This window comes from Triticum urartu, chromosome 7, assembly GCF_003073215.2.
Source record: "Triticum urartu cultivar G1812 chromosome 7, Tu2.1, whole genome shotgun sequence".
Classification (NCBI taxonomy): domain Eukaryota; kingdom Viridiplantae; phylum Streptophyta; class Magnoliopsida; order Poales; family Poaceae; genus Triticum; species Triticum urartu.
Window position 1 is genome coordinate 224,621,074 of NC_053028.1, and position 130,089 is coordinate 224,751,162.

General features: G+C 45.9%; 4 protein-coding genes across 4 annotated transcripts; 2 read left to right on the forward strand and 2 right to left on the reverse strand.

Moving 5' to 3' along the window:
- The first annotated feature begins 56,620 nt into the window (after positions 1-56,620).
- Positions 56,621-59,659, forward strand: LOC125519973. The gene is made up of 2 exons (XM_048684750.1): positions 56,621-56,957; positions 57,532-59,659. The coding sequence occupies exon 2, from the start codon at positions 57,640-57,642 to the stop codon at positions 59,332-59,334; it is 1,695 nt and encodes a 564-aa protein (XP_048540707.1). The 5' UTR covers positions 56,621-56,957; positions 57,532-57,639; the 3' UTR covers positions 59,335-59,659.
- Positions 59,660-71,852: 12,193 nt separating this feature from the next.
- Positions 71,853-74,683, forward strand: LOC125519668 (pentatricopeptide repeat-containing protein At2g29760, chloroplastic-like). Its single transcript, XM_048684399.1, has 2 exons — positions 71,853-73,596; positions 74,468-74,683. Exon 1 carries the CDS (start codon positions 71,881-71,883, stop codon positions 73,594-73,596), a length of 1,716 nt encoding a protein of 571 aa, XP_048540356.1. The 5' UTR covers positions 71,853-71,880; the 3' UTR covers positions 74,468-74,683.
- Positions 74,684-75,655: 972 nt separating this feature from the next.
- Positions 75,656-79,741, reverse strand: LOC125519667 (heat shock protein 81-1). The gene is made up of 3 exons (XM_048684398.1): positions 79,453-79,741; positions 78,164-78,586; positions 75,656-77,404 (listed from the first exon to the last, which is right to left on the reverse strand). Exons 1-3 carry the CDS (start codon positions 79,576-79,578, stop codon positions 75,851-75,853), a joined length of 2,103 nt encoding a protein of 700 aa, XP_048540355.1. The 5' UTR covers positions 79,579-79,741; the 3' UTR covers positions 75,656-75,850.
- Positions 79,742-99,734: 19,993 nt separating this feature from the next.
- Positions 99,735-106,015, reverse strand: LOC125519803 (sodium/hydrogen exchanger 6-like). Its single transcript, XM_048684571.1, has 22 exons — positions 105,783-106,015; positions 104,316-104,367; positions 104,165-104,224; positions 104,027-104,051; positions 103,860-103,945; positions 103,662-103,773; positions 103,514-103,576; positions 103,402-103,421; positions 103,229-103,323; positions 103,032-103,060; positions 102,685-102,716; positions 102,558-102,605; positions 102,423-102,483; positions 102,242-102,339; positions 102,097-102,172; positions 101,967-101,986; positions 101,539-101,636; positions 101,341-101,450; positions 101,106-101,195; positions 100,522-100,634; positions 100,247-100,338; positions 99,735-100,159 (listed from the first exon to the last, which is right to left on the reverse strand). Exons 1-22 carry the CDS (start codon positions 105,868-105,870, stop codon positions 100,086-100,088), a joined length of 1,542 nt encoding a protein of 513 aa, XP_048540528.1. The 5' UTR covers positions 105,871-106,015; the 3' UTR covers positions 99,735-100,085.
- Positions 106,016-130,089: the final 24,074 nt, after the last annotated feature.

A 130,089-nucleotide genomic window follows, 5' to 3' on the forward strand; every position in this document is an offset into this window, starting at 1 on the left:
TTCAGATCCTATATGCATATTATTACCCCTCTGATTATGAACATGAATATGCTTTGTGAGTAATTACGTTCTTTCCTGAGGACAAGGGAAAAGTCTTGCTATGAGTAGTCATGTGAAATATGTATTCGTTTGATATTTTGATAAGATGTATGTTGTCTAGCCTCTAGTGGTGTTATCTGAACGTCGACTACATAACACTTCACCATTATTTGGGCCTAGAGGAAGGCATTGGGAAGTAATAAGTAGATGATGGGTTGCTAGAGTGACAGAAGCTTAAACCCTAGTTTATGCGTTGCTTCGTAAGGGGCTGATTTGGATCCACATGTTTCATGCTATGGTTAGGTTTACCTTAATACTTTTGTTGTAGTTGCGAATGCTTGCAATAGAGGTTAATCATAAGTGGGATGCTTGTTCAAGGAAGAACAACACCCAAGCACCGGTCCACCCACATATCAAATTATCAAAGTATCGAACACGAATCATATGAACGTGATGAAACTAGCTTGACGATATTCCCATGTGTCCTCGGGAGCGCTTTTCCTATTATAAGAGTTTGTTCCGACTTGTCCTTTGCTTCAAAAGGATTGGGCCATCTTGCTGCACTTTACTTACTATTGTTACTTGTTGCTCGTTACAACCTATCTTATCACAAAACTATCTGTTACCACTTATTTCAGTACTTGCAGAGAATACCTTGCTGAAAACCGCTTATCATTTCCTTCTGCTCCTCGTTGGGTTCGACACTCTTACTTATCGAAAGGACTACGATAGATCCCCTATACTTGTGGGTCATCAAGACTCTTTTCTGGCGCCGTTGCCGGGGAGTGTAGCGCCTTTGGTAGGTGGAATTTGATAAGGAAAAATTTATATAGTGTGCTGAAATTTACTGTCACTTGTTACTATGGAAAGTAATTCTCTGAGGGGCTTGTTCGGGGTATCTTCACCCCATCCAGTAGAGCAAAGAGTTGCTCCTCAACCTAATGAACCTATTGAAAATGAAATTCCTTATATCCTTCGGGTATGATAGAAAAACTACTAGATAACCCTTTTACAGGAGATGGAACAAAGCATCCTGATGAACACTTAATATATGTGGATGAAGTTTGTGGATTATTTAAGCTTGCAGGTATACCCGATGATGTTGCTAAGAAGAAGGTATTCCCTTTATCTTTGAAGGGAGACGCATTGATATGGTATAGGCTATGTGATGATATGAGATCATGGGACTATAAAAGATTGAAGCTGGAATTTCATCAAAAGTATTACCCTATGCATCTTGTTCATCATGATCGCAATTATATATATAATTTATGGCCTCGTGAAGGAGAAAGCATCGCTCAAGCTTGGGGGAGGCTTAAATCAATGTTATATTCATGCCCCAATCATGAGCTCTCAAGAGAAATGATTATTCAAAAATTTTATTCTCGGTTTCTAAAAACAATCGTACCATGCTCAATACTTCTTGTGCTGGCTCTTTTATGATGAAGACTATTGAATTCAGATGGAATTTATTGGATAGAATTAATCGCAACTCTGAAGATTGGGACCTCGACGAAGGTAAGGAGTCAGGTATGACACCTAAGTTTGATTGTGTTAAATCTTTTATGGATACCGATATTTTCCGTAAGTTTAGCACTAAATATGGACTTGACTCTAAGATAGTAACTTCTCTCTGTGAATCTTTTGCTACTTATGTTGATCTCCCTAAGGAGAAGTGGTTTAAATATCATCCTCCCATAGAAGTAAAAGTAGCTGCACCTATTAAAGTTGAAGAAAAGACTGTCACTTATAATGATCCTATTGTTCCTACTTCTTATGTTGAGAAACCACCTTTCCCTGTTAGAATAAAGGATCATGCTAAAGCTTCAACTGTTGTTCGTAAAAGCAATATTAGAACTTATACACCTCCTGAGCAAGTAAAAGTAGAACCTAATATTGCTATTGCTAAAGATCTCTTGTCTGATAATATTGATGGGCATGTTATTCAGTTCGAAGGTGAAACTGCTAGAATTGCTAAACCTTGTGATAAGGATAAACATAGACCTGTGGTAGGCGTGCCTGTTATTTCTGTTAAAATAGGAGACCATTATTATCATGGCTTATGTGATATGGGTGCTAGTGCTAGTGTTATACCTCATGACTTATACAAAGAAATTAAGAATGAAATTGCACCTGTTGAGTTAGAAGATATTGATGTTACTATTAAACTTGCTAATAGAGATACTATTGCACCAATTGGAATTGTTAGAGATGTTGAGGTCTTGTGTGGGAAAACTAAATATCCTGCTGATTTTCTTGTTCTTACTTCTCCGCAAGATAGCGTTTGTCCAATTATATTTGGTAGACCCTTCTTAAATATTGTCAATGCTACCATAGACTGCACTAAGAATATTGTTACTGTTGGCTTGGATGATATGGTTCATGAGTTTAATTTCTCTAAATTTAGTAAACAACATCGTGAGGAAGAATTACCTAGTAAGGATGAAATTATTGGTCTTGCTTCTATTGCCGTACCTCCTAGTGATCCTTTAGAACACTATTTGCTAGACCATGAAAATGATATGTTCATGAAAGAAAGAAGGGAATAGATGAAGTATTCTTTAAACAAGAACCTATTCTGCATCACAACTTGCCTGTTGAAATTTTAGGGGATCCACCTCCACCCAAGGGTGATCCCGTGTTTGAGCTCAAACCTTTGCCTGATAATCTTAAATATGCTTATCTTGATGAAAAGAAGATATATCCTGTTATTATTAGTGCTAATCTTTCAGAGCATGAAGAAGAAAGATTATTGAAAACTCTGAAGAAGCACCGTGCTGCTATTGGATATAGTCTTGATGATCTTAAGGGCATTAGTCCCACTCTATGTCAACATAAAATAAATTTGTAAGCAGATGCCAAACCAGTTCGTGATCCTCAACGACGCCTGAATCCTAAAATGAAAGAAGTGGTAAGAAAAGAAATACTAAAGCATCTGGAGGTAGGAATAATCTATCCCGTTGCTGATAGCGAGTGGGTAAGTCATGTCCATTGTATCCGTAAGAAGGGAGGTATTACTGTTGTTCTTAACGATAAAGATGAATTGATTCCACAAAGAATTATCACATGTTATATAATGGTAATTGATTTCCGCAAATTAAATAAAGCTACTAAGAAAGATCATTACCCCTTACCTTTTATTGATCAAATGCTAGAAAGATTATGCAAACATACACACTATTGCTTTCTAGATGGTTATTCTGGTTTCTCCCAAATACCTGTGTCAGCTAGAGATCAATCAAAGACTACTTTTACATGCCCTTTTGGTACTTTTGCTTATAGACGTATGCCTTTTGGTTTATGTAATGCACCTGCCACCTTTCAAAGATGCATGATGGCTATATTCTCTGACTTCTGTGAAAAGATTTGTGAGATTTTCATGGACGACTTTTCCGTCTATGGTTCCTCTTTTGATGATTGCTGAGCAATCTTGATCGAGTTTTGCAGAGATGTGAAGAAACTAATCTTGTCTTGAATTGGGAAAAGTGCCACTTTATGGTTAATGAAAGGTATTGTCTTGGGGCACAAAGTTTTTGAAAGAGGTATTGAAGTTGATAAAGCCAAGGTTGATGCTATTGAAAAGATGCCATGTCCCAAGGACATCAAAGGTATAAGAAGTTTCCTTGGTCACGCCGGATTTTACAGGAGGTTCATTAAGGACTTCTCAAAAATTTCTCGGCCTCTGACTAATTTATTGCAAAAAGATATACCATTTGTCTTTGATGATGATTGTGTAGAAGCATTTGAAATACTTAAGAAATCATTAGTCTCTGCACCAGTTGTTCAGCCACCTGGTTGGAACCTACCCTTTGAAATTATGTGTGATGCTAGTGATTGTGCTGTAGGTGTTGTTCTAGGGCAAAGAGTTGATAAGAAATTAAATGTTATTCATTATGCTAGTAAGACTCTAGACAATGCTCAAAGAAATTATGCTACTACTGAAAAAGAGCTTTTAGCAGTTGTATTTGCTTGTGATAAGTTCAGATCTTATATTGTTGATTCTAAAGTAACTATTCAAACAGATCATGCTGCTATTAAATACCTTATGGAAAAGAAAGATGCTAAACCTAGACTTATTAGATGGGTTCTCTTGCTACAAGAATTTGATTTGCATATTGTTGATAGAAAGGGAGCTGAGAACCCCGTTGCAGACAACCTATCTAGGTTAGAAAATATTCTTGATGACCCACTACCTATTAATGATAACTTTCGTGATGAAAAATTAAATGTTATAAGTACTTCTCGTAGTACTCCATGGTATGCTGATTATGCTAATTATATTGTTGCTAAATTTATAGCACCTAGCTTCACATACCAACCAAAAGAAAAAGTTCTTCTATGATTTAAGACATTACTTTTGGGATGAGCCACATCTTTATAAAGAAGAAGTAGATGGTGTTATTAGATGTTGTGTACCTGAGCATGAACATGAACAGATCCTATGCAAGTGTCATTTCGAATCTTATGGAGGACACCACGCTGGAGATAGAACTGCACATAAGGTATTGCAATCTGGTTTTTATTGGCCTACTCTCTTCAAGGATGCCTGTAAGTTTGTATTGTCTTGTAATGAATGTCAAAGAATTGGTAATATTAGTAGATGTCAAGAAATGCCTATGAATTATTCTCTTGTTATTGAACCGTTTGATGTTTGGGGCTTTGATTATATGGGACCTTTTCCTGCCTCTAATGGATACACACATATTCTAGTTGCTGTTGATTACGTTACTAAGTGGGTAGAAGCTATTCCAACTAGTAGTGCTGATCATAAAACTTCTATTAAAATGCTTAAAGAAGTTATTTTCCCGAGGTTTGGAGTCCCTAGATATTTAATGACTGATGGTGGTTCACACTTTATTCATGGTGCTTTCTTTAAAATGCTTGCTAAATATGATGTTAATCATAGAATTGCATCTCCTTATCACCCACAGTCTAGAGGTCAAGTAGAGTTGAGCAATAGAGAGCTCAAATTAATTTTGCAAAAGACTGTTAATAGGTCTAGAAAGAATTGGTCCAAGAAACTTGATGATGCATTATGGGCTTATAGAACTGCATATAAAAATCCTATGGGTATGTCTCCGTATAAAATGGTTTATGGAAAAGCATGTCACTTACCTCTCGAACTAGAACATAAGGCATATTGGGCTATTAAAGAGCTCAACTATGATTTCAAACTTGCCGGTGAAAAGAGGTTATTTGATATTAGCTCACTTGATGAATGGAGAACCCAAGCTTATGAAAATGCCAAGTTGTTTAAAGAAAAAGTTAAAAGATGGCATGACAAAAGGATACAAAAGCATGAGTTTAACGTAGGTGATTATGTATTACTATACAACTCTCGTTTAAGATTTTTTGCAGGAAAACTTCTCTCTAAATGGGAAGGCCCCTATGATATCGAAGAGGTCTATCGTTCCGGTGCCATAAAAATAAACAACTTCGAGGGCACAAATCCGAAGGTGGTAAATGGTCAGAGAACCAAGCATTATATCTCAGGTAATCCCATAAATGTTGAAACCAATATTATTGAAACCATAACCCCGGAGAAATACATAAGGGACACTTTCCGGAACGTTTCAGACTCTGAAAAGGAATAGGTATGTGGTACAGTAAGTAAACCGACTCCAAAACAATTTTTAAGGCAATATTTCCCCGTTTTGGAATATTTAGAAACATAGAAAAATTAAGTAGCAGTCCTGGAAGGACACGAGAGCCTCACGAGGGTGGTGGGCGCGCCCTACCCCCTGGGCGCGCCCCCTACCTCGTGAGCACCTCGTGTGCCTTCCGGTCTCCATTTTCTTGCACGTTACGTATTTTGGTCGGTAAAAATTCATTATATAACCTCCTGGGGGTTTTGACTCCCATATCACGCAAATTTCCTCTGTTTTTGTTTTCGAGTTGTTGCTGCTGCAGATTAGAGCAAGATGTCTTCTCAAGAGTCAATCGGGGAGAGCCGGGTATCTAATCCGGCACCGAAACCAAGGGCAAACAGCGATGCTGACCACTTTGGGCCAGCAACGGAGGAGGAGATGGAGGCTGACTTGATGAGAGTAGATTCTATGGAGGATTAAGAAGTCACATCTTGCCTCCGAGCTGGGTTCACGATGGGGGAACTACAGAGCTCAGCTATTCCAAACTCGGTTATCCCTTCTAATGTTAGATTTCTTACTTATAAAAATATGAAGAGGAGTGTCACTTGTTCTCCCGCAGCTATGCAACACCCTTGGGTGCAAGGAGCTTTAGCTGTCACAGGAAAGCTTTGTAAGGAAATAATGGACCTCAAGCAGCAAGTCAATAAGCTCGAGGAGGAGAACCGTATCCTGAGAGGAATAATCGCCAAGAATATTACATCAACAACAAAGAAGGAGACATGATCACATGGGTATGGGCACTCCCCTTGGCAACTGCCAAGCTTGGGGGAGGATCCCCGGTATCGTATCACCATCACAACTCCTATCTTTACCGTTTTTCTTAGTTCGATCCTATTAGTAGTATCTTGATCTAGTAGAATAAAGTTTATGGCATGATCTAGTTTTGAGCTTTGCTTTATGATCTCTCTATGTAATCGAGTCCGTGAGCTATATATAATAAAGATTAGTGTTGAGTCAAGGGCTTGATTATTTTGCCATGATCTTGGGTGAATAAAAGAAAAGAGAAAAAGAATAAAAAGAAACAAAAAGTTCATATTGATCTTATTGAGAGTAATGACTTCACATAGAAAGAGTATGATGATTAAAAGTTGTTGGGAGTTGTCAGACATAGCTTTGGTCATTGTTGCAATTAATAGGAAGTAAGGAAAGAGAAGTTTTCACATATAGATATATTATCATTGACATCTTTTATGATTGGGAGCACTCATTAAAATATGACATGCTAAAGAGTTGATGTTGGACAAGGAAGACAACGTAATGAGTTATGTATTTCTTATATCTGAGATAAAGTATGTTGTCATGGATCCTCTAACTTGTTGAGCTTGCCTTTCCCCCTCATGCTAGCCAAATTCTCAGCACCAAGTAGAAATACTACTTGTGCTTCCAAATACCCTTAAACCAGTTTTGCCATGAGAGTCCACCATATCTACCTATGGATTGAGTAAGATCCTTCAAGTAAGTTGTCATCGGTGCAAAGCAATAAAAATTGCTCTAAATATGTATGATTGATTAGTGTGGGAGAAATAAGCTTTATACGATCTTGTGATGTGGAAGTAATAAAAGCGACGGACTACATAATAAAGGTTCATATCACAAGGGGCAATATAAAGTGACGTTCGTTCGCATTGAGATTTTATATATCCAACAATAAAAGTGCATGGCAACCTCTGCTTCCCTCTGCGAAGGGCCTATCCTTTATTATTATCTTCTACCTTATGCTAGAGTCATGGTGATCTTCACCTTTTATTTTTCATTTTATCCTTTGGCAAGCTTAGCATGTTGGAAAGAACATGATATATATATATATATATATATATATATATATATCTAATTGGATGTAGGGGGGCATGAACCATTATTGTTGACATTACCCTTGAGGTAAAAGGTTGTGGGGCAAAACTATAAGCTCCTATCTTTCTCTATGTCCGATTAAAACTCCGTAACCACAAGTATCGTGTGAGTGTTAGCAATTATGGAGGACTAAATGATAGTTGAGTATGTGGACTTGCTTTTTAGCTCTGACATAGACTCTCTCCGATGTTATGATAAATTGCAATTGCTTCAATGACTGAGATTATAGTTTGTCGGAGCCCAATAAGGTTTATGATTTATACTTTTGCATTGTGAATAGATCATCACTTGAACATAAGTAATCATATGACAAATTCTATATATGTTGTTGTTATGAGAATAATCATGATGCCTTCATGTCCGTATTTTATTTTTATCGACGCCTCTACCTCTAAACATGAGGTCATATTTATTGTTATCGGCTTTTCGCTTGAGGACAGCGAGGTCTAAGCTTGGGGGAGTTTATACGTCCATTTTGCATCATGATTCTATATCGATATTTATCGCATTATGGACTTTTATTTCACTTTATGTCACAATACTTATGGCTATTCTCTCTTATTTTACAAGGTTTATATAAAGAGGGAGAATGCCGTCAGCTGGAATTCTGGTCTGGAAAAGGAGCAAATATTAGAGACCTATTCTGCGCAACTCCAAAAGTCCTGAAACTCCACGGAATGTCTTAAAAGAAATAAAGAAAAATCCATGCCAAAGATGAAGGCCAGGGGGCCCACACCCTGCTCACGAGGGTGGGGGGCGCCCCCCCCCTAGGGCGCGCCCCCTACCTCGTGGGCCCCCTGGTGACTCTCTGACACCCATCTTCTCCTATATGAGGTATTTCGATGAGAAAAAAATAAGAAGGAACTTTTCGGGACGAGACTCCGCCGCCACGAGGTGGAACCTTGGCGGATCCAATCTAGAGCTTCAGAGAGCTGTTCTGCCGGGGAAACTTCCCTCCCGGAGGGGGAAATCATCACCATCGTCATCACCAATGCTCCTCTCATTGGGAGAGGGCAATCTCCATCAACATCTTCACCAGCACCATCTCATCTCCAAACCCTAGTTCATCTCTTGTATCCAATTCTTGTCTCAAAGTCCGGGATTGGTGCTAGTAGGTTGCTAGTAGTGTTGATTACTCCTTGTAGTTGATGCTAGTTGGTTTATTTGGTGGAAGATCATATGTTCAGATTCTATATGCATATTATTACCCCTCTGATTATGAACATGAATATGCTTTGTGAGTAATTACATTCTTTCTGAGGACAAGGGAGAAGTCTTGCTATGAGTAGTCATGTGAATTTGGTATTCGTTTGATATTTTGATAAGATGTATGTTGTCTAGCCTCTAGTGGTGTTATGTGAACGTCGACTACATAATACTTCACCATTATTTGGGCCTAGAGGAAGGCATTGGGAAGTAATAAGTAGATGATGGGTTGCTAGAGTGACAGAAGCTTAAACCCTAGTTTATGCGTTGCTTCGTAAGGGGCTGATTTGGATCCACATGTTTCATGGTATGGTTAGATTTACCTTAATACTTTTGTTGTAGTTGCGGATGCTTGCAATAGAGGTTAATCATAAGTGGGATGCTTGTTCAAGTAAGAATAGCACCCAAGCACCGATCCACACACATATCAAATTATCAAAGTATTGAACACGAATCATATGAACGTGATGAAAACTAGCTTGACGATATTCCCATGTGTCCTCGGGAGCGCTTTTCCTATTATAAGAGTTTGTTCTGGCTTGTCCTTTGCTTCAAAAGGATTGGGCCATCTTGCTGCACTTTACTTACTATTGTTACTTGTTGCTCGTTACAACCTATCTTATCACAAAACTATCTGTTACCACTTATTTCAGTACTTGCAGAGAATACCTTGCTAAAAACTTCTTATCATTTCCTTCTGCTCCTCGTTGGGTTCGACACTCTTACTTATCGAAAGGACTACGATAGATCCCCTATACTTGTGGGTCATCACGAGTACTTTGGATGAGTACTCACGGTTGCTTTGCTACCTATTTTCCCCCATACCCGATTGTTGCGACCAGATGACGGATCCCAGGAGCCAGACGACACCACTGAAGACTACTGCTACCCCGAGGGTGCCTACTACTACGTGACGGCCGCTGACGACTTGGAGTAGTTAGGAGGCTCCCAGGCAGGAGGCCTTGCCTTTTCAATCAATGTTGTTTTTGTGCTAGCCTTCTTAAGGCAAACTTTTTTAACTCATGTCTGTACTCAGATATTGTTGCTTCCGCTGACTCTTGTGTATTCGAGCTTATGCATTCGAGCCCTCGAGGCCCATGGCTTGTAATATAAAGCTTGTATTATTTTAATTTGTGTCTAGAGTTGTGTTGTGATATCTTCCCGTGAGTCCTTGGTCTTGATCGTACACATTGCGTATATGATTAGTGTACGATTGAATCGAGGGCGTCACAAGTTGGTATCAGAGCCGACTGCCTGTAGGATCCCCCTTTCCAACTCCTTGTCCGAAGTTGAGTCTAGTCGTCCAAAACTGTTTTACTAACATGGATGTGTGTTTTACGGGCCCACGTCGCCACCGGTGGTATTAGGATCTTTTATTCCTCGTCTATACTCTGGGACTCTGATCTCTCTTCTATTCGGGTTAAATGAATTTTGCTAAATCTAACATTAGGATCTCATGATCACTTTCACCCAGAGAGCACCTTATTACCGATGATCGTCTGCTGCACCAGAAGTTTCCGAGGTTACTCTACGATGTTCTCCCGAGACACTCGTACCCACCGCTTTTGCAAATTCCCTACCACTGTTATATCCCTATTGATAACTACTTACACCTGCTATTCTTACATTCAATCCCATTGATCTTGTTATTACCAGATGCCCTGAACTGCTCTCCGTTGTTCCGAGAATCCCCTGAGCTTGCTGCCTTGCAGTTCCTTGTCAACTGAATACCCCTACGGATAACCTTGTGCACCTATCGAGTATCCGCTCATCCTCAGTTGATTCATGTACTTCACAAAAGTCTTCGTAATACCATTCGTTCTTGTGAAAATCCTCAACAGCCTATTATTCTTGAATTTCTTGCTTGCTTGCATTATGGTTAATACCATAAGTCTAGTAATCTTATTGTCATCCTTTGTCTTTATCATTTTGAGTCCGTTGATACAATATGTTGCGAATGCTCGCAATCCTCAATCAGATCCTAGAATTCATCCTTCCGACTCAGACGTCATTTTAACATGTGCTAAATCACGTTCAATCAAATTGCCATCGATTGTACCCCTAAGGCTATTCTACCTATCCATCCCTAATCAGAGCATTGATTCTGATCCCTTGTCATGGAATTCATAATTCCTTTGCAATTGAACTTTGAGTTAGTCAGTTGTTTCTATAATCTGATCTCCTTACATTCTTTCTTCCTCTGGTTGGATATTGATGCTCACATCAGATCCCTTGTGGACCACTAGACCCCCCCCCCTTTCGGATTTTATCCGACAACGTCCTTCTTATTCAATAAGCTTGTAAGCCTTTCCTCGGATACATAATACTTTTGGAAAATTGTATCCTCCGCTTTCTCAAGCATGCTCTACTACGAGCTTGTGTTATTTATTCTTGGAATTTATGATATATGTTCCTAAGATGCCCCGATGGGTTGAACCTATGCCTTCCCTAATCTGTGTGAACTCAAAAGTTATGCGGGTTATACTCTACAAGCTTTTCGTCAGAGAAAATTTTAGTACAACAGCTTCATCAAGAGCAAAAGGTAAAATGAAAGGTTATGCATTATAGAAGTGGGAGTTGACCCTGAACCTTTGTGTTCATGCCCACGGACACGGTGTGGAACTTATCATGAAAGCTTCTTGCAAGGATATTTAATCATTTGGATAATTCTTCCGGTATCGTAAATTGGATCCCTTGCAGTTATGGTCCCAACCATATTTCCTCCTTGATCCCATTTACTGGGTAAGTTACAATTACTTATCCTATGCAAATCATTCCCCCGTCCAACCTCTACTCCGATTTACCTTCTGGCATTACACCTAGTACTTGATACTGGGAAGCTTTATACCCCATCACATCATTCCTAGCCTGATCGGCTATTTTTTTATCGTGTCAACTTTTTAACTATGCTACCTGGTCCTTATGCCCGGAGCAACTTCCGACGATGAGCTAAGCTTATGTCGATCTTCCTCATCTTAACATTTCACCTCGAACAACAAGCTTGACTTTGAGCTTGTGTCGAATCCGTGGTTCTCATAGCCTCTCACTTCATCCTCCCTTTTCCGCTTGGTGACATCTTCATGAAATCTCTCGACAAATGTGTCATGATCATCATCATCATTCTGAGCTTTTCCAGGATATCAATCGAATTCATGATGAGAAATATCATCCTTGCCTCTCGATGGTTTGTGTCAGCACCAACAACATTCTTGTCTTCCCCCAACACAAACTTGTTCATATAATTTTAGAAATACATCCTTTTTTTGGCATGTCGGTGGATTGTGGCTGAGCCCGTCAGCCGCACCCTCATCTTTTCCCTACTAAAATTGTAGGGCTTATTTTCTAAGATTGTTTCCGATGGATCCTTGGTGTATCCAAAGACTGACCTTTGCTTGAAGCCATGTCAATGCTATCTCGAAGCATGTCTGTGGTAATCCGATCTCCAATAAGAACGTTTGAAGCACGATATTAAATTTTCTTTATCAATTATCCAAACACCGTTGTATGGGTAATATCATGAAATTTCTTTTCCCTTACCTAAATGGTTTTATACCTCTATCTTGTCATGGATATCATGCTCTGCTTGTCCTTGGGAATGATATACCCCCTCAATTATGTGTTTAAACACATTTTCCTTTCCATTGTTCTACTTAGTCTGATAATCACATTTTCCTTTCCATTGTTCTGTTTAGTCTGATAATCATATTTTCCTTTCCATTGTTCTGTTTAAACCTTCTTGAGGTTTATATGATCTAAGCAGTAATAAGTCACTGCTTTTCTAAGCACCTCGATGTACAACTCTGTTAGTAGGAACCTGTTACTATTGTTGATGACATTCCGGTAACCACCGATGGACGAGAACTTTCCCTATTGGTCCGCCTCGTTCAACGAGCAGGAAGATGGTTCTCTTCGTCCCTCGCCCTTGGTACCTACGTGTTGCCGACATAACTGACAGTCTATCATCTGACATGCCTTGCTATCAGCCCCCTTTCTACTTCTAACCCACATGGTGGGCTCATAACCCACAGTTCCATAGGATCGGAACCCGACTCTCCTGTATATCCTTTATTTCGAAGTATCATTTGCTCTTGGCTTTGTGTGTTGTCACGAGCCACCGTCCGAGAGATGATCTATTCCCGATGCTCTGAACCCCCTTCTCACACTCTGTTCAGGTATCGATGGTTTGTCCATTCTCTTGAAACTTCCTACTATACCTTCATATTTTGCTCTTGATGTTTTCTTAAGTTTCAACTCGAGAGATACTTCTGCCACATTCCCTGAATTGTTCACCAGATAATTAACCCTATAAGGGTAAGTTCTCCTGAAGTTACTCTTTACTTCCGCACTTAAATCTCAGGACGAGATTTCTTGTAGTGGAGGTGATTTGTAACGTCCCCAGTGTCACGCTATAGTAACCCTCTATGATTAAACTAATCATTTTTCCAAACAGTGCTTAATCACCTTTGATCGATATCCCATTTGAAATTCTAGTCAATTCAAATTCAAGTGAAGTTTGAAGTTGCTCAAAAGTTGCTGGAAAAATGCCATCATTTGTCAAAAATTCCATAACACTAAATTGTTAAGGAACACAACATCACTTTTGTGCAAAGATGAGCATTAGCAATTATAAGAGCACTAATTCAGCATTTTTAAATGTTATCCTATTCATGAAAAATACCAAATGAATTCTTCTGGTTTTGAAAATATTTGTGGCACTGTCTAAGATCACCAGGGAATAAAAGGGGAACTTCCCATATTTTTCCTAAGTAAATAGCAAGCCCAATATTTTCTTACCCATCTCTGTTTATTAAAAAAACAGAAAACAAAGAAGGAGAAAAATAAGAAGGAGAAAGCCCCTGTGCCCTTTAGCCCAGCTAGCTACAAAAGCCGGCCCAACTCATCTAGGCCCCCTATCGCCTTCTTCCTGTTCACGGGGGGTCATGGCAGAGATCCCCCGGTTGTGGCCGCGCCATGCCGCCGTGGCGGCCATCCTTCGTCTCCCCGCGCGTATAAGGGTCCCCCCTCCTCCCCTGGAACCATAGCTCCACTCATTTTCCCCCCTCGCTCTCTCCCAGACGTCTCCGCACACAACCGTGCCGCCTTCGCCATGGATCCCTCTGTCCCCGTGCTCAACGTCGCCTCCGCCGCCTAGGAGTGTGTCCGTCCGCTTCGCCGTCTTCGTATACGCCGTCTTCAGCACCGACTCAATGCCGGGGAGCCCTACAATGACATGATCGAGCTCTTCGTCCTCGGCACCGACCGCCACACCTCGTGGCTCATCTCCGACTAGCCCCGGCCACCCCAAGCTTGTCATCCACATCGAGGTGAGCTCCTTCCCCGCTTTGTCTTGCTTTTCCTCCTCGAGCCATCGCCGTAGTCGTCTCCCCACGAGTATAGGACACCATGGCCGGAGCACCACTCCCGTCCGCGCCTTGCCTTGTCCTTGCTCGCGTCCGGCCGCGACCGCCGCCCCTGGCCTCGCCAAGGCACGCGCCCATAGCTTCCCACACGCCCGCGCCCCTTTCTGTTGTTCGCTGCTGCCACCGCCTCTCCCATGCTGCAGTCCCGCGATGCCACAGCGCGCCGCTCCCTAGCTGCGCGCCCGCTGTGGCCTCGGAGCTACGTGCCACTGAGCCCGCCTCTAGCCGCCCTGCCTGCGTCGCTCGCTAGGCCGCGCCTGGCCGAGCTGGGGCCGTGCCGTCGGCCGCTTCCCGCGCCTGCATCCACCTATCGGTGCCCCCGCCACTGCTTGCCGCCGGCCGAGCTGGGTTCCTCCGCCCGCGCGCGTGCGTGCGTGAGAGAAGCCACTAGTGAAACCTATGGCCCCCGGGTCTATCTTCTATCATATTCATCTTCCAATACTTAGTTATTTCTATTGCTATTTATTTTACTTTGCATCTTTTATTTCTCTTTATCATAAAAATACCAAAAATATTATCTTATCATATCTATCAGATCTCACTCTCGTAAGTGACCGTGAAGCGATTGACAACCCCTTTATCGCGTTGGTCGCAAGGTTCTTATTTGTTTGTGTAGGTGCGTGGGACTTGAGCGTGATCTCCTACTGGATTGATACCTTGGTTCTCAAAAACTGAGGGAAATACTTACGCTGCTTTACTGCATCACCCTTTCCTCTTCAAGGGAAAACCAACGCAGTGCTCAAGAGGTAGCATTCTCCTACTGGATTGATAACCTTAGTTCTTAACTGAGGGAAATACTTATCTCTACTGTGTACTGCATCATCCTCTGCTCTTCGAGGAAATCCCATCACAACTCACAAGTAGCATGCACCCAACGCAGGCAAGAGAGCTATCAATCCTCTTGTACTTGTTAATTGAAAGGGTTAATTCTGATAGTGATGGATAGATAAACTGCAAAGTAAAATAAAACATAATAAAATTACAACGAGTGTTTTTAGGGTTTTAGTAGATATAAAGTTAAACGACCCGGGACCATAGCATTCACTAGAGGCATATCTCTCGCAAGCATAGCAATGGTGGGTAAACAAATTATTGTCAGGCAATTGATTGAAAACACATAGTTATGACGTTATTCACTGCATGGTCAATATATAGGCATTATGTCCGAGACAAGTAGACTGACATCCATCTGCATCTACTACTATTACTCCACCCCCAAGACCGCTATTCAGGATGCATCTTAAGGTATTAAGTTCATAAAAAACAAAGTAATGCTTGGAGCATGATTACATAATGTAGACAAAGAAAAACCAAATAATATGTTCGAGCCCCATCGTTTTGCCCTTAGTATCAACAATACAAATACATGCCTCGCTACTCCTCCTACCACAGAGTGAGGACACCGCAATATTGAACCTATTACGAAGCACCTTTCCCATTGAAGATAAATCAATGTAATTGGAAAAACTATACAGATAGATCGAAGAGAAATACAAGGCTATAAAATCACACGTAATGAAGCTCAGAAAGGCTCGATTACTTTTAATGAATAATCTGATCATAAACCCACAATTCATTGGATCCCAACAAACACACCATAAAAGGTTTACATTGAATCGATCTCCAAAGAGAACATTGTATTGAAGATCAGAGAGAGAGAGACATCTAGCTACTGCAATGGACCCATAGGTCCTATGGGAACAACTTAAACATAATTGGGATGGCAACAAGTTTGATGCACAAGTGTTCCTGATGAATTCCCCCTCCAGCGGAGTATCGAGAAAAGCCTCTAGATGGGATCACGGAAGAACATAGGCTTACGGCGGCGGAAGAATTGTTTTGGGCCTCTCCCAAGGGTTTCTGGATTAATGTGAATTTATAGTGCAAGAATTAGGGTAATCGAAGCCATAGGGGGGCCACAAGGGGGCAGGGCACACCCCCTACCTTGTCGTCTCCTTGTTTTTCATCTGGACTTCCCCCGAAGCTTCTAGAGTCTCTTTTGGTCCAAAAAACATCAAAAAGTTTCGTCGTGTTTGTACTTTATTTGGTATGGATTTTCTGTAAAACCAAAAACAATAAGTGCACTAGGAATTGAGTTAATAGGCTAGTCCCCAAAATTTGATATAAATGGTGTATAAAGCATACAAGGTTGATAATACAATAGTATGAAACAGTAAAAAATTGTAGATACATTGGAAATGTATCAACCACATCAGGCGGGAAGCGCGTGCGGGTGAGGGAGGGATTAATGATGGGTTGGGGCAGTCAGAAGTGGATGTGGCAGCTCCAGACGTGAGAAAAGTCGCCTAGTTTATCTCTAGTTTGCGGGAAAAAGTGTGTTCGGTCCGCTATAGGACCGCGTTGGATGGCAAAACACATCCCGACCGCGTGGTCCAGACATATATAAAGCGATTTGAGGGTCAACGTTGGAGATGCTCCAAGAGCATCTACAGTCGGGCACCTCAAACACCCACCCCCTCAAATGCCTGGGCGGACACCCTGGTCACTGACGGATCAAAATAACCCGACCCAGACAGGCGTCTCAACCGGACCCCAAATGCCCGGGCTGACTGGCACCCCCCATATCCAACCCAAATGTATGGCAGATATGGGGATGCTCGGGCGCGTCTGACACGTCAGATCCGACAGGCCTACCCCACCACAAAATTGCACCAAATCCACCCCCTCGACCTACCAGATCCATTTGCTCTCTCCTCTCTTCTTCCACCTCCATGTTGAATGTCTCACAGCCCCGCAACCACCCTTGCTCCGCAGCTGTTTCGAGCCTCAGCGCCGCCAGCACCGGTAGTCCTCTCTCCCGTGCTTGCCGCTGCGGACATCGTCACCGGCCCAGACGTTGATATGTCTCCAACGCATCTATAGTTTTAGATTGTTCCATGCTATTATAGTGTCAATCTTGGATCTTTATATGCGATTACAAGCAATTATATATCATTTTTCGGGACTAACCTATTAACTTAGTGACCAGTGCTAGTTGCTGTTTTTTTCCTATATTTGGTTTTCCAGAATATTAGTGCCAAACGAAGTCCAAATGCCATGAAACTTTTTGGACTTTTTTTCTAGATAAAAGAGACCCTAGAAGCTTTGGGAGAGGGCCAGAAGATGAAGGAGGGGCCCACCAGGTAGCACAACGCGCCCAGGGGCATGGGCGCACCCTAGTGGCTCATGGGGCCCATGTTCCTCCATTTGACCTAATTCCGCCTCTATAAATAAATTCTCTAAAATCAGGAACAACATAGAGCCACCCAAAAAACTTTTTCCGTTGCCGCAAGCTTCTGTTCTCGAGAGATCCCATCTCGAGGCCTTTCCGGCACTCTGCCGGAGGGGGAATCAACCACGGAGGGGCTCTACATCAACCTTGCTGCCCTTCCGATGATGTGTGAGTAGTTTACCACAGACCTACGGGTCCATAGTTTGTAGCTAGATGGCTTCTTCTCTCTCTTTGATCTTCAATATAATGTTCCCCTCGATACTCTTGGAGATCTATTTGATGTAATCACTTTTAGCGGTATGTTTGTTGAGATCCGATGAATTGTGAGTTTGTGATCGAATTATCCATGAATATTATTTGAGTCTACTCTGAACTCAAAAATAGACCACTCTTCAAGGGTGCATGACAATAAAAGATATTACTCATATAAATAGAACAACCATTATTCTCTGATTTAAATGAATAACCGTCTCGCATCAAACAAGATCCAGATATAATGTTCATGCTCAACGCTGGCACCAAATAACAATTATTTAGGTCTAAAACTAATCCCGAAGGTAGATGTAGAGGTAGTGTGCCGACCGCGATCACATCGACTTTGGAACCATTTCCCACGCACATCGTCACCTCGTCCTTTGCCAGTGTTCGCTTAATCCGAAGTCCCTATTTCGAGTTGCAAATGTTAGCAACAGAACCAGTGTCAAATACCCAGGTGCTACTATGAGCTCTAGTAAGGTACACATCAATAACATGTATATCACATATACCTTTGTTCACCTTGCCATCCTTCTTATCCGCCAAATACTTGGGGCAGTTCCACTTCCAGTGTCCAGTCTGCTTGCAGTAGAAGCACTCAGTTTCAGGCTTAGGTCCAGATTTGGGTTTCTTCTCCTGAGCAGTAACTTGCTTACTGTTCTTCTTGAAGTTCCCATTCTTCTTCCCTTTGCCCTTTTTCTTGGAACTGGCGGTCTTATTGACCATCAACACTTGATGATCCTTCTTGATTTCTACCTCCGCAGCCTTTAGCATTGCGAAGAGCTCGGGAATTGTCTTATCCATCCCTTGCATGTTATAGTTCATCACGAAGCTCTTGTAGCTTGGTGGCAGTGATTGAAGAACTCTGTCAATGACACTATCAACAGGAAGATTAACTCCCAGTTGAGTCAAGTGATTATGATACCCAAACATTTTGAGTATATGTTCACTGACAGAACTATTATCCTCCATCTTGCAGCTATAGAATTTATTGGAGACTTCATATCTCTCAATCCGGGCATTTGCTTGAAATATTAACTTCAACTCCTGGAACATCTCATATGCTCCATGACGTTCAAAACGTCGTTGAAGTCCCGATTCTAAGCCATAAAGCATGGCACACAGAACTATCGAGTAGTCATCAGCTTTGCTCTACCAGACGTTAATAACATCTGGTGTTGCTCCAGCAGCAAGCCTGGCACCTAGCGGTGCTTCCAGGACGTAATTCTTCTGTGCAGCAATGAGGATAATCCTCAAGTTACGGACCCAGTCCGTGTAATTACTACCAACATCTTTCAACTTTGCTTTCTCAAGGAACGCATTAAAATTCAACGGAACAACAGCACGGGCCATCTATCTACAATCAAACATAGACAAGCAAGATACTATCAGGTACTAAGTTCATGATAAATTTAAGTTCAATTAATCATATTACTTAAGAACTCAAACTTAGAAAGACATCCCTCTAATCTTCTAAGTGATCACGTGATCCAAATCAACTAAACCATAACCGATCATCACGTGAAATGGAGTAGCTTTCAATGGTGAACACCAATATGTTGATCATATCTACTATATGATTCACGCTCGACCTTTCCGCCTCAGTGTTCCGAGGCCATATCTGCATATGCTAGGCTCGTCAAGTTTAACCTGAGTATTCTGCATGTGCAAAACTGGCTTGCACCCGTTGTAGATGGACGTAGAGCTTATCACACCCGATCATCACGTGGTGTCTAGGCACGACGAACTTTGGCAATGGTGCATACTCAGCGAGAACACTTTTATCTTGAAATTTAGTGAGAGATCATCTTATAATGCTACCGTCAATCAAAGCAAGATAAGATGCATAAAAGATAAACATCACATGCAATCAATATAAGTGATATGATATGGCCATCATCATCTTGTGCTTGTGATCTCCATCTCCGAAGCACCGTCATGATCACCATCGTCACCGGCGCGACACCTTGATCACCATCGTAGCATCATTGCCGTATCGCCAATCTTATGCTTCCACGACTATCGCTACCGCTTAGTGATAAAGTAAAGCATTACAGCGCAATTGCATTGCATACAATAAAGCGACAACCATATGGCTCCTGCCAGTTGCCGATAACTCGATTACAAAACATGATCATCTCATACAATAAAATTTAGCATCATGTCTTGACCATATCACATCACAACATGCCCTGCAAAAACAAATTAGACATCCTCTACTTTGTTGTTGCAAGTTTTACGTGGCTGCTACGGGCTTAGCAAGAACCGTTCTTACCTACGCATCAAAACCACAACGATAGTTTGTCAAGTTGGTGATGTTTTAACCTTCGCAAGGACCGGACGTAGCCACACTTGGTTCAACTAAAGTTGGAGAAACTGACACCCGCCAGCCACCTATGTGCAAAGCACGTCCGTAGAACCAGTCTCGCGTAAGCGTACACGTAATGTCGGTCCGGGCCGCTTCATCCAACAATACCGCCGAACCAAAGTATGACATGCTGGTAAGCAGTATGACTTATATCGCCCACAACTCACTTGTGTTCTACACGTGCACAACATCAACGCATAAAACCTAGGCTCGGATGCCACTGTTGGGGAACGTAGTAATTTCAAAAAAAATCCTACGCACACGCAAGATCATGGTGATGCATAGCAACAAGAGGGGAGAGTGTTGTCCACGTACCCTCATAGACCGAAAGCGGAAGCGTTAGCACAACGCGGTTGATGTAGTCAAACGTCTTCACGATCCGACCAATCCAAGTACCGAACGCACGGCACCTCCGAGTTCAGCACACGTTCAGCTCGATGACGTCCCGCGAACTACGATCCAGCAGAGCTTCACGGGAGAGTTCCGTCAGCACGACGGCATGGTGACAGTGATGATGTTACTACCGACGCAGGGCTTCGCCTAAGCACCGCTACGATATGACCGAGGTGGAATATGGTGGAGGGGGCACCGCACACGGCTGGGAGAGATCAACTGATCAACTTGTGTGTCTAGAGGTGCCCCCTGCCCCTCTATATAAAGGAGCAAGGGGGAGGCCGACCGGCCCTCTATGGGCGCGCCAGGAGGAGGAGTCCTCCTCCTAGTAGGAGCAGGACTCCCCTTTCCTACTCCTACTAGGAGGAGGAAAGGAAGGAGGAGAAGGAGAAGGAAGGAGAAGGAGGAAAAGGAGGAAAGGGGGTCGCCCCCCTAGTCCAATTCGGTTTGGGCTAGGGGGGCCGCACGCCCTGCCTCCTCTCTTCCACCACTTGGCCCATGAGGCCCATTACTTCTTCCTCGTATTCCCGTAACTCCCCGGTACCCCCGAAAATACCCGAATCACTTGGAACCTTTGCGATGTCCGAATATAGTCGTCCAATATATCGATCCTTACGTCTCGACCATTTCGAGACTCCTCGTCATGTCCCCGATCTCATCCGGGACTCCGAACTACCTTCGGTACATCAAATCACATAAACTCATAATACAATCATCACCGAAACTTTAAGCGTGCGGACCCTACGGGTTCGAGAACTATGTAGACATGACCGAGACATGTCTCTGGTCAATAACCAATAGCGGGACCTGGATGCTCATATTGGCTCCCACATATTCTACGAAGATCTTTATCGGTCAGACCGCATAACAACATACGTTGTTCCCTTTGTCATCGGTATGTTACTTGCCCGAGATTCGATCGTCGGTATCTCAATACGTAGTTCAATCTCGTTACCAGCAAGTTTCTTTACTCATTCCATAATACATCATCCCGCAACTAACTTATTAGTTGCAATGCTTGCAAGGCTTAAGTGATGTGCATTACCGAGAGGGCCCAGAGATACCTCTCCGACAATCGGAGTGACAAATCCTAATCTCAAAATACGCCAACCCAACAAGTACCTTCGGAGACACCTGTAGAGCACCTTTATAATCACCCAGTTATGTTGTGACGTTTGGTAGCACACAAAGTGTTCCTCCGGTAAACGGGAGTTGCATGATCTCATAGTCATAGGAACATGTATAAGTTATGAAGAAAGCAATAGCAACAAACTAAACGATCAAGTGCTAAGCTAATGGAATGGGTCAAGTCAATCACATCATTCTCCTAATGATGTGATCCCGTTAATCAAATGACAACTCATGTCTATGGCTAGGAAACATAACCATCTTCAATTAACGAGCTAGTCAAGTAGAGGCATACTAGTGACACTCTGTTTGTCTATGTATTCACACATGTATTATGTTTCCGGTTAATACAATTCTAGCATGAATAATAAACATTTATCATGATATAAGGAAATAAATAATAACTTTATTATTGCCTCTAGGGCATATTTCCTTCAGTCTCCCACTTGCACTAGAGTCAATAATCTAGATTACACAGTAATGATTCTAACACCGATGGAGCCTTGGTGCTGATCATGTTTTGCTCATGGAAGAGGCTTAGTCAGCGCGTCTGCAACATTCAGATCCGTATGTATCTTGCAAATTTCTATGTCTCCCACATGGACTAAATCCCGAATGGAATTGAAGCATCTCTTGATGTGCTTGGTTCTCTTGTGAAATCTGGATTCCTTCGCCAAGGCAATTGCACCAGTATTGTCACAAAAGATTTTCATTGGACCCGATGCACTAGGTATGACACCTAGATCGGATATGAACTCCTTCATCCAGACTCCTTCATTTGCTGCTTCCGAAGCAGCTATGTACTCCGCTTCACATGTAGATCCCGCCACGACGCTTTGTTTAGAACTACACCAACTAACAGCTCCACCGTTCAATATAAACATGTATCCGGTTTGCGATTTAGAATCGTCCGGATCAGTGTCAAAGCTTGCATCAATGTAACCATTTACGATGAGCTCTTTGTCACCTCCATATATGAGAAACATATCCTTAGTCCTTTTTCAGGTACTTCAGGATGTTCTTGACCGCTGTCCAGTGATCCACTCCAGGATTACTTTGGTACCTCCCTGCTAGACTTATAGCAAGGCACACATCAGGTCTGGTACACAGCATTGCATACATGATAGAGCCTATGGCTGAAGCATAGGGAACATCTTTCATTTTCTCTCTATCTTCTGCGGTGGTCGGACATTGAGTCTTACTCAACTTCACACCTTGTAACACAGGCAAGAACCCTTTCTTTGCCTGATCCATTTTGAACTTCTTCAAAACTTTGTCAAGGTATGTGCTTTGTGAAAGTCCAATTAAGCGTCTTGATCTATCTCTATAGATCTTAATGCCCAATATGTAAGCAGCTTCACCGAGGTCTTTCATTGAAAAACTCTTATTCAAATATCCCTTTATGCTATCCAGAAATTCGATATCATTTCCAATCAATAATATGTCATCCACATATAATATCAGAAATGCTACAGAGCTCCCACTCACTTTCTTGTAAATACAGGCTTCTCCAAAAGTCTGTACAAAACCAAATGCTTTGATCACACTATCAAAGCATTTATTCCAACTCCGAGAGGCTTGCACCAGTCCATAAATGGATCGCTGGAGCTTGCACACTTTGTTAGCTCCCTTTGGATCGACAAAACCTTCTGGCTACATCATATACAACTCTTCTTCCATAAATCCATTCAGGAATGCAGTTTTAACATCCATTTGCCAAATTTCATAATCATAAAATGCGGCAATTGCTAACATGATTCGGACAGACTTAAGCATCGCTACGGGTGAGAAGGTCTCATCGTAGTCAATCCCTTGAACTTGTCGAAAAACTTTTGCAACAAGTCGAGCTTTGTAGACAGTAACATTACCATCAGCGTCAGTCTTCTTCTTGAAGATCCATTTATTCTCAAATGCTTGCCGATCAACGGGCAAGTCAACCAAAGTCCACACTTTGTTCTCATACATGGATCCCATCTCAGATTTCATGGCTTCTAGCCATTTTGCGGAATCTGGGCTCACTATCGCTTCTTCATAGTTCGTAGGTTCATCATGATATAGTAGCATGACTTCCAGAACGGTATTACCATACCACTCTGGTGCGTGAGTTGCGAAACTATTCCGCATTGTTTCAAATGTAGACCAAACTCGTAACTCAAATATTCTCCTCCACGATCAGATCATAGAAACTTTATTTTCTTGTTACGATGATTTTCAACTTCACTCTGAAATTCTTTGAACTTTTCAAATGTTTCAGACTTATGTTTCATCAAGTAGATACCATATCTGCTTAAATCATCTGTGAAGGTGAGAAAATAACGATATCCGCCACGAGCCTCAGTATTCATCGGACCACATACATCTGTATGTATGATTTCCAACAAATCCGTTGCTCACTCCATAGTACCGGAGAAAGGCGTTTTGGTCATCTTGCCCATGAGGCACGGTTCGCAAGTACCAAGTCATTCATAATCAAGTGATTCCAAAAGTCCATCAGTATAGAGTTTCTTCATGCGCTTTACACCGATATGACCTAAACGGCAGTGCCACAAATAAGTTGCACTATCATTATCAACTCTGCATCTTTTGGTTTCAACATTATGAATATGTGTATCACTACTATCGAGATTCATCAAATCAAAAATAGACCACTCTTCAAGGGTGCATGACCATAAAAGATATTACTCATATAAATAGAACAACCATTATTCTCTGATTTAAATGAATAACCGTCTCGCATCAAACAAGATCCAGATATAATGTTCATGCTCAACGCTGGCACCAAATAACAATTATTTAGGTCTAATACTAATCCCGAAGGTAGATGTAGAGGTAGCGTGCCGACCGCGATCACATCGACTTTGGAACCATTTCCCACGCGCATCGTCACCTCGTCCTTTGCCAGTGTTCGCTTAATCCGTAGTCCCTGTTTCGAGTTGCAAATGTTAGCAACAGAACCAGTATCAAATACCCAGGTGCTACTGCGAGCTCTAGTAAGGTACACATCAATAACATGTATATCACATATACCTTTGTTCACCTTGCCATCCTTCTTATCCGCCAAATACTTGGGGCAGTTCCGCTTCCAGTGTCCAGTCTGCTTGCAGTAGAAGCACTCAGTTTCAGGCTTAGGTCCAGATTTGGGTTTCTTCTCCTGAGCAGTAACTTGCTTACTGTTCTTCTTGAAGTTCCCCTTCTTCTTCCCTTTGCCCTTTTTCTTGAAACTGGCGTCTTGTTGACCATCAACACTTGATGCTCCTTCTTGATTTCTACCTCCGCAGCCTTTAGCATTGCGAAGAGCTCGGGAATTGTCTTATCCATCCCTTGCATGTTATAGTTCATCACGAAGCTCTTGTAGCTGGTGGCAGTGATTGGAGAATTCTGTCAATGACACAATCATCTGGAAGATTAACTCCCAATTGAATCAAGTGATTATTATACCCAGACATTTTGAGTATATGCTCACTGACAGAACTATTCTCCTCCATCTTGCAGCTATAGAACTTATTGGAGACTTCATATCTCTCAATCCGGGCATTTGCTTGAAATATTAACTTCAACTCCTGGAACATCTCATATGCTCCATGACGTTCAAAACGTCGTTGAAGTCCCGATTCTAAGCCGTAAAGCATGGCACACTGAACTATCAAGTAGTCATCATCTTTGCTCTGCCAGATGTTCATAACATCTGGTGTTGCTCCAGGAGCAGGCCTGGCACCCAGTGGTGCTTCCAGGATGTAATTGTTCTTTGCAGCAATGAGGATAATCCTCAAGTTACAGACCCAGTCCGTGTAATTGCTACCATCATCTTTCAACTTTGCTTTCTCAAGGAACACATTAAAATTCAACGGAACAACAGCACGGGCCATCTATCTACAACCAAACATAAACAAGCAAGATACTATCAGCTACTAAGTTCATGATAAATTTAAGTTCAATTAATCATATTACTTAAGAACTCCCACTTAGAAAGACATCCCTCTAATCTTCTAAGTGATCACGTGATCCAAATCAACTAAACCATAACCGATCATCACGTGAAATGGAGTACTTTCAATGGTGAACATCAATATGTTGATCATATCTACTATATGATTCACGCTCGACCTTTCGGTCTCAGTGTTCCGAGGCCATATCTGCATATGCTAGGCTCGTCAAGTTTAACCTGAGTATTCTGCATGTGCAAAACTGGCTTGCACCCGTTGTAGATGGACGTAGAGCTTATCACACCCGATCATCACGTGGTGTCTGGGCACGACGAACTTTGGCAATGGTGCATACTCAGGGAGAACACTTTTATCTTGAAATTTAGTGAGAGATCATCTTATAATGCTACCGTCAATCAAAGCAAGATAAGATGCATAAAAGATAAACATCACATGCAATCAATATAAGTGATATGATATGGCCATCATCATCTTGTGCTTGTGATCTCCATCTCCGAAGCACCGTCATGATCACCATCGTCACCGGCGCGACACCTTGATCACCATCGTAGCATCGTTGTCGTCTCGCCAATCTTATGCTTCCACGACTATCGCTACCGCTTAGTGATAAAGTAAAGCATTACAGCGCAATTGCATTGCATACAATAAAGCGACAACCATATGGCTCCTGCCAGTTGCCGATAACTCGGTTACAAAAACATGATCATCTCATACAACAACTTATATATCATCATGTCTTGACCATACCACATCACAACATTCCCTGCAAAAACAAGTTAGACGTCCTCAACTTTGCTGTTGCAAGATTTACGTGGCTGCTACGGGCTGAGCAAGAACCGTTCTTACCTACGCATCAAAACCACAACGATAGTTTGTCAAGTTGGTGCTGTTTTAACCTTCGCAAGGACCGGGCGTAGCCACACTCGCTTCGACTAAAGTTGGAGAAACTGACACCCGCTAGTCACCTGTGTGCATAGCACGGCGGTAAAACCAGTCTCGCGTAAACGTACGCGTAATGTCGGTCCGGGCCGCTTCATCCAATAATACCGCCGAACCAAAGTATGACATGCTAGTAAGCAGTATGACTTATATCGCCCACAACTCACTTGTGTTCTACTCGTGCATATTACATCAACGCATAAAACCTGGCTCGGATGCCACTGTTGGGGAACGTAGTAATTTCAAAAAAATTCCTACACACACGCAAGATCATGGTGATGCATAGCAACGAAAGGGGAGAGTGTTTTCCATGTACCCTCGTAGACCGAAAGCGGAAGCATTAGCACAACGCGGTTGATGTAGTCGAACGTCTTCACAATCCACCGATCCAAGTACCGAACGCACGGCACCTCCGAGTTCAGCACACGTTCAGCTCGATGACGTCCCGCGAACTACGATCCAGCAGAGCTTCACGGGAGAGTTTCGTCAGCACGACGGCGTGGTGACAGTGATGATGTTACTACCGGCGCAGGGCTTCGCCTAAGCACCGCTACGATATGACCGAGGTGGAATATGGTGGAGGGGGGCACTGCACACGGCTGGGAGAGATCAACTGATCAACTTGTGTGTCTAGAGGTGCCCCCTGCCCCTCTATATAAAGGAGCAAGGGGGGAGGCCGGCCGGCCCTCTATGGGCGTGCCAGGAGGAGGAGTCCTCCTCCTAGTAGGAGTAGGACTCCCCTTTCCTACTCCTACTAGGAGGAGGAAAGGAAGGAGGATAAGGAGAAGGAGAAGGAGGAAAGGAGGAAAGGGGGGCCCCTAGTCCAATTCGGTTTGGGCTAGGGGGGACCGCGCGCCCTGCCTCCTCTCTTCCACCACTTGGCCCATGAGGCCCATTACTTCTTCCTCGTATTCCCGTAACTCCCCGGTACCCCCGAAAATACCCGAATCACTTGGAACCTTTGCGATGTCCGAATATAGTCGTCCAATATATCGATCCTTACGTCTCGACCATTTCGAGACTCCTCGTCATGTCCCCGATCTCATCCGGGACTCCGAACTACCTTCGGTACATCAAATCACATAAACTCATAATACAATCATCACCGAAACTTTAAGCGGTGCGGACCCTACGGGTTCGAGAACTATGTAGACATGACCGAGACATGTCTCCGGTCAATAACCAATAGCGGAACCTGGATGCTCATATTGGCTCCCACATATTCTACGAAGATCTTTATCGGTCAGAACCGCATAACAACATACGTTGTTCCCTTTGTCATCGGTATGTTACTTGCCCGAGATTCGATCGTCGGTATCTCAATACTAGTTCAATCTCGTTACGCAAGTCTCTTTACTCGTTCCGTATACATCATCCCGCAACTAACTTATTAGTTGCAATGCTTGCAAGGCTTAAGTGATGTGCATTACCGAGAGGGCCCAGAGATACCTCTCCGACAATCGGAGTGACAAATCCTAATCTCGAAATACGCCAACCCAACAAGTACCTTCGGAGACACCTGTAGAGCACCTTTATAATCACCCAATTACATGTTGTGACGTTTGGTAGCACACAAAGTGTTCCTCCGGTAAACGGGAGCTTCATTAATCTCATAGTCATAGGAACATGTATAAGTTATGAAGAAAGCAATAGCAACAAACTAAACGATCAAGTGCTAAGCTAATTGGAATGGGTCAAGTCCAATCACATCAATTCTCCTAATGATGTGTGATCCCGTTAATCAAATGACAACTCATGTCTATGGCTAGGAAACATAACCATCTTCGATTAACGAGCTAGTCAAGTAGAGGCATACTAGTGACACTCTGTTTGTCTATGTATTCACACATGTATTATGTTTCCGGTTAATACAATTCTAGCATGAGTAATAAACATTTATCATGATATAAGGAAATAAATAATAACGTTATTATTGCCTCTAGGGCATATTTCCTTCAGTTACTCTGTTCTTTATGAACTTAATACTCTAGATGCATGCTGGATAGCGGTCGATGTGTGGAGTAATAGTAGTAGATGCAGGAAGGGGTCGGTCTACTTGTCTCAGACGTGATGCCTATATACATTATCATTGCCTTAGATGTGATGATGATTATTCGCTTTTCTATCAATTGCCCAACAATAATGTGTCTACCCACCGTATGCTATTTTCAAGACAGAAGCCTCTAGTGAAAACTATGGCCCCCGGGTCTACTTTTGTCACATATTAAAATCCAAAAATACCTTGCTGCAATTTATCTTTACTTTTTTATATATCTATATATCACTACAAAATTTAATATCTGAAAATAACCGTCGAGGGATTGACAACCCTTTGTTCACGTTGGGTGCAAGGATTTGTTATTTTGTGGGCAGGTACTACTAACGAGGTGTTGCATGGTTCTCCTAATGTATTGATAACCTTGGTTCTTAACTGAGGGAAATACTTTTCTCTACTGTACTACATACTCCTCTCCTCTCCGAGGAAAATCCTAACGCAACTCATAAGTAGTAGATGCCAACACGGTACGTCCGGGAACTCCCAGGCTTCCCCTTGCTCTCTATGTGTTCGACACATTGTGCAACCCGGTTTCTTGTGATTTATTCATAGGTAAAGGATGAATTCCTATGCTTCATTAGACGAGGAGTATGGACCAATGGAGCTTGATAAAATGGTTGAAAATGAGTCCTTCGATTCGCCAGATTCGGATAAAGAAGTGTACATGATCATGCTCATGAGCCTGCAAGAGGAAATGGACCGGCAGGTGGAGCATATTCTCAACTTCAAGGGCTCGATCAAAGAAAGAAGAATGATCAATCAGATAAGGTCTCCGGAGCCCGGCTACTGCACAAGGACTACTTTGCTCCGGACCCAACTTTCCCGGATGATCCTTGGTTTCATCGTTGTTTTAGTGTGCACAAACCATTGTTTTTGCGCATTATGGAGCGAGTGGAGGCACACGATGACTACTTCAAGCTCATAAGGGATTGTTGCGTCCAACTTTCTTTCCCCGCTAAGAAGAAATGCACAGCTGCTCTGAGGATGCCAGCACAGCTGCACTTGGTACTACCGCAGATCTGTTGGTGAGATGGTCCGGATGGGGGAGAGCACATGCTTGAAGACTATTGTCGGGTTTTCCCGCGTCATGGTGTAGGTGTTTGGAGCAAAGTATACGAGAGAACCTAATGTGCTGGACACATAAGTTGTTGGCTATTAGAGGGGCCGGAGGGTTTCCAGAAATGCTCAGATCAATTGATTGCATGCATTGACAATGAAAAAACTGCCCCAAAGGTTTGCGGGGAATGTATCAAGGTCACACCAAAGAGGCCTTCATCATACCGGAAGCAATAGCATCACCTGACTTATGGATTTGACATGCTTTCTTTGGAATGTCGGGTTCTCACAACGATATCAACGTGCTTCAACGATCTCTCGTGTTCAGGAGGCTTTGTGATGGGGAATCACCATCGTGCAACTACACTGATAACGGTCGTGACTACAACATGCGATACTATCTTGCCAATGCCATATATCTTCAATGAGCAATGTTTGTGAGACCATACTTGTACCACAAGGCAACAAACAAAGCCACTTTACAACAATGCAGGAAGCAGCTATGAAGGATGTGGAGAGATCATTCGGAGTGCTTCAAGCTCGTTGGCGAATTGTTCGTGAATCTGCAATGATGTGGGAATCAGAAACTTTGTGACAGCTGATAACATGTTGTGTTATTTTGCACAATATGATTGTCGGCAATGAGGTGATGTTGTAGCCGAAACTAATGATTTTGAAGCTCCTGGAGAACAAGTTCAAATTTGGAAATATCAAGATACAAATTAGCTTATTAACTTTCTGCAGATGCATAAGACTCTTCAAGATCGTTAGGTGCATACGCGGTTACTCAGTGATCTCGTGAAGCATATGTAGACTCACAATGAAAATCAAAGAGCTAATGCTTAAGTTGTGCACTTAAAATAAATTTTATGTAGGAACTATGTATTTTCGCTACCAACATTTGTTATTTACGCGTGACATTGGCTTGTATGATGAACGTGTATGGATTTGAGACTCCAGATTTCAAGTATATAGCTGCTGGACACGAGATATGAGAGATGGTTCAAATGCGTCCGTGGGTGTGCGCATATGGGAAATCAGATTTGTCAAAGTCCGGCTTAATGCTCTGAAGGGGTTAAAATTGCAACGGGCTGGGGCTGGGGTTAATTTATCATAGTCGGGGTTCCGCGAGTGATAAACTCCACACTCCGACAGCCTTGGCGACGCAACGCGCTGACGAACAAGTAAACGGTTGGAAGGCCACCCTGTGCATCCAAGGACACGTCGGCCGCCCCGCTGTGTGTCAGTGCCCCTAGCAACGAGACCCCTCCTGTCAGCTCTCCCGCGCCTCCAAGGCTGACGCGTCCTCGCAAGGCCAACCCAAGAGTCACTGGGCTTGAGTGGGTGTGACCAGGCCCAGCCCTTATGTGCTCATACTTATACCGATGAGGCAGAATAGAAGGGCATCCAGTGGATCACGAAAACTGGCGGCGGCGGCTCTCCTACTTGTTCCCCTTTCCTCTTGTATGAACCCTAGCTCGATGGAAATTGCTTGTAATCGCTACTACTCTGTACTCTGAGAGATTTCTACCAGTTCAATATATCGATCCCTATCCTCGCTCCTAACATCTGGTATCAGAGACCACCACCACCCCCTTCCCTTGCGCGATCTGGCACAATTCATCGAGACTCGCCGTCTTCGCCAAGCTCGTGTTCAGATCGAAGCCATGGATCCGACCATGAAGGAGTACATGGAGAAGATCACGACCTCCATGGACGAGTTTCGTCTGGAGCTGCGCAACAACACGGCGGCGGTGCACGCGCACACCGCCAAACTGGATGACCTGGCCTCCTGGCGGCCGGATCTGGAGCGACGCGTCAATCAACTCTCCGACGCGGTCGCTGAGCTGCAGAAAGGGCGTCCTCCTGTGGCGGCAGCGTCCGGTGTGGCGGCCCCAGAGACTTCTGCGCCCTTCTCCAACCTGGGAACGCCCGGAGTCCTCCCTGGCGCGGGAACCTTGGCCAGTCAACAGCCACGCGGGTCAAGTGACCACGGCGACGCATTCCTACACTGGGAGAAGGTGCTGGCGACGCCGCCGGCGCCGCTCCCGGGCACTGGTCAGTACAACCCCCAGTCGCCCACCCCACCTCTTTCGCCTTTTGCACATGCAAGTCAATTGCTCGCTGGGTTGGGTCAAGCCCACCCCTCGGTCACCTTTCCTCAGTTTGCCGGGGAGAACCCAAAATTATGGAGAACACTTTGCGAGCAATACTTTTCTATGTTTGGGATCTGAGGGAGTCCTGGATTAGGGGGTGTCCGGATGGCCGGACTATACCTTCAGCCGGACTCCAGGATTATGAAGATACAAGATTGAAGACTCCGGCCCGTGTCCGGAAGGGACTTTCCTTGGCGTGGAAGGCAAGCTTGGCGATACAGATATTTAGATCTCCTACCCTTGTAACCGACTCTATGTAACCCTAACCCTATCCGGTGTCTATATAAACCGGAGGGTTCTAGTCCGTAGGACAACATACACATCAACAATCATACCATAGGCTAGCTTCTAGGGTTTAGCCTCCTCGATCTCGTGGTAGATCTACTCTTGTACTACCCATATCATCAATATTAATCAAGCAGGACGTAGGGTTTTACCTCCATCGAGAGGGCCCGAACCTGGGTAAAACTTTATGCCCCTTGCCTCCTGTTACCATCCGGCCTAGACGCACAGTTCGGGACCCCCTACCCGAGATCCGCCGGTTTTGACACCGACATTGGTGCTTTCATTGAGAGTTCCTCTGTGTCGTCGCCATCAGGAAGGATGCCTCGCCCCATCTTTAAAGACGGCACCGTTGCTAAGGGAGCTTTGGCTGTCGGCCAAACCCTCCGGCTAGGTGGTTTTCTTATGACCGCCTGTTCGGCCTCTGCACCGACGATGACCTCTCGAGCCATCGAAAACAATCTTCATGTCAGTTCGGAACTCGCCGAGCAGTTAGATCCAATGGAGCTTTCTTCCATAAACGAGCTCTTGGATCGCTTCGCCGCCCTGGGAGTCGCCACGGATTACGACCAGATTGGGCCTAAAACCGATCTGAGAGAGATTAACTCCCCCCAAGTCACCCATCACGTTGCCGTGGTAGAGGGACAGTGCGGCGACCCTTCGTCTATCTTAAGGACTCGCTACGTCCGGATTCCCGATCCCTCCAACCCGGATACCCGCGGATGGGAGGATATCACTCAAGACCTGAACTTAGAGTCAGGCGACGGACTGGATTCATTGGACAACACCCAGGGATCCAAATTTTCGAGTTCAGAAATTCCTCGGCCTCTAAGCCTCAGATGGGGTGAGGCTTCGGATTCAACTCCACCCGCCCTCCCCAACATAAGCGATCTATCCAAAATCAGGCAAGAGCCCGACGAAACAGTACATCATTACTGGGCCAGATTCCTCCTGATTAAGAACAGGCTAAGGGAATACTCAACGCCATAAGTCACCGTGATATTACACGCTTCGCTGACTTGGCGTCCATTGTACAAAAGTACTGTGCTATGGAAAGCGCCTGGAAAACCAAAATAAATTTTTGGGACAATCCGGCCCTAAATACAAACCCAGTCCGAAATAAAAGGGTGCAGCATAACCAGACACCCAGGTCAAATACCAAAAAGCAAAAACCCTCTATAGGGCATGGAACCGTACTGGAAGGATGGCTTAACGGACCCTGTAAAATTCACAGTACAGAGGACGCCACACCAACTCACAGCCTTAGAGCATGTTGGATACTCCGGCAGGTGGCCAGAATTGGCGAAAACCTCCTAATTCCGGAGGCCACAGAAAGCCACCCCAGAGACACCCATACGGTATTAACAGTCTTCGATACTTTCGCATCAAATAATATGCGAAAAAGGACACTCCGCAGCCTTGCCGAAGTCTACCAAGTAGCAACAATAAAACCCATGGAGTGACACGACTATTACCTTTAACGCCAGTGATGAACCTAAATTCCGAACAGCCCGAGCACCAGCCGCATTGGTCCTCAGCCCAATAGTGGACGGCTTTCGTCTTACTAAGGTACTCATGGACGGCGGCAGCGGATTGAACCTCATTTACGAGGAAACCCTTCAAAAAATGGAAATAGACTGGAACCGCATTGAGCGAAGCAGCACAACCTTTAGAGGAATAATCCCCAGTCGGGAAGCGCGCTGTACAGGAAAAATCATGCTAGATGTGGTGTTCGGCATGCCGGATAATTACAGGTCCGAAGAGATCACGTTCCATGTGGCTCCGTTCAGCAGCGGTTATCACGCTCTGCTAGGGCGGGAAGCGTTTACAATCTTCCAAGCAATACCCCACCACGGGTATATGAATCTCAAAGCCCGGGCCTAACGGGATCATCACTCTCGCTAGTGATCTGGACATAGCACTCCGCGCCAAAAACAAGACAGCCGCACTGGCCCTCGAGGCACTATCCGAAGCCCTAGCGGCTGAGGAACTGACTGCGTTGCGCTCTACGGTGAATAGGGACGATGTGGTACTCGACAAAAGATCCAAGTCCACCTCCTTTAAACCGGCGAACGAAATAGTCAAATTCCAAGTCCATCCAACGGACCCAAATAAAACAGCTTCCATCGGGGCACAGTTAAACCCTGATGTAGACGCCGCACTGCGAGAGTTCCTACAAGAAAACTGGGACATTTTCTCCTGGCACCCTTCAGACATGCCAGGAATCCCACGCAGGCTGGCCGAGCACAGCTTAAATATCCAAACAGGATTCAAACCTGTCAAACAGGCTCTTCGGCGTTTTTCCGAACCTAAGAGACAGGCTATGGGAGAGGAGCTAGCAAAGCTATTGGAGGCTGGATTCATCAGAGATATAAAACATCCGGACTGGCTGGCAAACCTGGTGATGGTACCAAAGAAGGACAAATCCTGGCGCCTGTGCGTTGATTTTAAAGACCTTAACAAGGCTTGCCCAAAGGATCCCTTCCCCCGCATCGATCAAATTATCGACGCTACCGCAGGACACGATTCGTTGTGTTTCCTCGACGCATATTCCGGCTACCATCAAATCAAGATGGCAGAATCAGACCAATCCACAACGGCATTTATCACTCCATACAGCCCATTTTGCTTCAACACAATGCCCTTCGGGCTCAAAAACGCCGGCGCAACATATCAGCGCATGATTCAAACATGTCTGGCAAGCCAGATTGGCAAAACAGTGGAGGCATATGTAGATGATGTGGTCGTCAAAACAAGACATGTCTAATCTCTAGTAGACGACTTGAGGCTCACATTTGATAACCTCCGAACATACGACATCAAGCTCAACCCGGAAAAATGCGTTTTCGGCATTCCAGCCGGAAAACTCTTGGGCTTCATTGTATCCGGTAGAGGAATCGAAGCAAATCCATCCAAGAAACGAGCTCTATCGCAACTGGATATCCCAAAGGACCTCAAACAAATACAAAAGTTAACCGGATGTGTGGCGGCTCTAAGCTGCTTTATCTCCCGCTTGGGAGAAAAGGCCCTACCCCTTTATCTTCTCCTTCGGCGCACCGAACACTTCGAATGGACGGATGCAGCCATGGCCGGACTCGAGGAGATAAAAGCCATACTTGCAACAAACCCAGTCCTGGCCGCGCCAAATATTGGCGAACCAATGCTATTATACATTGCAGCAACACATCAGGTTGTAAGCGCAGTGCTCGTCGTCGAACGAGAAGCGGATGGACACAGATTCCCCCTTCAAAAGCCGGTCTATTATGTGTCCACTGTCCTCACTCCTTGCAAATCACGGTACCCGCATTATCAAAAGATCGTGTACGCGGTATTCATGGCATCCCGGAAGCTACGACACTACTTTCAAGAGTGTTCAATAACAGTAGCCTCGGAAGTACCACTTAACAATATTATAAACAACCGTGACTCAATGGGCCGGATTGCAAAATGGGCCATTGAGCTCCTCCCGTTCGACATAACTTATAAGCCACGGCGAGCCATCAAGTCGCAAGTCTTGGCCGACTTCGTCGCAGAATGGACAGAGGCCGAACTCCCTAAAGAGTACGGCACATATTCAAATTGGATCATGCATTTCGACGGCTCCAAGATGTTGGACGGACTGGGCGCTGGCATCGTTTTGACGTCCCCCACAGGAGACACAGTTCAATACATACTCCAGATTATGTACACGGACTCCAACAACGCAGCCGAATATGAGGCCCTTTTACATGGTCTCCGGATGGCAGTATCCATGGGCATTCAACGCCTAGAGGTGTGCGGGGACTCGAACCTCGCCATATCCCAAATAAATGGAGAATTCGATGCCAAGGATCCAAAAATGGCAGCTTACCGTAACGCCGTCCTAAAAATGTCAGCTCAGTTCGAGGGGCTTGAATTTCACCATATAGCCCGAGAAAATAATCAGGCGGCAGATGTCCTGGCACGCATCGGCGGAAAACGCGATGTAGTCCCCCCCCCCCCAACATCTTCTTGGAAAGGCCGTTCAAGCCATCCGTAGTATGGGAAGGGGAGCCGAAAAATAACACCCCGGACCCAACCGCACTGCCCGACACCGAACATTCTGACACAATCGGAGGCTCTGCCAATGAAATAACACCTTCAGCCCACGTAATAATGGCCGTCATCGCCCCGTGGACAGAACCATTCCTCGCCTACCTCACTAGGCAGGAACTCTCCGAGGACCAAAATGAGGCACGCTGCATAGTGCGGCGATCCAAAGCCTACAGAGTCCACGAGGGAGAGCTTTATAAGAAAAGCACTACCGGAGTCCTTCAAAGGTGCATCTCCGGAGAGGAGGGGCGGAACCTTCTGCCTGAAATTCATGCCGGACTGGGCGGTCATCACGCTGCAGCTCGCTCCCTTGTAAGCAAAGCCTTCCATGCAGGCTTTTATTGGCCGACGGCCCGGGCAGACGCTCAGGACTTAGTCCAACGATGCACCGGTTGCCAGCTCTTTGCAAACCAAAGCCATATGCCACCCACCGCCCTCCGAACTATCCCCATTACTTGGCCCTTCGCGCTGTGGGGGCTTGAGATGGTTGAACCCCTTAAAGGCGGAACCCACAAGCAAAAATACTTACTGGTCATGGTGGATAAATTCACAAAATGGATAGAAGCCAAGCCTGTTAAGACAGCCGAATCCGGACCGGTGATAGACTTTATATCCGGGGTCATACACTGTTACGGCGTTCCCCACAGCATCATCACTGATAACGGCACGAACTTCACGGCCGACGACGTAAAACTCTGGTGCAAAAACATGGGCATCAAGCTCGATTATGCTTCCGTCTATCACCCACAAACTAACGGCCAGGTCGAACGTGCAAATGGTCTTATCATGAGCAGCATTAAACCCAGATTAGTGCGGTCCCTCAAGGAATCTAACACGCACTGGGTAGAGGAGCTCAACTCCATACTCTAGGGGCTGCGGACCACGCCAAATCGCACCACCGAATACACACCATTCTTTATGGTGTACGGCGCAGAGGCAGTTCTGCCCTGCGACATAATTCATGACTCACCTCGAGTGCGCATGTATGAAGAAAGAGAAGCCGAGCTCGATCGGCAGGACAGCTTAGACGCATTCGCTTCTTCATCTCTAGGAATCCGGTAAGGTACTTTTGGAACACCAATGGGCATAATACGGTTAACCACCATGTTAACTAATCGATTACGAAAAATTGGATCAGATTTTGCAGTTCTTTTTTCTGCAGTACCTCGATGTGACATGAGCGTGAAAGAGGTTCAAGAATCTGTTTTCTTTTTATAAGGGCTAAAATCACTTATTTTTTTGGCTTTTTGAGTTGGGTCCTCATATCGATCCGAATGAATCAGTCTTTCTACAGAGGTCAACCTTTGCCTATTAGGCAAGAGGATAGCAAGTTCTAAATTCTGTCTCGGTAGGACATGGATTTCTATTACTATGAAATTCATAAATGAAAATGAAGTAGTTAAACGGGGGGCTACCGTTATCCTAGAAAAAAAAAATCATTATTTCCTTCCTCTATCCATATTCATGCAGAATTGCTCATGAACTAATACCCAACTCTTTCCATTTATTAATTGAATTCCTATAACAAGTAACAAGTGTTTTATTCCAAGATTAAGTTATTACTGAACAAAGAAAAATTTTCATTATATTATAAAGGATGAAATTTCATTGATAAGACCTCCTCAATTGTAGCCAATATTTTATTGCGAATAATTCCGACAACCTCAGGAGAAAAAAAGGCATTTACTTATTATAGAGATGGTGCGATTTGACTCTTTTTTTTTGCTTTTTTTAGCCCTACCTATACCTCAGCTTGCTATCTATGGAGCAATATGGATAAAAGAAAGTAAGTATTTATCCAGGAAGCCTCCGCCAAGATCCAATTTATTTAAACCCATATTAAAATTCTATCATATGAATGAAACATAGTTTGAAAAAGACGACTAAACAAGTTTGCTTAAAACTTATTTATTCTTAAATTTCCACCCTCAACGGATGGCTCGAGATGATCAATCTTGAAGTGAGAAAAGAAGGATTGACTCTTCCTCAATAAATAAACTATCAACCTCCAAAAAAGTTTAATTAATTTAATTACTAGAATTAGAATTCTAGTAGTAATATATTTTTTCAGTACCAAAAACAATTAACTATAATAACTAAATAAACTATTCCAATGAAAAGATTGAAAGTTTTCAGTAGTTATAACCTTTAGATCCATCTAAGATTTCGATTCCCAGTAAAAAAATATAGAATAGAAAAATATGGGACAAAAAATAAATCCACTCGGTTTCAGACTTGGTACAACCAAAAACACCATTCCTTTTGGTTCGCACAACCAAAAAATTATTCTGAAGGTCTACAGGAAGATAAAAAAATAAGGGATTGTATCAAGAACTATATACAAAAGAATAGGAAAAAGGGCTCAAAAAATAAAAATCTTAAAAATCTAAAATTTGACCTGTTAGTGTTATAAGTTCAAAAGTCTAGTAAAGTAAAAAATATTTTTATGGGAGGAGGAGCGTGACATGGCAAAAGCCCGTTCCGCATTCTATCAACAACAGGCTCGAAGATACCAAAGCAGAGAAGTACGGGCCAAAAATTACAACGTCGGCGAATTAGTTCTACGACTACCGGACAAGAAAAAGGACAAACTCAAGCCCAAGTGGGAAGGTCCCTTCATAATTGACCAAGTCCTAACTGGTGGAGTGTACCGCCAGTGAGATGCATCGGATAACCGACTCGAGCCGAACCCATGGAACGCAGCCCGTCTTCGAAGATTCTTTGCCTAGCGCCGGACTCTATGTTCGTCTCCTTCCTCTGTCCATTTTTTTATATATTTCCTGTCTTACATTTCTCTTCCTCTCTCTCTCCCTCTCTTTCTTATAGCCTTTAAAGGCTCATAAAGTGATGCGCTATCCACGCTCATTAAACCTAGGGGCTTCTTTAAACAGAAGCTTAGTTATACGGGCTTCATACCCAACACATGTGTCACACTTTCGCATGTACCTTTTATTCACCATTATATGCATCGATATGACTTGAGTTTTGGCCAAGCTGGGTTGCCTGGCTCCTGTTCTTACCCCTACGTTCCCGATTGTTCGGCTAGGTGGTAAAGGGAGCACCTCTGCAATTGTTACTGCCGGGTCAGCCGGATGTGTACCTCAGACTGGGTGAAGCCGAAAGCTAGCGTTCTTAAGGGAATATTCGGTCGGTGAACTAAAGATGATCTTTTTTATTTTATTTATCTATATGCCCCAGATGTTTTTCCTGCGTTTCTTTTCGCAGCATGGACATGCACTTTAGGGCATGCCTCCCAGGGAAAGGAACCCCTAACGGAACTATTCTCCCTGGAAGATGTTTCTTACTAACCATGTAATATAACATAACTAGTCGGGCACTTGTCTGTTCACACACTAATGACCCCTACGCCTAGTCTCCATGCATTCCCCGGTTCGTATATAACCGCATGGGAATTCCGACACACTCCGGACCGTCAGGTCCCGAGGCTGAAGCGAAAAGGTCGGCCATGACAAACGATCTACAATTCGGCTAGAAGGCATCATAAATGTCAATTACATTACATAGTCATTTTGACTGATTGTATTCCTCTTCAATACCATCTAGCAGGCTGTCTAATTTACAGTCCTGCTGGGAATACTTCGCGGCCAACTCTACTTGGCCGTATACTAAGCTTACAGGGATCTCCTTCCCATCGGGCCCTACAGGACCGACCTCGGCCATATGGTGGGGTCAGCCTTTGCGTACCGCGTCTTCACCATGGCCCAGGCCTCCCTAGCGCCTTGATGGCAGACTGATATCTTCCACAATCGGAAGCGCCGCCGTGCTCCCTTTTGCTTCTCCGCAAGCTCTCCAAGACCTTCGGGCATGGAGACGGATGGCCACAGGGCCTGGGCGACGCCTCGCATCGCCTGCCGAACTCGATCGAGCAGTTGCGAGAGCTCGGGAAGAAGGTCACCCGTAGAACCAGGCATCTCCTCTGCAGGACGACCTGTCAGCACACCTACAGACATTGCTCTTTTAGTCGACTTCCCCGCCGAACTTTCTTTCAAAAGGTTCGTTCAAGCACTTACAAAATATGCCGCACCGAAGCCGCTGATTCTCCTTCACGGAGTCTGACAGCTGGGCACGAACATCCTTCAGCTCGACGCCCAGCTTGGTGCTGGCATCTCGGAGATCGTTCTTCTCCCCCATCACCTTTAACAGCACCCTCTCACCAGCCTTTAGCTAGCGTAGGAGGTGTTGCCTTTCCGGATTCAATCCGGCGCCATCTGCAATTTCATTTGTCAGATTCGCACCAAAGCCGTGCTTCGCAAAATACTTATCTTTCGAAGTGTATATTACCAGAGGGGGTCTACTTAGGCTCCCCTGCCGCGGCTAGTGCGGCCTCAAGTTGGGCTTTGCACTCTTCCAGCTCCTTAGATAGTTGGGAATTCTTTTCTGTAAGAACCTGCATAACAAATGATCCTTAAATCAGTTATTTTAACTGTTTCAAGTCTCGGGGGCTACTGGTATATATATAATTACCAAAAATTTCTTACCCGTATGTCTTTTACATATTGCTCTGTGGCTCTGGTTAGAGCATTTTGAGTGGCACGGAGGTACGCATTTCCCGACTTAAAGGCATCTAACGCCTCTTGGGAGAAACAAGCGTCACGAAGAATTGTCCGGCGACGCCTGTGGTTCATGGCACTCTCCACCTCAGAGTTGGTGGCAGACAACCTGTCCACATCCTCCATCGGAGGAGCGTCCGGTGCGCGCCTTGTGTTCGGCCCCGCTTCCGGGCCAGGCTTTGGAGCTTGGCTGGTGGAGGCGCGATTGGCAGTCTCTCCGAATATAGTTCGGCGAGGTCTTTTTGTCCTGAAGAGAGCACAAGTGTTAATATGCCCTGAAAGTACGGCACCTGGGATAAGGGGGTGCGCCATACCTTTGCACTGACGCCCCGGTCCGGACTGCACCTCTTTTCTACCCACGGGGCCCTGCGGCCCCTCGTTGGCTTGTCGCCACAGGTTCGGCCTCCCGTTTCTGGGAGGCCGGGATTAGCGCTGGATAATCGGCCGTAATGGCCACCAGGGCGTTGTCCTTGCTCAATTGATGGAACACTCCATCAATCAGATCCACCGAAAACTCCGGATCCTCTTGCGAGTCCGGGTCGAGGGACCGTCTGGGTCCTCGGGTTGTGGAGACGGGCTGTTTATTTCTTTAACAGCCTGGCGCAGTTCCTGCGTCGAAATCACTAAGATTAAATATTTAACAGTGGGGATATAAAACGGATGGGGAAGATGTGATCACTCACCCAGCTTGGAGGATTGTACATGGAAAATCCACCCTTTGGGTCAACGCGGAGAAAATCCTCCTCTTCTCCCTTGTACAAAGCGGACAAGGTCTTTATTAGAGCCACAGCCGAATCCGGCCCCTTACGGCCGTAGCGGGTGGTGTCGTCATCCCCGTTGAAATCCCATATGGGGTGGCCTCTATACTGTACCGGCTGCACCCTCGCATGATGCATGCGGCCATGACCCCGATCATGGTTAGTCCGGAATGAGCTAACAATCTTATCCGGCCCATTAGGTAAACAACACCCTTGTCACTTTCCCTCTGAGGGCTCCGTGGGCGCCAGCTTAGGCGCTTCTTTAAGGGAGCACTGTTGAATTCAGGGAGGCCAATCCGGACAGGATCCGGCAGCGGGACGTCTTCTATGTAAAACCATTCCGAGGGCCAGTCTTCGGACGCCTTCTTTGGCGTTCCGGACAGATAGCCAGTCCCGGCGATGCGCCATACTTCGTCTCCACCCACTTGATACATAGACCCCTTCTTGGAACGAGGAACGAGGCAAAATAGCTCCCTCCACAGTCCAAAATGAGCTTCAACACCCAAGAACAGCTCGCAGAGGGCTACAAAGCCCGCGATATGCAATACTGAGGCAGGCGTGAGATGATGTAGCTGGAGGCCGTAGAACTCCAACAGCCCCCGGAGAAATGGATGGATTGGAAATCCGAGCCCCCTTATTAAATAAGGGACGAGGCACACCCGCTCTCCTTTAGAGGGATTAGGGACGCTCTCCGCTTGCTCTCCGCCGTTGTAGACGGCAAGACCGGCTCGAACCGGGATCATATAGGCCGGGGGGAGAAATCCCTTGGTCTGGAGCGTCACTAACTCGCTATGCGGGACGGAGCATCTTTCCCAATATCCAGGCTTAGGGCTGGAAGGGCGGGAGGAGGAGTCGCGATGGCTGGCCATGGTGGAATGGATCTTTGTCGAATGCGCTCTGATGAACACTCGGGGAGGGGGAAGGTGTGGTTTGGATCTAAATCCTCATCTCCTTAAATAGGTCAGCTTGTTTGCGCAGCTAGGGGTGTGAATGTAAAAACGCTCAGACCTTTTATATTCGTTTGACACGTGGGGAGTGGCCATTATTGGGCACAGAAGCCAAGGAGCGCAACATCTACAAGAAACCGGACTTTATTCAACAGGTACATGGAATTTGGAGGAGAACCCGCCTTGCAATGCCGAAGACAATCTGCACGCCGGACTCATCGTCATTGAAGCCTGGTTCGGGGGCTACTGAGGGAGTCCTGGATTAGGGGGTGTCCGGATGGCCGGACTATACCTTCAGCCGGACTCCAGGATTATGAAGATACAAGATTGAAGACTCCGGCCCGTGTCCGGAATGGACTTTCCTTGGCGTGGAAGGAAAGCTTGGCGATACAGATATTTAGATCTCCTACCCTTGTAACCGACTCTATGTAACCCTAACCCTATCTGGTGTCTATATAAACCGGAGGGTTCTGGTCCGTAGGACAACATACACATCAACAATCATACCATAGGCTAGCTTCTAGGGTTTAGCCTCCTCGATCTCGTGGTAGATCTACTCTTGTACTACCCATATCATCAATATTAATCAAGCGGGATGTACGGTTTTACCTCCATCAAGAGGGCCCGAACCTGGGTAAAACTTCGTGCCCCTTGCCTCCTGTTACCATCCGGCCTAGACGCACAGTTCGGGACCCCCTACCCGAGATCCGCCGGTTTTGACACCGACAGGATCCATTCCTCATTCTAGGTGCCTATGGCCGCGCTCAATTTTTCCGGAGCGGCCTCTGTTTGGTTACAGTCCATTCAGAATCGCCTCTCTGAATTCGATTGGGAGGCATTTGCAGCTCTTCTATGCACTCGCTTTGGTCGTGATAAACACCAAATCCTAATCCGTCAGTTTTACACTGTTCATCAAACGTCCACCGTGGCTGAATACATTGAGCGATTTGAATTAATTGTTAATCATTTAGCTTCATATTCAGAGACCATTCATCCTTACTTTTACCTGACTCGTTTTATCGAGGGCTTGAGGGCGGACATTAGAGCAGTGGTGCTGATCCAGCGGCCACCGGACTTGGATACAACCTGCTCACTGGCTCTGTTACAAGAAGAAGTCATGGACTCGGCGCATCCAGCGCATCCACCGCGGGGCGCGCCGTGCGGCGCTGATGTTCCTCCACGACCCAGCTCGCCGCTGCCATTACCTCTTCCACCGTGACCGCCACCTGCACCGACTTCGACGCCTACAACGGATCGCAGAGGGGTGGAAGGCACGCACGCTGACAATTCCAAGGTCAAGGCGCTTCGTGAATATCGCCGTGCTCGCGGACTCTGCTTCAAGTTCGGAGAGCGGTGGGGGCACGATCACACGTGCCCCACTACGGTGCAGCTCCATGTGGTGGAGGAACTCTTGGAGCTCTTTGGCATCGACGTTGTTCCAGACAATGAGCAACCGGAGGTCGCAATGGCCATTTCCAAGCATGCCCTCACTGGAGATAAGTCACCCAAGGCGTTTCAGCTACACGCGTGGTTCCAAGGTCATGAGATTCTCATCCTGGTGGACTCGGGCAGCTCTACCTCATTTGTGGATGCCGCCCTAGCCACCCAATTGTCAGGCGTTACTCCTTTAGCTCGTGTTGGGCGTGTCAAGGTTGCCGGTGAGGGCGAATTGCAGTGTCAGGCAGCCATTCCTAAATGCAAATGGTCATCACAAGGCCACGAATTCACCACAGACTTCAAGGTATTGTCTCTGGGCATGTACGATGCAATTCTGGGAATGGATTGGCTCGAAGAGCATAGTCCAATGACAGTGGATTGGAAAGGGAAACACATTGCTATTCCTGATGCAGCCGGGACTGTTCACCTTCATGGACACCCATCAACTGCTTCGTGTGAAGTGATCAACAACATGCAGCTCAACAACTTGTGTCGTCAGGGCGCTGTCTCGCATATGGTGCAGCTGTATCACGTCACTCTGGGTTCTGGCGAGGAACAAGAAGCTACACCTGAATGTATCCAAGCTGTCCTGAACCAGTACCCTGAAGTTTTTGAAGAACCTACTGGTCTGCCACCCAAACGCAGCTGTGATCACCACATACCTCTGATTCCGGGTGCACAACCAGTCAATATTCAACCATACCGTCACAAACCAGAGCACAAGACCGAAATTGAAGAACAGGTAGCTGAGCTGCTCAAACAAGGCGTTATCAGGAAGAGCACAAGCCCGTTTGCATCCCCAGTGATACTAGTAAAGAAAAAAGATGGTACTTGGCGTTTGTGTATCGACTACCGTCATCTGAATGCCATGACTTCCATTGCCAAATTCCCAATTCCAGTGATTGAAGAACTACTCGATGAACTCCACGGAGTTGTCTGGTTTTCCAAGCTTGATCTCCGAGCCGGATACCACCAAATTCGCATTGCAGAAGGAGACGAATTCAAGACAGCTTTTCAAACACATTCTGGGCTTTTTGAATTCTTGGTGCTCTCTTACGGCCTGGCTGGTGGTCCAACCATGTTCAACGATGCAGTGACGGGCACCCTCCACCCCCTCCTGCGCAAGTGTGTTCTGTTGTTCTTCGATGATATCCTCGTCTTCAGCCGCACGCTCGAAGACCACACAGCACACCTCGCTCAAGTTCTTCGGCTGCTAAAAAGGGACCAATGGAAGGTCAAAGCATCGAAATGTTGTTTTGGTCAGAAGAAGTTGTCGTACTTGGGACATGTTATCAGTGCTGACGGAGTAGCGACAGAACCCAGCAAGATTCAGATCGTCTCTGACTGGCCTACACCAACAGACATTAAAGAAGTGTGTCGCTTCCTCGGACTCGCGGGCTACTACCGCCGGTTCGTGCGTCACTTTGGAATCATGGCTCGGCCTCTATTCAACTTACTGAAAAAGGGGACCCCATTTGTGTGGACACAAACGACCGAAGAAGCATTCCAGCTGCTCAAACAGGGACTCATCACAGCACCGGTGCTTGCCCTCACCGATTTCTCGAAACCATTCGTGGTTGAGACTGACACATGTGATGCGGGTGTGGGAGCAATCCTCCAACAGCAAGGACACCCCATTGCGTACATGAGCAAGGCGCTCTGCCCCCGGTTCAGAGGTTTGTCAACTTACGAGAAGGAGTATCTCGCTGTTGTGGTAGCTGTTAACCAATAGCGTCCCTATCTGCAACACAGTGAATTTGTGATTCAAACTGATCAGAAAAGCCTTGTGCACCTTGAAGAACAACGAATCACGACCCCATGGCAGCAGAAAGCGTTCACTAAGCTGTTGGGGCTACGCTATACAATCAGGTACAAAAAGGGAGTAGACAATGGAGCAGCAGATGCCCTCTCTCGAGCCACTCACTCTGAGCAGCTACAGACACTCTCTACATGCCAACCAAGCTTGATGGAAGATGTGATTAACAGTTACAATGCTAATCCCCAAGCACAAAAGCTGCTGGAACAACTGGCCATCCGAGCTGACCCAAAAGGCCGTTTCACCTTGGAGCAAGGCATTCTGAGATTCAGAGGAAGAACTTGGCTTGGGGGTTCTACGTCAATACAACAACAAGTGATTGTTGCCTTCCATGACACGCCTATCGGTGGTCACTCCGGATTCCCGGTTACTTGGCGGCGTGTGCGCCAGCTGTTTGCGTGGCCTAAAATGAAGACACATATTCAGCATTATGTCAGATGTTGCAACACCTGTCAGCAAGCTAAACCTGATCGAGCAGCTTACCCCGGATTGCTAGAACCTCTTCCAGTTCCAAAAGAATCTTGGGAAATGATCAGTATGGACTTCATCGACGGGCTGCCTCAATCAGGAAGTGTCAACTGCATTCTGGTCATTGTGGACAAGCTGACAAAATTTGCTCATTTTCTGCCTCTGGCACATCCCTACACAGCTTCAAAAGTGGCTCTGCTGTATATGAATCAGGTCTACCGACTCCACGGATTCCCTGGTTCAATCATCTCTGATCGCGACCCGGTTTTTACTAGCCACTTCTGGTAGGAATTGTTCAAGTATGCTGGCACAGGGCTCCGCATGAGCTCAGCCAATCACCCGCAGACGGATGGCCAAACTGAACGTGTCAACCAGTGCCTGGAAACCTTTTTCCGATGCTTCACACACGCCTGTCCTTGACGCTGGAGCTTTTGGATCCCACTAGCTCAATTTTGGTACAATTCGTCATATCATTCAGCTATTGGTATGTCACCCTTCAGAGCTATGTATGGGCATGAACCACGCCAATGGGGCATTACTGCAACCAATACCTGCTCGGTTCCAGCCTTGCGTTCGTGGCTTGATGAACGTGCAGTAGTTCAGGAGCTACTGCAACCGCACCTCCACCGTGCTCGACAATGCATGAAGCAGCAAGCAGATAAGAAGCGGTCAGTCCGAACCTTCTCTGTGGGTGATCATGTCTACCTGAAGTTGCAGCCTTATGTTCAAACATCAGTGGTTGCACGCTCCTGTCACAAACTGGCTTTCCAATTCTTCGGACCCTACAAAATCATCAGCTACATCAACCCTGTGGCATATAAACTTCAGCTGCCGGAGCGCTCACAAGTGCACCCTGTGTTCCACGTTTCCCAATTGCGCAAGGCTCTCCTCCTAGGTACATCAGCATCTCAAGATCTACCTGTGCACTCTACCATTCCTGCCGTGCCTGCAGCGATTATTGATCAGCGTTGGCGCAAGCGTCGTGGTGCCATGGTGGAGCAAGTCCTCATACGCTGGTCCAACCCAGCAGCCGTCGCTGACTCATGGGAGGATCGTGTGGCGCTCCAAGCTCGCTTCCCATCTGCAAAGGCTTGGGGTCAAGCCTCAGCTCAAGAAAGGGGGGATGTCAGCGCCCCTGGCAACGGGACCCCTCATGTCAGCTCGCCCGCGCCTCCAAGGCTGACACGTCCTCGCAAGCCCTACCCAAGAGTCACTGGGCCTAAGTGGTGTGACCAGGCCCAGCCCTTATGTGCTCATACTTATAACGATGAGGCAGAATAGAAGGGCATCCAGTGGATCACGAAACCTGGCGGCGGCGGCTCTCCTACATGTTCCCCTTTCCTCTTGTATGAACCCTAGCTCGATGGAAATTGCTTGTAATCACCACTACTCTGTACTCTGAGAGATTGCTACCAGTTCAATATATCGATCCCTATCCTTGCTCCTAACACTATGCAGCCAGCCAGCCACATGGCCAGGCCAACAAACGCGGCGACGGATGGAGCTGTTCGAGAGGAAACACATGAGGCAATTCTCGTGCTCTTGACCAACGCAGGTGGAAAACTGTTTTTTCTTATAATCTCTGAGGTGGAAAAAGTAACAGGAGTATCTCCGCGCATCGCGTTGTGTTGACTACCACCTAGGCTTTGCCTACTTTGGGGGTGTTTGGTTCAGGGACTTTTTAGTCCCAGAGACTAGAAAAAGTCCCTAAAAAGTCCCTAGAAACCAAACAGGAGGGACTTTTTCTATAGGGACTATAAAAAAACTCTACTAGAGAGTTTTTTTTAATTAATCCCTGGGACTAGAAAAAGTCCTAGGACTTCTCAACCAAACACCACCTTTGTCAGACCACTAGTGCAGCCGAGTCTGAAAGAAACGGCACTCAAGACTTGTTGGTTTATTGATGGATTGAAAACCCTGCCGGCAGGCAGACTTGTTGTAGCTCTAATCGCACTTGCGAGACATTCAAATGTTCATTTCCCCCGACAGGGACTCTACATTCAGCTATGACAAGCTTGCCCTCACAACTCCCTCGCTCAAACGGCTCAAAAAAAACTCCCTCTCTCACCAGTCGTTTACATATCGCATTTTTTTCCGCTGGTACTCTGAAAAATCTTTTGGTCCACGGAGAAAAAAACGGAATGTTTTATTTGATATTTAATAAAAAACTATGAAACACAAAAAATGTTCACGGGTCTGAGAAAAGCTTACGAATTAGAAAAATATTTGTGATTTTTTTCAAAGATATCATGAAAAAGAAATAAAATCACGTATTTGAAAAAAGTTTGAGTATCAGAAAATTCACGAATTTCAAGATTTGTTCCCTCATTTGAAAATGTTCACAAATTTGATTTTTTTCATGAACTTGACCGTTAATTTTATTTAAAAAGTTAATAAATTGGGAAAACATCATGAATTTGAAAAAAGTTCAAGAACTTAAAAATATTAATGAATTTGAAAAGTTCACCAAATTGAATTTTTTAACAAATTTTTAAAAAGTTCATAGAATTGAAAAAATCATGAACTTGGAAATAGAAAATAATGGAAAAAGAAATGAAAAGTAAAAGACAAAGGAAAAAAGAGAAAGGTAAAAAAAGAAGAAAAAAACAAAGAACCCAAAGCCTAAAAGACGCACCAAGAAAAACCGGGCGAACCTCTATAAGGTTCTAAAAAACTGGTGGGGGCGATAATGGTCTGGCAACCTACATATAGTACCCCCTCCGTTTCGAATTATTTGTCGCAGATATGGATGTATCTAGATGTATTTTAGTTCTAAATACACCCATTTCTGCGATGAGTAATTTGGAACGGAGGGAGTACATCCTAACGAACTAGGGGATGTGTACTGAGTTGCGAAAACAGTTACATCTGGTGCTTAAGATACCAAATAGATATCTGACTATGTCTCGCTTATAGCGAAGGCGGGAGCCCACAGGACACTATCTTTTTTATCTTCTGTTTGTTCATGTTTTTTCGTTTTTTCTTTCTTTTATTATTTTTGCTTACAATTACAAATATTCTAAACATATATATATTACAAAAAGCTTTACATGAAACATTTTAAAAATTATTAATCAAGCATTTGGAAAATGTTAAACGTGTATTGATAAAATGTTTCTCATGTATACAAACAATCTATACAAAAAATATATAATGTGTATGAAAAAGTTGACCATTTTTAAAAAATGTTAATAAAGCATTTGAATTTTTTAATCAGGTATTTGAAAAATGTTAATCAAACATTTAAATAATATTAAATTTATATAGATTTTTTTGTCGTGAACATGAAAAAAATACAATGTGCATGAAAAAAATGTCAACCATGTATTTATAAAATATTAAACGTGTATACAAAATGGTTCCTGGTATATACAAAAAACATAACATATATTAAATAAAAGTAGACATAAAGATATATTTTTTAAAATATTTTTGTACTTAAAAATGTTAAACATGTCTATAAGAACATCCGGCTGGGTGACTTTTTTTGTCCGGGTAGGCAGTTCAGACATTTGGGGGTTATGGGGCGTCCGGTTTTAGATGACTAGATGCTATAAGATATCTCTAACCTATCCCCTATAATTTAGAGGAGGATATGCTCCTCTAAAAAGTGTTGTTTCTAACCGATCCACTAAACTTAACTCTTTATTTTTGACAGATTCGATTAATTTTGGGCCATCGAGTGAAACTTCACTACTCGATTATTTTATTAAATGACATCTTGATTACATACTTCACGAGTTCTTCGTTAAGAGAACCGATTCAAGAAAAACTATAAGAAAATTTACACATTTCAATAGAAACACCACTTCGAACCGATTCAAGAAAAACTATAAGAAAATTTAGACATTTCAATAGAAACACCACTTCGCCAATTGCGTCTGCTAGTCCAATCATAGCTTTCTCCATATCTTCATTGTCTACATTGTTGATATTCTCTATTGGCTTCTCAAGCTTGCACACTTCTTTATTCTCCACCTCCTCAAATTTGGACATTGCATCCTTTCTAGTCTCAGACTTCGACATTGCGTCCTCTCTAGTCCCATTTCTAGCAACTAGTGCACTAACATCTACTTCCTCCGTCCGGATTTATTAGGCCTAAAGATAACTTCTCTTAGACCAAGACACATAGTAATTTGCTCACATTAATTCTTCCATTCCACTCTCAATGCACTCTCTCACATGCATGCAACCAATGAAAAAGCACGCATGAAGTGTATTAATTTTTCAACCATGGCACCAACAACAATAGCTTTCAATGCAACCAATAAAATGATTGCATGCATGCACCTTTCCAACGTGAGGCCTTATAAAAGGGGACATGCTTGTGATGCTGAGAGGCCTAATAAACCCGGACGGAGGGAGTAGGAAACTGGAGATGACACCCATGCGCAACGGGAATTGTGAAAGGATCGTTATGGTTGACTAGAGGGGGGGTGAATAGGCAACTACCAATTTTTAGCTTTTCTTTACCAAATTAAACTTTGCATCAAAGTAGGTTGTCTAGATGTGCAACTAGGTGAGCAACCTATATGATGCAATAACAACAAGCATACAAGCAAGCAAGGGTAGAAACAATAAAGAGGTTGCACAAGTAAAGGTAAGAGATAACCAAGAGTGGATCCGGTGGAGACGAGGATGTGTTACCGAAGTTCCTTCCTTTTGAGGGGAAGTACGTCTCCGTTGGAGCGGTGTGGAGGCACAATGCTCCCCAAGAAGCCACTAGGGCCACCGTATTCTCCTCACGCCCTCACACAATGCGAGATGTCGTGATTCCACTATTGGTGCCCTTGAAGGCGGCGACCGAACCTTTACAAACAAGGTTGGGGCAATCTCCACAACTCAATCGGAGGCTCCCAACAAGACCACGAAGCTTCACCATAATGGAATATGGCTCCGAGGTGACCTCAACCGTCTAGGGTGCTCAAACACCCAAGAGTAACAAGATCCGCTAGGGATGAGTGGGGGAATCGAAAATCCCTTGGTGGAAGTGTAGATCGGGGCCTTCTCAACCACTCCCGAGAAAATCAACAAATTTGATTGGCTAGAGAAATAGATCGGGCGGAAATGAAGCTTGGAGTATTTAATGGAGCTTGAGCAATAAATGGAGCTTGGGGGAGGAAGAGGTAGGTGAGAAGGAGGAAGGGGACTCCCTTTTATAGTGGGGGCAACAATCCCGTTGCCCCCCCACCAACCAACCCCGCACAGGGCGGTACTACCGCTGAGAGGGGGCGGTACTACCGCCAGGCGACGGTACTGCCGCGCTGAGGAGACTTAGTAGGGAACGGACCCAAATGCGGTACTACCGTGGTGGTAGGGCGGTACTACCGCTCCTGGAACGGTACTACCGCCACTACAACCATGACTAGTGCCGCAAAACCCGACACGAGAAAAAGACCTCTCGAATCGAGGCGGTAGGATCCAGACTACCCAGCGGTACTACGGCAGAGGGGTCAAGGGCGGTAGTACCGCTGTGGAGCGGTACTGCCGCCTGTGACCCTTCGGCCGTAGTACCGCAGGCAGTGCGGTACTACCGCTGGGGCGTGAGAGGGAGGGAGAAGGGATCTCTCAAGGAAGCTGAGGACCAGGCGGAGGTGCCAGGCCCCCAGAGGTACTACTGCTGTGGAGCCACGACGGTACTACCGCTGCAAAGCGGTACTGCCGCTTGTGGCTTCTCAGCGGCACTACCGCTGGGTGCGCGGTACTGCCGCTTAGACCTAGACAGAACAAGGAAGAGAGGAGAGATCTCTTCAATGGACAGGAAAAGCTCGGAGGGTGAGAAGCTGATGTGTACGTGATGATTCCACCCAAGCAAAACCCCAACGGACCCCCTCTTGATAGTAGAGTGCCCTCTACGCAACTAGTCCACCGAGAAAGAAACGAAAGAGCTACACCGTCTTGAAATACACTCCGAGGGGAAGAACGCGTCTCGTGCCAGGGGAGAATCTGTGAATTAAACAAAGCACAAGATTAGTCCGCAAACATGTTGTCATCAATCACCAAAACTACCTTGAGAGAGATATGCCGTAACAAATTGGATGCGGTAATTCCTATGAGATTTGATGGTCTAAAAATTTGGTATTCTGATTACCAATGTGATAATTTAGAGTCAAGCACGTACGTAATTTAATATATTTGATTAATATATAGTTGTTGGAAATTTATTTAATATAAGTATTGAAAGTGCAGGTTATCGACCAGAGAGGGGTGAATGGGAGAATTTTACAAATTCGTCAAAGATGGGAGGTTTTGACGAATAACATGGGGACGAGAGATGTAATAGGATGAAAACTAAATCGTCACAATGAAACAAGACATGCACAATAATAGATACAGATTAAGAACATGCAAGCATACATACAATCAGACATGCACAATAATAGATACAGATTAAGAACATGCAAGCATACATACAATCAAAACGTATGCATGATGAATTGAAGGAATGAAATGCATCAAAATGAAAGTCTTCTGTTCAAAGTCGTTAGTATGCAAGACACAAATTCTTCAAGTGCAGAAGTACAAAAAGTAGAGGGTTGAGGAATTTGAAACCAGGCTGGCTCGGTGAAGATACATGATTTGTTTGACCAGTTCCAGTTGTTGTATCAACTATGCGTCTGGTTAGGGAGACTGAGATTGGACTAAAAAACACTAAGTCTTCACCTTATTCCAGCTGTTGTATCAAAAGGCACTAAGTCTTCACCTTATTCCTCTTGAGCTAAGGTCACTTAGACCCCGCCCAATCACTCATGGTAAGTCTTCAAGGTAGACTTCCAAAACCTTCACAAACTCGTTCTATGGCACTCCCACAAATTCGTCTTGGATGCACAGACCATGACACCTAACCGTCTGGTAGAATGATGGTCTTCAAAGGTAACAGGTGTCGGATCACACAGGGTAATCTCTTTAGTGACACTCAATCACTTTGGCTTTGAGTGTTTGGGTTTTTCCTTCCCCGGGGTTTTCTCAAGTTCGCCAGAGGAAGGGTTGCCCTCAAATGACACTTGTCAATCTCTCTCTTGAAGCAGCCAACTAGCTATCGGTTGGGGGGGGGGTTATTTATAGCAGGGGCAACCTGCCAAGATAAGACATAAACATCCTTCGGGCACGACCATTGTCAGGATAAGGATCCACTCAACAGTTGGCAATCGCGTAGCAACAGCCAGAATGACAAATTCATCAGAACTCCCATTTTCCTCACATGGTATGCAAAATCGCACTGGCGAAGTCCTAACTCTTCAGCCAGTCCAGTTTCATCAACGACCAGAAGAACTTCGTCTCTATCGTTAAAGAACTCGACTACATCACAAGAGATTTCTAACGTCTTCACTCGAAAAATAGGTATATTTTTGGGTTTGAGCATCACTTCGTAAATACCCCTATGTATCACCTAGACCCCCTTTAACAGTATGGTGTTTCCTATGACTCAAGTAGAAAGAAATTATGAAAACAAAGTCTTCAAGCTTTCAATTCTTCACATCAATTTCTTCAAAGGTCACACCAAATTCTTCACTGAAGAAATACAATTTTAGGGGTCGTCTTTTGTCGATTAAACCAAATCTCCAAGGACTACATCTCCTGTGTACACTCAAAACACATTAGTCCTTTAATCCATTTGTCTTTAATACTCCAAAACCATCAAGGGGGCACTAGATGCACTTACAAGTATAACATGCAAGATGCTTGTTAAGGTGGATATTTTCTCGTGCATAATGACATAGTGAGTTGGCATAGTTGCATGTTGAGAGAATTAAATTTAGTGGGGCATGCATGATGGCATGATGAGGTGGCATAGTTGCATGTGAGGATAATTGAGTCAGTGGAGATTAACTATTTAGGTATATATGATATATGATATATGATTTCTCGCTGTCAATAGATCAATGTACTCTTCTCACCGATACCAAAATGTGTATCCTTCCTACATACAATTTTGTGCAAATAACGTATTTCAAATTGCAACGAGTCCAGAGAACAAACGTATAAAATGGCATCCACTGGTCCTTTTCACACTTGTAAAAAACCCATCCAGGATATTCGGCATGCCAGCAGTAATCACGTTTACTAACCGGTAGAGGCACGCCGACAAGCTGTTGGCCGAGGACTGAGTCCCCCCTCCTCCCCCCCCCCCGACGAGGGGCGAGGCGGTACCGGCGGGCGGTCTACGGTTGAGATGCGAACACCGATAGGAGTAGGACATACCGAGAAGCGGTGCAGAGCAGTCGAGGTGGCTGCGCGGGCGGCAACGAGCGTAGATCCGTCGATTTGGGCGTCGACGATGGAGAATCGACCAAATTAACCGGCGACAAGGAGCGCGGCAGGTGCTACGGGGGTCAGTAGTAACGCGTGGTGGCCGATGAAGGCAAGTAGGGCAGCGTCGGAATGGATGCAACACATGGTAGGGAGGGTATGATCGAGGGGGTACTTTTACTCCTTCGGTGAGCGGTCGAGTATATTTAGGAGTCAGGCGGGCACGAACGATAAATTTTACTTAAACATTGTAAGGGATCAATTAGATGCAGTTTAGAGGAGGAAAAGTTTCCTCCCCTAACCCTAGGAGACTAGGGCAAACTTTCCCTCCAGACTTGTGAGCCGGTGGATTAGCCTCCCCTTCGCCTGCCGTTCCGGCGGCCGGTGGCGGGTAGGAGAATTTCAGTGCCTCCGCTTCGTTTAGTAGCTTAGGTTAGTGTATTTTAGTCCCCACATGTGCGGAGTTCAGGCGGTTGGCAGCGCTTTTTCTTTGAGTTTGTCTTCGGGCTTCGATCCTCCTCGAGTTTATCCGTTTGGACGAGCCGACGGAGCTCCGCGTAGATCCTGCCATCTTCTTGGGTTAGTGAGGTTAGGGTTTCTCGTCATGTTGTGTGACTTGATGTCAGATGCTTCAGATCTAGCAAGGGTTCAACAGTGGTGACCGTGGCTCCAGGGCGCTGCACGTGCATTAAGACTTTTCGGCTGTCATCGACAAGGTCAAGCCGGCTCCGGTAGAAAGCAGTGACAGCGGCTCGTTCTGACGGTAGTACTGGTCGTTTGATGGTCTAGAAATTTAGACGTAATTTTTGTTATGTTTGAGATACTTTGTACTATAGATGATTTTTTATAATAGATATAATTCATTTATGTTGATAACTGTTTAGGGATCAATTAGGGACACTTAATTGGTTGGTTTGTGAGTAGTATACATGTGGTTGGTTTGTATCGATTTTGGTCCGGTTTTTCATTGATTAACTGGACAATTCTCTTTTTCTTAATTAATCGATGAGGCAAATCTTTTGCCTTCGTTTCGAAAAAAAAGGTTAGAGCAACTTCAATGGGGCGACCCATTTCGTTCGCTCGCGTCCGTTTGGGTCGGCGCGGACAAAAGTGGCGGCCCAACGCGCCGACCCAAATTCAAATCATGTCCGCCTGGCGTTCGCGCCGACCAATTTCTGGCCCAAAATTGCGCCTGAAATGCGTCGGCGCGGATGCGCCGCGCGTCTCCTCGCCGTGCGCCGCGTCCTCATCTGGCGGCCACCCAACCGCCACCGGTCGTCTTATTTATGACGACCACCAACAGCGGGCCCACGCGTCAGCCAGTGGAAGCGTCCTTTTTTAACCACGCATGCGGCGGGGTCGGCCTCATCCACTTCTTCCGTCCACATCTGCCCCCCACCACTCCCTTTGCTTCCTCGCCGGCGACCGCAAACCCTAGCCATGGGCCTCTTCGGCAGCATCAATGGCAAGGGCATGGGCACCCCGGCGCCTCGTCCTCCCGTGCTCCCCTTCCCCCTCCTCCTCCTCCGGCGGCGACACATTTCCGCCCTGGTCGCCGGCGCCTGCACATCCCGGTGCACCAAGCGCGGTGGCACTGGGAGTACAGGCAGCCATTGTCGTACCCCAATATCACGCTGCCGCACCGTTGGCATCTGGATCCGCAGTGGATCCCGGTGCCGGCGGTTCCTCGTACCCAACGGGCGCACGACGACAAGGTGCGCAGGCTTGCCGCAATGTCGACGCGGCTTGCCGCAATGCCGCCGCCCCAGCAGACGCCGGAGGAGGCTGCCCTGGCAGCGTACCAGGCGGCGTTCAGGTGGGCTGGCCCTGCTCCGGTCTTCATTGACCTCACCGACGACGGCGGCGTCGACGGCAAGGGCAAGAGCAAGGTCGACGACGTCTACGGCAGCGTACCGGGCGGCAGCAGGCGGACGCGGACTTTTTTAATGTTTTATTTAATGTTTATTAGATTTAAGTGGACTTTAGCCGGCGTTTGACCGACCACTTTATGTTTAATTATGTTTATTTCGTGCAACTTATTATTATTTTTCCACGGCGGCACATTTGGGTCGGTCTTTTCATTGGACGGTCAAGCCGGCCCATTTTAAAATGCGGACGCGCACGTCCGCCTGGCCAATCCAAACGGATAAAAAATGGATAAAACGTGCGTTTGTTTGGATCGCCCCGTTGGATTTGCTCTTGGATATGCTTAGAGAAATAGAGCAGGGCGGATGGGCAGGGGATCCGGCTGAGAAAGCGAGAAAATAAAGAAGCGGAAAACCAGGGGAAACAGTGAAGGAAAGCAGTTGTCGCTGGTCAGAGCAGTCATCGCTCCTATTTCCACACTACACAAAATGGGGGCAGGGCAAAGCACCAGCGCGGCGGAAACAGTACCGCGGCACAGACTGCGCCATCACCACCAGTCCATCTCGCCCCCAGCCCAGAGGCTCCTCCACTCGCCTTTCCCCTCCCCTCCTCCGCCGCCGCCTCTCCCTCGGCGCAGCATCACCCCCTCGATCCCACGCTCCCCCGGCCAGTTCGCGGTCTCCCGCCGCGATTCCGCGCGGTGGGACGGCCGATCCGGCCGGGCCCTGTTCGTGTGGTGTGGGCACGTACTTCGCTCGGACTTGCGGGGAGAATCGGCGGCCGGATCGCACGATGGGCAGGTTGGTGGCCTGTTTGCTTCAGTTATTGCTAAATTGTGCGTGTGATTTCGTGGTAGCCATGTGAGGGCGCTTGTGCTTCCCGGAATTGCATGCGTGTCTCGCGGCTTCAGTTTGTGCTGCAGTTCGTGGAATGTGCGATCCGGTTCTAGGAGGTCCGAATATAGGTCGTTTTTGGTGAGATTTTTTCGCTAGTGGGTTTAGTGTTAGTCTACTGTCTAGTTGATCGTACAAGTGTTCTAGGTGATTTTATAAGTTAGGCCAACAGAAATAAAAATGGTACTAGAGAAGATGTGATACGTTTTACTGTTTGGAAGAGAAGGGCTAGAAGGATTTATGCATCCAATGTCATGTTCATACTTCTGGACCGTGTAGCTAGTACGATCACTGGAGGCAATGTTGCTTATGGCATATATGATACAGTAATGTAGGGTTTTCTATATTTCAGTGGTTTAATTTCTGGCATGCATCATTTTTTCTGTATGACAATTCATGAACAGTGATTTCCATGTTGAACTATTGGTGAATCTTGGGTGCTATCTCGCTGATATGTGCTTGTTTACTCCTTTTTTCACAGGGATCTTCTACTGGATAGTGTGGTATTGTGCTGAAATCACCGCGGACACTCTTTTGTGATTGTCTCTGATACTGATTGGTGTATTGCGCCTCTTCTTCTTCATCATCAATGGGCATTGTGAAGGTTGCAAGTGGTGCGCCTATAGCGAAGAGTAGTTACAGCCGTGAAAACGAGGACCTTACACAAGAGGAGAGATTACTGCTTGAGAGCTTTCCTAGTCATGATTCTGCCGATGACTGCGAACATGCGGAGGTCGATTGTGAGCTTGCAATGTCTGGAGGCCAGTTGTGCAATGTGCCTTATGGGCTTTATGATCTGCCTGAGTTAAATGACATACTGTCTCTGGAGACGTGGAACTCATGTCTAACAGAAGAAGATAGATTCCGTCTAGCAGCATACCTCCCGGACATGGACCAACATGACTTGTTTACAACAATGACGGAGCTCTTGAGTGGCAGTGCTATGTTCTTTGGGAGTCCACTTAGAGGGTTTTTTGACAGATTGAATGGTGGATTTTATTCTCCAGAAGTTTCTCGGGCAAGAGAATTACTGATGAACTTTCAGAGACGAAGGTATTATCATTTTCTGAAGTTGTATCATGATGGCATTGTTTGGAAGTTTGCGTGCATGGACAAGCTGTGGAGAAGAAGTCTTGTGGATACTAGTCTTGAGGAGAAGATTCACATTTGGCACAACTGGATACAAGAGAAGCTTCTCACATTTGCAGATCCAAACAGTTCTCCTTTGAATGCAAGACTATCAAATATTGGTGAGGTTGAAGCTGCCAGTTTTGCATCATTGAAGCGAGCTAAACTTATAGAAGGGACATCAAGTACCAATTGGTCAGCCAAATACAAGGAGATAGTCCATGAAGCAAAACCAGTGGAAATTAGCTCATCGAACAGTCACATTTTTCACCTTCAAGATGTGCCAGGTGAAAAATGTAGCAAACCACCAAAAGTCGTGCTTAAAGCAAATGCCGACAGTGATTTCCTTGCTGATGGCAATGCAGGAATATGTCATACACCAGGACTGATCCCACTCGCTCAGCTGGGAGTGCAGGTCTCCACCTTTTCTCCTTATGCTTTTTCACAGCATGTACATAATTTTTCTGTGAATCCATCTTATCCTTTATACATAAACACAAGGAGAAATTCTTTAGGCAGTTCAAGCTCAAAAGCCTGGCAGTTGGAGGGTGCACTAGAAACTTACCCTATCTTGGTCAAAAGCCCATTTGGAGTCCAGCATGCTGTTTTGGAGGATCTCAAAACAGGCAACCATTCTGCAGCGTTGAGTGGGTATCAGTCAGCAGCTAATAAACCTATCACAGCATATTCAGATGAAGGAAACGACACAAGAGAATCCCTCCATGAGAAGAACCTTTTGAAGAACTTTGGTCGGCCGGGTGCCATGGTTCCTGAAAGTTCTCCTGGTCTGTATATGAGAACCGCCATTGGCCACGAGACGAACGGATTGATGAAAATGTCCAACCCAGGAAATGCTGACATTATTTCTGAGATGCTTACCCTTGGTGCAAGCACAAACCCACCTTATAACTTCCCGATGCAGTCTGAGACAGTGCTCAAACAGCATCATGATGGGCTGAAGACGAAGGCACCTCCTTTCATGAACTCTGCTACAAGAGTTGAAGGACATAGATTCCCTTACACATACGCAAGGAGGAAGCCACACAGGGCGGTCGACCTCGTGGATCCTGTTGAGACGCCGACCATGGTGGGTTCAGAGACAGCGAGTGGGCTGGCTAGCATGGCAAATGTAAAGGCGAAGGGCATCAAACTTTGAAGTTTGCGAGCAACAAACAAGGAGATCTGATTATAGAGATGGGGAGTTGGCTTAACATCTAGCTAACATAGTAAATAAGGGTAATGTTTTGCTTTCTGTTGCGAAGTCGAATTGGCTGAAGCCTCCCTTTGTTACAGTATCATTCGGTATCTCAAGAGGACAAGTAGATAACAATCCTGTTAGATGAAATATGCAAAGCAGTCGAGTCTCACACCTAATTATTTCCCAATGACTCTTTGCTGCAATCATATAGTAAATTCTTATGGGCTTCAGATTTCTCTGTGATATCTATATATTTCTGATGTAGTATTATCTCTTTTCTCAATTTTCGTTCCGTTCAGTCAACACAGTCTCTAATATATGTTAGCCATTTATGTGAAATGTAATTGTACTCAACTTTGACGAAAAATGAAAACTGGCAGCGTAGTTTCTACGTGACAAGCAAGTTGACAAGTGTGCTATACTTCACTACAATCTATGTATGACTGAATTTTCACAGATTCGTCGGTTCAGAATTCGAGATTTGAAATTTGAAATTCGTGTTATCTCTAGCATCAACCAGAGAGGATAATAAAGTATAAACCAAACCATGCCACCATCTTATATTACCATATCAATGGATTAAGGCATATGCCAAAGAAAAAACTTGAATAAAATCATATTATACCCTGAATTCTTTTTATGTTGCGCGATCCAAAAGGAAGATGAATCCGAAATAGGGTTTCCCCCTGCTTTCTCTCCCTAATAATAAAGCACGGATTGACTTTGTCGGGTTTACCGTCACAATACGAATTTTTTTGGAATAGCAGAGGTCTTAAGGACTTGGCTAAGAGAAGGTTTCTAGTTGATGCTTCGATAGAACACAAGTTGGATTTTATCGCTATTTCTGAGACTGGTAGGGACAACTTCACACCCCAGTTTCCGAGTACTCTATCGGGAGGTGTGGAGTTTGATTGGCATTGTCTGCCTCCAAGAGGAAGATCCGGTGGGATTCTACTTGGGGTCAAGTGTGATTCCTTAGAAGTCCGGGATGTGGTTATGGGTGATTTTGCGGTTAAGTTTAGGGTCAGATCGAAGACTGATGGGTTTCGTTGGGCCTTGGTGGCGGTATATGGTGCCGCGCAGCCTGAATTCAAACCAGACTTTTTGGCGGATTTAGTCCGTATTTGTGGTAGCGAGCAGCTCCCAATTCTGGTTGGGGTGATTTCAATATTATCTGTAGACGGGATGAAAACAACAGTGATAACTTTGACGGCAGATGGTCGTTCATGTTCAATACTATCATTGAAAGCTTGGATCTTAGAGAGATAGAGCTATCTGGTCGAAAATTCACTTGGGCTAATTTATTACCAACCCCGATGTTTGAGAAGCTGGATCGTGTCCTCGCTAGTGTCGAATGGGAACAGAAATTTCCCCTGGTAACGGTCCATGCGTTATCCCGAGCCGTTTCCGACCATACTCCATTGCTCGTTGACTCAGGAGAGGCAACGCATGTGGGGAACAAGAACACGTTCTCTTTCGAATTAGCGTGGTTTGAGAAAGAAGGGTTCATAGATCTGATAGCCAGAGAATGGGCTAAGGATTCGGGTGGGAGGTCGAATGTTGACAGATGGCAAAACAAAATAAAACATCTAAGGCAATTCTTACGTGGATGGGCTAAACATTTAAGTGGAATTTATAAGATTGAAAAGGATAGACTCCTTGACCTTATTCAATCCCTAGATGTAAAGGCCGAATCCTCCATTCTAGATACCAGAGAGCTGGAAACTAAAATGGAGGCGGAGTTACGATTGAAAGAGCTTCTTCGAGAGGAGGAATTGTAGTGGGCATTGCGTGCGGAAGTCCGCAAAATCGTCAAAGGGGACGATAATATCCAATTCTTCCACATGATTGCAAATGGCAAACATCGAAAGAAGAGAATCTTTCAGCTCGAGCAGGATGAGGGGACGATTTTAGGGCAGAAAAATTTAAAATTATACATCACGAACTATTATAAACAGTTGTTTGGGCCTCTAGAGGATAATTTCGTTTCCTCGGATGAGTCGAGGATAGAGGGTGTCCCTCAGCTTGCTGTTGATGAGAATGAAATTTTAACCGCCCCGTTTTCGGAGAAAGAGGTGTTTGAGGCTATATCACAAATGAAGAATAATAAAGCTCCAGGCCCGGATGGTTTTCCGACGGAGTTCTACAAGAAGTGTTGGCACATTATCAAAGGGGACTTGATCCCGTTGTTCCATGATTTATTCAGTGGGCAATTACAGTTGTCTCACTTAAATTATGGAACAATAACTTTGCTTCCTAAGAAAACAGACGCCATGCGGATCGAGTAATTCAGGCCAATCTGTCTTCTTAATTTCAGCTTCAAGATTTTCACCAAGGTGGGGACGAATAGGCTTACACAGATTGCGTGTACTGTGGTGCAGCCTTCCCAAACTGCTTTTATGCCGGACAGAAACATTCTAGAAGGGGTTGTAGTTCTGCATGAAACGCTCCATGAGATCCACACAAAAAACTAGATGTGGTGGTTTTCGAAGTGGATTTTGAAAAGGCGTATGATAAAGTCAAATGGCCCTTCTTTCAACAGGCTTTGCGCATGAAAGGATATGATCAGGCCTGGAGGAACTAGGTTGATTCTTTCACGTAAAAAGGGAGTGTTGGTATTAAAGTGAATGATGACGTAGGTCACTATTTCCAGACACACAAAGGCCTGAGGCAAGGTGACCCGATGTCACCGATTCTTTTCAACATTGTAGTTGACATGTTGACAATCTTAATAGGAAGGGCGAAGGAGAATGGCCAAGTAGGTGGCCTAGTTCCGCATCTAGTAGATGGCGGGGTGTCAATCCTTCAGTACGCTGATGGCACTATCATCTTCATGGAGCACGATCTGGCTAAAGCAAGAAACATGAAGCTTGTGTTATGTTTGTTCGAGCAATTATCGGGGTTAAAGATTAACTTCCATAAAAGTGAATTGTTCTGATTTGGAAGAGCCAAAGATGAACAAGATGCGTACAAACAATTGTTCGGATGCGAATTGGGATCTCTACCCTTCACTTATTTGGGTATACCAATTCACCATCGCAAGCTTTCCAACAGAGAATGGAAGTGCCTTGAAGCGGTTTGAAAAGAAACTAAGTTGCTGGAAGGGCAAGCTTATGTCATACGGAGGTCGATTAATTCTCATTAATTCGGTCTTTACAAGTATGCCTATGTTTCTTTTTTCCTTTTTTGAGATACCAGTTGGAGTCAGGAAAAGGCTAGACTTCTATCGATCTAGATTCTTCTGGCAGAGTGATGAATTAAAACGAAAATACAGACTCGCTAAATGGGATATTATTTGCAGGCCGAAAGACCAAGGGGGTCTCGGTATTGAAAATTTAGAGGTGAAGAACAAATGTTTACTCAGCAAATGGTTGTTTAAACTATCTGTAGAGACAGATGCCACGTGGGCGCAGTTATTGCGGAACAAGTACCTTACTTCCAAAACATTGTCCCAGGTGACAGTGAGGCCGACCGATTCACCTCTTCGAAAAGGACTGATGAGAGTGAAATCAGCCTTTTTCAATAGAACTAAATTTATAGTTGGAAACGGTACTACCACGAGGTTCTGGGAGGACACATGGCTTGGGGAGACACCACTTGCACTCCAATATCCATCTCTCTATAATATTGTGCAGCGAAGAGAAGCTTATGTTGCCACAGTATTACAGTCCAACCCTCTAAATATTCAATTCAGAAGGACGCTAGCGGGAGATCGTTGGGAAACTTGGCTCCACTTAGTGAGAAGACTAATGGAGGTCGAGCTCTCTCAACAACCCGACAGGGTGAGCTGGAAACTAACAAAGAATGGAGAGTTCTCGGTTAAATCCATGTATGTGGATGTTATCAACTCTAGTGCTATTCCTTGTTCGAAACATGTGTGGAAAGTCAAAGTGCCTCTAAAAATCAAAGTGTTTATGTGGTTTGTACATAAACAAGTTATTCTAACTAAGGATAATCCGGTCAAACGCAATTGGACATGATCTACAAGATGTAGTTTCTGTGACAAGGATGAATCTATCAAACACCTCTTTCTCGAATGCCCCTTGGCAAAAATTTTGTGGCGGACGGTGCACTTAGCTTTTAATATTACTCCGTCGAATACCATCAACACGTTATTTGGGACCTGGTTAGATGGGTTAGACCCCGTATTCGCGAGACATATTCGTGTAGGAGTATGTGCGTTATTATGGGCTATTTGGAACTGCAGAAACAATTTGGTTTTTAACAGAACAACAAACATTCATTTCTTGCAGGTTATCTTCCGTGCCACTGTTAGGGAATATAGTAATTTCAAAAATTTCCTACGCACACGCAAGATCATGGTGATGCTTAGCAACGAGAGGGGAGAGTGTTGTCTACGTACCCTCGTAGATCGAAAGCGGAAGCGTTAGCACAACGCGGTTGATGTAGTCGTACGTCTTCACGATCCGACCGATCAAGTACCGAACGCACGGCACCTCCGAGTTTATCACACGTTCAGCTCGATGATGTCCCGCGAACTCCGATCCGGCAGAGCTTCACGGGAGAGTTTCGTCAGCATGACGGCGTGGTGACGATGATGATGTTCTACCGACGCAGGGCTTTGCCTAAGCACCACTACGATATGATCGAGGTGGATTATGGTGGAGGGGGGCACCGCACACAACTAAGAGATTAAGAGATCAATTGTTGTGTCTATGGGGTGCCCCTGCCCCCGTATATAAAGGAGCAAGGGGGGTTGCGGCCGGCCAGGGAGAGGGCGCGCCAGGAGGAGTCCTACTCCCACCGGGAGTAGGACTCCCCCCTTTTCCTAGTTGGAATAGGATTCGGGAGAAGGAAAGAAAGAGGGGAAGAAGGAAAGAGAGGGCCGGCCCCCTTGCCCTAAACCAATTCGGTTTGGGCCTTGGGGGGGCACACCCCACACTTCCCTTGCTGCCCTCTATTTCCACTAAGGCCCATGTAGGCCCATTAAGCCCCCGGTGGGTTCCGGTAACCTTCCGGTACTTCGGTAAAATCCCGATTTCACTCGGAACACTTCCGACATCCAAATATAGGCTTCCAATATATCAATCCTTATGTCTTGACCATTTCGAGACTCCTCGTCATGTCCTTGATCACATCTGGGACTCCGAACAACCTTCGGTACATCAAAACATATAAACTCATAATATAATTGTCATTGTAACGTTAAGCGTGCAGATCCTACGGGTTCGAGAACTATGTAGACATGACCGAGACACGTCTCCGGTCAATAACCAATAGCGGAACCTGGATGCTCATATTGGCTCCTACATATTCTACGAAGATCTTTATCGGTCAAACCGCATAACAACATACGTTGTTTCCTTTGTCATCGGTATGTTACTTGCCCGAGATTCGATCGTCGGTATGTCAATACCTAGTTCAATCTCGTTACTGGGAAGTCTCTTTCCTCGTTCCGTAATACATCATCCCGCAACTAACTCATCAGTTGCAATGCTTGCAAGGCTTAAGTGATGTGCATTACCGAGAGGGCCCAGAGATACCTCTCCGACAATCGGAGTGACAAATCCTAATCTTGAAATACGCCAACCCAAGAAGTACCTTTGGAGACACCTGTAGAGCACCTTTATAATCACCCAATTACATTGTGACGTTTGGTAGCACACAAAGTGTTCCTCCGGTAAACGGGAGTTGCATAATCTCATAGTCATAGGAACATGTATAAGTCATGAAGAAAGCAATAGCAACAAACTAAATGATCAAGTGCTAAGCTAACGAAATGGGTCAAGTCAATCACATCATTCTCCTAATGATGTGATCCCGTTAATCAAATGACAACTCATGTCTATGGTTAGGAAACATAACCATCTTTGATCAACGAGCTAGTCAAATAGAGGCATACTAGTGACACTCTGTTTGTCTATGTATTCACACATGTATTATGTTTTCGGTTAATACAATTCTAGCATGAATAATAAACATTTATCATGATATAAGGAAATAAATAATAACTTTATTATTGCCTCTAGGTCATATTTCCTTCAGCCACTACACTCATCCGTATGTGGTCGCTACTCACTCTGACGGAGCCCAGGGAGCGTTTGGTTACTGGATCTATCTGATGGAAGATGGTAGTTCGGGATATCTTCAACCGGTTTGGATGACGGTCATGTAATAGGATAGGTTTTTAGGTTCCTATCTTATATTTTTGCCGGCTGGTTGTGGCTTATCCTATCATGATGCTTTTGCTCTTTGTGAGCTTTTTTGTTTTTCTTACCTGAAGACCTTTGTGGACCTTTTTGCTTATTATTAATAATATGGCTGTATGCATCATTCTAATGCAGAGGCCGGAGCTTGTTCCCATTTTCGAAAGAAAAAACAATACGCTTTTTTCCATGATTTTACGCTTTCAGTTCGACTTTAAAACATATATGCGAGGTGGTATTAATTCGGAGAATCAATTCGTGTGCATAATCATCGCGCCGTCGTCTGCTGTCGTTTCGCTCGGGAACGAGCGAGGCACTGGCTCGCCAGCCGCCTCGTGCTTCGTGCGCATGGGCCTGCCCCAGGCGCCCTGGCCCAGCTCTGTCCGCGTGAACACCCAGATCCACAGCCGTTTGGCCCATTGGCCCAATGTGAGCACTGCCCGCTAATCCTTACCCAGTGCACATTTTGCTATCCCCTGCATGCTCCCTGTGTAGGCCAGTTCTGCAGGATTCGGCCCGACTATGTTTCTTCTCTGTCCGCTGCAATTTCTGTCGGTGTTTGTGAAAAGGGAGAAGGTTCTGGTTAATAGATAGTCCCACGTCGTCTTCTTGTACTCAATCTCACCCGTTTAAATATGTTTACGAGTTAACGGCAACAAGCAGCATTGAAAGAGTTGGTCAAAGAAGGAATCAATGGGCATCCTGAAAGGGTGAGGAAAGAGAGGAGGGACAAGAACCGGGGTGAGCTGCACACCGGCGGGGTCGTGCTGCTGCTCGTGCAGATCAAAGGGCTGGGCGTCGGCTGCCTCGGGCGATCTACAACACACGCGTCCACTGGGTCCCACATCACCGCCTAGGCCTACCCTCATCCCTTAGTTTTTTACCCACACGTAATCCTCCGATTCATGCGCCGCGTGGTTCCAGGCTTGCTGCACGTCTGGTTGATGGGAATTAGCAGACCCATACTACACTAGCCTTCTTTTCCTTCAAAATACAAAAGCTCAGGTTTTATGCACCGGTACTAAATGTTTTAACCACCGAATAAAATACCGAAGCACCGAATTAAAATGGGATTGGTTGCAAATCATCCACGAGAACAGACCAAGATAGTCCATCAAACGCAATGCATTGGGTATTATGGCCCTTGTGAAACTGTAGTACATACATGCTGAATGTCAAAACGTTTAGTACAAACTATACTTTGCTTGCTCTTGAGAAGATAAAACCGACATAAAACTGATTATTATTCCGCCATAATTAAAATCTAGACTCCCAAGTCCCAAGAAATTATCATGCCCGTGGCGGGTAACAGCGAGCCGACTGCGACAAGGGTTGCAGCAGTGGTCGTTGATGTCGCCGAGCTGGCTGCAGCGACAAGGCGCATGAGGATAAATGCAAAACGACAAGTGTGTGAAGTGGACAGTGATTAACAGCTACATGGAGAGTGATAAGAATGCATACCTGTTTTTTTTGTTTTTTTCTTCCTACATCCGGATGGCGCCTAGCATTGGCCAAAGAGATATCATTGTGGTGTCAACTATAATTAAAATGGGTTTACAGGCTGTGCATAACAGTATATTTGTAGCGCCCTTGGGATTATTATGCACTAGCATATTAAATTACTCCCAACCTAATAATAAATAACGGATAGAGGAAGTAGTAATAACAGTAAGTGTGATGACATGTGCGGTACCTACAACCAAAGTGTTGATGAAAATACAACTCCCATAAAATTATATACATGTCAATATTTCTACCATTGCAACCACGAACCTAGCTATTTTCTGCCATTATATTTTGATCAATTCTCTCAAATACTAGATTCGTCGAAGATTAAAAGGCCCTTGATCCAATTCTCTGGAACCAAGGCACTATGCAGCTTTTGACAGAATTTTTATCCCGTTGCATCGCACGGGTCATTTTCCTAGTATATTATAAAGCCTGGACCAAAGCACACAAGTAGCAACAAGGTTCAACGCACATACAAACACACACACCAAAGTACAATAAGCACACCAGAAGTCTAGCTGGGGAGCAACACAATAATCCCCAAATAAGAAGCCAAAAGACAGCTACACTAATCCGGCTTCGGGGGCGGAGGGGGGAGCGGCGGTGCAGACAAGCGGGCGGCGATGGACCGGAGCCAAGCGATGGCCCGGTCGATGAAGACCCGATCCTGGCACCGACTAAGCGGTTGCCATAGCTGTAGAAAACCACAGAGTTTGTATATTGCATCAGTCGCACGAAAAGGAATAACATGCTCAATCACAAGCTTATTACGGATATTCCAAAGCGTCCAAAGGAGGGCACCAATGGCCACCCAAAGGGCCAGCCGCCCAACCGTATGGATGGGCTCAAGCACCTCCCCAAACATATCGGGGAGGTTGGTATGGCACCATCTGCCACCTGCAACCTCCCGAAAGCAACCCCAGAGGAATCTCGCCGCCGGGCACACGAAGAATATGTGGTTAGAGTCCTCCGGGGTCAAGCACAAAGGACACATCCCGTCGGAGGGGCCGTTACGCTTCAGCACCTCCGTACCGGATGGGACTCGTCTGCGCACTAATTGCCAAAGGAAGATCCTAATCTTCAACGGCAGCTTAATCTCCCAAAGGAGGTTCAATTCTATCGGTCCCGGAGTGGGCATAATCGCATGGTATAGCGATTTCGCTGAGAACCGCCCACTGGGCTCGAGGTACCAATGGACTACGTCCTCCTCCTCGGATGGGGAATGGAGGGCAATGCATGCTACGAGGTCCTCCCACATATCCAGCTCGCCGGGACCGAAGGTCCTTGTAAAGGCTATCTACGTGAGGTTCGACAAGGCTGACGCCACCGTCAAACACTTGTCGGCGCAGATATTGAAGAGGGCCTGGAAGCGGGAAGCGAACGGCAGGGAACCGCACCACCAGTCCAACCAGAAGAGGGTGGCGGTGCCTCGGCCCACCTCCATTGACTATTTGATCCGAAGCACTGGCATCAACTACACAATCGTTTGCCAGAACTGTGATTTTCCGGCTCTTTGCGCAAACGCTAGGGGTTGGCCCCGTAGGTATTTAGCTCAAATAATGTCAAGCCATAGGCCACCCTCACCAGAGGCGATCCTCCATAGCCATTTAGCTAGAAGGGCAATATTTATCCTTTTGGATGAGATGATCCCAAGACCCCCTAGTCCTTGGGCTTGCAGATCTCCGTCCACTTCACCATAAGGAACGCCAAAGAACAATAGGCTTCGGAGGCATTCGGAAAGCTCAAACCAAAACCTCTTCTAGTGATAGAATAGGAACCGAGGTCTCTAGGATTCCATCATTTTCCCGTGCCTACTCCTCCTAAGCTTCTTTTCTTAACCTTCCTCTCTCATAGCGAACATCTCTTATCACCTCAATATATGTACATATATTTTAGTTTTTCTGCTAAAGTGATTCAGCAACAAAAAAGAGGAAGAGGAAGGAGCGCATAAGAATGATAGGAATGAGAGGAACCGATAAGTTAGGCTTTCCTATATCTTCTCATTCCTACTGCTCTTATGCCCTCTCTATCTTACTCTTCCTAGCTTGCATTCGACTCACATTGAATATGTGCACACATGTATGTGCTTTCTAAGCTAAAGCAACCAAGCAAGCCAAAAAGGGAAGAGGAAGGAGTGCTTGAGAACAATAGGAATGGGGGGAAACACCAAATCGAGTTCTCACCTCCAATACTAGAGGTGAAAACAAGACAAGTCATACTTTCCTCCATCTTTTCATTCCCACTGCTCTTCTCTCTTCTCAATTAGCCTTCAAGGTCTCAGATTGTCTAAGTATGTCGCACAATTCTAAAAAAGCACTTAAGAAATGTACACACACATCTACGACTTTTTCATTATTATATTGTGCAAGCCAAAAAGAAGCGGAAGGGGTGCTCAAGAACTATATAAATGGAAGACATCAGGAACCTTAAGGGAGTCAAGTAATGAAGACACCGAGTGCATCCAACATCACTAGACAGTCGATGTCAATGGGTCCTATTGTCTTGTGCCATTAATGTAATAAAGCATGTACATGGAGATTTTCAACTTCTAGACATCCGAGAAGCAATTCATTTATACAGTAGAAGCTATAAGTCAGAAATAGTATGAACTTGAAAATTTAAGCCCGCTAACAAACTTCATAAACTTAAAAATGACGGGGAAAAATATTGGGGAAATGATCCAATTAATGAGTCGGCTGATCCCACTTGCTGCATCGTTCACACGCCGGGCCGTCCGATTCGTTTTGATCGGTCCAAGCAAGTGAAGGCGCGGAGGAGACAAGAAACTTCCCGAAACGCTATCTTCTCGCTCGACCTTATCCACTCGTTCGACCTGTCTTCCTCGTCTCTTCTTTTTCCCAATTCTCTCCCTACTCGGCAACATACAGGGCGACACTCTCTCCTTTTCCTCCTTCGTGCTTCCATGGACAGCCGACACCACGAAGACGCTGCTGTGAGGAGGCGTTGCTAGCAACAAGTAGCAAGCACCAGATGCAACAAAGGTCTTGTTGCAGGATCCATGGAGTGTGTATGAATAAACTGGTGATGCCCCTATCACATACGGAACCTCATCAACCAAGTCCATGGAGTGCCTGCTTCAAGGTGCATGTGTTGTAGGCTAGGCCCCGGACGCTATAGGTGTGTGTCGCTCATCGTTGATTTGTGGACGAAATCAACGGCCTGATGCTACAATTTCTTTAGACGGAATTTTTGCAACAAAGGTCTTGTTGCAGGAATGCAGAGAAGAGGTCGGAGATGTTGTAATTTTTGCAAAGGATCTTGTTGCAGGAATATAATGAAGAGAATTTTTTATGCAACAAAGGTCTTGTTGCGGGAATAGAGAGAAGAGTGTTTTTTTCAACAAAGGTTTTGTTGTAGGAATAGAGAGAAGAGTTTTTTTTGCAACAAAGTTCTTGTTGCAGGCATGTAGATCACCCTGGGTGTTCAGGTATTTCGGTTTGGGTAGTTCGGTTTATGGGTAATTTGGGTACTCAAAAATGGGAATCGAAATTTTTCCTGCAAAAATAATACCCGAACCAAAATTACCCAAAATTTCGGTTCAGGTAATTCGGGTACCCAAATATCCCGAAATATTCGGAGCACGCATCAGCTTTTGGTATGAATAATTCAGGTAGTATAGGTATTTTAGTTAGTATGGGTAACATGACAGTGTAATAGTAGCATGAATAATTTGGTTAGTATGAATAATTCGAGTAGTATGGGTATTTCGGGTTTTCTAGACTGGGAACTGAACCCTAACCCAAAAACCATATAGCCAGGAGATGAGAATCGAACCCTAACCCAATACCCGAATTACCCAACAATTCGGGTAATTCAGTTCGGGTTCGAATAGCGGGTTAGGTTACTCATACGCCCAGGGTGACATGTAGAGAAGAAGCCTTAGGTGTTGCAACTTTTGCAACAAAAGTCTTGTTGCTGAAATACAAAGAAAAGGTTAGAGAGACTTTTGTAACAAAGATTTTGTTGCAATGTAGTTTTGCAACAAAGGTATTCTTACAGGAAAATAGAGAAGAGGAAATCAAATGGCTTGTGACATGGAAAATGTTCAGCGTCAACCGGTTGAAAACAATCGATGCGTCCGCCACCTCCTTTAAGCGCCACGAGCCCTCAAGGCCCCACTTAAAGAAACACGAGACATACCTCTTTGTCCAGAAAAACATCACGTTTCTTCCTCCATCTCTCATCTACTCCCTCCGTCCTAAAATAAGTGACTCGACTTTGCATTAACTTTGTACTAAAGCTAGTACAAAGTCGAGTCACTTATTTTGGGACGGAGGGAGTATATGTTTTCTCCAACATTACCTATGTTGCAAAAATTCTTGCACAACACTACCCTTGTTGCAGAGAAAAGTGAAGATAGAGAAAAAAAAATACCACAACACAACCTATATTGCAAAAAATCCCGCAACATAATCTATGTTGCAAAAAAACTCGCAACACAACTTATGTTGCAAAAAAAATTCTGCAACGCCACTTATGTTGTAAATTTCTGCAACACGATCTTTGTTGCAAAGCAAAAGATGTTCAATCGCTATTGATTAGATTTGATGACCCACGAGGCGACGAGTCATTTAAAAAGATCCATCGGCCGACGCGTAGCAGCCCTATTGTGACATAGTATAATCAGATGGTTTGCGGTTCGATCTGATCTTTTAAAAATCAACCGGCAGATGCGTAGCAATCGGCTATTTGTCCCCCTTCGAGACCTACTCTAAGCCGTCAGATACCAATTGAACGGTTAAGCTTGTCAGAGCTCTCAATTTTTCGTGGTACAAAAATTCCCCTCCGCGGCCAAACTCAAAACGGAATGGCACCGCCGCCTCGCCTCCTCCCTCTCCTCCTTGGTCGCCTCCTCGTCTCCGGCGACCTCCTCCGCAACACCGCCCACCTCCGCCGCATCGTGCCCCTCCTCCCTTCCCCCCCCCCCCTCGCCGCCCCCCTCTCCCGCCCCTACTTCCCCCCCTTCCCCTCCTCATGCATCTTCCTCCACAACCTGCTCATCCGAGCCTCCGCAACCTCCCCGTCTCCTCGCATCGCCTTCGCCGCCTTCTCCTCCATTCTCCGCTCTGGCGATACTCCCGACCGATTCACCTTCCCTTCCCTCCTCAAGTCGGCGTCCAGGCTCGCCTCTTTCCCGCGCACGGGCGCGCAGGTGCACGCGCAGGCTGTCCGGCGCGGCTTCTTGATCGACGTCTTTGTCGTCAACGCGCTCCTCGCGATGTACGCCGCCTTCCGAGACACGGTTTCCATGCGGGAGGTGTTCGACTCGTGCTCAGGGGTCACCGACGTGGTGTCTTGGAACACGGTGCTCGGTGGCTATGTGAAGTGCGGGGACATCGGGAACGCCCGGATGATGTTCGAGGAAATGCCGCAGAGGAATGGGGTGTCCTGGAGCGCGATGGTTGGGGCATACGCCGGTTCTGGCGAGTTGGATGTGGCCAGGGAAATGTTGGATGAGATGCCGGCCGTTGGGAGGAACATTGTGACATGGAACTCGATGATAACAGGATTCGCGCGGCATGGGCTACTGCCACTGGCTAGGAAGATGTTTGATGAGATGCCGGTACGGAATCTGGTATCGTGGAACACAATGATCCGTGGGTATGCAGTGAACGGTGAGATGGATGGTGCACGGAAGCTGTTTGATGTGATGCCGGAGAAAGATGTGATTTCCTGGACGTGCATGATTTCTGGGTATGCACAGGCTGGACGCTACACGGAAACCCTTGAGCTGTTCAGGGAAATGCAGAGCGAGAGCAGTGCCCGTCCTAATGAGGTGACCATGGTGAGCGTGCTCTCAGCATGTGCACATTTAACAGCTCTGGAAGAAGGGAGGTGGGCTCACACTTACATTGACAAGCACAAGATGGTGCTCGACAATGACTTCAATCTCGGTGCTGCTCTCGTTGACATGTATGCCAAGTGTGGGAAAACTGACATGGCTGTCAAAATCTTCCACTCCTTGGACCAGAAGAATGTCTCTGCCTGGAATGCGCTCATCACTGGGTTGGCAGTGAATGGTGATGTTCAGGATTGCATTGATGTGTTTGAGCAGATGAAGAGGTCAGGAGAGAAACCGAATGACGTAACGTTCGTTGGTGTGCTGACTGCTTGTGCCCACAGCGGGCTGGTGGATGAGGGTCGACGGTGCTTTCAGAGCATGTCATCATCTAATTGTGGAGTGCAGCCAGAGGCAAAGCATTATGGCTGCATGGTTGACATGTTAGGCCGGGCAGGGCTTCTTGAAGAGGCAGAGGAGCTGATAAGGAGCATGCCGATGGCCCCAGATGTCATGATTTTGGGCGCACTACTAGGTGCCTGTCGAATGCACAAGAGATTTGATGTGGCTGAAAGAGTCCAGAGTGAAATTATTGGTCTCAACACACGGCAGGCTGGCTGCCATGTCTTGATATCAGACGTTTATGCTGCTGCTGGCAAATGGGGAGAGGCTTTAGATGCAAGGCGTGTTCTTCAGAAGTGCACAATCAGGAAATTGCCAGGATCATCCAGCTCGATGCGATAGGTATGAATTTATTGCAAAAGCTTAAGCCATTGCATATAGGGCTGCATTCTCTAGCATTAAATGGTGTCCTTCCTATTGGTATTGGGACTAGACCATTAGAAATTTCTGTTAAAAGTGTTCAACTGCCCTGTGTGCTTCATATCTGAATTTGAGATCAAACAGAACATATGCTTGTCCCTTCTTGCAGATAACCGTTTCTCTGTTCTGGAGTATTGGTCATCTGTAATTCTTGTAGAATAGGAATTGAACTTACCAAATTTCACTGATGGGATTAGCTTCTCAAAAATTGGTTGTATCATCCTCGCAATCTGTACAGTAACATTTCCAAATTTCAGCTGATGTTAATGTGAATATGATCTGGTTCTTTTCGATCCTGCTGAATTCTAAGCAAAAATTAGTGAGTTGCCCTGGCTGACGCCAGAAGAAATAGTAAAGCTGCAAACACAAATATCATGTATCTTTTTTGCTATGGTTAGTTGGAGGATCACGCCAAGACGTCTGAGTAATATACGCAAGCACATATGCATGTGGATGTCTGAGGGAAAATCATTGATTTTTTTCCTAAAGATATGATTCTATAATTACTTTGAGGGGAGATGGACTTTGGAATACTGGCCACGAAATATATTTGAGAGAATACAGGACGTATTCATTCAGAATTATACTTTCCAACTGAGAAACTGCTGCAACGTTCAACAGCATGTAGCTGTATTCTTTTAACTGTATAAACTGCAGATTCTTCTCGTATTTCTTCTAGCAGAACTCCCATTCTTCTAGCGGTATATCTAGGACTACAAATTTTCCGAGAATATTTAGGACTAATGCCAACGGACACCATCTTAAAATGATGTCAACCTTCAACGTTCAACAGCATGGAGCCTGTGCTGACACCGCCAAGAGCTATATCAAAGAAAGGAGTCAGAGTGGAGTCTGTCAGGATTTTCTGAATCTTCATGCAACTTACTCGAGGAATGGAACGACTAACTCCCTGTCAACAGAAACAACAACAGGAATTGGCATATTCATTCGACTTGAAAGAGAACAGCGACAAGGCAATTTCCATTATTCATTCAGGCTACCAGCCCAGGCAAGTTTTTAGAAGAGCAAGTTTTCTCTTTGATGTTCACCAAAACATATCAGTGACCTGGTGAACCCTCATTTACCAGTTGCTTTCTTTTTCTAGAAGAAAAGGAGTTCAATGTCGGGGCACATAACTGCGCAGCTCAGGCTCATTTCTCAGATTGTAACGATGGCACAAAAGTTGGCTTGTAGCTCAATTGAGCACTGTCATGGAGCCAGGGATTCTTAAAATAAAGCTCAGGCGCCACCAAGAAAAAAGTCTTCAGGTCATATGCAGCACCAGACTTGGCTTTAGATGCAAGGCGTGTTCTTCAGAAGTGCACAATCAGGAAATTGCCGGGGTCATCCAGCTCGATGTGATAGGTTTGAATTTGTTGCAAAAGCCTAAACCATCTAAAGCTTCATATCTGGGTTGCTCTATGCGCTTCATATCTGAATTTGACATCGAACAGAGCTTCTCTTCTTGCACTGTCTCTGTTCTGTAATGTTGGGCCATCCGTAATTCTTTTAGAGACTTGATGAGATTCTCAAAATTAGATCCTGGCAATCTTTACAACAAAATTTGGTTCTTTTCGATCCTGCTGAATTACTCACAATTGACTTTCAAATACTGGCCAGGAGATACAGAATTGTACTGGTTGGGCCATCCAGGAGGCAGTAAAAACATAACCACTCCCAGCCACAGATCAGGAATCAACGTAAGCTGCAGGAGTCACTTTCTTTCTACACAAGAAAGCCATATATATTCAGGCTTATCACATTTCAAGTACGTTTTAAAAGCAGCCCAAGGCTTCTTGTGTAGATCACATTTCAAGTACTCAGTTTCAGCTGCTCGACTCTAATTCACAACTGAAAGAGATATAAATTCTAATCATAAGAACAAGTCAGCACCAAATTCGAGAAAGAGCTTTAAATACGGGATTCGCAAATGAAATGAAAAAAGGACGAGAAGGCCAGCAGAAAGCAAAGTGAGCAAAAATTAACTCGAAAGCACTAAAGATGATATATATAAGCAACGATTACGATACGCAGTTCCGGGGACTCCACAGACCACTCCCCTAGCCCCATTAGGGCAGGCTAGGCACAGTAAACCACAAAAGACAAACCGACCACGCGACAGTAACCCAAAAGATAAGCTAGCTCTAGTACTCGGATAGCAAGCAAATGCACACGCCTAGTCGACCTCCTCCATCTTGCTCTCGCCGGCGTCCTCCTCCAGCGGCGGCATGTCCGTGTCAGCCTCAGCAGCCTCCTCGTCCTCGTCGATGCTCAGGCCCAGCTTGAGCATGCGGTGGATCCTGGTGCCGAACGTGTTGGGGTCGTCGAGGCTGAAGCCAGAGGTGAGCAGGGAGGTCTCGAACAGCAGCATCACCAGGTCCTTGACAGACTTGTCGTTCTTGTCCGCGTCGGCGCGCTTGCGCAGCTCCTCCATGATGGCGTTCTCCGGGTTGATCTCCATCGTCTTCTTGCTGGACATGTAGCCGCCCATGCTCGTGTCCCTCAGGGCCTGGGCCTTCATGATCCTCTCCATGTTGGCGGTCCAGCCATACTCGCCGGTGACCAGGCAGCACGGCGAGTCGACGACGCGGTCAGAGACAATCACCTTCTCGACCCTGTCGCCCAGCACCTCCTTGATCACCTTGCAGAGCCCCTCGAACTTCTCCTTGAGCTCCTCCTTCCTCTTCTTCTCTTCCTCGCTGTCATCAAGCTTCAGGCCCTCCTTGGTGGCAGAGACCAACTTCTTTCCCTCAAACTCCTTGAGCTGGCCAATGGAGTACTCATCAATGGCGTCAACCATGTACAGCACCTCGTAGCCCTTCTTCTTCAGCTTCTCAAGGAAGGGAGAGTTCTCCACAGCCTTCTTGCTCTCACCGGTGATGTAGTAGATGTCGTTCTGGCCCTCCTTCATCCTCGTCACATAGTCCTTGAGGCTGGTAAGCTCATCGCCACTCTTGGTGGAGTGGTACCTCAGGAGCTCAGCAAGCTTGGTCCTGTTGGTGGAGTCCTCATGGACGCCGAGCTTGAGGTTCTTGGAGAAAGCCTCATAGAACTTGTTGTAGTCCTCCTTGTTCTCAGCAATCTCAAAGAAGAGCTCGATGCACTTCTTCACAAGGTTCTTCCTGATGACCTTGAGGATCTTGTTCTGCTGGAGTGTCTCACGAGAGATGTTGAGGGGAAGATCCTCAGAGTCAACAATGCCCTTGACAAAGCTCAGCCACTCTGGGATCAGCTCCTCACAGTTGTCCATGATGAAGACACGGCGCACATAGAGCTTAATGTTGTTGAGCTTCTTCCTGGTGTCAAAGAGGTCAAAGGGGGCCCTCTTGGGAACGAAGAGGACGGCCTTGAACTCAAGCTGACCCTCCACCGAGAAGTGCTTGACGGCAAGGTGCTCCTCCCAGTCGTTTGTCAGGCTCTTGTAGAAGGCAGCATACTCATCCTTGGTGATCTCCTCAGGCTTCCTCATCCAGATGGGCTTCTGCTTGTTGATCAGGTTCCACTCGTGAGAAACCTCCTTGATCTTCTTCTTTTTCTTCTCCTTTTCTTCCTTCTCTTCATCAATTTCCTCAACCTTGCCCTCCTCAGTATCCTTCTTCTCATCCTCATCTTCATCGTCAGAAATTTCCTTCTCAGTGGTCTTCTCCGTCCAGAGAGAGATGGGATAGCTGATGAACTCAGAGTGCTTCTTCACCAGATCCTTGAGGCGACGCTCCTCAAGGTACTCCAACTGCAGAACAATAGTTAAATTGTCAGGGACAAGTCACATGCCTCAGTTAAAAATACCCATTAGCATCAATGAAAGGTGCTACATCCCAAAAACATAGCACTATGATTTTGAATGTCCCAAAGTAAAAATAGCACATGAGTTGAGGTCGGCCCAAATGGCCTAAGCCACTTGGCACAAATGCAGTACTAACAAAAACAGTAGTAGTAGAAACTAGCTAGCATCAACAATCTAGGATGGCACTAATTATACTGGTCCAATTTCATGCAATGACAACAGTAATGGCTCATTTTAAGGGATTCATGCCAGCAATTATACTTACTGAATCTAGAACAGCGGTAAACAATCAAATTCAACTGCAACAGACATATATGATCACAACAAAGCCATAGTAACAATTATACTAACTGAATCTATAAGAAGGGTAAACAATTAAACTCAACAACAGACATGCCAAAAACATAGCACTATGATCAGTATACAACTCAAGTTTCAGCAGCAAATGAATTACCTACAGAACCCTCCCAATACTGTGCATCATTAATCAACAAGAACAGGTACGCCCTTCCATTACAACCCCAGAGCATAGAAACAAAAGTAAGACATGAACAGCATTTCAATCTAACAGTACATTCACAGAAACATGGGAGTTTGAACAAAAGTAACATGAACAGCATTTCAATCTAACAGGAACATATTAAAATGTGAACAGAACAGGTAGCATGAGAAAGTAAATAATGGGAAGACTTTTGAGTTTTGTACCTGATCATCCTTGAGGTAGAGGGTGATCTTAGTACCCCTTCCAAGGGGCTCTCCAGTAGTATCACGTGTCACAGTGAAGGAACCACCAGCCTGGGACTCCCACACATACTGCTCGTCATCGTTGTGCTTGCTGGTCACAACGACTCTCTCAGCAACGAGGTAAGCAGAGTAGAAACCGACACCAAACTGACCAATCATGGACACATCAGCACCAGCAGCCAGTGCCTCCATGAAATCCTTGGTGCCAGACCTTGCAATGGTACCAAGGTTGTTCACAAGGTCTGACTTGGTCATACCAATACCACTGTCAATAAGCGTGAGTGTGTTCGTGGCCTTGTCAGGGATTATGTGGATGAACAGCTCTGGCTGAGCATCCAGCTTGCTCTTGTCAGTCAGGCTCTCAAACCTGATCTTATCCAACGCCTGCACAACAAAGCACCCAAATACACAATGTAGTGTGAGTCTCACAGATTAAACTAGTAAATAATGCAAACATAAATCAAAGTTTTGACTAATAATGCATTACAGTAGAATCAGCCTGTATTTTTTATTTAACATAGATGTAGATTACATACGCAATAACCTACCAACCATCCAAATCTAGTTTGAATCAGAAAAGCTATGCTACAACCATGCAAAGCTACTTAGGAATTCGAATTTAAACACAGATCCAACAAAATTAGCACACAGGCAATCTAGTCATGGGATTGTTTTACATTTTATAAAGCCTGTCCGCCTATAGGAAAATTTATAATTCAAGTGAGCGTTTCCTAAGCCTTTATAACAGTCCAATAATCTCTAACCATGAAGATCTGCACGTGCGACTGTACAGAGAATAAACAAACATATCCAGTGAGCGTTTCCTAAGCTTTTAGGACAGTACAATTAGCTCGATCATGTAGATCTGCACGTGCGACAGTACATACAGAGAACAAACAAATGCACATCTACGTTATACTACTCACTAGCACATACATGGAAACTTACGATGCAAGTAATGATGTTTCCTAAGCTTTTATAACAGTCAATTAGCTCTAATCATGGAGACTCGCACGTGCAACAGGACAGAGAACAAACAAATGTGTAGCCACGTCCTACTCACAGACAACAGAACATCGCACAAACCGCAGGTTCGTCGATGGATTTGAAATCCGATGCACTAACCGGCGCGAACCGACAAACGCACCCGATCTACTGAACATCGGTACGGCAAAGGGCCCTATCGCGCACGGATCTAAACAGAGCCGCGAATCACAGCATTACAGGGGAGCGCGGGGGAGGGAGCTTACATCCGAGGCGTTGGAGATGAGCTCGCGGAGGAAGATCTCCTTGTTGGAGTAGAAGGTGTTGATGATGAGCGAGAGCAGCTGGTTGATCTCGGCCTGGAAGGCGAAGGTCTCGGTCTCCGAAGCCATGGCGCCGCCGGCACCGGAAGCTCCTGGAACGCGCGCGCTGGGGTTGGGAGGAGAGGAGATGGCTTAGGGTTAGGGCTCTGGAGCAGGGGTTCTCGGGTTCTGGGACGCAAGGTTGGAGGGGACGGGCGCCGGGGCCAGGGTTATATAGTCGGAAGAGGGGTTCTCGAACGTTCTGCCAGGTGCGGGAAGGGGAGACGACGGGGGGTTGGGGGGACGACGGGTCGTTGGGCCCGGCGACTTGGGATGGTGTGGCCCGCATGTCAGTTGGCTGGGCTTAGGCTCCTTGCGGTTTTGGTTTTTTTATTGTGCTCCTACTATAGTACTCTGGAACGTTCCGGAGATCGGAGGGACCGAGGGAGTGAGTTTAATAAAGGACCCCAGAGACTCTAAAAAAAGGACTCCGTAATTGGAACTCATTTTCCTTTTGCGGTTCCATATTTAGCACGCCGAGCCATGCCAATTGCCAATACCATATGGTTGCTAACACACCGTAAATAAATATACAGTAAGATTTTCTACGTGTTTTCTCATGGTGTTGGTTTAGTGTTTGTTTTCCTGTTCGTCTGAGTAAAACTGATTATTTGTTCTGCGATCAGATAAATTCATTCATGCTTTTAATAATTTTGAATATAAAAAAGTGCAAAGAGGTCCAGAGGTTAAAAAAAAACTCAAATCATAAGTGTCACACTCACACGTGTGACACGAAGCACTCCGGTCCTAACGATTTTTACAACTAAAGTTGTCGTCCGAAAAAAGAACTGAAATTCGCCATCCGAAAAGAAATTTGTTATTCTCATGTCCCCAAATTTGCCAAAGAAAATATTCAGAATTGCCATGTGTTCATGCCACAGTGACACTTATCAAGGTCTTAAAAATAAAGCTAAGACTTTCACCGAGGACATGCGGAAACATATTTCTTTTTTCTTGAAACGAAGGCATAAGATTTGCCTCATCAATTAAATAAAAAGAGAACAAAGTTTAGAGTTTTACAACACCCATAAATACGGCATAGCAATTACTCGCCCATACAAATATCTCCTAATTTCTTTGTGCCCGCGGTCACCCAAAGCTTGGCCTCGTGGACAATGGCAGTGAGAAGAATGGTCGTTGGCGCACTCTTATGACGAAACACCCGTGCATTTCTTTCATTCCAAATGGTCCAGGAGACAAGTATGGTGAGAGAGGCCAAAGCTTACCGGTTGGGGTTGCGATTGTCGGTTCTCTTGTCTCATCATTCGTAGACGGATTCATACATGTGCCACTCGGGTGTATCTATGTGCGCGAGACCAAGCCTCTCAATGAGAGACTTCCATATCCGAATTGTAAAGCGGCACTTGAAGAAAATGTGGGCACCCGTTTCTTGCTCCCTGTTGCAAAGTTTGCAGAGGCAACAATTTGGCCAACCTCATTGCTGTAAACGATCGGCAATCCAAATCCTATCTTGTATTGCCAACCACGCAAAAAAATTAACCTTTGAAGGTGCCCATGCCTTCCAAACCATACGGTCCAAGGGGGAAAGAGTCAAGCCTAGGAATTGAGCCTTGTACGCAGTGGCCGCCGTGTATATCCCGTCGTTCGCGTGCTTCCAGATGATGGTATCTTCAGTTTGCTCATGAAGGTGGACATCATTCAGGAGCATCCAAAAAGTGAAAAATTCCTGAATGTGGGCTACGGTTATAACCGCGACTTGGTTGATCTTGAGTATCCAAGCGTTCCCCTTGAGGGCCTCACGGACCTTCCAACTCTTTCGTTTCGAGGCCTCGAAGATGAGCGGTGCAATATCCTTAGGTTTGTGACCAAGGAGCCACGGGGAATCCCAAAAAGGCGTTTTGGCACCATCTCCCACCATGATAGTCGTAGAAGCATAGAAAAACTCGAAGTCCTTGACGGTGTAGGGGTTTCTCAGGCCAACCCATAATTTGCGGGGCTCGTTCCATTCATACCACAACCATCGAAGTCGCAAAAGCACGTGCGAATTTGTCGGTGTTGAGCACCCCCAGGCCACCGTATTCTTTTGGTCTACAAACCACCTTCCAGTTGACCTTGCATTTGGCTCCCGTTGTCTTGTCCGCACCGGACCAAAGAAAAGCCCTCTCAATTTTGTTAAGGCTATCGAGGCAGCCCTGAGGCACAACGAGGGGCGTGATGGAGAACACCGCTTGGGAGGAGATGACCGGCCTAACAAGAGTCGTACAACCGATGGTAGTAATGTTTTGGCCCTCTCAGGAAACCAATTTTCTGGTCGCCTTATCCTCAAGGTATTGGAAATCCATCTTCTTAAGTTGCCAAACTGAAAGTGGGAGGCCTAGGTATTTGATCAGAAAAGTGGCCCGTTGTCAGTGTCAAAACTGGCGGATCTCGGGTAGGGGGTCCCGAACTGTGCGTCTAGGCGGATGGTAACAGGAGGCAGGGGACACGATGTTTTACCCAGATTCAAGCCCTCTTGATGGAGGTAAAACCCTACGTCCTGCTTGATTAATATTGATGATATGGGTAGTACAAGAGTAGATCTACCACGAGATCAGAGAGGCTAAACCCTAGAAGCTAGCCTATGGTATGATTGTTGTTCGTCCTACGGACTAAAACCCTCTGGTTTATATAGACACCGGAGAGGGCTAGGGTTACACAGAGTCGGATACAATGGTAGGAGATCTACATATCCGTATCGCCAAGCTTGCCTTCCACGCCAAGGAAAGTCCCTTCCGGACACGGGACGAAGTCTTCAATCTTGTATCTTCATAGTCCAGGAGTCCGGCCGAAGGTATAGTCCGGCTATCCGGACACCCCCTAATCCACGACTCCCTCAGTAGCCCCTGAACCAGGCTTCAATGACGACGAGTCCGACCCGCAGATTGTCTTCGGCATTGCAAGGCGGGTTCCTCCTCCAAATACTTCGTAGAAGATTTTAAACACAAAGGTAGTGTCCGGCTCTGCAAAATAAGTTTCCACATATTGCCATAGAGAGAATAATATTTACACAAATCTAATCTGCTGACGTATTCCGTAGCGTGACATCACACCACGGCCAAGTCTTTATTTACTGTTCTACCTCAGCGCATTTAGCGAGGCGGTTTCCTTGGCACGTCTTGTCAAAGCAGAGGTCGTGTCCCCTTATTCCGGGATTCTCATCAATACGGGCGTGGGTAACCCAACCGCGCCATTGATTACGGCGCTTGGGAGATAAGCGAGGTTTACCAGGCTGGTGGGGACGCATAGTCGCGCCCACCCATATAAGTGAAGGAAATATGCCCTAGAGGCAATAATAAAGTTATCATTTATTTCCTTATTTCATGATAAATGTTTATTATTCATGCTAGAATTGTGTTAACCGGAAACATAATACATGTGTGAATACATAGACAAACAGAGTGTCACTAGTATGCCTCTACTTGACTAGCTCGTTAATCAAAGATGGTTATGTTTCCTAACCATGGACAAAGAGTTGTTATTTGATTAACGGGATCACATCATTAGTTGAATGATCTGATTGACATGACCCATTCCATTAGCTTAGCACCGGATCGTTTAGTATGTTGCTATTGCTTTCTTCATGACTTATACATGTTCCTATGACTATGAGATTATGCAACTCCCGTTTGCCGGAGGAACACTTTGTGTGCTACCAAACTTCACAACGTAACTAGGTGATTATAAAGGAGCTCTACAGGTGTCTCCAAAGGTACATGTTGGGTTGGTGTATTTCGAGATTAGGATTTGTCACTCCGATTGTCGGAGAGGTATCTCTGGGCCCTCTCGGTAATGCACATCACTGAAGCCTTGCAAGCATTGCAACCAATGAGTTAGTTGCGGGATGATGTATTACGGAACGAGTAAAGAGACTTGCCGGTAACGAGATTGAACTAGGTATTGGATACCGACGATCGAATCTCGGGCAAGTAACATACCGATGACAAAGGGAACAACGTATGTTGTTATGCGGTCTGACCGATAAAAGATCTTCGTAGAATATGTAGGAGCCAATATGAGCATCCAGGTTCCGCTATTGGTTATTGACCGAAGACGTGTCTCGGTCATGTCTACATTGTTCTCGAACCCGTAGGGTCCGCACGCTTAAGGTTACGATGACAGTTATATTATGAGTTTATGCATTTTGATGTACCGAAGTTTTTTCGGAGTCCCGGATGTGATCACGGACATGACGAGGAGTCTCGAAATGGTCGAGACAAAAAGATTGATATATTGGAAGCCTATATTTGGATATCGGAAGCGTTCCGGGTGAAATCGGGATTTTACCGGATTACCGGGAGGTTATCGGAACCCCCCGGGAGGTATATGGGCCTTAGTGGGCCTTAGTGGAAGAGAGGAGAGGTGGCCAGAGATGGGCCGCGCGCCCCTCCCCCCTTTGGTCCGAATAGGACAAGGAGAGGGGGCCGGGCCCCCTTCCTCCTCTCTCTCCTCTTTTCCCCCCTCCGCGAATCCTATTCCAACTAGGAAAGGGGGGAGTCCTACTCCCGGAAGGAGTAGGACTCCTCCTGGCGCGCCACCTCTTGGCCGGCCAGCCCCCCCCTTTGAGCCTTTATATACGGAGGCAAGGGGCACCCCTAGAGACACAAGTTGATCCATGTGATCATATTCTTAGCCGTGTGCGGTGCCCCCTTCCACCATAGTCCTCGATAATATTGTAGCGGCGCTTAGGCGAAGCCCTGTGACGGTAGTACATCAAGATCGTCACCACGCCGTCGTGCTGACGGAACTCTTCCCCGACACTTTGCTGGATCGGAGTCCGGGGATCGTCATCGAGCTGAACGTGTGCTAGAACTCGGAGGTGCCGTAGTTTCAGTGCTTGATCGGTCGGGCCGTGGAGACGTACGACTACATCAACCAAGTTAACGCTTCCGTTGTCGATCTACAAGGGTACGTAGATCACACTCTCCCCCTCTCGTTGCTATGCATCACCATGATCTTGCGTGTGCGTAGGAAAATTTTGAAATTACTACGAAACCCAACAGTGGCATCCGAGCCTAGGTTTTATATGTTGATGTTATATGCACGAGTAGAACACAAGTGAGTTGTGGGCGATATAAGTCATACTGCTTACCAGCATGTCATACTTTGGTTCGGCGGTATTGTTGGACGAAGCGGCCCGGACCGACATTACGCGTACGCTTACGCGAGACCGGTTCTCCCGACGTGCTTTGCACAAAGGTGGCTAGCGGGTGACCGTTTCTCCAACTTTAGTTGAACCGAGTGTAGCTACGCCCGGTCCTTGCGAAGGTTAAAATAGCACCAACTTGACAAACTATCGTTGTGGTTTTGATGCGTAGGTAAGATTGGTTCTTGCTTAAAGCCCGTAGCAGCCACGTAAAACTTGCAACAACAAAGTAGAGGACGTCTAACTTGTTTTTGCAGGGCATGTTGTGATGTGATATGGTCAAGACATGATGCTAAATTTTATCGGCAACTGGCAGGAGCCATATGGTTGTTGCTTTATTGTATGCAATGCAATCGCGCTGTAATGCTTTACTTTATCACTAAGCGGTAGCGATGGTCGTGGAAGCATAAGATTGGCGAGACGACAACGATGCTACGATGGAGATCAAGGTGTCGCGCCGGTGACGATGGTGATCAGGACGGTGCTTCGAAGATGGAGATCACAAGCACAATATGATGATGGCCATATCATATCACTTATATTGATTGCATGTGATGTTTATCTTTTATGCATCGTATCTTGCTTTGATTGACGGTAGCATTATAAGATGATCTCTCACTAATTATCAAGAAGTGTTCTCCCTGAGTATGCACCGTTGCGAAAGTTCTTCGTGCTGAGACACCACGTGATGATCGGGTGTGATAGGCTCTACGTTCAAATACAACGGGTGCAAAACAGTTGCACACGCGGAATACTCAGGTTATACTTGACGAGCCAAGCATATACAGATATGGCCTCGGAACACGGAGACCGAAAGGTCGAGCGTGAATCATATAGTAGATATGATCAACATAGTGATGTTCACCAATGAAACTACTCCATCTCACGTGATGATCGGACATGGTTTAGTTGATTTGGATCACGTGATCACTTAGAGGATTAGAGGGATGTCTATCTAAGTGGGAGTTCTTAAGTAATATGATTAAATTGAACTTAAATTTATCATGAACTTAGTCCTGGTAGTATTTTGCAAATCATGTTGTAGATCAATAGCTCGCGTTGTTGCTTCCCTGTGTTTATTTTGATATGTTCCTAGAGAAAATTGTGTTGAAAAATGTTAGTAGCAAAAATGCGGATTGGATCCGTGATCTGAGGTTTATCCTCATTGCTGCACAGAAGAATTATGTCCTTAATGCACCGCTAGGTGACGGACCTATTGCAGGAGCAGATGCAGATGTTATGAACGTTTGGCTAGCTCAATATGATGACTACTTGATAGTTTAGTGCACCATTCTTAACGGCTTAGAATCGGGACTTCAAAGACGTTTTTGAACGTCATGGACCATATGAGATGTTCCAGGAGTTGAAGTTAATATTTCAAGCAAATACTCGAGTTGAGAGATATGAAGTCTCCAACAAGTTCTATAGCTAAAATATGGAGGAGAATCGCTCAACTAGTGAGCATGTGCTCAGATTGTCTGGGTGCTACAATCGCTTGAATCAAGTGGGAGTTAATCTTCCAGATAAAATAGTAATCGACAGAATTCTCTAGTCACCATCACCAAGTTAGTAGAACTTCATGATGAACTATATTATGCAAGGGATGACGAAAACGACTCCCAAGCTTTTCATGATGATGAAATCAATGAAGGTAGAAATCAAGAAAGAGCATCAAGTGTTGATGGTTGACAAGACCACTAGTTTCAAGAAAAAGGGCAAAGGGAAGAAGGGGAACTTCAAGAAGAACGGCAAGCAAGTTGCTGCTCAAGTGAAGAAGCCCAAGTCTGGTCCTAAGCCTAAGACTAAGTGCTTCTACTGCAAAGGGACCGGTCACTGGAAGCAGAACTACCCCAAGTGATTGGCGGATAAGAAGGATGGCAAAGTGAACATAAGTATATTTGATATACATGTTATTGATGTGTACTTTACTAGTGTTTATAGCAACCCCTCAGTATTTGATACTAGTTCAGTTGCTAAGAGTAGTAACTCGAAACGGGAGTTGCAAAATGAACAGAGACTAGTTAAGGGTGAAGTGACGATGTGTGTTGGAAGTGGTTCCAAGATTGATATGATCATCATCACACACTCTCTATACTTTCGGGATTAGTGTTGAACCTAAATAAGTGTTATTTGGTGTTTGCGTTGAGCATGAATATGATTTGATCATGTTTATTGCAATACGGTTATTCATTTAAGTTAGAGAATAATTGTTGTTTTGTTTACATGAATAAAACCTTATATGGTTACACACCCAATGAAAATGGTTCACTGGATCTCGATCGTAGTGATACACATAATCATAATATTGAAACCAAAAGATGCAAAGTTAATAATGATAGTGCAACTTATTTGTGGCACTGCCGTTTACGTCATATTGGTGTAAAGCGCATGAAGAAACTACATGCTGATGGGCTTTTGGGATCACTTGATTATGAATCAGTTGATGCTTGCGAACCATGCCTCATGGGCAAGATGACTAAGACTCTGTTCTTCGGAACAATGGAGCGAGCAACAGATTTGTTGGAAATCATACATACTGATGTATGTGGTCCGATGAATATTGAGGCTCGCGACAGGTATCATTATTTTCTGATCTTCACAGATGATTTGAGCAGATATGAGCATATCTACTTGATCAAACACAAGTCTGAAACATTTGAAAAGTTCAAAGAATTTCAGAGTGAAGTGGAGAATCATCGTAACAAAAATAAAAGTTTCTACGATATGATCGCAGAAGTAAAATATTTGAGTTACGAGTTTGGCCTTCAATTAAAAACAATGTGAAATAGTTTCACTACTCACGCCACCTGGAACACCACAGTGTAATGGTGTATCCGAACATCATAACCGTACTTTATTAGATATGGTGCGATCTATGATATCTCTTACCGATCTACCACTATCGTTTTGGGGTTATGCATTAAAGACAGCTGCATTCATGTTTAAAAGGGCACCATCTAAATCCGTTGAGATGACACAATCTGAATTGTGGTTTGGCAAGAAACCAAAGTTTTCATTTCTTAAAGTTTGGGATTGTGATGCTTATATGAAAAAGTTTCATCCTGATAAGCTCAAACCCAAATCGGAGAAATATGTCTTCATAGGATACCCAAAGGAAACTATTGGGTACACCTTCTATCACAGATCCGAAGGCAAGACATTCGTTGCTAAGAATGGATCCTTTCTAGAGAAGGAGTTTTTCTCGAAAGAAGTGAGTGGGAGGAAAGTAGAAAACTTGATAAGGTAATTGTACCTTCTCCCTTATTGGAAAATAGTTCATCACAGAAATCTGTTCTTGTGACTACTACACCAATTAGTGAGGAAGCTAATGATGATGATCATGTAACTTCAGATCAAGTTACTACCGAATCTCGTAGGTAAACTAGAGTGAGATCCGCACTAGAGTGGTACGGTAATCCTGTTCTGGAAGTCATGTTACTAGACCATGACGAACTTGCGAACTATGAGGAAGCGATGATGAGCCCAGATTCCGCAAAATGGCTTGAGGCCATGAAATCTGAGATGGGATCCATGTATGAGAACAAAGTATGGACTTTGGTTGACTTGCCCGATGATCGGCAAGCCATAGAAAATAAATGGATCTTCAAGAGGAAGACGGACGTTGATAGTAGTGTTACTATCTACATAGCTAGAATTGTCGCAAAAGGTTTTCGACAAGTTCAAGGTGTTGACTACGATGAGAGTTTCCCACTCGTATCTATGCTTAAATCTGTCCGAATCATGTTAGCAATTGTCGCATTTTATGAAATCTGGCAAATGGATAACAAAACTGCAATCCTTAATGGATTTCTTAAAGAAGATTTGTATATGATGCAACCAGAAGTTTTTGTCAATCCTAAAGGTGTTAACAAAATATGCAAACTCCAGCGATCCATCTATGGACTGGTGTAAGCATCTCGGAGTTGGAATATACGCTTTGATAAGTTGATCAAAGCATATAGTTTTATACAGACTTGCGGTGAAGCCTGTATTTACAAGAAATTGAGTGGGAGCACTACAACATTTCTGATAAGTATATGTGAATGACATATTGTTGATCAAAAATAATGTAGAATTATTCTGCAAAGCATAAAGGAGTATTTGAAAGGAGTTTTTCAAAGAAAGACCTCGGTGAAGTTGCTTACATATTGAGCATCAAGATCTATAGAGATAGATCAAGACGCTTGATAAGGTTTTTCAATAAATACATACCTTGACAAGATTTTGAAGTAGTTTAAAATGGAACAGTCAAAGAAAGAGTTTCTTGCCTATGTTACAAGGTGTGAAATTGAGTAAGACTCAAAGCCCGACCACGGCAAAAGATAGAAAGAGAATGAATGTCATTCCCTATGCATTGGTCATAGGTTCTATAAAGTATGCCATGCTATGTACCAGATCTATTGTATACCCTACCACTGAGTTTGGCAAGGGAGTACAATAGTGATCTAGGAGTAGATCATTGGACAGCGGTCAAAATTATCCTTAGTGGAATATGGATATGTTTCTCGATTATGGAAGTGAAAAAAGGTTCGTCGTAAAGGGTTACGCCGATGCAAGTTTTGACACTAATCTAGATGAATCTAAGTCTCAATCTAGATACATATTGAAAGTGGGAGCAATTAGCTAGAGTAGCTCCGTGCAGAGCATTGTTGACATAAATATTTGCAAAATACTAACGGATCTGAATATAACAGACCCGGTGACTAAAATTATCTCACAAGCAAAACATGATCACACCTTAGTACTCTTTGGGTGTTAATCACATAGCGATGTGAACTAGATTACTGACTCTATTAAACCTTTGGGTGTTGGTCACATATCGATGTGGACTATGGGTGTTAATCACATGGCGATGTGAACTATTGCTATTAAATCACATGGCGATGTGAACTAGATTATTGACTCTAGTGCAAGTGGGAGACTGAAGGAAATATGCCCTAGAGGCAATAATAAAGTTATTATTTATTTTCTTATTTCATGATAAATGTTTATTATTCATGCTAGAATTGTATTAACCGGAAACATAATACATGTGTGAATACATAGACAAACAGAGTGTCACTAGTATGCCTCTACTTGACTAGCTCGTTAATCAAAGATGGTTATGTTTCCTAACCATGGACAAAGAGTTGTTATTTGATTAATGGGATCACATCATTAGTTGAATGATCTGATTGACATGACCCATTCCATTAGCTTAGCACCCGATCGTTTAGTATGTTGCCATTGCTTTCTTCATGACTTATACATGTTCCTATGACTATGAGATTATGCAACTCCCGTTTGCCGGAGGAACACTTTGTGTGCTACCAAACGTCACAACGTAACTGGGTGATTATAAAGGAGCTCTACAGGTGTCTCCAAAGGTACATGTTGGGTTGGCGTATTTCGAGACTAGGATTTGTCACTCCGATTGTCGGAGAGGTATCTCTGGGCCCTCTCGGTAATGCACATCACTAAAGCCTTGCAAGCATTGCAACTAATGAGTTAGTTGCGGGATGATGTATTACGGAACGAGTAAAGAGACTTGCCGGTAATGAGATTGAACTAGGTATTGGATACCGACGATCGAATCTTGGGCAAGTAACATACCGATGACAAAGGGAACAACGTATGTTGTTATGCGGTCTGACCGATAAAAGATCTTCGTAGAATATGTAGGAGCCAATATGAGCATCCAGGTTCCGCTATTGGTTATTGACCGAAGACGTGTCTCGGTCATGTCTACATTGTTCTCGAACCCGTAGGGTCCGCACGCTTAAGGTTACGATGACAGTTATATTATGAGTTTATGCATTTTGATGTACCGAAGTTTGTTCGGAGTCCCGGATATGATCACGGACATGACGAGGAGTCTCGAAATGGTCGAGACATAAAGATTGATATATTGGAAGCCTATATTTGGATATCGGAAGCGTTCCGGGTGAAATCGGGATTTTACCGGATTACCGGGAGGTTACCGGAACCCCCCGGGAGGTATATGGGCCTTAGTGGGCCTTAGTGGAAAAGAGGAGAGGTGGCCAGAGATGGGCCGCGCGCCCCTCCCCCCTTTGGTCCGAATAGGACAAGGAGAGGGGGCCGGCCCCCCTTCCTCCTCTCTCTCCTCTTTTCCCCCCTCCGCGAATCCTATTCCAACTAGGAAAGGGGGGGAGTCCTACTCCCGGAAGGAGTAGGACTCCTCCTGGCGCGCCACCTCTTGGCCGGCCAGCCCCCCCTTTGAGCCTTTATATACGGAGGCAAGGGGCACCCCTAGAGACACAAATTGATCCACGTGATCATATTCTTAGCCGTGTGCGGTGCCCCGTTCCACCATAGTCCTCGATAATATTGTAGCGGCGCTTAGGCGAAGCCCTGTGACGGTAGTACATCAAGATCTTCACCACGCCGTCGTGCTGACGGAACTCTTCCCCGACACTTTGCTGGATCGGAGTCCAGGGATCGTCATCGAGCTGAATGTGTGCTAGAACTCGGAGGTGCCGTAGTTTCGGTGCTTGATCGGTCGGGCCGTGGAGACGTACGACTACATCAACCAAGTTAACGCTTCCGTTGTCGATCTACAAGGGTACGTAGATCACACTCTCCCTCTCTCGTTGCTATGCATCACCATGATCTTGCGTGTGCGTAGGAAAATTTTGAAATTACTACGAAACCCAACAATAAGGGGATAAGGATCCATCTTTTCATCCACGCCTTCTTCCTCCTTTGCCTATCCATTTCCGCGCACTCGAGCTACAGCGCCCAAGTCCGCACACCCCACCTCAACCTTCTCCAGCCATGTCCGGAGCGGGAGGCAAGTGGATGGTCTCCTCCGTCACGGAGGGACACATCAAAAGACCGAGGAAGGCCGGATACTTGTCTAACGACATTGCGCACCGGCTTCCCGAAGAGGGGCAGCTCATCCCCACCCCTAGGCCCCATGAGAGGGTGGTGTTCCTCCCTCATTTTCTCTGCGGACTGGGCTTCCCTCTCCACCCATTTGTCCGGGGGCTCATGTTCTACTATGGCCTGGATTTCCATGATCTGGCCCCGAACTTTGTCCTCAACATCTCGGCGTTCATCGTCGTGTGCGAGGCTTTCTTCCGCATCCGCCCCCATTTTGGCCTATGGCTCAAGACTTTCAATGTCAAGCCGAAGGTGGTGCGCGGCACCCAGGCGGAGTGCGGAGGCGCCATGGTGGGCAAGATGCCCAACGTTCTATGGCTCGAGGGCTCCTTCGTGGAGTCCCTAAAGGGGTGGCAATCGGGGTGGTTTTACATCACCGAGCCGCGCGACCCTGAATGGGTCGCAGCCCCCGAGTTTCGATCCGGACCCCCTACGCGGCTCGCCTCCTGGAAAGAGACGGGCCTGTCGTGGGGTAAAAAAGGAGAGCTGACTGGACTCCAAACATGCGTCCAAACCCTGGTGGACAAGAAGCTCAAACTCGTCAACGTAGTCCAGGTTATGCTCATCCGCCGGATCCTCCCGTGTCAACAACGGGCCTTCAACCTGTGGGAGTTCGACCCGGCGCGGCATCAAACTCTAAGCAGGCTCTTCGACACGACGTACGAAGATGCCTGGAAGGTGCTTTTCAAGGACGCCGAGGCCCCCGCATCCGCTACCGAGGATCGCGGATTCAGCACGCAGCGTCACGCTCGCGCAGTAAGCTGTTTTTACCTTTTACAGGGTATTTAGTTTTTCATAGTTTGACTCCATGCGGGATCTAAGCTCTCTTGCCTTTGACAGGATTGGCAGGAGACGTCCGGACAGATCAACTGTCCGACTCTTTTGCCCGAAGGCCCAGCGGACGCTCGTTTGGCGAACATGCTGGTTCCGGCACCCTATGTGGTGCCGGAGAAGAAGGCCAAGAAGAAGGCCACGGGGACTCGAAAGAGTGCCCGGCGCCAGGAGGTGTCGGATTCATCATCCGACGACTCCAAGGCGCACTCCTCCCATGAAGACGAGGAGGAGGAAGAAGAGACCTCTCCCCCTCCAGCGGGGGAAGGGAAGAAAAGGAAGGCCGCCCCAACTGGGGAGACCGAAGGGTCCAAGAAGAGGAAGACCCCTCCTCCGGACTACTCCACCAACGCCGACGACGGCGAAGAGGAGTGGCCGCACAGGGCCAAGCCCCTGGCGAGATCGTAAGTATCCGGATACCAGAGTGATTCATAGTATTCCCCCATTGCGCAGCTTTTCCTTACGTCGAACATGTTTATGCAGTCCACCCAAAGACCGGCTTGACGTGTCGTCGAGCGGTTCCCTGGATTCGTCGGATGTGAATTCTCTTCCGGCGGCTACCTCCCCCCATCCTATGGACGACGCCGAGGCAGCGTCCCAACAGGTTCCGAGCTAGGAGGAGGTGGTCCTGGAGGCGCCGCAAGGCGACCTCCCGGACTCCAGGCGTGAAGGGGATAGAACCCCCAAGGGTTCCAAGTCCAGCTTTGAGCCGGACACCGCACCGGAACCTTCAACGGTTCCGGACTCCGGTAGGCAGCCTCCTTCCAAGAGGATCAAGCCTACCGAGCCGGTGACCTCCGTCCAAACGGAGGCACCGGACAATTTGCTGGAGGTGCTTAACGGCGCCTCCATCGACGAGGAGCACCGCACTATTATGAGTGCGGTGATCCAGAAGGTTCAGTCCGCCAAGAGCGGACTGACTGAAGCCTGTGCCAGCCTTCTAACAGGCTTCGAGGTAAGTAAAGAATATGTAAAAATATGTCGGCTTCACTGCTAGCATCCGCCGCACTGACTGCGGAGGTGGGCACGCTGAAGCAGAACCTCGAGCGGTCCGAGAACGAGCTCGGCCATGCCAAGAGGCAACTCGAGGAGACGGAAGGTAAGAAATACCTTATTGAAATATGTGAAAGGTGCAATTGCAAAAAGTGACAGGATTAACGCGGCTATTGTAGGGGCCACAACTGAGGTGGCGACCCTTAAGCAAGCACTGTCCGAGGCCGAGAAGAGGGCGGCCACGGAGCGCACCGAGTGGGAGAAGCATGAGACGCAGGTTGGCGAGGTGCGGTAAGAGCTCCAGGCTCTCATGAAAAAACATGAGAGTTTGGAGCTTGACTCAAAGACGCGAGAGTCTGAGCTTGCGGTGGCCATTGAAGATGCCAAGTCTGCCAAGGCCGAAGCCCAGAAGGCCCTCCAGGAGGTTGAGGCAATAAAAAAGATAGCGGCGGGTAAGGCATTCTTTATGCAAAGCAAGCACATAAAAGTGAATTACTTGTTACTTACCTGAATCCGAAGCTCTCCAGGAGCATTCGCAGACTTGCCCCATAGTGTGTCGGATGCCGCCGCCTTCTACCGAGCCGAGGAGGGGAGCTCGACGGAGAAGGTGTTTTGGTCTCAATATGCTGAGGCCGAACACCCGATGCCCTTAAGCGACCAGCTGAAACAGCTGGTTGAGCTCCATAAGGTGGCCGAATAGGCTATGAAGGGCCTCATAGTCTGGCTGTGGCCTAGAGAGGTCATGTCTGGGAGCTACTTCGGGCTGGTGAGGCGGCTGGTGGAGGCCTGTCCAAGGCTCGAAGTCATCAAGTGCTCCGTATGCATCGAGGGTGCCCGTAGAGCGCTTGCCCGTGCGAAGGTGCACTGGGGCAAGCTGGATGCTGAGAAGCTTGTGAAGGACGGGTCACCGTCGGGCAAGGAGCATCGCAAGCCCGAGATGTATTATGAGAGCGCTTTGAAGGGTGCCCGCCTTGTGGTGGATGAATGTTCCATGGATGTAATTTTTCAGTAAACTCACTTGTTTTGTCCGGTGCGCTGAAAACTTGTTCATGTGCGCTAAGCAATGCTTTTTGAATTTAAAATATTACCTTCTGTGCGGCCATTTATCAAATTTGAGAGATGGCGAGTCGTCGGCTTCTGCCCCCATGGCACGAGTGTTGGGGTGTTCGGGATAAACATGAGCGCTCTTTTTCCCATTCTTGGGTCCTTCGAGGGAGGTGCTCAACACAACGAACAAGGCAATCGGACTATAATGCTTGAACACTCTCACTTAGCCATAGAATTCTATAATTTTAAATTTCGGCGAAGCCCCTAGTGTTCGGAAGACCGAGTTCGGGGCGCTATCCACACCTAGGCCGGACAAAGCCGACTCCTCGCTCTAAGCGGCATAAGTCTTTAAGGACTCGAAAACCTCTTGAACAGCGACCAGCTCTCGCCTCATCATGACGGTCAGTTTTAGCTTTCTGTACTGAGGTGCTTAGCGCAGCTCAACTGGGGCACAATCGCAGTACTTCTCCTAGTGCTACCTTAGCCGATATAACGGAACGTAAGGTACCAAAACATAGGAGCCGGGCAAAACCAACTATTGACCCAAGACATGATTCGGAGCCGATGCATATAATGTTATAAGTTCGGGGTGCCGCACTTGTGAAAGTGTTCGGACTTCTCACACCGTATTGTGGGGTACTTAAGCCCCTGTCGTATTGGCCGTACCAAAGTGTACGGGTGCAACATGTCATTAATGAACACATATTCGTAAAAAAAGTAATGCAATAATAGACGGAACCTATGCATTGTTTATTTAAAAAAGCTGCGATCAAAGCAGAACGATACAAATACTGTAATAAGCAAAAGATGGGACTATTTAACATGTCCTTTCCAGGGGTAAGCTGCGGAATGTTATGTGAAACAGGTATACTGCTCGTTATAGAGACCACCTTAGAGTTCCATAGTGCGGCGTAGTTTTCTGCTTCCCTGGTTGTATCGTCTGTGCGGCAATTGTACTGCCGGACAAGCCTTCCGAAGAATGGAGTCCTGAAAATAAGAGAAAATTAAGAAATCGGCAGCCCCTAGTGCGGTTTAAGCCGCGTTTATGCTTGCTCGGAACGTGCCCGGCGGTCTTGTTGTAGGTTACTCCGGACGCGCTTGACGGTGTCTAGACGTTTAATGGCCGGACTGGAGAATTGCCTTGAGAGGCTGCTTTGTACTTCCGTTGTGATAGCCGCCGTATGCTCCTCCGTTCGGAGAGAGCGTTCGGTGTTTCCATTGACCGTGATGACTCCTCGAGGGCCTGGCATCTTGAGCTTGAGGTATGCGTAGTGCGGCACCGCATTAAACTTGGTAAATGCGGTTCGCCCGAGCAGTGTGTGATAACCACTGCGGAACGGGACTATGTCGAAGATTAACTCCTCGCTTCGGAAATTATCCGGAGATCCGAAGACCACTTCAAGTGTAACTGAGCCTGTACAGTTGGCCTCTACACCTGGTATGACGCCTTTAAAGGTCGTTTTAGTGGGTTTAATCCTCGAGGGATCGATGCCCATTTTCCGCACTGTATCCTGGTAAAGCAGGTTCAGGCTGCTGCAACCGTCCATAAGGACTCTAGTGAGGTGAAATCCGTCAATAATTGGGTCTAGAACCAATGCGGCGAATCCGCCATGACGGGTGCTAGTGGGGTGGTCCCTTCGATCAAAAGTGATCGGGCAGGAAGACCATGGGTTGAACTTTGGGGCGACTGGCTCCATCGCGTATACGTCCCTTAGCGCACGCTTCCGCTCCCTCTTGGGGACGTGGGTTGCGTATATCATGTTCACCGTCCGCACTTGTGGGGGAAAACCTTTCTGTCCACTGTTGTTCGGCGGCCGGGGCTCTTCCTCGTCATCGCTATGCAGCCCCTTATCTCTGCCTTCGGCATTTAACTTGCCCGCCTGATTGAACACCCAACAATCCTTGTTGGTGTGATTGGCTGGTTTTTCGGGGGTGCCATGTTTCTGGCATGAGTAGTCGAGTATTCGGTCCAAATTGGACGGGCCCGGAGTATTTCTTTTGAATGGCTTTTTCCGCTGAACGGGCTTAGAGCCTCTGAATCCGGCATTAACTGTCGTATCCTCAGCATTGTCGCCGTTAATGCGGCGCTTTTGCTTGTTGCGACGCGACCTGCCACTGTTGTCCTTGGTATCCGAATTACCAGGGCTCTTGGTCATGTTATTGTTGCGAGCTAGCCAGCTGTCTTCTCCCGCGCAAAAGCGGGTCATAAGTGTCGTGAGGGCTGCCATAGATTTCGGGTTTTCGTGTCCTAGGTGCCGTGCAAGCCACTCGTCGCGGATGTTATGCTTGAAGGCTGCTAGGGCCTCTGCGTCCGGACAGTCGACGATTTGATTTTTCTTGGTTAGGAACCGTGTCCATAATTGTCTGACCGATTCCTCTGGCTGCTGAATTATGTGGCTAAGGTCATCGGCGTCTGGTGGTCGCACATAAGTGCCCTAGAAATTGTCGAGGAATGCGGTTTCCAGGTCCTCCCAACAACCAATTGATTCTGCTGGCAAGCTGTTAAGCCAATGCCGAGTTGGTCCTTTAAGCTTGAGTGGGAGGTATTTGATGGCGTGTAGGTCATCACCGCGGGCCATGTGGATATGAAGGAGATAGTCCTCGATCCATACCGCGGGATCTGTTGTGCCATCATATGATTTGATGTTCACGGATTTGAAACCCTCAGGGATTTGATGATCCATTACTTTATCTGTGAAGCATAGTGGGTGTGCGTCGCCTCTGTATTGGGCTATATCACGACGCAGCTCAAATGAGCTTTGTCTACTGTGTGCGGCCCGGCCGGATTGACTGTATCCGGAGTGACGATTATCGTCTCGTGCCGTGGGGCGCCCACGCGATCCGTAGATCGATCTTATTTGCCTTGCCTTGTCCTCCAATATATCTCGCAGGTCTGGCGCATTTTCCCATGCCTTGGTATTTTTTGAGCGGCGCCGGGGTGCGGCTTGAGTGGAGGGCCGAGAGGCTTCTCTGTCGCGGCCACGGGGTGGCCGATCGGCCGCATCATGCGCTGGTGATGTAGGTTTAGGTGCTTCCTCCTCTAGTCGGGGTAGCAACCTGTGCTTTGGGTAGCTCTTGGAGGGGCGTTCGAGTTCATACTCTTCGGCCGCAAGGACTTCAGTCCATCTGTCGGCTAGCAAATCTTGATCAGCTCTAAGCTGTTGCTGTTTTTTCTTGAGGCTGCTCGCCGTGGCCATAAGCCTGCGTTTGAAACGCTCTTGTTCGACGGGATCCTCCGGCACGACAAATTCGTCGTCGTCGAGGCTTGCCTCGTCTTCGGAGGGAGGCATATAATTATCGTCCACAACCTCTCTGTTTGCCGCTCTCTCATGAGGGCTGGCTTCTCCATCCTCCTGTGCTGAATCTTGCTGGAGGTGGTTGTCTTCGGCACTGTCCGGGGTGTTATTATCTCCCGTGCCAGAATCATCGTTTTTGCTTTGGCGGGATTTAGAGCGGCGCCGCTGACGCCGGCGCTTAGGCTGCTTCTTGGAGGGGTCATCCTCCGCTGTTCCATCGCCATTGCCTTCTTTTGGGGTGTCCACCATGTATATATCATACGACGAGGTGGCTTTCCAGTGCCCTATAGGCGCTGGTTCTTGATCGTCTCCTGCATCGGCGTCCATACCGTCGATGTCTTCAGAGTCGAAGTCGAGCATGTCGGTTAAATCATCGACAGTGGCTACGAAGTGGGTGGTGGGTGGGCTTTGAATTTCTTCATCATCCGCATCCCAACCTTGCTGACCATAGCTTGGCCAGGGCTCTCCTAAAGAGAGAGACTTTAGTGAATTCAGAATATCGCCGAAGGGCGAGTGCTGAAAGATGTCCGCGGCGGTGAACTCCATGATCGGCGCCCAATCGGGTTCGATCGGTAGGGGCGCGGAGGGCTCGGAGTCTGGAGAGGAGTCCGGCTCCTTGGAGTCACGGGCTTCGCAGAGAATAGGGCTGGTGTTCGGCTCGATCGCCGTAGAGATTGCAGCCCCCGAGGCGGTGTCCAACCACCCATCCTTGATTGGCGCAGTTGGCTCCGAATTAAGGGTCGGAGCTGATGCGGGTGCGGCCTCCAGGGCACTGTTCGGCGGTAGAGCTAGATCATGCCCATCGTGACAGTGCGGCGCGCTCGGCTGCGGCTCGAATCCGTCGAAGATCAAGTCTCCGCGGAGGTCCGCTGTGTAGTTTAAACTTCCAAATCTGACCTGACGGCCAGGGGCGTAGCTTTCGATCTGCTCCAGATGGCCAAGCGAATTGGCCCGCAGTGCAAAGCCGCCGAATATGAAGATCCGTCCGAGGAGAAAGGTCTCACCTTGGATCGCATCGCTGTTAATGATTGGAGAAGCCATCGGGCCTAAAAGTGACGACACAGAGGAACTCTCAATGAAAGCACCAATGTCGGTGTCAAAACCGGCGGATCTCGGGTAGGGGGTCCCGAACTGTGCGTCTAGGCGGATGGTAACAGGAGGCAGGGGACACGATGTTTTACCCAGGTTCGGGCCCTCTTGATGGAGGTAAAACCCTACGTCCTGCTTGATTAATATTGATGATATGGGTAATACAAAAGTAGATCTACCACGAGATCAGAGAGGCTAAACCCTAGAAGCTAGCCTATGGTATGATTGTTGTTCGTCCTACGGATTAAAACTCTCCGGTTTATATAGACACCGGAGAGGGCTAGGATTACACAGAGTCGGTTACAATGGTAGGAAATCTACATATCCGTATCGCCAAGCTTGCCTTCCACGCCAAGGAAAGTCCCTTCCAGACACGGGACGAAGTCTTCGATCTTGTATCCTCATAGTCCAGGAGTCCGGCCGAAGGTATAGTCCGGCTATCCGAACACCCCCTAATCCAGAACTCTCTCACCCGTCTTGCCGGCATGCTCTGAAGGATTTGCTCAAAGTCAATGTGGTTGCAACAAATAGGCACAACCGAGCTTTTTTGGAAGTTGAAGCAAAAACCCGTCACGTCCCCAAAGCCTCTCAGGATAGAGGCGAGATTGTCGATGTCTCGTTTGATGGGAGCCACAAAGACCGCCGCATCGTCCGCATAGAGGAGGTGTGGAAACAGATTTCGTAGGCATGTGGAAACGCCATTACGCCAGTAATAATTTCCAGATGCGTTCAATCCAGCGGTCCAAGTCGACGGGGACGAAAGCAGACAGCTACAGCCGGGGGAGCTGCAAACACACACACACACACATTCCTGAAGACCGAAGAGCGTTCCACTACGTGAAGAAAAATCAGCAAACAAGTTATGATTTCGAGTGGGCTCGGAACATGCGGCAAATAAAAAGAGGAAAAGGGAAAAGACACATGGATGCCTTGCTTGGTGGGGTGATAGAATCAGTCCCTTCCCTCCACTGGGAACTGGGACCAGTTCGATTCAACATCCAACTGTAAAGAAAAAGAGCACAGCACAGTACAGGATCTTCCATTCTCTTCACAAAACATCTGCTAGCGTTGCTAACCTGGTACCTTAAACGTGCAGGTCCTATCATCTACTTACATGTGGAGCAAGCTATCATTGTCGACGGCCCATGAGATGCTGCTATGTCTTTCCTCTGTGTTTGTTAGTTGGAGTGTCAGATGCTGCCTTGGCCTAATGGTGACACGGAAGCGACTGCGCGACACCGTTCAAATGGAGCTCTTCAGCCCGTCTCTCGAGCCGGTAATCCATGGCTCTCCAGGTCTTGCAGCTCGTTAGATCTCCGCGGCGCTCCGTCTGCTTTGCGTTCAGAGGCAGTCAGTCCAGAAGGAATAGGAAAGCTGTATGTAAAGACTAAGGTGCAATCAATCAAAACAGACTTACTAGGACCATGTTCGTCGTCATCGCTATCGCCATTTTGAGATGTGAAAAATGGAGTGAGGTAGTTTCTGTCCAATGCAGCCAAGGAGGGCGTGCTGCAACAACAGTCAAAACAGGTGGATTCAAATGCATTGAAGAATTCCTGTGGAAAATCATGTGCCTAAACTTGGTGTCATTAAAAAACCTTGTGCAGCCTATTAAAAAACTTTCAGTGCTCCTGCAGCCATGAAAAGCATGTGCTATCCTTTGATTTAGCAAAATTTTAACTGCTGGCTTACTTTTTCTGGATTTCTTGGAGTTTCAGTTTGAATTTGCTTGTGGTAGAAGTCCCCTCTTCATTGCCCAGTTCTATGTTGCCCGCATTATTGTTCCCCTCATAGTTCTCCTGGTCCTGCAAGTCAACAATCAATAAAACTAGTAAAAATTTACAAATCATAAAGGATGCTCAAGAGCTACCTACAAGCCTTTATCAGTAGAAGAAAGAATACACCAGTAACCCATGAAGATCCCATACCTATCACATGTATGCATATACGGGCCACAACAAGGCTGCATTATCCCATGAGGCCATGACAGAACCAGTGACAACCACAACCATAAGAAGTTTTTTGGAAAGTTTCTAACGAAACCTCTATGTTATGAGCATAGAGCCTACCAGAGCATAGTTTACGCTGCCGCGGTGAAAGCTATACTGAACAACAACACAATCGTGCCCAATTTTCCCAGGGGAAAATGCAAAAGCTTTGCGTTGATAGATAAGAAGTTTAATTACAAGCCTGGATTGTGATTTGTAACCATGCCATCGTATAGGAAGAAATGTAGGATATAGCTTAGTTATTTTTATGAGGTGCATATTACTTGCCTCAAGTGAAGGGCGACGACCATCATTACCATCTCCCACAACATGTAGAGCTTCAAGCATTGTGCTTGTTGAGCCTCCAATCAGAAGTACCTGGATTATCGCCATGCGAGAAATTATTCGGGATGGTCTACACTCGGTACTAGCAGAAGTAGCAATACCAGCATGTCTTCCTATTGCCATAGCAGTTCTTTCACTAATGACATCTCTAGTGTAGTTTGATTGTTTGATATCTTACTGTTAGAACAACAATAGATATGGTAGCACTCAAAATTGTCTGTCCATGGCCATCAGGAAGATCATGAACAGATTGAAGAGCAAGGGCAAAAGCCATAGCCCCTCTAAGACCTGCACAAGTAAATGCACAAAAACTTTGATAGAACTGCTTAATATGCCAAAAATTATACTGAGCAAGCATGCTTGTCAGACTACATACCACTATACCAAAGTGCCTGTTGATATTGCCTGGATATTTGCCGCTGAGGTGGCCGTACCATATTTACCAAGAAAGCACACGAGAAAACATTTGCAGCCCTTCAAAATAAGAGGACACGGCAAAAACAAGCAACTTGAGCAAACTCATATACACGAATAATGTGCAGTTACCCAGTTCAGTTAAGAAATTTAGAGCCTGCCCCGCAAATGCTTCAGCTTGAGCATCGATCTATTGTATACCAAACACGATGCCATTTTTATAATGCTTTTGTGGTTCTGTCAGATCTTATTAAGTCTGTCGTATCGGGAGGTTGGTGTTCAGTTGTTGACAGCTTATTGGCAGACATACAAACGAACCCTCCAACCTCACCAAACGAACCTTATGAAACAGCAACAATGGAATTTGAACAAGGCCGAATGAAAGCATACCTTGCAACTAATATGAAGATCTTCATGAAACGAACGAAGTAAATGCTAAGGAAAAGGAAAAATAGCAGTGTATCTCATAAGAAGGAATTATGCACAGTATAAAGTAGCTCCCAGTCAAAGTGAAGGATACAACTGAGAAAAATATGAACCCAATGTGTGACCAGCTTTGACGCTCCATCGCAATATCAAATCCCATATATATGAATCTGTAGGGAGATTAGACAAGTTTGTATGTAAATTTACCAAAAACAGAAAGCTTTTAAGTGTTGACTTACACAAAAGTTTCTGCTAATGACGAAAGCAGATGGAAAAGTGCAGCAGTGAAACGCTGGGAGTCTTCTGACAAGTTCGAGAATGTGTATCTCTTCATCACCTAAAAAGAAAAGTTCCACTATCAAGTACATAACTGCAGGCAGAAATAATAATCCCTGACTGCCTCATTTAAGTTGAACCTACGATTCCAGTAAAGAGTATTGAGACTATGCCAGACAGACCGAAGCCTTCAGCTAGCATGTACCTGCAAATGAATTTACAATTGAATCTAGAAGCCTCAAAGCCTGAGAAAAAGTAATTCAAGTAAGGTGTGCTTACGAGAAGTATGGGAAAAGTACAAACAAGCAGCTCTCGAGGTTATAAAGGCTGAAAAAAAAGGAGTTGCTTATTATATCCAGGTAAACTTTGTTTCCCCCCAAAAAAATTTATCAGGGATGTTACTTACTTCTCAACACCAAGTGTTGAATACTTGAAGAGGTTTTACAGAATTAAGGACTAACAGATGGTTATCAGCATGCCAAAATAATGCAAAATACAACCTAACGGCATGCTAACACAAGATCAGTTTTTATTTAATCCAGATATGAAAAGAACACATCTAGGTTTAATTTTTCCACCAAAAGCATGTAAGCAGTGTCCTCATATTCAAGCAGAGCAACAAACCAATATTGTGTGATCAATGCTTCAGAAAGCATTACCAAAAAAAACATCACATATAAATTGCAGCTTTCAGTGGGAGAAAACCATTAAAGCTCTGCTAATGATGCAAAAAGTAGGGTGAAGGAAGGATATGAGAGCAGAAATAAATCCAGCTCCAACACCTGCAAAGATAAAAGTAGCTAGAAAGTCAGTTCTCTACTGCCATGCAATTTGCACTCATATGCATAAGCATAAAATAAAACCAGGGGAGATAAACCACAGTGACATCAAAACTGTAGGCAGGAAATCTGTAGCAAATGACCATATGAATACACTGTTTGTCACCATACCTGTTGACATTGACCCAAAGAAGTTCTCGAGAAACCTTAAGATAACTACGAAAATGTTTTGGCTAGAAGCATTCGTCCTCAGAGATGCCATAGTCCTGAAGATGAAGGGAGTCAAGGCGGATCCGGAAGAAGCAAATGAATGAACCAAAGGAGATCACAAATACTGCGCTGACCTGTACAAGGAGATTGCCATCTTCATCGCCACAAAACAGATTGATATCAAGCAAGGTGTAAGTATCAGTAAGAGTAATAATACTAACAATTTTACGTAAACAGAAATCATACAGCATCATTTAGCACAGATTCACCGAAAACCAGCGCATAGAGGTTCACGTCCGTGCCAAGTTCCTGCAGTTAAATGAAAAGTAAGTAATCATTGCTTCTAGGATACCAGTAAACACAGTGTACTAGTACCTAAGTTGGTGACAGAAACCTGAAATATCGACAGCACAGTTACAGGATCAGTTGCTGACACAAGGGCACCAAACATCATACACTCAACCAGAGGCATCCTATAGACAAGATGTATTAACCCAGCAAGATAGCTGCAATGACAGCGCATCATCAGATGTTCACAGGTCAAAGGGTTGGCATACAATATGAATGCAAGCAAAGTAGTCTAGACTCTTACACTAAAACACCGGTGACAATGGAGGCAATTAAGGTTCCAACGATTGCAAAAGTAATAATAGCACCAAAGTTTGAGAAGAATGGTTTCTGCAATCACAGAGATAGTATATTTTAGCTGCAGCTAGACAGAATCTCGAAAAATAGGGGCATGGGAAATGCAGCACTTACTGGTGCTAAGCTGAAGCCGGACTGGGTAGCATGCAGTCAAGCAAAACATTTTGCGTGAGATTTACAAAAGACATAGCGGGAAGTATAATGAAGCATTTTTGGAAAAGGGAGGTAAAATGAAACATATGCCAAGGATATAATATGATAGGAGGCAGCAAGAACAGAAAGAAGAGCTCCTCCCGGAAATTGAACCATCTCCTGAAATTACAAAGAAAAGGATATCATATCAGCATGGTAAACAAGGAACATATTGAGACGCTTAGGTTCTTGGGAAGAAGGCAGTATATACCTTGTACTTTTCTGGGCGTTAGATACGCTAGCAAGACCTCCCACGATCAACCCTGCCATAAGTGGATGGTAGGTTATCATAGAGTCACAATAGAAGAGATTTATCTAATTCCTGGACCAAGTATAACTAAAACTGTAACTTGCAGACGTCCTCATCTTTTTGCAGACCAGCAGCAAAATCACAAGAGGGATCAGCAACCAAAATTATGAAACCATTGGGTCTTGCAGGTATACACTGATAAAAATGCCCAAATGCTCACATATGCAAAACGGATATAACCAGTTGATACTGCAGGTATGTTATGAAACTTCATTCCCATCATTATTTATAACCTCAGGACTCAGGTTTCAGCGTAATAAAGAAACAATTTCGAAATGAGTAGGAGTTTCATATCCAGGGGAGATCACCCCCCCCCCCCCCCAACCCCCTATTCAATTAGAGCATGAAACAATGTTCCCAAAGTGCTGACAAAATTCATTGATGAAGATACTTCATTATTGCAAACCTTGCAAAACCTCATACTCAAAATTGTCTCTCTTGTCGGGAACAAAGAAAGAAAAGCACTCAGTTATGAACAATGTATCCATTTGCTACGGTGCTGCTTGACTTTTTTTTATCCTCGATAACAGGGGGATAAATTAGTATGAAATTTAATATAACATTATGTGAACTACATCGATGAATTTGTTCAGAATTTTTTGAAACATTTAATCCTGAATTTGTATGCGATTTTCTCAAAAAGGTGGGAAGTTGCGCTGGACATGAAGCAGTTTTCCATGCCAAAATAGACCATACATTATGGCCCTTGAGATGAAGGGTGGAGCCACAACATGGGCATGATGCGACATGAAGAAAGCGCAGCTCCTATTTTGCTACAGTATTTAAAGGCATGAGAACATCAGCACAGATACACAACAAAAAAATATGTACAAAAAGGAAAAGGAATGAAGCATTCGTTTTACGTAGAGCCTTCGTGATCAGTTGCCTGACCAGTTGTTTCATGCTTCTGTAACTAATTTTCTGAAGCAGATTAAACTGAGTACAACACACCACAGTTCAGCAACTGCAAGCTAAGCCTTCGTGATCTAAAGCAAGCCCACAATCAAATGGTCAGACATGGCCAGATTCATCTATAAATAGGCCACTGTGTTCTTGATTCATGAATCTGTAATTTTTGGAGTTGGACTGAGAATTTTTTTAGTTCGCGCAGCAACAGATTCAGCAGTTGACTATTGTTACAGGCTTCATCGTGCTATCCGCCAATCATCATTCGAAGTTCAACATCATTTAACCAGCATTTGATCGCCCAAACCCCAACAAAGTAAACCCGCTACTGTAGAACTGCCTCCCGTTTTCGCGGCCAACCGACACGTGTCACGAAACCGCAGTAACCCTGGAGAGGCCACATCAATCAAACAGCCCAGAATCTTCAAAATGGCGCGGGCGCCGGACGTACAGCAGACGTACCGATGAGGAGCGACGCGCTGGCCTCGGGGAGGTAGTAGACCCTGCGGCGGCGGAGGAGGTGGCTGAGCACGAACGCCAGCACCAGCATCGATATCTGCAGCAGGATCCCCACCCCCGCCGCCTCCTCCTGCTCCTCCACCGTCGGCGCCCCCTGCGGCGGCGCCCCCCCCGCCCTCCCTCCCTCCCCCTCTCCCTCGCAAGCTCTCGCGGGTGCGAATGCTTCCTTGGCTTCGGCGCCTCGTTTGATTCCCGATGATTCCCTTTTCGGGATATTTGTGGCTGTTTTCCTTTCGAAAGTTCTGTTTCCGCCTCTGAAATTGTCTTCGGGTTTCCTCTCGTGCTCGTTCCTCTCTGCGTGGACGGCTGGGATGCGTTTGACTGTACCTGACGGCTGGGATGCGGCTGGGACTGGGGGAGCTTGCCACGTCTCCGTGGACATTTGCACGGAGGAAGCATGAAAGAACATTGAGTTGAGTTTTACTTACAACATCTTCAACAACCGTCCAACGCGTCACGCGCTAAAAATCACTTTCCCGCGTGTTTTTTGAATGGATTTGCGTGACCGACAACGCTGGCTCCAACAGCCGCATTAAAATGCAGCGCGCGCCGCTTTAGCAGCGCACAAAAATGCAGCGCACGCGACACAAAATAGATTTCAAACATTCAAAATACAATGAATATGACATATAAATTTCACACAAACAGATGAATAAAAGTTCATACCCATAAGTTCATCCAACCAAATTCAAAATGCAAACCAAGTTCACCACACAAACGAAAGACACATCAAGCCTCGTCCTCGTCTTCGTCCTCATCTTCGAAAGACGATTCTTCCTTCTCCGAAGATGATTCTTTCTCCTTCTCCTCATCATTGTCGCGTACCGCATAACGTGAAGCTCGGACGGTGTTGGCAAGATCTTCAACGGCATCTTCATGAGAAGGTGTGTGAGGCACACCGAAAGACATCTCGCCCATGGCGGCCGGAGGTGCACCCATGCCCCCTATGAGAGAAGCAAAACTCATGCCTCCCATGGCGGCCATGGCGCCGGGCGGTGCTCCAAAGCCACACATGGCTCCCATGGTCTCCATGGTAGCTTCAAAGCCACCCATGACAGTTAAGACGCCCACGGTAGCTCCGAAGCCACCCATGGCACCAAGGCCACCGTCACCCATTGCGCGAATCGTAGCTCTCTTTTGATCAAGACTTTTTCACGGGGAAGATTGACATACTTCTTTTACATCTCATTGAGGATAGATGTGTCCAAGAAGAACAAGTGCTTCTCCCATTCCAACAATCTAGTTCGCTCATCATTGCTCACCTTCCTCTCCTCCAAAGCCACCTTCCTCTCCTCGGTAGCCACCCTCCTCTCCTCGGCCGCCAACCTCCTCTCCTCAGCCGCGGCATCTTGGTTCATTGCCATTTTCCTCACCTCGTTGGCTTCTTTTCTTGCCTTCACAATAGCTTCCATAGCATTTTTGAGCTCATCATCTCCTTTCATCTTCTTTTTTTTGCGTCTTTCTTGCACCCATCCGGTCGTTTTGGCTTCGAGTATGAAACCGAGTTGGGTGTGGGGCTTCTCTTGCCGTCACTTGATGCATCATCCTCCTCCTCCTCATCATCATCATCCAACTCAATTGTTTGCTTGCGTTTGTTGCTCAAATCCAAATCATCATGCTTCTTCCATTTCTCATCATCCTTCAACACTTCATAGCAATGAGGCAAGGTAAATATCCTTCCTTTCTTGATCTTCCCCTTCTTGGTTCTCTTTTCCTCTCCTTTGAACAAGTTTTGTGCAATGTTGTACTATATGAAAACAAAGCAAGCTAGCACTTCAAACACCAACAACAAGTATGATGAACATGGATGAAATGCCACTTACTCTATCGTCCTCATTGGTGCCACTTGGGTTCAACTTGTCAATCGCCTTTTGTGCGACCGCCCACTTTTTACAATCCTTATTGATTGTCGACCACCGGGACCGAAGTGATCGCTCGGAGCGGTCAATTCCACGTTGCGAACATCAAAGTGTCCTTTCATCCGCCCCCAGTAAGCATCTCTACTTTGATCACCTTCAACGGATGGATCCCTCGACACTTCCAACCAAGTATCGCATAGTAAGATGTCTTCAGCATTGGTGTAATTGCCCGCTCTTCCTTTCGGCGCGTCGACAATGCCCTCACCATCCTCGTCCACCTCGAACTCATGGTCTTCAAAATGCATGCCATTGGTTTGAGACCAATGCGAATTGTTGGAGCCAACACCCATAGTTGACATGTATGCATCATCGTTGATACTACAAAATATATAGAACAATGCAAATAAGCTATCTATATGAATGCATTCAAAAAATAACAAGGAAAGAAAAGTTGGAAAAAATTTCTACCTTTGGGGCATATCGTCGAACACGTGCGCGTCGGCCGCCGGCTCAACGAGTGAGCTCGCCGGCGCTTCGGTAGCCGCCGCGCCCGTCACACGCCCTGCAAGCTTCTTCCTCCTCGCCTTCGAGGTGCCAGAGCCGTCCGCCACCTTGTTCTTCTTCACGGATGTCTTGCCCTTCTTCGGCCGCGCCGCATTGGGGAGCTTTGGGGGGGGGGGGGCGGCGCCGTCACGACGCCACCCGCCGCCGGGGTCATCCGCGGCGGCATGAAGAGGCCGCGTGCGAGGCCGATGCTCGGAGGAGCTCCGGCAGAGGCGAGGCTGATACGTCTCCGTCGTATCTACTTTTCCAAACAATTTTGCCCTTGTTTTGGATTCTAACTTGCATGATTTGAATGGACCTAACCCGGACTGACGCTATTTTCAGCAGAATTACCATGGTGTTATTTATGTGCAGAAACAAACGTTCTCAGAATGACCTGAAATTTCACGGAGCGACTTTTCAGAAAATATGAAAAATACCTGCAAAAGATGAAGGCCAGGGGGCCCACCACTTCTCCACGAGGGTGGGGGCGCGCCTTGTTGGGGAACGTAGCAGAATTTTAAAATTTTCTACGCATCACCAAGATCAATCTATGGAGTCATCTAGCAACGAGGGAGAGGGGAGTGCATCTACATACCCTTGTAGATCGCGAGCGGAAGCGTTCAAGAGAACGGGGTTGATGGAGTCGTACTCGTCGTGATCCAAATCACCGATGACCTAGCATCGAACAGACGGCACCTCCGCGTTAAACACACGTACGGTTGGGAAGACGTCTCCTACTTCTTGATCCAGCAAGGGGAAGGAGAGGTTGATGGAGATCCAGCAGCACGACGGCGTGGTGGTGGAAGCAATAGTGATTTTGGCAGGGCTTCGCCAAGCTCCAACGAGAGAGAGAGAGGTGTTACGTGGGGAGAGGGAGGCGCCAGAGACTTGGTGCGGCTGCCCTCCCTCCCCCCACTATATATAGGGCCCCTAGGGGGGCGTTGGCCCTAGAGATTGGATCTCAAGGGGGGCGGCGGCCAAGGGGGGGTGGCTTGCCCCCCAAGCCAAGTGGGGCGCCCCCACCCCTAGGGTTTCCAACCCTAGGCGCAGGGGGAGGCCCAAGGGGGGCGCACCAGCCCAATAGGGGCTGGTTCCCTTCCCCACTTCAGCCCATGGGGCCCTCCGGGATAGGTGGCCCCACCAGGTGGACCCCCGGGACCCTTCCTGTGGTCCTGGTACAATACCGATTACCCCCGAAACCTTCCCGATGGCCGAAACTTGACTTCCTATATATAAATCTTCACCTCTGGACCATTCCGGAACTCCTCGTGACGTCCGGGATCTCATCCGGGACTCCAAACAACTTTCAGGTTACCGCATACTAGTATCTCTACAACCCTAGCATCATCGAACCTTAAGTGTGTAGATCCTACGGGTTCGGGAGATATGCAGACATGACCGAGACGACTCTCCGGTCAATAACCAACAGCGGGATCTGGATACCCATGTTGGCTCCCACATGTTCCACGATAAACTCATCGGATGAACCACGATGCCGAGGATTCAATCAATCCCATATACAATTCCCTTTGTCAATCGGTACGTTACTTGCCCGAGACTCGATCGTCGGTATCCCAATACCTCGTTCAATCTCGTTACCGGCAAGTCACTTTACTCGTACCGTAATGCATGATCCCGTGACCAAACACTTGGTCACATTGAGCTCATTATGATGATGCATTACCGAGTGGGCCTAGAGATACCTCTCCGTCATACGGAGTGACAAATTCCAGTCTCGATCCGTGTCAATCCAACAGATACTTTCGGGGATACCTGTAGTATACCTTTATAGTCACCCAGTTACGTTGTGACGTTTGGTACACCCAAAGCACTCCTACGGCATCCGGGAGTTACACGATCTCATGGTCTAAGGAAATGATACTTGACACTGGAAAAGCTCTAGCAAACGAACTACACGATCTTGTGCTATGCTTAGGATTGGGTCTTGTCCATCACATCATTCTCCTAATGATGTGATCCCGTTATCAATGACATCCAACGTCCATAGTCAGGAAACCGTGACTATTTATTGATCAACGAGCTAGTTAACTAGAGGCTTACTAGGGACATGTTATGGTCTATGTATTCACACATGCATTATGATTTCCGGATAACACAATTATAGCATGAACAACAGACAATTATCATGAACAAGGAAATATAATAATAATCATTTTATTATTGCCTCTAGGGCATATTTCCAACAGTCTCCCACTTGCACTAGAGTCAATAATCTAGTTACATTGTGATGAATCGAACACCCATAGAGTTCTGGTGTTGATCATGTTTTGCTCGAGGAAGAGGTTTAGTCAACGGATCTGCGACATTCAGGTCCGTATGCACTTTGCAAATATCTATGTCTCCATTTTGAACATTTTCACGAATGGAGTTGAAGCGACGCTTGATATACCTGGTCTTCCTGTGAAATCTGGGCTCCTTGGCAAGGGCAATAGCTCCAGTGTTGTCACAAAAGTGAGTCATCGGGCCCGACGCATTGGGAATAACTCCTAGGTCGGTAATGAACTCCTTCACCCAGATTGCTTCTTGTGCTGCCTCTGAGGCTGCCATGTACTCCGCTTCACATGTAGATCCCGCCACGACACTTTGCTTGCAACTGCACCAGCTGATTGCCCCACCATTCAAAAGATACACGTATCCGATTTGTGACTTAGAGTCATCCAGATCTGTGTCGAAGCTAGCATCGATGTAACCCTTTACGACGAGTTCTTCGTCACCTCCATACACGAGAAACATATCCTTAGTCCTTTTCAAGTACTTCAGGATATTCTTGACCGCTGTCCAGTGTTCCATGCCGGGATTACTTTGGTACCTTCCTACCAAACTTACGATAAGGTTTACATCAGGTCTGGTACACAGCATGGCATACATGATAGACCCTATGGCCGAGGCATAGGGGACGACACTCATCTTTTCTCTATCTGCTGCCGTGGTCGGGCATTGAGTTATGCTCAATCTCACACCTTGCAATACAGGCAATAACCCCTTCTTGGACTGATCCATATTGAACTTCTTCAATATCTTGTCAAGGTATGTACTTTGTGAAAGACCAATGAGGCGTCTCGATCTATCTCTATAGATCTTGATGCCTAATATATAAGCAGATTCTCCAAGGTCCTTCATTGAAAAACACTTGTTCAAGTAGGCCTTTATGCTTTCCAAGAATTCTATATCATTTCCCATCAATAGTATGTCATCCACATACAATATGAGAAATGCTACGGAGCTCCCACTCACTTTCTTGTAAACACAAGCTTCTCCATAAGTCTGTGTAAACCCAAACACTTTGATCATCTCATCAAAACGAATGTTCCAACTCTGAGATGCTTGCACCAGCCCATAGATTGAGCGTTGGAGCTTGCACACCTTGTCAGCGTTCTTAGGATCGACAAAACCTTCCGGCTGCATCATATACAATTCTTCCTTAAGGAAACCATTAAGGAATGTCGTTTTGACGTCCATTTGCCATATCTCATAATCATAGAATGCGGCAATTGCTAACATGATTCGGACGGACTTCAGCTTCGCTACGGGTGAGAAAGTCTCATCGTAGTCAACCCCTTGAACTTGTCGATTACCCTTAGCGACAAGCCGAGCTTTATAGATGGTCACATTACCATCCGCGTCTGTCTTCTTCTTAAAGATCCATTTATTTTCTATGGCTCGCCGATCAACGGGCAAGTCAGTCAAAGTCCATACTTCGTTTTCATACATGGATCCTATCTCGGATTTCATGGCTTCCAGCCATTTGTCGGAATCTGGGCCCGCCATCGCTTCTTCATAGTTCGAAGGTTCACCATTGTCCAACAACATGATTTCCAGGACAGGGTTGCCGTACCACTCTGGTGCGGAACGCGTCCTTGTGGACCTTCGAAGTTCAGTAGCAGCTTGATCTGAAGTTTCATGATCATCATCATTAACTTCCTCCCTAGTCGGTGCAGACACCTCAGGAACAATTTCTTGAGTTGCGCCACTCTCCGGTTCAAGAGGCAATACTTCATCAAGTTCTACTTTCCTCCCACTTACTTCTTTCGAGAGAAACTCTTTCTCTAGAAAGGATCCATTCTTGGCAACAAATGTCTTGCCTTCGGATCTAAGATAGAAGGTATACCCAATAGTTTCTTTAGGGTATCCTATGAAGACGCATTTTTTCGATTTGGGTTCGAGGTTTTCAGGTTGAAGTTTCTTGACATTAGCATCGCATCCCCAAACTTTCAGAAACGACAGCTTAGGTTTCTTGCCAAACCACAATTCATACGGTGTCGTCTCAACGGATTTCGACGGAGCCCTATTTAAAGTGAATGCGGTAGTCTCTATAGCATAACCCCAAAAAGATAGCGGTAGATTGGTAAGAGACAACATAGATCGTACCATATCCAATAGGGTGCGATTACGACGTTCGGACACACCATTACGCTGTGGTGTTCCAGGCGGCGTGAGTTGTGAAACTATTCCACATTTCCTTAAGTGCGTGCCAAATTCGTGACTCAAATATTCTTCCCCGCGATCTGATCGTAAGAACTTGATTTTCCTGTCACGTTGATTCTCAACCTCACTCTGAAATTCCTTGAACTTTTCAAAGGCCTCAGACTTGTGTTTCATTAAGTAGACATACCCATATCTACTTAAGTCATCAGTGAGGGTGAGGACATAACGATAGCCACCGCGAGCCTCAACGCTCATTGGACCGCACACATCAGTATGTATGATTTCCAATAAGTTGGTTGCTCGCTCCATTGTTCCGGAGAATGGAGTCTTGGTCATTTTACCCATGAGGCATGGTTCGCACGTGTCAAATGATTCATAATCAAGAGACTCCAAAAGTCCATATGCATGGAGTTTCTTCATGCGTTTGACACCAATGTGACCAAGGCGGCAGTGCCACAAGTATGTGGGACTATCATTATCAACCTTACATCTTTTGCCATTCACACTATGAATGTGTGTAACATCACGTTCGAGATCAAATAAGAATAAACCATTGACCATCGGGGCATGACCATAAAACATGTCTCTCATATAAATAGAACAACCATTATTCTCAGATTTAAATGAGTAGCCATCTCGCATTAAACGAGATCCAAATACAATGTTCATGCTCAAAGCTGGTACTAAATAACAATTATTGAGGTTTAAAACTAATCCCGTAGGAAAATGCAGAGGTAGCGTGCCGACGGTGATCACATCGACCTTGGAACCATTCCCGACGCGCATCATCACCTTGTCCTTCGCCAGTCTCCGTTTATTCCGCAGTTCTTGTTTTGAGTTGCAAATATGAGCAACTGCACCGGTATCAAATACCCAGGAGCTACTACGAGCGCTGGTAAGGTACACATCAATAACATGTATATCACATATACCTTTGGTATTGCTGGCCTTCTTTTCCGCTAAGTACTTGGGGCAATTCCGCTTCCAGTGACCGTTTCCCTTGCAATAAAAGCACTCAGTCTCAGGCTTGGGTCCATTCTTTGACTTCTTCCCGGCAGCTTGCTTACCGGGCGCGGCAACTCCCTTGCCGTCCTTCTTGAAGTTCTTTTTACCCTTGCCTTTCTTGAACTTAGTGGTTTTATTCACCATCAACACTTGATGTTCCTTTTTGATTTCCACCTCCGCTGATTTCAGCATTGAATATACCTCGGGAATGGTCTTTTCCATCCCCTGCATATTGAAGTTCATCACAAAGCTCTTGTAGCTAGGTGGCAGCGACTGAAGGATTCTATCAACGACCGCATCATCCGGGAGATTAACTCCTAGCTGAGACAAGCGGTTATGCAGCCCAAACATTTTGAGTATGTGCTCGCTGACAGAACTGTTCTCCTCCATCTTACAACTGTAGAACTTGTCGGAGACTTCATATCTCTCGACCCGGGCGTGAGCTTGGAAAACCATTTTCAGCTCTTGGAACATCTCATATGCTCCGTGTTGCTCAAAACGCTTTTGGAGCCCCGGTTCTAAGCTGTAAAGCATGCCGCACTGAACCAGGGAGTAATCATCACTACGTGTCTGCCAAGCGTTCATAACATCTTGTTCTGCAGGGAAAACAGGTTCTTCACCTAGCGGTGCATCAAGAACATATGCTTTCCTGGCAGCTATGAGGATAATCCTCGGGTTACGAACCCAGTCCATGTAGTTGCTGCCATCGTCTTTCAGCTTGGTTTTCTCTAGGAACGCGTTGAAGTTGAGGGCAATATTAGCGTGGGCCATTTGATCTACAAGACATATTGCAAAGATTTTAGACTAAGTTCGTGATAATTAAGTTCATCTAATCAAATTATTTAATGAACTTCCACTCAGATAGACATCCCTCTAGTCATCTAAGTGATACATGATCCGATTCAACTAGGCCGTGTCCGATCATCACGTGAGACGGACTAGTCATCATCGGTGAACATCTTCATGTTGATCGTATCTTCTATACGACTCATGTTCGACCTTTCGGTCTTCTGTGTTCCAAGGCCATGTCTGTACATGCTAGGCTCGTCAAGTCAACCTAAGTGTATTGCGTGTGTAAATCTGGCTTACACCCGTTGTATGCGAATGTTAGAGCCTATCACACCCGATCATCATGTGGTGCTTCGGAACAACAGACCTTAGCAACGGTGCACAGTTAGGGGGAACACTTTCTTAAAATTATTGTGAGGGATCATCTTATTTACTACCGTCGTTCTAAGCAAATAAGAAGCAAAAACATGATAAACATCACATGCAATCAAATAGTGACATGATATGGCCAATATCATTTGCTCCTTTTGATCTCCATCTTCGGGGCGCCATGATCATCATCGTCACCGGCATGACACCATGATCTCCATCATCATGTCTTCATGAAGTTATCTCGTCATCTATTACTTCTACTACTATGGCTAACGGTTTAGCAATAAAGTAAAGTAATTACATGACGTTTATGTTGACACGCAGGTCACAAATAAATTAAGACAACTCCTATGGCTCCTGCCGGTTGTCATACTCATCGACATGCAAGTCGTGATTCCTATTACAAGAACATGATCAATCTCATACATCACATATATCATTCATCACATCCTTTTGGCCATATCACATCACATGGCACATGCTGCAAAAACAAGTTAGACGTCTTCTAATTGTTTGTTGCAAGTTTTTTTACGTGGCTGCTATAGGTTTCTAGCAAGAACGTTTCTTACCTACGCCAAAACCACAACGTGATATGCCAATTTCTATTTACCCTTCATAAGGACCCTTTTCATCGAATCCGATCCGACTAAAGTAGGAGAGACAGACACCCGCTAGCCACCTTATGCAACTAGTGCATGTCAGTCGGTGGAACCAGTCTCACGTAAGCGTACGTGTAAGGTCGGTCCGGGCCGCTTCATCCCACGATGCCGCAGAATCAAGATAAGACTAGTAACGGCAAGTAAATTGACAAAATCAACGCCCACAACAACTTGTGTTCTACTCGTGTATAGAAACTACGCATAGACCTAGCTCATGATGCCACTGTTGGGGAACGTAGCAGAATTTTAAAATTTTCTACACATCACCAAGATCAATCTATGGAGTCATCTAGCAACGAGGGAGAGGGGAGTGCATCTACATACCCTTGTAGATCGCGAGCAGAAGCGTTCAAGAGAACGGGGTTGATGGAGTCGTACTCGTCGTGATCCAAATCACCGATGACCTAGCGCCAAACGGACGACACCTCCGCGTTCAACACACGTACGGTTGGGAAGACGTCTCCTCCTTCTTGATCCAGCAAGGGGAAGGAGAGGTTGATGGAGATCCAGCAGCACGACGGCGTGGTGGTGGAAGCAACGGTGATCTCGGCAGGGCTTCACCAAGCTCCAACGAGAGAGAGAGAGAGAGGTGTTACGTGGGGAGAGGGAGACGCCAGAGACTTGGTGCGGCTGCCCTCCCCCCCACTATATATAGGGCCCCTAGGGGGGGCGCCGGCCCTAGATATTGGATCTCAAGGGGGGGGGGGCGGCGGCCAAGGGGGGGGTGGCTTGCCCCCCAAGCCAAGTGGGGCGCCCCCACCCCTAGGGTTTCCAACCCTAGGCGCAGGGGGAGGCCCAAGGGGGGCGCACCAGCCCAATAGGGGCTGGTTCCCTTCCCCACTTCAGCCCATGGGGCCCTCCGAGATAGGTGGCCCCACCCGGTGGACCCCCGGGACCCTTCCGGTGGTCCCGGTACAATACCGATTACCCCTGAAACCTTCCCGATGGCCGAAACTTGACTTCCTATATATAAATATTCACCTCCGGACCATTTCGGAACTCCTCGTGATGTCCAGGATCTCATCCGGGACTCCGAACAACTTTCGGGTTACCGCATACTAGTATCTCTACAACCCTAGCGTCACTGAACCTTAAGTGTGTAGACCCTACGGGTTCAGGAGACATGCAGACATGACCGAGACGACTCTCCGGTCAATAACCAACAACGGGATCTGGATACCCATGTTGGCTCCCACATGTTCCATGATGAACTCATCGGATGAACCGCGATGTCGAGGATTCAATCAATCCCGTATATAATTCCCTTTGTCAATCGGTACGTTACTTGCCCGAGATTCGATCGTCGGTATCCCAATACCTCGTTCAATCTCGTTACCGGCAAGTCACATTACTCGTAATGCATGATCCCGTGACCAAACACTTGGTCACATTGAGCTCATTATGATGATGCATTACCGAGTGGGCCCAGAGATACCTCTCCGTCATACGGAGTGACAAATTCCAGTCTCGATCCGTGTCAACCCAACAGATACTTTCGGGGATACCTGTAGTATACCTTTATAGTCACCCAGTTATGTTGTGACGTTTGGTACACCCAAAGCACTCCTACGGCATCCGGGAGTTACACGATCTCATGGTCTAAGGAAATGATACTTGACACTGGAAAAGCTCTAGCAAACGAACTACACGATCTTGTTCTATGCTTAGGATTGGGTCTTGTCCATCACATCATTCTCCTAATGATGTGATCCCATTATCAATGACATCCAACGTCCATAGTCAGGAAACCGTGACTATCTATTGATCAACGAGCTAGTTAACTAGAGGCTTACTAGGGACATGTTATGGTCTATGTATTCACACATGCATTATGATTTCCGGATAACACAATTATAGCATGAACAATAGACAATTATCATGAACAAGGAAATAATAATAATCATTTTATTATTGCCTCTAGGGCATATTTCCAACACGCCTGCCCCCCTAGGGCGCGCCCCCTACCTCGTGGGCCTCCTGTTGCCTCTCCGACTCCAACTCCATATATTGTGTTTCGGGGAGAAAAAATCAGAGAGAAGAAATCATCACGTTTTACGATACGGAGCCGCCGCCAAGCCCTAAAACCTCTCGGGAGGGCTGGTCTAGAGTCCGTTCGGGGCTCCGGAAAGGGGAATCCGTCGCCATCATCATCATCAACCATCCTCCATCACCAATTTCATGATGCTCACCGCCGTGCGTGAGTAATTCCATCGTAGGCTTGCTGGACGGTGATGGGTTGGATGGGATCTATCATGTAATCGAGTTAGTTTTGTTAGGGTTTGATCCCTAGTATCCACTATGTTCTGAGATTAATGTTGCTATGACTTTGCTATGCTTAATGCTTGTCACTAGGGCCTGAGTGCCATGATTTCAGATCTGAACCTATTATGTTTTCATCAATATATGAGTGTTCTTGATCCTATCTTGCAAGTCTATAGTCACCTATTATGTGTTATGATCCGTTAACCCCGAAGTGACAATAATCGGGATACTTACCGATGATGACCGTAGTTTGAGGAGTTCATGTATTCACTATGTGTTAATGCTTTGTTCCGGTTCTCTATTAAAAGGAGGCCTTAATATCCCTTAGTTTCTATAAGTGCATCTAGTGCCACCCCTAGTTGGTTTTGGAGTATTGACGACAAACCTGGTTGAGGGACTAATGTGTTTGTGAGAATTGCAGGATAACACAGGTAGAAGTCCCTCATTGATTTGGTTTTCCTACCAGAGATGACCCCTAAAAATGTATGAAGACATTAAAGTCAAAGGTGGTATGTGAAGACATTCACATTGAAGTCTATGACAAGAGAAGACATCGCATGAAGACTATGGAGCGCGAAGACTTAGTTGTTTCGTTGTTCTTTTTCTTCTTTGTTGAGTCATAGGAACCACCGTACTGTTAAGTGGGGTCCAAGAGAACCAGTCAGAATGACTGAAGTGATGCTTAACCAAAATCCTATGTCTTCGAGTGAAGACTACGAGAGCAAATCTTGTCCAGAGTTGGATAAGTCGGCTTTGCTTGTAGCCCAAGTAAAGTTGCCGTGTGTGTTTGAAATCTGACCGTTGGAACACGTGTCAGTTCCTTAGTGACCGAGGGTCATTTCGGACAAATCAGGTCGGGTTGCCTAGTGGCTATAAATAGCCCACCCCCTACAACCATAAATGGTTGGCTGCTCAGAGTTAGTGCACGGCTTTTGTCGTTTGAGAGCAACCCACCTCGAAGCCTTTGAGAGAGAATTCCTTGCGAGGATAAAGCCCTAACCACCCAGAGCCAAAGAGAGTTAGGCATCACTGAAGTCTTCCTGTCTGTGTGATCTGAAGACTTATTACACTTGAGGACTGTGAATCCTCCAGCCGGTTAGGCGTCGCGTTCTGAGCATCCAAGAGTCATTGTGGATCGCCAGTGAACGAAGTCTGTGAAGGTTTGGAAGTCTACCTTGAAGACTTACCAGAGTGATTGGGCAAGGATTGGGTGTCCTTAGCTCAAGGGGAATAAGATGAAGACGCGGTCTTCTGAGTTGAATCTCAGCCTCCCTAACCAGACGTACAGTTGTCACAGCAACTGGAATTGGTCCAACAAATCATTGTCTTCAACGAGTCACTGGTTTCATCCTTCCCACTCCTTTCCTTACTGTTGGCCCTGGTGAAGTCATTGCCTGATTGCATTATCTTTTGTCTTCATTGAGTGACTGCTTGTTCTGATTGGTTTCACAATATCTTCCTACCTGATCTTTACTGCCTAGCTGCTATTAGTCATTGTGCTTTCACTTCATTGAATACTTGACTATGGTTTGCCTAGTGTAGTCTACCTTCCACTGCATGGTAATAGGTTTATTTCTATCGTTTGTCTTCGAAACTTCCATGTTTTGAAGACTTTCATAAAAATCGCCTATTCACCCCCCCTCTAGTCGATCACTAGCACTTTCAATTGGTATCAGAGCAAGGTACTCCCTTATTCTGTGTGATTCGGTTTAACCACCTGGAGTTTTAGCTATGTCGACTGCAGGGATAATCAAAGTCTCCGCTGCGTGCCCAGTCTTCGATGGAACTGAATATCCCTACTGGAAGAATAAGATGCGCATGCATCTTGAAGCCATTGATGTTGACCTATGGTATGTCATCAAGAATGGCGTTCCCAAGGCTGGTGAAGGTATCACCACTGCTGATGTCAAGAAGTTCGTTCAACTGGACTCCACTGCCAAGAACATCATCTGTGGTCATCTGACCAAAGGACAGTATGGCCGTGTGAGTGCTTTGAAAACATCTAAGCTAGTCTGGGACTGGCTCTCCAAGGTCAACGAAGGCATCTCAACCCAGAGAGATCAGAGAATCAGTGTCCTTCGCAACCTCTTCAACCGCTTCAAGAGAAATGACAATGAGAATGTTCAGCTCATGTTTTATCGACTCACTGACATCACAAATGAGCTTCAAGCCCTCGACGCCACTGAGATCACCAAGCATGAAGTCGTCAAGACACTCCTGAGATCACTTGACAGCTCGTTTGACACCCTAGCCCTTATGATTCAAGAACGTCCTGACTTCAAAACACTCGATCCGTCTGACATACTTGAGAGGCTCAACACACACGAGTTTCAGCTTTCTGAGAAAAGAGACATCTACGGTCCCAACTATGGGCGAACTCGTGCCTTGAAGGCAAAAGCTGTCTCCCCATCTGAAGAAGAGTCCGACAACAGTTCTGATGATCCTGAAGACATTGGAAAGGAGCTTGCTATGCTTGTGAAGAAGTTCCAAAAATTCACCAAGAAGGAAGGCTTCAGAAATTCCTCACGATCAAGCTCAAGGAATGATGAAGCTTCTGCTCATGACTACAAGAAGAGAACATGCCACAAGTGCAAGAAACCTGGCCACTACATCTCTGAGTGCCCATAGTGGGACAATGAGAACAAGAAGAAAAAGAAGAGCTAGGAGTATGATTCTGACGACAAGAAGAAGAAATACTCAAAGTCTTCTTCCAAGTCCTCCTCAAAGTCTTCATCACACAAGAAGAGATCATCTGGCAAGGCACGTGCGTTTGTTGGCAAGGAAACGGATTCAGAGGAGGAGTCTGCTTCTGAGGAGGCGGAGGTGGAGTCTGAGGAGGAGTCCGATTCTAGCGTTGCGAGTCTGGCTACAGCATACGTTGCCAAGTCCATCTTCAACACTGAAGACAATGACTCCGTCACCGACACCGATGCAAATGACAAGGACTACTCCGCTCCTACCTACTGCTTCATGGCACGCGGTGCCAAGGTAAACACACGCACTACTCACTATCAAACTTCTAGTGAAGATGACTCTGATTGTGGTTCCAAACCCAGCTACAAAACACTTGCTAAAATTGCAACTGAACAACAGAAAGCTATGGAACATATTCAAAAACTGTTGGACAAAAGCGATGACCTATTAGACGCTGAAATGACTCGATCTCAGTCCTTAATTGAAGACATAAAAAATCTTCACGTTAAGTATGAGGAACTTGAAAGTCGTCATGAAACGCTCTCAACAACTCATGAAAAACTTTCCTATGATTATCTTCAAAGGAAGCAAGATCTTGAGAAATTGAGAGCGGCTCATGAAGATCTTCAAAAGGAAAATGAGTCACTTCACGCCAAACAGATTAGTTCCGCTCAGGAAGGATTTGAACCACCATGTCTTAAATGTATTGAGCGTGACAACGCTACTTCTGTTGCTGGTTGTTCTATTGCTGCTACTATTGCAATATCTTCAACTACTGATGTGCCAACTAACCCCTCTGCCGAGGATGCCACTGCTATTGCTGATGAGAATGCTAGGTTGAAGACATTGCTTGAAACAGGGATGTTCAAAAGCCTCAAAGGGCATCAGACACTATGTGATGTCCTCAAAAGGCAGATCCTGAACCGAAACCCTAGGAAAGAGGGTGTTGGGTTCGAAAGGAAAATGAATGCTGATGGCTCTTACTGGAAACCTGAGCAGTACCCCCAAACCACATGGGTTGCTGCAAAGGGACCGTCAGTGGATCCATCCACCCTATCTGGCTTCACTTGTGCTAATCCCATTGTTATTGATGAATCCTTTGATGCAAACTATAAACTATTTAAGAATCAGAAGGGTGAAGTGTTTGCCAGGTATATTGGTACTAACTGCAGGAATGGACCGCCTATGAAGAAGGTCTGGGTGCCGAAAAGGTGTTTGGAGAATCTTCCTGTGAATGTCGTCATGACACCGCAAGTGAAGAAGACAAACCCCAGACCACAGGCTTCATATGGTCCAAAGGCTTCATATAGACAGAGGACTCACCTGAGTTGCACTAACGCAAATGTTTTGCAGGGAAGCCATACTCAGGCCTATGAATATGAGCGCGTTTCATCAAACCGCCATGTTCATAAGACCAAGAACTATTCTGCTTATTCTTATGAGTACTATTGTCCACCTACAAGATTTTTTGCTAGGGCTCCAAAGCCAAAGTTCTCAGATGCTGCACTTAGACTCATTGCTTCAAAGCCACCCTTGAAGATGTGGGTGGCTAAGAAAGCTTAACTCTCTTTTGCAGGGAAAGGTCTCCAGCCGAAAACCAAAAATCGTCTGAAGCTATTGCTGGGGACCTTAAACATCTTGTAGGGCGCAAGATCAAATGCCCAAATGGTCTTATTATGTATTTTGTTCCTGAGTCGCTTGCTACTTGCCCTATCAGTCTTAACCTCGATCTAAGCTTTCATAATCCACTTGCTCGTCAAATGTTTTTGCTTCACAACTCTCTTCGTGAAGCCTATCCCCCTAACTGCACTGTAGGGTACAACACCAGCTGCTTCAGAATGGATTATTGATAGTGGGTGTACTAATCACATGACTGGCAAGCGAAGCCTTCTTATGGACTCAACCTTACGTCCATCTGACAAAAGTCACATCACATTTGCTGACACTGGTAAAAGTAAGGTGTTGGGTCTAGGTAGAGTTGCAATCTCAAAGGATCAACACATGGATAAAGTCATGCTTGTTGAATCCCTTGGTTTCAACTTAATGTCTGTCTCAATGCTTTGCGATTTAAACATGATTGTGATGTTTGGAAAATATCGTTGCCTTGTTCTAATGGAATCTGACAAGTCTCTAGTGTTTGAAGGGTATCGGAAAGATGATTTGTACGTTGTAGATTTCTCAGCAGGACCACAACTTGCCGTATGTCTTCTAGCAAAAGCTTTAGAATGCTGGCTCTGGCATCGGAGGCTAGGGCATGCTGGCATGAGGAACTTGCACACTCTTGCAAGAAAGAAGCATGTCATAGGCATCGAGGGCGTCAAGTTCAAGAAGGATCACTTATGCGGTGCCTGTGAAGTAGGAAAGATGACGAGGGCCAAGCATCCCTCGAAGACAATCATGAAAACAACTCAACCCTTCAAACTACTCCACATGGACCTTTTCGGTCCCACTCATTACTCAACTCTCACTACTACTGCTTGTCTCTATGGCTTTGTCATTGTTGTTGATTATTCAAGATATACTTGGGTGCATATAATCCTCTACAAGACTGAAGTGCAGGATGTCTTCAGACGCTTCGCCAATCGAGCCATGAACAACTATGGCATCAAGATAAAGCACATCAGAAGTGACAATGGCACTGAATTCAAGAACACTGGGCTAGATACATATCTTGATACTTTGGGAATCACACATGAATTCTCAGCTCCTTACACGCCACAGCAGAATGGCGTCGTCGAACGCAAGAACAGAACACTTATTGAGATGGCTCGGATGATGCTTGATGAATACAAGACTCCAAGAAAATTCTGGCCTAAAGCCATTGATACTGCATGCCATATCATCAACCGTGTTTATCTTCACAAGCTTCTGAACAAGACATCCTATGAGCTCCTTACTGGCAAGAAGCCAAATGTCAGTTACTTCAGAGTATTTGGTGCCAGGTGCTGGATCAAGGATCCACATCACACTTCAAAATCTGCACCAAAAGCACATGAAGGTTTTATGCTTGGATATGGAAAGGATTCACACTCCTACAGAGTCTTCAACCTCTTTCACTATAAAGTGGTTGAAACTGTGGATGTGCGGTTCGATGAGACTAACGGCTCGCAAAGAGAGCACCTGCCAAATGTGCTAGATGAAGTTCCATCCAGTGAATCAATCAAACTTATGGGAACTGGAGAAATCATACCATCTGAAGCTCAGCCTGAAGAGGAACTTATCATCTCCACACCTGATCAACCTGAAGACAATGCTCAGCCTGAAGACAATCCTTCTAACGATGACAATGATCAACAAGAGAAAAATCTTCATCCTGTACATCCTCGTGTTGCAAATGAAGTACAGATTGAGAGAATAATTGATAGCATCAATGCACCAGGTCCACTCACTCGTTCAAGGGCAACACAACTAGCTAATTTCTGTGGGCACTTCGCATTCGTATCAATATCTGAACCCAAGAAAGTTGATGAAGCCTTCATGGAGCCTGAATGGATTCAAGCTATGCAAGAAGAGCTTCAGCAATTTGAGCTGAATAATGTATGGGAACTGGTTAAGCATCCTGATCCTCACAAGCACAATATAATAGGCACCAAATGGATATATCGCAACAAGCAAGATGAGCATGGTCAAGTTGTCAGAAACAAATCTCGTCTTGTTGCTCAAGGATACACTCAAGTTGAAGGGATTGACTTCGATGAAACATTTGCTCCTGTGGCTAGACTTGAAGCCATATGCATACTGCTGGCCTATGCAAATCATCATAACATTCTTCTGCATCAAATGGATGTGAAGAGTGCTTTTCTCAATGGCAAGATTGACGAAGAAGTGTATGTTGCACAACCGCCTGTCTTTGAAGATCCAAAACATCCTGATATGGTGTACAAGCTCAACAAGGCACTGTATGGCCTCAAACAAGCCCCTAGGGCTTGGTATGACACACTCAAAGACTTCCTGAAGAGAAAAGGCTTCAAACCTGGTTCCCTCGACCCCACTCTCTTCACGAAGACATATGATGGTGAACTGTTTGTGTGCCAAATATATGTGGATGACATTATCTTCGCCTGCACCAATCAGAAATACACTGATGAGTTTGGATATATGATGCAAGAGCAATATCAGATGTCCATGATGGGAGATCTTAAGTTCTTCCTTGGTCTTCAAATACGTCAGCAACGCAACAACATCTTTATATCTCAAGAGAAATACCTCAAAGATTGCCTGAAGAAATTTGGAATGCAAGATTGCAAAGGCTACACGACGCCAATGCCAGCCAAACATCATCTGGGCCCCGACGACAATGGTAAAGAGTTCGATCAAAAGGTATATCGCTCCATGATTGGTTCCTTGCTTTATTTATGTGCATCTAGGCCAGATATCATGCTTAGTGTTTGCATGTGTTCCCGGTTCCAAGCGGCGCCAAAGGAATCGCATCACTTAGCTGTGAAGCAAATTCTCAAATATTTGGCTCACACCCCCACACTAGGATTATGATATCCAAAGGGCTCTGAGTTTGATCTAGTTGGATTCTCGGATGCTGATTATGCTGGTGACAAGGTGGATCGCAAGTCTACATTAGCACATGTCATTTTCTGGGACGATCACTTGTATGTTGGTCTTCAAAGAAGCAGAACGGTGTATCTCTCTCCACTGCTGAATCTGAATACATTGCTGCTGGATCTTGCTGCGCTTAGCTTCTATGGATGAAGCAAACACTCAAAGACTATGGCATTCACCTGAAGCAAGTGCCACTCTACTGCGACAACGAAAGCGTCACCAAGATTGCCAACAACCCAGTTCAGCACTCGAAGACAAAGCACATTGAAATTTGTCATCACTTTCTCAGAGATCATGTTGTGAGGGAAGATATTGATATCATACACGTCAACACTGAAGAGCAATTGACAGATATCTTCACCAAGCCCTTGGATGAGAAGAGGTTTTGCAAGTTACGGTGTGAGCTAAATATCTTGGAATCCTCAAATGTCCTGTGATCAGGCACACACCCTAACACTTATGCATGTTGATGACTTAGATGTGCAACACACGAAGTAAAGTATATCTTCAATAAATGAAGACTTACATTTTGAGTGTGAATACATTAACATGGAATTTGACTTCGGAGCGCCACGATAATTGTGTGCCGTGTCTGGGTCTAATACTTCCTATACAGTGGGTAACGCCACCACCAAATTCTTCTGTTGAAGTGTTTTACCCATGGCGTTACATTTGCTATGTCTTCACATTTGGTTTGTCTTCATTTTCAACTTGATTATCTTCACTATGTTGATATGATTGTCTTCTGGTATATACTGATTTGGTTTGGTTTCTGTCCTCTACAGCATTCACTTATAGCTATGGCTTCTTGATGAATCTTTTGAACTAAGTGAATGTGATCGAACCCTAACCCCTCTATGCTTCTTTCCTAAGTCTATCTATCCAAATCATACGCATTCTATTGACACTGTTAAATGTCTTCTCTGCATCCATGTCAGCAGAAGACACAGAGACAAACATTAATCTGTTTTCAATGCTAAATCCTTTCACCTAAAACCCGGAGAAGTGGGAACGACCACCCGACAATCCAGGCGTGCGTGGGATCGTGGAACAACCTCCGATGGGTTGCATGATAGCCACGTGTCCTTCAGATGTGAATCGCCAGGGGCACTTGTGTAATAACTCTGTGCCGTCCCTATCCCTATAAATACACGCCTCACCACAGTCATTATCCCTTCTTCCACTCTCGCACAAACCCTAGCGCCACCGCTAGCCCTCGACGACGCCGGTGACGAAGCGCTTAGCTACCACGACCTCACCGACACCGTCTTCATGCCGGCCGCGGACATCGTCTTCTCCGCCGTCGCCGTAGGTGTCCTCCGTCGCCAAGTTAGGGCACAGACGATCGAACTGCTCGGCCTCCTCTCCCACTCCGTCTAGCAGTTCTTCGTGTGGTAAATAAAACTTCCTTTTTACGGCCCCCTTTGATCCTATAGATTCATCACTTTCTACCACAAGAAGTTTCTATTCACACAAGTTGGATCTATTTCATACTGCATCTCATAATATGCCTAGTATGTTCACTTATGCTTCACCAAGAAGTTAGATTCCTCACTTGTACTTATTCGTGGATTCGTAAAAATCTGGAACCAACTCTCTATCTATGAGTGAATGTCTTCGCACTATGAGGTCAATGTCTTCTAAACTGATTTATCTTCAAAATCTTCTGAGAATGCATATGACCTCTTCCCCTTCCCTCGCACCTTAATGCTGTCACAGGTACATGTCCGTGGGAGAATCCCTTGGTTCTCATAGTCTGCATTCGTTTGCAGAATTCTTACAGCATCACATTAACTCTCCCGAAGCCAGTTCCTGTTTGACCAGAAAGCGGAAGCCTTTGAAGCCTTTAAACGTGTTGAAGCCCTTCAGTTTAAGCTTCATGGCACCAGAGAAACCTACAAGAAAGGGCGGAAGACAACGCCGTGGGGGTACATCAACGGACCCGCCCGAAGATCTTTATGAACTGTACAAAACTGACCCCAAGAAAGCTATGGTCAGCGCAAGACATGAATCCAATGGATTCGAAGATACTGGGCAGAGCAATGGTTCAAGTACAGGTTTGTGACCCAGGAATATGCTGAGAAGAATGCCATCAAGCGACCGTGGGGAGACATCCTATACAAAAATCTTCAACCCAAGTCCAGAGCTGAAGCCATTGAACAAGGCTTCTATCCTTGCATGGTCCGTGGACCGCAGCCTGCGGATGCAGACCCATCTTCATTACTGTGGTGCCGCGATGATAATATGTTCAAGCGCAACCTTCAGTTTGCCAGGAACTCGGCCAAAGAGAACAAGAAGTCACGAGGCTTAGACTTCAATCCAGGCCCCTTTGCTCCTCGTGCTGATGGCACATGCGAAGCTGAACCCAATCTTGTTGGGCCCTTCTAAAATCTGGAAGGTCTCATCACTCATATCATGGTTCAAGGGACAGCCGTGGATGAGCCTGCAGACGACGCTGAATCTGATGAAGCGCCTGCACCGCCGAAGCCAAAGAAACTGAAGAAGCCTAAAGCTTCAAAGCCTGCTCCTGCACCAAAGGTCTTACAGGTGAAGCCTCTGGCCACTGCACCTCCTGAACACAGTGTGCAGTCTGAAGATTTGTCATGCATCTCCAAGACCTCGAGAGTGAAGATGCCCTTGCAACCCACCAGCCAATAACTGACTGCTGCTGCTATTCTGCGCAATGACGCCATTGATCTGTCCAGCGATGAAGATCTTGCAGATGACGCTCTTGAGCAACTGATTAAGAGCAAAGAAGAAGCATAAATCTTCAATGATTTGCCTCTCTTTGACATGGCAATCCTCCACAACTTCATTGATGAGTGGTTTGAAACCCCCAATCTCAGCTTTGATGATCTGCAACTTCCAATTGGCCTCAGCGTCGCTTTCACTGGCGCCATTGCTTCTGAGCTAGCTCTAGCTCAGCGCATCGTTGAACTGAAGCAAAAGATCGACTGTGAGAAAGCTTAGTTCAAGAAGCACATGGCAAAGCTCAGCGTGCAAGATGTGAAAAACTTCAAGATTATGCTGCACGAGCTCAAGGAAGCCTTTCTCAAGAAACATGAAGAAGCTAAAGGGTCTCGTGAGCGCATGAAGATTCTGGCTGACAAGTGCGTGCAAGCCTACAATGAAGCTGAGAAGCGCAAGGCTCTTGGGTGTCCTGGCATCGACCCTAGAATGGCGGCCAAGCCGAAGAAGAAGAAGCCAGCTGTGGCTGAACCCGAAGCAACAAGGCAGGAAGTACATCCCATTGTCTTCCCTGTCAGTATGACAGGCTCGAAGCCTAAGGTCCCCACAGTGGCTTCAGAACTAAAGAAGACAAGGGCTGCCGAGGCTGAAGCCAGAAAGAGGAAAAATCCTGAAGCTTCTGATGCCGCTCCCTCCAAGAAGAAGCACAAAACCAAGAAAGATCGGGCTGCTCCCACAGAGCCCCTTGTTGTCGAGCCCATCTCGGTTGCTCATCCTGCCTCTTTGCATCAAGAACGAAGGATGATAGTTCATGAGCCTGCTTCCACAGAGACTCCTGAAGCTGAAGACATCCCAGCAGTTGACCCCACCGCTGCTGAAGACATTGGTCACCATGACAATGTTGAAGATGATGAAGTCCTTCCTCAGATCGAGCACCAATTGGTATCATCGCCTGTGCTCACGCACAACGAACTCATCAGCATTGGTTGTCCTCTGATGCCAACTGCTCAGGATGCATCGTGGGCTGATCACCCATAGAGACAAGACACTCCAAGCTCTCCCCAACCGCAAGCTACCCCACAAGTGCAAGATGACGATGACTTTGAGGCCCCGCACGCTCCATCTCCACAAGCGTCGCCCGCATTACGCAGGCTTCGCAAAGGACCCAGGCCCCAAGTCACTCCCACAATGCATGTGTCTGAATCCGAAGCCAAAATGGCTGAAGATGTTCCGGCTGCATCAGCCGATGAAGAAGAAGATGAAGAAGAAGCCTCAAGAGTTACTAGAGTTGCTACACCCCCGTCTCACCAAGATGTTGTTCTCGAGGAGAACGTGACCGACCCTCCAGCTTCTGAAGTGGAGGTTCACAACCCTGAGGCGGCCACCAACATCACTGCTGACGCCAATGGCGTTGTCATGGTTGAAGCCAATACGGCGCCAGAAGCCAATGAGGCACCAGAAGTCAATGCTGCAGCACCTAAGGTCCAAGCACCTGAAGCACATGTGGCCCCTGAAGCCCATGAAGACAATGCCAATGCCCCTGTTCCCCCTCCAAGACCTCACACAATGGAGCTGTCATTTGATCGTGGTCAGCTGGTTATGGTTCGATGGCCCATTCTGACTCCTCCACGTGCTGCTGGTCCACAATTTGAGTACCACGTCGAGCACTGGCCTCAAGTTCAAAAGCCCAAGCCAAGACTTCCACGATTCCCAGGCACTGCCACTTCACCTGGGGTCTTCAATGCAAATGGCTTCGTGGCACATAATACCTTCTTCAACAGCTCCAAGAACCCCTATACAAGACCGCACATTTTCTCAGATCAGTTCTGGAGCTATCAGCAGCGCAGCTACTATTCCTGTGTCCTATACAATCAAGGGCGCATATTTCCACATATGCGCCTCGACTCTGAAGCTATAGCTGGTTTGCCCTGCCTCGAAGAAGCATTGGACTGTTTCAGAGACGCTGGTCTGTTGCAGTTCGTCACTGACAAGGAGCACTGGAACGAAGAATTGCTGCTTCAATTCTATGCCACTGTTCATATTCGAGGCTACAACAGGGATCCAAAGACTTGGGTCCTTGAGTGGATGACAGGCAATGTCCATCATGAAGCTAAAGCTCTTGATATCATTGAGCTCACAGGCCTGCCCACTCCTGGTGAATACTATGAACCGGGTTGTCAACAACATCAAAATGCCTTGGAAAGCATCTTTCAGAAGCCAGAACCCAACATGAGTCAAATGCTAAGCATGATGAAGCCTCTGCCTCATGACGCCGAATACCCATCTGAGTTCTTTGTTGAAGACCTAGAGTACCTGCCTCGCACCATTTACCACATCATCAGGAAGACTCTATGGCCTGTCAAAGGACACTCATCT

Coding starts and splice junctions, on each gene's coding strand:
- LOC125519973 (XM_048684750.1), top strand. CDS start 57,640: ATGGGCATTGTGAAGGTTGCAAGTGGTGCGCCTATAGCGAAGAGTAGT.
- LOC125519668 (XM_048684399.1), top strand. CDS start 71,881: ATGGCACCGCCGCCTCGCCTCCTCCCTCTCCTCCTTGGTCGCCTCCTC.
- LOC125519667 (XM_048684398.1), bottom strand. CDS start 79,578: ATGGCTTCGGAGACCGAGACCTTCGCCTTCCAGGCCGAGATCAACCAG. Junction 78,587..79,452: donor TCATCTCCAACGCCTCGGAT/GTAAGCTCCCTC, acceptor TTTGTTGTGCAG/GCGTTGGATAAGATCAGGTT. Junction 77,405..78,163: donor TCTACCTCAAGGATGATCAG/GTACAAAACTCA, acceptor ATTGTTCTGCAG/TTGGAGTACCTTGAGGAGCG.
- LOC125519803 (XM_048684571.1), bottom strand. CDS start 105,870: ATGCTGGTGCTGGCGTTCGTGCTCAGCCACCTCCTCCGCCGCCGCAGG. Junction 103,946..104,026: donor CCGGCTTCAGCTTAGCACCA/GTAAGTGCTGCA, acceptor CTGTGATTGCAG/AAACCATTCTTCTCAAACTT. Junction 103,324..103,401: donor ATGGCAATCTCCTTGTACAG/GTCAGCGCAGTA, acceptor CTTCATCTTCAG/GACTATGGCATCTCTGAGGA.